Source organism: Scomber japonicus, chromosome 8, assembly GCF_027409825.1.
Source record: "Scomber japonicus isolate fScoJap1 chromosome 8, fScoJap1.pri, whole genome shotgun sequence".
Lineage (NCBI taxonomy): Eukaryota > Metazoa > Chordata > Actinopteri > Scombriformes > Scombridae > Scomber > Scomber japonicus.
In genome coordinates this window covers 21,158,108-21,300,082 of record NC_070585.1, presented here as the reverse complement: position 1 = coordinate 21,300,082, position 141,975 = coordinate 21,158,108, and the positions used below count along the sequence as shown (strand labels likewise).

At 39.0% G+C, this 141,975-nt stretch overlaps 13 protein-coding genes across 14 annotated transcripts; 7 read left to right on the top strand and 6 right to left on the bottom strand.

The window, feature by feature from the left end:
* Positions 1-3,051: 3,051 nt before the first annotated feature.
* LOC128363243 (angiogenin-like) lies at positions 3,052-4,959 on the bottom strand. The gene is made up of 3 exons (XM_053324192.1): positions 4,867-4,959; positions 4,726-4,782; positions 3,052-3,553 (listed from the first exon to the last, which is right to left on the bottom strand). The coding sequence occupies exon 3, from the start codon at positions 3,547-3,549 to the stop codon at positions 3,115-3,117; it is 435 nt and encodes a 144-aa protein (XP_053180167.1). The 5' UTR covers positions 3,550-3,553; positions 4,726-4,782; positions 4,867-4,959; the 3' UTR covers positions 3,052-3,114.
* Positions 4,960-9,116: 4,157 nt separating this feature from the next.
* On the top strand, positions 9,117-13,402 carry zbtb33 (zinc finger and BTB domain containing 33). Its single transcript, XM_053323829.1, has 2 exons — positions 9,117-9,425; positions 11,148-13,402. Exon 2 carries the CDS (start codon positions 11,150-11,152, stop codon positions 13,007-13,009), a length of 1,860 nt encoding a protein of 619 aa, XP_053179804.1. The 5' UTR covers positions 9,117-9,425; positions 11,148-11,149; the 3' UTR covers positions 13,010-13,402.
* Positions 13,403-15,861: 2,459 nt separating this feature from the next.
* tmem255a (transmembrane protein 255A) lies at positions 15,862-27,715 on the bottom strand. The gene is made up of 10 exons (XM_053323842.1): positions 27,286-27,715; positions 25,214-25,356; positions 24,598-24,660; positions 21,091-21,180; positions 19,404-19,469; positions 19,153-19,241; positions 18,909-18,980; positions 18,356-18,518; positions 18,095-18,241; positions 15,862-17,204 (listed from the first exon to the last, which is right to left on the bottom strand). The coding sequence occupies exons 1-10, from the start codon at positions 27,341-27,343 to the stop codon at positions 17,061-17,063; spliced, it is 1,035 nt and encodes a 344-aa protein (XP_053179817.1). The 5' UTR covers positions 27,344-27,715; the 3' UTR covers positions 15,862-17,060.
* Positions 27,716-31,350: 3,635 nt separating this feature from the next.
* Positions 31,351-36,810, top strand: atp1b4 (ATPase Na+/K+ transporting subunit beta 4). The gene is made up of 9 exons (XM_053323981.1): positions 31,351-31,499; positions 31,703-31,771; positions 32,413-32,629; positions 34,178-34,306; positions 34,420-34,524; positions 34,901-35,100; positions 35,444-35,500; positions 35,598-35,690; positions 35,772-36,810. Exons 2-9 carry the CDS (start codon positions 31,706-31,708, stop codon positions 35,931-35,933), a joined length of 1,029 nt encoding a protein of 342 aa, XP_053179956.1. The 5' UTR covers positions 31,351-31,499; positions 31,703-31,705; the 3' UTR covers positions 35,934-36,810.
* Positions 36,811-38,276: 1,466 nt separating this feature from the next.
* lamp2 (lysosomal-associated membrane protein 2) lies at positions 38,277-52,422 on the bottom strand. Of its 2 annotated transcripts, none has more exons than XM_053323487.1 (9): positions 52,249-52,422; positions 49,327-49,442; positions 48,416-48,629; positions 48,163-48,324; positions 47,810-48,066; positions 47,589-47,714; positions 46,013-46,067; positions 45,763-45,933; positions 38,277-41,100 (listed from the first exon to the last, which is right to left on the bottom strand). In XM_053323487.1, exons 1-9 carry the CDS (start codon positions 52,292-52,294, stop codon positions 40,958-40,960), a joined length of 1,290 nt encoding a protein of 429 aa, XP_053179462.1. In that variant the 5' UTR covers positions 52,295-52,422; the 3' UTR covers positions 38,277-40,957. The 2 variants fall into 2 exon arrangements, with proteins under 2 accessions (XP_053179462.1, XP_053179464.1); XM_053323489.1 differs by lacking the exon at positions 38,277-41,100 and adding an exon at positions 42,262-44,343 and having other exon boundaries at positions 52,249-52,421.
* Positions 52,423-52,659: 237 nt separating this feature from the next.
* Positions 52,660-65,599, bottom strand: cul4b (cullin 4B). Its single transcript, XM_053323965.1, has 20 exons — positions 64,698-65,599; positions 62,917-63,032; positions 62,679-62,782; positions 62,204-62,273; positions 60,185-60,258; positions 59,930-60,092; positions 59,618-59,707; positions 58,553-58,635; positions 58,402-58,469; positions 58,105-58,223; positions 57,789-57,981; positions 57,594-57,698; positions 57,398-57,508; positions 57,209-57,294; positions 56,106-56,213; positions 55,883-55,996; positions 55,684-55,789; positions 55,394-55,566; positions 55,156-55,308; positions 52,660-54,102 (listed from the first exon to the last, which is right to left on the bottom strand). The coding sequence occupies exons 1-20, from the start codon at positions 65,173-65,175 to the stop codon at positions 54,007-54,009; spliced, it is 2,610 nt and encodes an 869-aa protein (XP_053179940.1). The 5' UTR covers positions 65,176-65,599; the 3' UTR covers positions 52,660-54,006.
* A 3,225-nt stretch (positions 65,600-68,824) lies between these two features.
* On the top strand, positions 68,825-71,791 carry mcts1 (MCTS1 re-initiation and release factor). Its single transcript, XM_053323933.1, has 6 exons — positions 68,825-68,996; positions 70,508-70,660; positions 70,747-70,844; positions 70,926-71,059; positions 71,368-71,435; positions 71,526-71,791. The coding sequence occupies exons 1-6, from the start codon at positions 68,986-68,988 to the stop codon at positions 71,605-71,607; spliced, it is 546 nt and encodes a 181-aa protein (XP_053179908.1). The 5' UTR covers positions 68,825-68,985; the 3' UTR covers positions 71,608-71,791.
* Positions 71,792-71,818: 27 nt separating this feature from the next.
* c1galt1c1 (C1GALT1-specific chaperone 1) lies at positions 71,819-75,626 on the bottom strand. The gene is made up of 2 exons (XM_053323932.1): positions 75,490-75,626; positions 71,819-74,308 (listed from the first exon to the last, which is right to left on the bottom strand). Exon 2 carries the CDS (start codon positions 74,299-74,301, stop codon positions 73,342-73,344), a length of 960 nt encoding a protein of 319 aa, XP_053179907.1. The 5' UTR covers positions 74,302-74,308; positions 75,490-75,626; the 3' UTR covers positions 71,819-73,341.
* Positions 75,627-77,555: 1,929 nt separating this feature from the next.
* urp1 (urotensin-related peptide 1) lies at positions 77,556-79,598 on the top strand. Its single transcript, XM_053324261.1, has 5 exons — positions 77,556-77,658; positions 78,011-78,139; positions 78,247-78,287; positions 78,383-78,488; positions 79,480-79,598. The coding sequence occupies exons 1-5, from the start codon at positions 77,556-77,558 to the stop codon at positions 79,509-79,511; spliced, it is 411 nt and encodes a 136-aa protein (XP_053180236.1). The 3' UTR covers positions 79,512-79,598.
* A 306-nt stretch (positions 79,599-79,904) lies between these two features.
* Positions 79,905-84,470, bottom strand: clic2 (chloride intracellular channel 2). The gene is made up of 6 exons (XM_053323431.1): positions 84,179-84,470; positions 83,012-83,121; positions 82,305-82,430; positions 82,093-82,193; positions 81,398-81,579; positions 79,905-80,558 (listed from the first exon to the last, which is right to left on the bottom strand). Exons 1-6 carry the CDS (start codon positions 84,230-84,232, stop codon positions 80,397-80,399), a joined length of 735 nt encoding a protein of 244 aa, XP_053179406.1. The 5' UTR covers positions 84,233-84,470; the 3' UTR covers positions 79,905-80,396.
* Positions 84,471-88,038: 3,568 nt separating this feature from the next.
* On the top strand, positions 88,039-94,381 carry si:ch73-335m24.2 (protein eva-1 homolog C). The gene is made up of 7 exons (XM_053323472.1): positions 88,039-88,165; positions 89,233-89,438; positions 89,575-89,698; positions 90,944-91,096; positions 91,694-91,837; positions 91,923-91,994; positions 93,768-94,381. Exons 1-7 carry the CDS (start codon positions 88,069-88,071, stop codon positions 94,151-94,153), a joined length of 1,182 nt encoding a protein of 393 aa, XP_053179447.1. The 5' UTR covers positions 88,039-88,068; the 3' UTR covers positions 94,154-94,381.
* A 666-nt stretch (positions 94,382-95,047) lies between these two features.
* ocrl (OCRL inositol polyphosphate-5-phosphatase) lies at positions 95,048-116,992 on the top strand. Its single transcript, XM_053323470.1, has 23 exons — positions 95,048-95,486; positions 96,669-96,747; positions 100,270-100,361; positions 100,735-100,773; positions 101,195-101,308; positions 103,126-103,320; positions 103,437-103,671; positions 103,760-103,933; positions 104,031-104,132; positions 104,252-104,366; positions 104,468-104,584; positions 104,807-104,988; positions 105,349-105,460; positions 106,995-107,104; positions 107,339-107,474; positions 107,653-107,763; positions 107,887-108,052; positions 109,289-109,524; positions 112,139-112,258; positions 112,836-112,920; positions 113,531-113,658; positions 113,845-113,956; positions 114,783-116,992. The coding sequence occupies exons 1-23, from the start codon at positions 95,444-95,446 to the stop codon at positions 114,905-114,907; spliced, it is 2,928 nt and encodes a 975-aa protein (XP_053179445.1). The 5' UTR covers positions 95,048-95,443; the 3' UTR covers positions 114,908-116,992.
* A 218-nt stretch (positions 116,993-117,210) lies between these two features.
* vimr2 (vimentin-related 2) lies at positions 117,211-134,093 on the top strand. The gene is made up of 10 exons (XM_053323471.1): positions 117,211-117,351; positions 118,311-118,455; positions 119,273-119,431; positions 119,630-119,749; positions 123,181-123,276; positions 125,208-125,339; positions 126,550-126,678; positions 130,710-130,820; positions 131,000-131,124; positions 133,996-134,093. The coding sequence occupies exons 1-10, from the start codon at positions 117,248-117,250 to the stop codon at positions 134,036-134,038; spliced, it is 1,164 nt and encodes a 387-aa protein (XP_053179446.1). The 5' UTR covers positions 117,211-117,247; the 3' UTR covers positions 134,039-134,093.
* The last annotated feature ends 7,882 nt before the right edge of the window (positions 134,094-141,975 follow it).

The window sequence follows — 141,975 nt, the reverse complement described above, 5'->3', positions numbered from 1 at the left end:
CCTTGACTGAAACATAAACAATCTACAAAGTGACTAGATTACTCTAGTAATGAGGGCCACGTGTCAGAATAGAATAGAATAGAATAGAATATCCTTTATGGTCATTGTACAACAGGTGTCACAACGAGATTAGTTCGGGATCTTTTCCCGTGGTGCAATAAAAAGTCAAAATAAATATTATACATAAAAACAATAAAATACTAGCTAATTACACACACACACACACACATACACAGTCTATTGCACATGTTGCACTTCTTGCATATGTTACATGAGATGGATGTTGGATACTGTTAGGTATACAAGGTGCTGAGGTGCTGAGAGTGGGGGTGGGTGGTTAATTGTTCAAGAGCCTGATAGCCTAGGGATAAAAAGTGTTTCTGAGCCAGTTTGTGCGGCTCCTCAGGACCCTGTATCTTCTGCCAGAGGGCAGAAGTTTGAAGAGGCCTTGGCCGGGGTGAGATGGGTCAGACAGGATCTTCTTTGCCCTGTTAAGCCCCCGAGAGTCTGCAATGTCCTTCAGGGAGGGCAGGGGGCAGCCAATGATTTATTGTGCCGACTTAATGACACCCTGCAGGGCTTTTCTGTCTTTGGCTGTGCAGCCGGCATACCACACCGTGATGCAATACGCCAGCACGCTTTCAATCGTGGAGCGATAGAAGGTCTGCAGCAGCTTTGCCTCCAGGTGGCATTTTTTCAGTAGTCTTAAAAAGTGCAGTCTCTGCTGAGCCTTGCCCACAACCGCTGAAGTGTTGGTGTGCCATGTTAGGTCGTCAGCCACATGCACACCGAGAAACCTGAGTGAGGACAGTCTCCCCACACAGACACTGTCTATCTGTAGTGGGGCAGGGTCCACTCTCTTCCTCCTCCAGTCCATCACCAACTCCTTGGTTTTGCTCATGTTCAGCAAAAGGTTGTTTGTTGAACACCAGGCTACGAGCCTCTGGACCTCCTCCCTGTACGCTGTTTCATCACCATCGGAGATGAGACCCACCACTGTAATGTCGTCTGCGAACTTGACGATGATGTTTGAGTGGTGGGAGGATACACAGTGTGTATAAACCATACAGGAAGGGGCTCAGCACATAGCCCTGAGGCGATGGCATCAGCTGTTGACCTGTTTGCCTTGTAAGCAAACTGGTGCTGGTCAAAGTTCTGAGGAAGGCAAGACTTGAGGTGGTGTAGGACTAGCCTCTCGAAGCACTTCACGACCACAGAGGTCAGTGCCACCGGTCCGCAGTCATTAAAGCCACTTATTGTGTTTTTTTTGGGGACAGGAACGATGGTGGCTGCTTTCAGGCATGGTGGGATGGTGGCCAGTTTCAGGGAGGTGTTAAAGATCCTCATTAGGACCCCTGACAGCTGGTCAGCACAGGCCCTGAGTACTTTGCCCAGTACCCTGTCTGGTCCTGCCGCTTTGTGTTGTTTTATGGCCTTCAGGACCCCTCTCACCTGATGTTCCTGCAGCTCAAGCAAATGGGTACTGGAGGGATGTGAGGTTGGTGGAGCAAGGTGGGGCCTCTCTGCCTCAAAGCGGGTGAAGAAGTGGTTAAATTCTTCCACCAGCGAGACATCAGCATGTGTCACCTCCAACGAGTTGCCCTTATAGTTGGTTAGGTGCTGTAAACTCTGCCACACCTGCCCCGGGTTGTTATCAGCCAGATGGTTCTACACCTTCCTTTAACTTGCTTTAACTCCTCTCTTCAGGTTTGCTCTGGCAGTGGAGTACAAGTCTCGGTCATCAGCTTTGAAAGCAGAATCTTGGGCCGTCAGCAGTGACCGCACCTCTGCTGTCATCCAGGGTTTCTGGTTATTGAACACTCTGATCTGTTTGTCCACCGTGACATTGTCAGTGCAGGTTTTAATGTAAAACAGTACAGACTCAGTGTGTTCGTTTAGCTCCAGGTGGTCAAAGACAGTCCATTCTGTGTTGTCAAAACAGTCCTGCAGCTGGCTGAGTGCTCCCTCAGGCCAGGTTTTCACAGTTTTCATGGCTGGTTTGATTCTTCTCCTCAGGGTTTTGTAGGCTGGGACACTGAGCAGCGAGATGTGGTCTGACATGCCCAGTTGGGGGAGGGCCCCTGAGGCCCTGTTCACACGTGGTATTAACATGCTTCTTGGTTGATCTGATCACAAGTGAACAGCCACAAAAGACACATTGCATTTCACACCTGTCTCTATTCTACGTCTCGAGCTGACCACTTTGTGTCCAACCACGCCTGTGCTTCTCTCCATTTTTGTCCATCAATGTCACACTTTTACCAAAACAAGCACCACATCCTGTATTGATGACATGACATGCTTGTGAGGGACACATTAGGATGCATCAACCTTTACACTACAAAATATTTGTTGTCAAATACATCCCAGACCACCTTGGCAACTGGATAGTGTGTCTTCGTGGTCATTTACACTTGTATTTAGCTTATACTTTGTGATCAGACCCACATATATATATGTATTTATGTATATATATATATATATATATATGTATATAGATATATGTGTGTGTGTGTGTGTGTGTGTGTGTGTGTGTGTGTGTGTGTGTATTGGCTATTTAGGGGCAGTAGAAAAAGCTTGGAGCTTGGAAAAGCTAAGGATGCTGTGGGGAAGTTGTTAGGAAACAGTGGCAGCTTTACTCATCCAGCAGACACAAAGAAACATTAGCATGTATTTCTACAGTATGTGGTTTTGCTCACCTGATGAACTACAATATTCACTCAAAGGCATCAATCAAAAGCCTCCCGATAGGGGGTGTTGTGTCAACTGCCAATGACCTCATTCACACATACCTACTCATTGAATATATTGTTAATATAAAAAATATTGAGATAAGATAAGTCTCAATGCCATTTTAAGTAAACTAATTTTTGATCAACCCAAACCTTGTTCAGTTTACTTCACTTTATTTAGCAATTAACAGTAAAATATTTTTGCATCTCTGTATTATTTTCCAAAAATAAAACAATCAAGAACATTAACAAGAAAAAAAAACTGTATGACCAGTGGTACTGTTAACATTATTATTTTGACAATTACATTTACAAATGATTGCGCATGACCATAATATGTACTTTATTGAACAGGATACTGAAGCACACAGTCGCTGTTTAATTACTGGTCAAAATATACAATGTCTCTGTCAAAGTGCACCGGAAAGCCTTGTTCACATTTGATGGCAATTCTCCTGGTGAAAGACCGACCACGGTACTGGCAGCGGGGCTGTCTGGCATCCTGGTTTTTCAGTGTACAGACAACAATGTCAAAGGGTTGAAGGCTTTTAGTCATTTCACCATACGGCTCTCCTGCCTGCCCACAGATAGATCTGATTATTTTGGTGGTGGCTCGGATGAAGGTGTTGGTCTCCTTACACTCATTGCTGTTGGTCTTGCTGATTCCTCTACTTCGTATCTCCGCCTCACACCTGGTAGCACTCATCTGCCCGTTTATATGCTGATCTATAAATTTGCGGTAACGTGGAGAGACACTTGCATCCTGACAGTGCACACTGGCAAACAGCAGCAGCAAACAAGCCAGCTGGATCCTCATGACTCTGTGAAGAAAAGGCAAGGCAAGGCAGCTTTATTTATATAGCGCATTTCATACACAATGGCAACTCAATGTGCTTTACATAAAACAAATATTCAACAGTAAGAATTGGAAACAAAAAACAATTAAACCCCCCAGCCCACTGATAATAATAAAACATAAAAAGTAAAGGACAGAATTTATGGCAGCATAGGTGAGTACTGTGATGCAATTTGCAATTGTGTAAACTACTATTCAGATATATACTGATTTATCATATTTCCCATATATACAGTACTGTGCAAAAGTTTTATACGTCTTAAATGTTTATATTGCTATCCATGGTGCAGCATAATCAGGGAGACATCTGATTGGTCCCAAAGTCATTCTACAGCTTGATAATGACCCAAACCTACAGCTAGAGTCATAAAGATATATCTTCAGCAACAAGAAGAACAAGAAGTCCTGCAACGGATAGTTTGCCCCCACAGAGTCCTGATCTCAAAATCATGGTATCAGTCTGGGATTACATGAAGAGACAGAAGAACTAAATCCATATAAGAACTGTGGCAAGTTCTCCGAGATGCGGGAACCACTGACCTGCCAAGTAAAAACTGTATGCAGGTGTACTGAGGAGAACTGGTGCTGTTGTAAAGGCAACTTTACTTATTAATATTTAGGTTTCTTCAGTTTACTGAACTTTGCATGAAGGGAACTGATTAATGAACAACTATTCAAGGCATTATTTCACTTGACTTTTAGTACCTAAAACATTTGCACAGTACTGCATACATTTGACGAGGCTGGATATTGCCCATATTGTGATCGGCTTGCACATTTTTTGAAAATAAAATGATATATTTAATACATATTTCTGAATGTTGAAGCTTAATCATCATTGTCACGACCAGTGTTGATTTTCCTCTACATGTGATGAGAATTGAAAAAAGTTAAATGCCTTCTGAAAATCTACACTAACTACAAAGTTAAATATCATCTTAGGAGCTGCATAGAAAAAATATGAATACTGACAGAATATTGTATTGTATTGTATTATATTGTATTGTATGTAGTTTTTATGTGTTGCAGAACCTGAGTGAAATCCATGATGCTAAAGGCTAAAAAGCAACACAGCCATGACATAAAAGCCCACCATTACGGCTGGATAATAAAAAGAGAGAAATAATAAAAACAAACCTTTTTAAGTGCAACGTAGACTTGTTATTAATTCTTTCTTCTTCACTTTCCTTGCTGCTATAGAAAATAAATCATTCAATTAGTCAACAAGTTTGTCTTCAGCATAGCCTTTTAAATCATATGTCAAAAAAGCATATTTACCTGTATCACAAAAACTGTGACTGTGGTCTGCACTGACATTTTCTGTCATCTGTCGACTCATTTATAGAATTTGTTTTGACCTTTGAGTTATTGTCCTGCCCACGCTGTGTGGAGGGAAATTACATTGCCAGCTTGTTGAGTTGGGCAAAGGGAAAAGTGTTTTCTCAGGTTAAAATGTATCATAAGGTATTAGCAACATGTCCTCTAGACATCTGACTTTAGTCTTTAAAGTCTTTAAAACCTGCACACATGCAGCGGTATGGTTGGTCATGTCATGTCTTGACAACAACTGATTCTTGGCATTAATTGAATCTTTCTTTTCAGATCCTTTGGTCAGAGGAATGATAAATAACAAATACGTGTCTTGGAACAGTATTTTTTAAAAAACACTGTTTCTATCCTGTATCATTTTAACCTGTACAAACTAATACAATACATTTCCACCAATCAAACAATGTAACAACATGTTACAGAGCAGTTGACAACAATACATAGACAAGTGGCAGAGCATCTAACTTCTCCTTTGTGAGGTGGAGGATTAAGATGGTTCTACTTTAGTATAGAACCTCTCATGAGCATGTAGCGTCACTGCGCTGAGAAAACATATGTGTAGGCAACAAACAGCATTTGGTTTGTTTGATGGGTTTAAAGCTCTCTCTCAAAAGCATCTTTAGAGGTGACTTCATTTGTCACTGATCATAACCACTTGGCCCACAACCACAAGTTGAGAAGCTCAGTAGTTTTTCCTTTTCTGCATGTCTCACCCACAACCTGTGCAACAAGGGTCATGCCTTTACTGAATAATGAATAATAAGTATTTTGGTGTTGAGTGACTCAGAAATGGCCAGCCACAGTGCATGTGGCATCAGATTGCCAGATTGATAGGCAAACCACTATTGTGTGTCAAATAGCTATACTGAGAACTTTTTCAGAGATTTATTTTTCATAAAGCTATGAATGTTACAGACAATATTCTAATGCACAAAATAAAAGGCAATATAACTTGATTGTGAATCTATTCATGTTAGATTTGATTATATGGAGAAAACAAAATAACTGACAGCTCTTATCTGTTGTGGTTGACAAATATACATGAAATGGTTCAATGTCAAATGATTTGCCTCATCTCTTCTTATCTCTGAAAATGACAAACATCAGAAACATTGCCTCATTCATAGAGGCAAAAGATGTCGCCCCACCTCTATTTCTGAGACAAGAGTGAGATTTTTATATATATTTTTTTAAGTGTAATTGATTGAAATAAACCATTGACAAGTCTCAGTATTATTTATAAAATATCTTGTTTGGGGGGGAAAAATCCATTGTTTTAATTCTGATTGAAATGCTTCAGCAACAACACCTGCAGGGAAGGCAAAAAGGGGAGAGGGCAGTGTGTTTGAAGCAAACAAGTAGCTCCCTTCTCTTTATACATCCATGTTCGCTCCAGGTCTGAAGCCAACGCTGAAGTGCCTTAAACCTGCATTCTTTCTAGTGACCAACAGGTGGCGACTCCACTCGTTACAAAAGGAACTGATTCTATAGAAGTCTAGCATTTTTGTACTCAGTACTTATTAGACCTATACTGATTATCAACTATTATATACTATCAACTGATTGTGTTCCTTTTTCAGGAATCCCATTTCAAAGGCCAAATCCAGAAACCCTCAGACTTGAATATTTCCCCCAAATTCCACTTGGGGTTTGGAAATCTGTCTAATCAATTAACTGATAAAATAATCAATTGTTAGTTGCCGCCCCTCATTTACGGTTGATGTCAACCGATTTTTGAATCGGCAGCAGCAGATTTCTTTTTTCTCAATTTCTTTTCTTCTTTTTTTTTAAATCGGTGCTGTCTAATTGTGAATTCTTCCTCATTGGTCAGTGTGATGCTCCCTCATCCATGCAGACACAGGTTCTTGAAGGATTTGGCAAAGATCAGGGCCCAGGAGTGAGCGCGCATTGATGCCAAGAAGATGAAGATCCTGGAGAGGAGACAGAGAAGAGGAGACGAGGGAGCAGCTGAGCACAGCAGACCTGAACTATACTGACCTCACTGTTGTACCACAAAATGCTTCTGTGGCTGAATATAATGTTGAGCAGCTCTTCAGACGTGGACACACAACATAAACTCAACTGTACAGAACAAAGAAGACCTGAATATAGGTACCATGGCTTTTAAATGCTACTGGTCCTGCTCTCACCGATAGATCTATTTAATTTATCTTGACTCATCAGTTTCCAGTAAATAAGAAAGCACAGTGTGTGGTTTGTTACAGCGCTGAAAACATCTGTTTTGCAAGAAACCAAACTATTTGTCCGAAATAAATGGTGCGTGACATCAGGATGACTTGAGTGTATCTAATTAAGTATTTCTGGTCTGTTATTATACATGATTATTAATGATTAGATGATCAAAGTGCTAAATGTGAGATCAGCTCCTTTTCTTATACTAACATGTGGGTCCAGCACTGTTTATCAAAACTTAAAGGCCTATATTTGTGTTTTAGTAAATATTAAGCACACATATGCTTTTTTAACCTCCTGAGCTATAGATCATGTTACTTTTCATTTTGTGCAGTTTTAGATATTTTCATCATGTGTTTTTTCATTGGTAGAATTTCATCTGATAAACATGAAGACTGTATTGAAAACATTTGTAGGAAACAAAATAAGTTATTGACAGATATAAATGTGATTCCTGGACTTCAGCAGAGGTTCTGGTCTCCATAAAGTCCTTATGGTTACTGAACATAATGATGTTTCTGTGAAATCAGAGCCATTGATTTACAGGCTGCAGTAATACTGATCTTACAGCTCTGACAAAGATGAACTGATCAATTCTTTGGTGTTAGAATAGGAAAATATTTTCAGATCAGATTTGATGGTACAACAATTTGATGAATGAGAACCACTGTCTCTATACATCTTGTAAGGCTGTCAACTGTAATCCAGCTTTATTTCATGCAGACATGAACGCAGTCGTCTTCATATCAATTCAACACATGCTCACAACAAGTGTCCGACACTGAAACCACACAGAAAAGGAGCGAAATGTGGCTTGTTACAAAAATGTCATTTATCTGAGGAAGTCTTTTCTATTTCTGTTACTCTACTGTGCAGTATAGTATACTACCTATGCTTTGTGAACCAAAAAACATTCTTGTCAAATTGTTGACATATCTGGCTATGTTCTCTGAAGTGAGATGGGATACCAAATATCCCACTAAACTTTAGTATAAATAGTCTAGATCCATGATAGGAGATTATTTACTTTTTGAGTAATCTAGTGTCTAAGTCCCTTGCAGACAAAAAAAGAGAGAAAAAGGAGTTGTGTTGTCTAACTTTGATGTAGAATAAAAATACAATTTTGGACAGAGTAGTAATCCTAACTCTCAGACTACTTGCTCAAATACTATCAACTGCTCTTTGAGTAATCCATTGTCATAAATAACCCCTATTGTCTAACTTTGATGTGGAATATCAATATTCATGAAAAGGGTGTGTTTTGATGTCTGAACATTAACTGACTCAAAAAGTGCACAGTAAAAGCAGTTGATAGTAGTCTGAAAAGTACTAAGTCCAGCAGTAGTGTTATCAACTGCTTATGGTAGAAATTATTTTTTATCCCACATCAAATTTATACAAATAGGGTGATTGTTTATGTCTGTAAAGGGACTTTGACACTGGATTACTCAAAAAATACACAGTAAAAATAGTCAATGATATTTGTGCATGTAGTTTAAGAAGTAGGCCTACTAAGTCCACCATTGTAAATTTCATGAATTACTTACGGACAGTAAGCTGTTGATAGTATTTGTTCAAATAGTCTTACAAATAATAAAGCCAGCAGAATAATTTACAGCTGGACTTACTGAACCCTATGACTACTACTGATCACTTATATAAATAATTATTCCAAAATTATTGTTCGGAGTACTAAATTAATAATAACATTAGAGGTAAAGAACCTTACCGTAACAACACGAAAAAACGCGCATCAAAAGCTCTCTTGCCAATTGGATGGCGCCACTGGCCTAATTTATTTTCCATCCGCATTGCGCGAAGACCCGCCTCCTTATGCCTCTGATTGGCTATTAGAATACGTAGCCAATAAAGAACATCAGGACTAGCCAATCAGAGACAGAAGTGGGGCGGGTGCTCTCAGAATGCGGGTGGGGAAAAAATAACGTGTAGTAGTAGCAATTTTTGTGTTTTTTTTTTTTATTGAGGACGGCCTCTTTGAACCGGAAGTTATCCAGACGCCAAGAAGTAAACAATTTTGAACTGAAATAACATCCAGAGAATATTTTATCGCTGTATTTGGGCGAGAATACAGCCACGCTGTTACCTAGAGTAATGTCATTAGATGTAAACTCGTTGTAGTTTGACGGCTGTCATCTTTTCACACGACGGCGACTCCTTGTGGCAGCTCCGTCAATGAGGCGGGCGTCTGCTGGCAGGAGGCTGTCTGTTGTTAGCTATTGTCTGCAGCCACATACTCGCCCATAGTCGCTGGTAGCGGGTTTGCTTTGTCTTGGCAGAAAACATCAAGGTTGCAGGTAAGCAGGGTTTCATTTTACGAGCAGCTGTTTGAAGAAAGCGAGTTTGTTTTCAGTGTAGCAGCAAAGCTAAGGAGCTGCTCCACAGTAGGCCGCAGTGTCCGCCTGAGCCCGGCTTAAAGACGGAAGAAACACGGCTGAGCTGGCGGTATCTTTGTTAGCTAGCATCAGTAATAGTGATGTATTTGCAAAAGCAGCGTTAAAGCTTTGTTACTTGAAGGCATTTCTCCATTAGTGCATTGGCACGCAGGTCTAAAATGAAAGTGTGTTGCTGCAACTTTAACTTTATTTGTGTCTCTTGCAAACACTGAATTTCCACATTCATGCTCACTCTGTTCCCTTGTGTATCCAAGACATTTTAGACACCTTTTTTGCTTTTAAAGGTTCACTTCCTTATTCTGAAAATGACAATAATTGGGCATACACTCCGTTTATTATGTGCAATGAGCTCAAACTAATCACACAGTCCTGCAACTAATCCTTACCTGCATGAACGTTATCATTTTTGTGTTTTGAGTTAAAGGATACATATACAATTATTCAAGTATGTCTTATAACAACAGTCACATGATCATCTGAACACAGAAAGTGGTTTTCTTCACTGTAATCGTTTCTCCTGCTTATTATGACTGTTAAAAGATCAACTTTACATGTGCTCTCAATGTAAGACATGTGGCCTTAAGTCTAATATGTGTCCACACAGTCATTTAAAAGTGTATCTGAAGCTTATATGAGGCTTCAGCCCTCTGAGTTAGTCATATCAAGTGTATATCTGCATCAAATTCCCTCTTTGTGTTTCCCTGTTGAGCTGTGGTGGAAGTATAATAACTAAAAGAGGAACTTAAACACTAAAAAAGAATAACATTGAAAGATATCTACTTGATTTGACTGAAGCTTCAGATAAACTTGTAAATACGTGTATGCACAGGACTGTGGATTTTGGACTCCATCGCTTACATTTTAAGTGCCATATGAAGAGATCCTCTAATGCTCAGTAGGAACAGGAGGAATGATTACATTTCAATGTTTCTTTGGGCACCTGGCTGTTATTGAAAATCTGTGAACTTTTCCTTTGATCATCAATTTGGAGGCTACAGTTTATAGTGTGTTGAATTGTCCTGTGTCAGTCTGCCCCATTTTTATCAACTAGAACCGACTTAGAAACAAGAGTTAAACCAATACATTGTCCAGGCCGGTGTTAGCTTATTGCACCTGTATTGGCATCATTGTGTATTTAAGATAATTACAAATAAATTGCAGTGCAGAAATGCCAAATATATGTTTCATTAATCATGTGTTTGTTGAGCTACATTAGAAATATCTTTCAGTGTATCACAATTCAATTCAGCAGTTCCACAAACTACAATGATCATGAACTTTAACTTTACATCTGCATTACTTTTTAGCTAAATGTACATAATACACTTGAGTTATTGTAACATAATTGTTATTACAGTAATAAACCAAGTCAGAAGTGTTGGATGCTTAACTTCCTTTAACAGTTTCTTGATTGCCCACATATTTTTCCCTGCAGGGTTGTTGATGATGATTAACTGTTAAACTGGAAAAGCAGGATGTGGCCAAAAGTGAATTTGAGCCCCATCTACATCCCAACTACATGCATTGTTGAAGCAGCTATTTGTATTCTCCATTTGATTAACTGTACTTTTCTTGTGCATTCAGAAGTTTGATTATTGCTTCTTTTCTGATTTCTCTCTGCAGACATGCCAAGTCTAAAGCTGATATCTGCAACCGACACGCAATATTCAGCGACTGTGCTGAAGTCAATGAACGAGCAGCGAAATCATGGATTATTTTGTGACGTCACCATTATCATACAGGACAAGAAATTCAGAGCTCACAAAACCATCTTGTCGGCGTCAAGTACATATTTCCACCAGCTCTTCAGCGTCGCCGGACAAGTGATCGAGTTAAACTTCATCAGAGCAGAAATCTTTGAAGAGATCCTTAATTACATTTACAGCTCCAAGATCGTCCGTGTCCGATCCGACATGCTCGAGGAGCTGATAAATGCTGGACAGATACTGGGAGTGAAGTTTATTGCAAACTTGGGGTCACCGTTATCACAAGTTAAAGGTCTGCCTGGTTTGTCGAAGGAGCCAGAAAACAAAAGTGACACATCCACAGAGATGATGCCGATCATCACAGAGTCCTTTTCAATATCTGCAGAGGAATTCAATCAGACAAGCAGACCTGTAGGTAATGACGACGACTCGGACAGCGACGTTATGTTCGTCTCTCAGACAGATGTCAAATCCAGAGCAGCCAATCCGAAAGATGACTCTGTTGAGGTCATTGATTTGGAGGGCCCCGATTCAGAAAATGCAGCAGCAAAGAAAAGTGAAGAATCAAATGATACTGTATCAAAACAGAAAGTCAAAGCCCCCGCCCCTGTGAAAACAAATGTTGCAAATCCTCCGAGCATCACTTCTCTGAACACTAGTATGCCAGAGAGCAGCCCTCTGCACAGCCCAGACAGCTGCTCTAATAACTCGTCTTCCCCCGCCAGAGTTTGCTCAGGAAGTGCTCCCACAACACCAGCCAGGTCACACAGCTTCACCCTCGAACCATCGAGTGCCTCTCAGTCGTCTGAAAGCAGTGATATCATGGGAGTCCACAAAAAGCAAGTTTCTACTTCAACTCAGCAAGGAGATTTTAAAATAAGGCTGTTGGATGTATCGAACGTAGAAACTCAAACCAACGCTTCTAGAGCAAAAAAGACAGTTACGCTTAACACAGCTACAGAGATTGATTCCATTTCATCAGGTTGTAAAGTTTATGCCAATATTGGGGAAAATACTTACGACATTGTCCCAGTGAAGGAAGATCCAGGAGAGGGGGGATCTAAAGCCAATAAAGGGAAGAGATCGTTAATGGCAACACCTTTGAAACCGTTTGATAAAACACCCGTGTTACCGAAGTCCGGCCCAAACAAGAAAAAGTCCAAAACTGAGCTTGAGGATCACTATGAGCTGATCATGGATGGAAAGACTTTCTACGTGTGCATCGTCTGTAAGCGCCCCTACGTGTGTCTGACGAGTCTCCGCCGTCACTTCAACACTCACTCATGGGAAAAGAAATACCCGTGCCGCTACTGTAACAAGGTCTTTGCTCTGGCAGAATACAGAACTAAACATGAAATTCACCACACGGGCGAAAGGAGATACCAGTGCTTGATGTGCAATGAAACGTTCATGAACTATCAGTTACTGTCCACCCACTGCAAGCAAGTCCACAACCAGGATCCCAGCGGGAGGAAAGAGAAAGACGATACAGACAACAACTTATACCGCCTGCTGCCGTGTAAAACCGTGCAGATGAAGCCGTATTCATGGGCCACTGACGGGCAGGGGGTGCCTGTCATCTCTGAGGACGGCAGCGTGCACCACATAACTGCCGGCGAGGAAGTCCACTCTTCCACCCAGAGCAGGATGTTGAACTGGGACGACATCTTTGTTGAACCCGAGGCTCACATCCCATCTGAAGGCCGAGTCCAACCTGCTGCAAACACTCCGACACAGGGGGTGACAGAGTTTGACTTTGTAATACCAGAGACCTACTGAGCGACACTTGCTAATCCATTACTTGTGCCTTTTAGGTGCCCCTTCATTTTCCTCTTCAATTCCACGTCAACAATATTGTTCCTCTGTAATGCTCGATGGTGTCAACTGAAGATACAATCACATTTAGCCTCTCCGTTCACTGAAGTTTCTCTTCACTCAACTCTGGAAAAGCTTTCTGATGTGAGAATTGAATAAATATTTATAGGCTTGAGTGTTGTGAGAGCAATATGAAACAGACCAAGATTAAAGACTAAACAGTGCATCAGTGTCTCTGTTGACAGACGCAACACTGAAACAGAAAACGCATGCTTGAATTTTTTCAGCATGGATGGAGCAAATATTCAGTGTAATGTGAATGCACCTTTATCCATTTTATCCAGCTTCAACAATAGCTGATGAAATGATTTTCTGTATCATTGGGTGATGATAATGACTTTAGTAACAAACAGAAGTGGTTCACACGCAATAAAATAATATTTAAATAATTTTTAAATCATGCAAGAATTGAAAATGTCCAAAAAGAATAAAATAGAATGTTAATTAAACAGCTCCAATAAAGTGAATCATTTGTTTTAATTTCACAGACGAGGAAGCTTAATTTGCTTTAAAGCCTTAAAACATTTTCTCAGCTTAAAGATCAGAAGCACAAAACAAATGATTGAAATGAGACGTTGGAAAGTGTTTAATCATTCTCATGTCAGCAGCAACTCTTTTAATTCCAAGTATGAACAATCAGTGAACGACATGAGTTCCATTTCATACAAATGGAAATGAGGTTACCATACTCATTAGAAAGTGAACCTTATTTTTATCTTTGGTGTGGGTACAGTGAGGTTTTAGGATTTGTACAAAATACTGTATTTACACAATTAAATAAAACAAGGTCTTATAACGGCTAATGCATCAATTATAAATCTGCTTTTAAGGATCAAATGGATATTTCAGCTGGTGGACGAGTTTCTGGACTGTAATCATTCCTGCTTCCCATTTTAAACTTATTTCTCTTGTTTGTTCTAGAGAGTCACAATTATGATCTGAAATATACTTTTGCATCATGTGATTGTTAGCGGTCCCACATCAGGGTCTTGTGGCAGGGAAGATGTTCAATGTTTATTTAATATTAAGTCATTAAGTTGTCCATTAAACATGTTTTATTTTCATCCTCCTGTACATTATTTTTCTTTTGATTACCATGTTACTTCTTAAATGTTATTTCAATGCCAAAATCTGCGTGCTCTGTACCGTAGGCTAGAGATGTTGCTGACAAATACGATGATAGGATTGAATCAGTCAATACAGATAGCACTTAGAGTTGGATCATGCAGAATACTATTTTAAAATATAATTACACTTTTTTTTTTTTTTTTTTTTTTTTAATCCGGCTTCATCGTGTCAGAATGTAGAGGTCAGTACGAGTAAACAAGTAGTGCTAACATGGAAATCTGTTCCACTTCATGTCATTCAGTAACTGCAGGATTTTAAATAAACAGATTAACTTTGGTGTGTGATGTACAGAATATATTTGTGTTAAATACCTTCTTTTTTTACTTTCACATGTATATATTAGGTTAATATTGCTAGACTAAATGAAATAGTTATTAAAAATGCTTTTCTGTTGGCGGTTTACAAAATGTCCCTTTCTTGTTAATTAGAAATGAGGGTTGCTAAATAAATTATTCTTTTACTATTTTAACTACAAGTATATAAACATGTCATTCACTTTGTTGTGTTGTCTCCACGTATTTTTGCATATTCTCTTTATGCCAGCTGGTCCCAGTGTGTGAAATGTACTGTAGAGAGTGAAAGTCTCAACAAATGATTCAACCTCCTGTCTGTACACCAGAACATTATGAAGAATTCAATTGTTGAAGTCATTTTTGAAGCTAAAACATGATCTGGTTTCACTTTCTTGAATGTGAAAATTTGCTATTTTCTTTGTCTCCTGTGATAGTCATTTAAATAGGAATTTTGGACTGTTGTTTGCAGAAAACAAGGATTTATAAGATGTAGCTTTTGAAAATGATGGCAGACATTTTTCACTTTTTTTTAGACAAATTAATTGAGTTAACAAATGGCAGTTTAATTGATTGAACTGCTTGAATTTCAATAAAAAACTGGAAAAATTGGGGTGTTCTAAAACTTTTGACCGGTAGTGTATATTCAATTATGTCTGCATAATATTGAGAGAAATAGTTAAACTTTCCATTTCCCACAGTAAAAAATGAATTTCTAAAGCATATTAGTTTAAAGGACAGGTTCATAATTTTTCAAGTGTGTTGTAGAAGAGTCAGGAGCTCAAATGAATATTGATAAAAGGTTCTTGCTGTAATTGTTCCTCCTGTTTATACTGACCATTATAAGATCTCTTCATAATGTATATGACACCATATGTAGAGTTACATGTGAAGCATGAGAATGAAATAATGATGAGTTTCTATGCCTGGTGGATCTCTCTAACATTTTAGAGAGCCATTACTTTATTAATAGCATTTTAACCTAAACAAAAAAATGTGTAAAATTGTGACAAAGGTAAGGGTAGCTTTAACATAAAAACCATGACTATATATTTACTCAAAACAAGGTTTGTGGATTTCAGGGCTTAAAGTTCTCAGGTACCATGACTTATTTCAAGCATAGAGCAGTTTTAAATCCAGATACTGGTTATATTTAATTTAATACATTACACATTTATTACTGAACAGCTCTTTTTCTTTATGAACAGAAGGAATGATTACAGTGAGGAAAAACTTGTTTCAGTTTTCATTTGGGCACCTGACTGTTGTTTCAATAGTGAATACAATTTTCCTCTGAGATAGATTAGTTAAAAAAGACAGACACTTTGTCAATTACACAAAACAAATTTTAATGGCAAGACAAAAAAGGAACTGACACTGATCAGCCCCGTAGAATGTGTTTAAATTATAAAATGCAGCGATTGAAGCTCACAGGACAGTTTCATGACTACGTCTACACTCGTGCCACAGTTTCTTTTTTCTCCTCCAAGTCTCCGATTTTTTTCATGATCTCCCATCGTCAGTGAGCCCAGCCCTGACTTCACACTCTGCCTACTCTTTACAAAGAGACATATGTGATTTTATTACTAATTACAAAGAGAGACGTACAGTATATGCGCACCTGCTTTGCAGCATTTAGTGAAAATACATTAAATAAGGAGTGTAATTTTATCCTTCTTTAACAACTACTGTAGGTAGAATATTTCATTTCTTCTTGAATGCTGTTCTGCGAAGTTCACCACACACTGGCTCGAGATAGTCTAACATGAACTGAACAGCTGATAAATACCATCATCTGTTTTGAAATACCTTATGCTTAACTGTGCTAAAGGAGCATCTGTATATCATACTGCTGTACATACATTATGGGCATGTAATACCTCCATTACAGCTAACTTTGCCTTTGACAATGTACAGTGACACTAGTAACAACTGTCGGTCTTACAACTTTACAGTTTTAAATTATCTAGCTATTTGTCGACTCAGGCAAAGACACCAAAGTTTCTATCTAACTCAACATTCATCTCATAGAGGGGTCATAGCTGTGCTCATCAGCTCAGATCCTCACAAAGCAAACAGTGAGGTTGTGATCATTTGTACCATTTGATGTAGGAAGCATTTACAATGTGTACTAAAGAGAGGTGAACAAAAAGCAGCTGGAGGAGAGTTTCTGACGTTGTATAGAATAAATCCAGGTGACAGATCACTGCAGCGCTGGAAGTCCTTTTGCATTAAGGCAGATAGATGTGTAAACAGGTTGTCTCTCTCTGGATGTATGTGCACACACACACACACAGTGCAGGCAGGAGTGTGAGTGTTGCCCAAGGAGACAGATACTTGCTCCCTTTTAGTGGGGCTGAACTCAAAGTTAGCATGCTCTGTGGCCTTCCTCCTCCTCCTCCTCCTCCTCCTCCTTACCTCCGTTTTCACGACACAGTTCTGGACGATTGTGAGGAGACGTTGTGCATTCACAAGGCTCATTAAGCGTCTAACAACACCAGATACAGTTTCAGGTGTCTTCCACGCTCAAAACCTTCTTAGGGGCTGTACGGTGGGGGCTTCTCGTCAGGATGGTTGTGAGGAGGGGAGTACCGTGGAGGGACCATCGTGGGCCACAGGTGACTGGCTCCAGACTGGGAGTCGTCTGACAGGCCCGAGGAGTCGGGGAACAAAAAGGAACCCTGCTAAAGAGACAACATTTATTAAAATGACGTTTAATGGTTTTGAGTCAGAATTTACTGCTTGACTGTTGGCTCCTGGTATTAACAGTTCAAAGGCCAAATCTAGTGATATCCTAAACTTTTCCTACTGTTAAAAATTAAAAAAATAATGAATTGACTCAACTAACAGATATTGTCTGTGTGCCAAAAGTCTAATATATCTCATTCCTCTGTTGTCCAAAAACTATTAATCAGTGAGCCACCGAGTTGCACTGGCTGACAGTTTCCTTCATTATCATGAACATGGGCGCTGTAATTTAATAGTTATTAGTTTTTAGGAAAGTATGTCACCCGGCGTTTAAGATACAGACAGGCTGGAGAAGTTTTAAAATACTGAGAGACAGTCTTAGGTCTTATGGGATTTGTTGATTAAAAAAAACAAACATGACATATTGACAGCTTTCACATTTAAAGTAATTATTAGAGTTAGAAACATCCACAGGAATGCTACCCATCTGATACACGTGTATACTATGTGTATTAATAAATACCATGTTGTCCAGTTACTCACTGACAAAGTTTAAGTAGCTTTAAAAAACTAAATTAAACTCTTCATCTAAAGAACTAGAAGTCAGAAAAATGTTTTTTTTAGATGCAGAAAACTATTTTATTATTATTATACTGTAGTTAAGTGCTGGTCCTGGGGGAATGTTGGGTCTCTTTAAATTAAAAGGTACGGTTTAGACCTGCTGTATATGAAAAGCACCTTGAGATAACTTTTATTATGATTTGTCACTATAAGAATAAAATTGAACTGAAATTAATTTAAAAAAAATGAAAAATACACTCATCCAAACTCAGATCATATGCTTCTCATACAGCCCTGCAGTCTCAGTGGCTTCTTTTGGTACCTGCACGTCGTAGGCAGTGTAAGGCGGCAGGCAGGGGGCGGTGTTGTAATACGAGTTGAGGGAAGTAGTGGGTGGAGGAGGCTCTGAGGGGACTGGCGCTGTGATGGCCTCTGGTTCAGATGTGCTCTCTGAGGCTGTAGATGGTGTCTGACAAACACATGAAGAGTATTAGTGATCCTGTGAGTGCAAACACAACCACCAAAACTTAAAAAAAACACAGTTCACATGTGACGGTGACTGAGTCTCATTGGCTTGACGAACCATGTCTTTGAAGCCTCCCAGCACTGCTGCAGTGATGATACCCAGGAAAAGAGCCACAATGTTGAGGATGGTGGCAGACCATAACAGGTGGTAGAGATGCACCACATCGTCGCAGCTCTTGACTTCTGTGTATTCGTGGTAACCTCCAATCACCTCAACTCGGCTAGCCCAGTGGGCGGGACAGAGAGGAAAACAGCCTAGTCAAGCCACAACAGCATTTTTGTAGTTTTTAACGACACACTGACATTACTCATAACAGGTTCATAACATCTGTATTCAGGACACATGAAACAGGTTTTGGTTTATAGAGAAAAATGAGCATATGGCTGTAAAGGCTCAGCTGGTTTCTGTTCAAATCTGAGTGATGAAACCAGTGAGTAAAGCTGCTAAAGAGCTGAGAAACAAATGAGGACACCAAGAGGACATGCAGAGGAAATGGCATCTATAACACGTTTCTATGGTGGGTTTTATTAAAGACACTGCAGAATTAGTTAAGTCATCAAAGAGAAAAATCATTAATGGGTCAGTATGGCTCTAGAAGAAAGGGACCTACTTCCAAATCATGGATGATTTCCTAAACTTTTTCAAAACATCTTTATTCTGAAGTCCCATAAGAGGATGTTCTCTGAAACAAAGGTTGAAAGAAAAGAAACATTCTTCTTCTGCAATGCAAAGAAACGTCTCACAAAAAATGGCACAAGGGTACACATCAAAAATCCAACCAATCGAAGCAACAGTGCAAAGCAACACAGCCACAGAGTTTTTGTGTTTGCTGCTCGATCACGCAGCATACTCACTTCCCACAGTTGTACAGGTCGCAGCAGTAACACGTGTTGTTTTTCACTCGCAGGTTGCAGGATGTGCGCGACGATGACTGGCAGGATACCTGAAGTTCAAAAATGATTTTATATCCCTTCACTTGTTAACACTATTCACTTTCAATTTTTTTCATTCATGTTTTTCTACAGATGAGACTTTAAATACAGAGATCAGGTTGGATGAATTCATCACGTTTCATGTGAGAAGAGAGTGAAAGTGTGTTTCTTACATCGCTGTCAGATGCAGTCTTGCTGGAGTGATGCACACACCGTCCGGCATGCAGAGGCCTGAGGTCCTGCAGCACAAAAATGATGAAATAATGATTTTTTTTTGTATTTCACTGCACAATTCTTCATTGTTCTTCACTATACTTCAGTGTAAAATACAACAAATCAGAAGGAAAAAAAAGAGATACGAACTCAAACTTGGCTAAAATGATCATCAAACAAAACTCATTACTCAAAAATGGGTGGTAAGTTTTATGGGTTATATAATAATATATATTACTGATTTTAAATGCTTTTTTGGACAATTTTATGCTTTTAGTCAGTAGAAGAAATATTGCAGGGAATGTGGGAGACAGAGGCCCGCTGCTTGACTCAAACCAAGAACTTTTCACTTGATGGTCTGAACAGTATCTAAATATCTAGACAAGAAGATTAATGTGAAATTAGTTTGATTAATCAAACTGTCTTAACATACACAAGTTACAAAACCCCACTAATAAGGAATATCATCGCTTTATTATCATATATGTGTGTTGTGTAAGAGTATGTATTTAAGTCCAAGTTTTCAGTTCAGTCCTAGTTGGATCCTCTATCATCACATCTGTTCTCTTCAGCTCTGCATTTTGGATTGGATGTGTCAGGAATAAACTTTTTTCTGCCGCCCTGCTTTCTATTATGGTCTTTAGCATTTGGGTCCACCTGCTCCTCTTTCCACCTGCTCCTCTTTCCATGACAAATTCAATTCAAACAATTCGAAGCAGAACTCTGTAAATCACAGGGTGCTCCAAACAAAACCCCTGTGATGGTCAGACACTTAACCTCTGAACAGGGAGCACTTGATACTGATACAGGATATCAGTCTGATACCGGCTCAAACAGCTGGATCAGATATCAGTGACAATGGGCCAATCTGGTGTCGGATATCATACTGATGTGTTCATTTGTTACATTTTGTTTTACAAAGTTAGGAAAGCAACATTTACGTCAGCCTTACACATAGAAGAATGATCTCAGTCTCTTCCACACAGTGAGGCATGAAGTTTACTAATCAAACACTGCTATCAGATCAGTAATCTGTATTAGCTGATAACCAAAAATTGGTTCATCCCTCGACTTGATGCAGTCACTGCAATATTGCAAATCATAAAATTTAGTCAGTAGTATGACTCATAATTGATTCTACTATAGACTCAATAGTGAAGCTTTAAATTTGATGTATGCTCAATGTCAAGTGAACAAAACTCTGAAAATATATTTTTAGAAATTAGATTCTTAAAAATGTTCAAGAAACAAAAGCTTCACATCATCTCTGCATAATTGATTTACCTTCTGCTGTCTAATTAAGAACATGACTGTTTCAAAGGAGAATTTCCATTTTCCATTTTACTGACATCAGTGGTGAATGAAAACCCACTAATGGCACTGATCTCCCTTTTCCCCAGCCATAACTTATTTTAGCATAATTGTTTTAAGAGTGCATTATGTACTTTACGTCATGGAGAATCCTCATCTACCACAAAACAGGGTGTGGCAGTTGCTAATGCCATATGTGAGCAATACCCATGCAGGAGCACTATATGTCTAATGCAATTAGAGCTTATTAAGCTTTTAATGGTGATGGCATTGAATAATAAGTTTATTACATATCTGAACATAAGTGTTCATTTACCTAGCTGTGGTTATACTTACAATGTGCCTTGCAGCAAAAACTCCATCTACAATAGCACAGCAGAAGGCAGCGACCACTCCAAAACTGATGAAGACAATGGATGCCACTAACTGGAAAAGAAAACAGAGGAGTATCATCTTCATCAGCTCTATCACTCTGTAATAGGTGAGCAATAAAATAAGATGGAATAATAATAGCAAAGTGGATAGCACAAATAGAAAGAGCATCAATTACAGAATAAAGAACAATAAATAATGAAGTAAACAAGCAATAATAACAACTGGATATGAGTGTGTGTAGTGTGATATGGATAGTTCACAGATTTTAAAGGGGAAAATAGATTGCAAGAAATAGTATGACATGAGTTGTGCAAAGTAGTGAACATTAAAAGTGCAGTTTTTATGGAAGACTTCAAACTTAATATAACCTATTTAGTTTTTTATTGCTTCCTCTCACCACCTAAGGACATCAGCATTGCATTTACGGTTTACTTGTGCAACACTACTGTGCATCAGAATAAACATGGGCTTCTCTCTGTGTGTGAATACATCTGAATGAGAAATGGGTGGAGGCGGTTGTGCGCTGCATAGAGAGAGCTGTGGTCATCACCTCACTCCAGTGGTGTTAGTGGCTGGCACAGTGCTCAACTCTTCATAGGAACTGTAACCCTTAATGCCCCCCTTCCCCCAACTCATTCACCCTACTCTCCTCCTTTCACTCCTCAATGAAAGACAGACAGCATGTATTCAATTTCACCCCACCCCGTCTGCAGCCACCCCAGCTCACAGGAGGGAGGCAGAGCAACTGACATAACAGATTCAACAACAGTTAACGGGTGTTTAGACCCGTTACTGTATGCCAAGATTACTAAAACCAGCTCTGAATACTAAAATGTCATCCTGGAGGTTAAAACTATTGAAAATCCAGTTTGTCATGCTGAATGTTAGTTGGACTGGCCATTTTTAAACACCCGATGAAGCGTGAATGTTATTATTTTTGCAGATATTTCATAAATAAAACAAATTACTGGACAAATTGGATTTTTGGCCTGAGAGTGGGGTTACAAGAAGTCATTAATGTGACAGATTTTTATGGAAATGTATCTGATAATTGTTTCACTAAAAATCAGTCAGTCCAGGAATAAGTCATAAACGAGTAGGGTTCATCCTCTGGGAACTGCGAGTGTTTCACAGCAATACATCAAATGGTTACTGAGATCATTTAGTCTGGATCAAAGTGATGCACCGACCCACACTGACCAACACTGTGTGGCTAAAAGGTTTGTGTGGCGTTGAACTCTTTTCATTGCATAGTCTGACTTATGAAAACAGTTACTGTATCCTTGGTGCTCAATGTGGGCAGACAGATTTTTTTTGTGTTCCTGATGTTGCGGGGGATAGATTTTGTATTTCAATGCCACATATACAGCAACAAAAATTCTGGATTCTACATTTTTTCCATGATGCAACCAATATTATATTTTCATCTGTCACCCTTCCCGGTTGGTAAATCCTCATATCATTCAAACCCAATGCTCCCAGTTTGTAAATAAGGCTCTATGTTATACATTTTGAAGTCTCCAAGCCCAACCTGAAAAAACTGTTTTCACAAGCTGTACAGCAGTCACCATCACAAATAAACTGACCTTTTTGTGTAAAAATTGGTGGAGTTACCCTTTAAATTGTTTCAATGTAAAATCTTATCTCTTTTTGACTTTGTGGCTTTTGTTTCTGATTTGTTTTGCACACCTATTGATTGTTGTTGTGTCTTGTACTGTATGCCTGTATGTGCTGGACTTGATGTGATGCTGGACACTTAAATAATAAAACCAAATCAGTCAATTAATAATGAATAACATCTACACCTGCAAGTATCTGCAGTCTATCTTCCATAATGTACTCTTGATCATATTCATCATTGTTTTGAGTGCCTGATGCTCTCCTCTCAGTTCACTGTCATCGCCTTCACGGATGCACACCTATATTCTCACATTTATATCTTTATAAATATTTTTCTTTCTTTTTTCTTCTCTTTCAGCTCCTTGCTTGGACTTTATTTTTTGACTGACTCTTCCACTTCGCTCATATTTAGCTGTTCATATAACAACTACTCCAACTGCTCTCCTCTCACTCCACAGCTCACGCATCAGGTAAGACATTAAGAAAGGTTAGGATTGTTGCATGTTTAAGAGATAGGTGCGCGTGAGAGAATTCTTGTGATTTGGTGGGGAAGATGAAATATAGGATGCATTTTTTTGTTAGGGTTTAAGTGCATTAATTTCTTTCAGGACCTGGAATTTGACTGATAACCCTTCTAGTCCTTTCATTTCAACTGATTCGTCAACTTCTTTCTGTGCTTAAACATCTTTCATTTGAACTGTTCTGTCAGCTTCTTTCAGTATTTGTATTATGATTTCCACTTCAGCTACAACTGTTTCAGTATTTCAACTATTTAAAAATGCTTCTATATACATATAGAGGTCATGACCCCCTGTTGGCTGCAGTATTGGTCATAAATCTTGCCCCCAACATTTTAGAAGATGGGACATGAGCCAGATTAAATATCACATAAAATAAATTTTCCCCAAAGATGGTTTCTGTCATTTCAGGTCATTCTCCTCACACTGATATCTATCCAAGTGCTGATTTTTCTGATAAGTTGGTTCTTAATGAGTTGTTTGATGATATAAAAAGAGGGCTGTTGCATCATAATTGACAGCTGTGACAGCAGCTCTCAAACCTCAATCAGGCTGCCCGACTCTACTGTGCAGACTGACTCAAAAACAGAATGGCAGAAACAAGATATTTTGGCATCACTTTTACATAGTGTCAGGAAGCGGACACGCATCATCTATCTTTATATAGTCAGTGGTTTCAGCTACAAAATGTCTGAAAGGAGTTTGCATACTTCATTTTTCTGGTAAATCATATTTTCGAATATGGAAAATGATTCTATGGCATATAACATGTACTTACCATGTGCACTGTGACTTCTCCGAACCATAAAAAATATCAACACATCATCATGTAGTAATATTTTATGGAAATACACAAATCAGAGGCAGTGTGCTGTCAATGAACATACACACACACACACACACACACACACACACACACACACACACGCTGACTCTGCTGCGTTGAAGGAAACTGTGTCATGGGGTAAACTCATTCTTCATTTCAGCCGTGACAGACCCAGCCCAGCACCTCCCACCTGCTCCTCTCATCTGCTGTTTCCTTCCCCTCATTCCAGTATGGGACATCTGTCCTCCTCCTCTTACACCCTATTTCTATTTCTGGCTGCGTCTCCCTTGAAGCCCAGGATACTTGCTCTGATGAACCTGCTCGGGCCAAGTGAGACTCGCAGCCCGGGGTGGGGTCCGCTGGGTCTATTGTCACATTGACAACATACTCAAGCTGCAGCCTGTTGTAAGTTAATTGGGACTCATATGCAGCTTAATGATAGTTTTCTGTGACTGTAGAGACAAAGAGACACCAAACACTCTAAGATAATATAAATCCTCTTACCATCTGCCTCTTGTTGTCTATCAAATGAGAACCGATGATACCCAGGAAAGAGCCAAGACCCAGCTGAGAGGAGAGAAAATAGTTGTCATGGCTTATCTAATTGCTACTAGAAAGCTCTGATTTCATGTCATGCTCTAGGGAGGCATTTCAGCTTGTTTACAACAACAACTATTCACTATTCCAGATAAGCAAAATACATTGTGGATTTATTTACTGTCATTTAAAGATTTGTGAGATTCTCTTTTCTATTCATTCTTTGTGATTCATAAATCCTGAGAGCTCAATGATCGGTTTGGTTTGAGGGTAAAGTTGGAAAAAACACATATTCAGAGATGTAGCCGAGATACAATTGGCAGATGTAACCGAGATACAGTTGGCAGCCTTCCAGCCGGCTCTCAAGTACTGCAAAGAAAAACAAATTTATGGACCAAGATACCTCACTCAGCCTCTAATGTCAGTGATGCTGAATAATGAATGTGGGGAAAATTTGCCACTCAGAGACCTTCAGTAATTAGGCTCATCACAGTTGAGGAGTGGAAGGAGCTCACTGAAATCACCCTCTAGAGTTCACGTATTATGAAAACGGACAGTGAACAGTGTGTGAATGTGCGCTCACAATGAGTCCTGGATAATAGCCGCCCACTGTGATGTTCTGCGTCCTGGTAGTTGCTGCCAGGCCGAAGATGAGGATGAGCACAGATACAATGAGCAGCATCACTGTCACGATTATGGATTTCCTCTTCCTCCTCTTAAAGGAACCTGCGAAAAAAAACAAACACTCACTGTCAATACTGTTGGCGTGAGCAACAATGTGATATAAAATTAGAATATGCAGTTGTAGGGTTGGGCACCACTGTGATGCATACCGCAAAAACCACAGTGTCCACAGCTCAACATCAACCCCTTGGTTAGATTTTCATTCCCACATTTCCAATCTGTCTCTTCACTATGTTGATGAGGTGACTAAGAATAAGGCATCAAAAGTGTGTGCGGCTTTAGACACAACAAAAGTGCTGATCATTGTACTGTATGTGTCTCTCTGATGGGAAATATGCACAGAAAACATGTATTTGCATGTTGTGAAACTCTCAGCACAGTTACAAAGAGGCTCACTTTTTATAAGCCACACTCTGGAGAGGATGAATTATGACTTTGACTTAAAAAAAATGACAGAAATACAATCTGTAATTTATTATTTAGGATTTAGTTTATTGTTAGCAAAGTAAAGTAACCACACCAATACTGGAAGCGGTTTTGCTGGCTGTAAATCATTCCTCCTGTTCATACTGGCCATTAAAAGATTCATCCTTAATGAGCTTTCAGTTTAAGTGATGGGGTACAAAATCTATAGTCCTCATTTGGGCTAAATGTATTAAAAAAGTTCATCTGAAGCTTAAATGTCAGTTATAAATCAGTTTAGTGCAAATTTCCCTCTTTTTGTTACTATTCGTCCACTGCCACTCAATAGACGAACAGTGCAGAGAAACACAAAGAGGGAATTTTGTACTAAAAAGACTTTAACCTTTGTATATATCAACTTGATTTGACTCATTTGGAATAATGAAACCTCATATTAGCTTCAACGTCAATACATTTTTTAACAAAATAAGGCTTGTGGTTTTTGTCTCTAACCCCTTGTAATAAATTGATTGTCAATTGACAGGTGACAATTTAAAGTAAAAACCAACATGAAGTGTCTTAGTATGGCGTTTGGTCACCACATACCACCAGAACAGCTTCAGTGGCATTGAGTCTACAGTCTCTGAACTCTACTGGATGAACATCATTCTTCAAAAATATATTCCCTCATTTAGTGTTTTGATGATGGTGGTGGAGAACAAAATCTCCCATAGGTGTTCAATTAGGTTGATTTCTGGTGACTGTGAAGGCCATAGCATATATCCACATTATTTCCACACTCATCAAACCATTCCGTGTCCCCTTATGCCCTGCGGATGGGGGCATTGTCATCCCATCAGGATAGTCACAACTTTGTATTGACTTGCAGTGACTCTTCACTTTAAGGGGACAAGTGGACCCAAACCATGCCAACAAAATCCTCCCCACAGCATAACAGAGCCACCGGATCCCCTCACTGTAGGGGTCAAGCATTCAGTCTTGTAGGCTACAATTTTTCTTTAATTTGACACTACTCTGTTGCTCAATGATGCATTTTCGGTCAATGCAGTAATTGATTAAACTAATAATAGCGCCGTCACTCGCCTATAATCAATCCCTGTTCAGTGACCACTTTTTCTCCGCCTGTCAAACATTTGTGCCCTGCAAGCACACTCTGGGACTGGGAACCTCTCTCTTTCTCTCTCCAAAAGTAGCAGAAGGCAGCAACCTGAAGGGGCTGCCATGAGCCATTTTATGTATTAAATTTTCATGGTGGCAGCAGAGCATCCTGCACAAATCTGAGACAAACACCCAGGCACCTGCAGTGACGCGCTGCGGCCTGGACGAGAAATAAAAAGCTGGTCCGGTGATGCAACGAGTGTTTGTCTGTTTTTATAAGACTGGCTCAACGGTAACAGACACAAAGAGCAGCTGTGAAAAAACGACTACAATATCAACCTCACTGTGCATGAGTCTGTTTCTTTAATAAAAAAAATTAAAAATCCCCGCAGTGCATTAAAACGAGCACATACATTGATAAAAGCAGCTGTTGACCTTGCACACACCTACCAATGCTTGTTTCTGAGAGACTCAGTCCGCTGGATTGAAGGCTCTGAGCTGGAGGCATACTGCCTGGAGGATGTTTAACCGGGTCTGCAGGACGATCCTCTTGGAAATATTAAAAAAAAAAAAACAACACTAATCACGACTCACTGTTAAAGGCTTTATATCTGTGAGCCAACATGAATTATCGATGTGTTTCTTTGCTTGTAGTGTGGCTCTCTCTGACAGTCCTTTCTCTCTCCGTCCCGGCTCCGTCTGAGGCCGGCTCAGTCTCATTTACATCCCCGCGGCTGTGGATCCGTCTGTCGGTCTCTGTCCTCGCGGTGTGTCGGTGTCAGACGGTGGGTCGCTGCTGCTGGCTGTGTGTGCGCATGTCACACACACACACACACTGAGAAAACACTCCACACAGTACAGTCGTTACTTGTTACTCATATTAATGCATATAAACGCTACTTACATAACGATACACATGAGAGATATTCATTTAAAATAAAGTAGGGGATAACCGGGACGAAAAGTTTTTTCTCCAGGTCCTTAAAAGCAACACAGGGTTTTGAAGCTAATTTGATGTAGTGGCCAAACCTGTCATTACAGTGTCACGTGACGCCATTATACCCAAAAATACTTTTTCTCAGACTTGCATTGTGAAAGAGATGTCTGTAAATCAGCAGATGGTTTTTGAGCATCTCAAATCTGGACAAAATTATTCCAAAATTATTCGTTTTACTATCAGAATTTGATCCATTCAATCCGATCACATTTTTAAAGTGTAGAAGACATTGAATTGTTTTACCCCCATTCAAGTTAGCTGAGGTTAGTAGAGTTAGTGAGCATGCTCCATAGGCGCATTGGGCCTATAGAGCTTGTCCAGTAGCCTATGTTTTATGGAAGTGGCTTTTTTTGGCTTCACCTCTCAAGCCCCCAGGAAGAGTACCAGGCTTCGAAGCCAATTTGACACAACAGTCAAATTGTGTAATTACAACATCAAGTGATGCTACTGGGGCCAAAAAGACTTTTCCCCATTGACTTGAATTGTGAAAGAGATGTCTGCAAATCAGTGGATACATTTATCTGACACAACCCCCCACGAAATGACTGGTTTTACATCTCTTCTGTGACACAATTCAAATTATATGATACAACTTTGTAACAGAGTGTAAGAGAGAGTTTTAAGGAAGCAGATTTCTACACATCTAAAGAATAATTTGAGGTCCACAAAGTAATGTCTTCAAACATTTATTATTATCAGACCTGGTTCAATTATTGTCGCAGAATACAGAATATTGTATCATTAACAGGTGACGCTTCACCCCTAACATCTGGAATGGCACTTAAAATTCTTGCTACACATTAATTAGGCATTATGTCATAGACACACATGTTTCCAATAAACGTCACACAATTTCAGACATCATTGCTTTAAGTCAGCAGAAACTGAAATACAAAAGTGGTCACACAGTTTTGGGGTGTACCACAAAAGGTACTCCGAATAAACAATGACCACACATAATCATAAAATACATTAATATCACTGAGCATTAATAAATCTTCTGCCAAGTTTTTTTTTTCCAATTACCAAGCTGTTTGTTGCTCATGTTGTTAACTAATGTGGTTAACAATTTTTTTTCCTAGGATAGTAAAGTCATGATCCACCCTACTCTGTCTCTGTTTGGCTAGTACTCGTTGCCTTCTTTGATTGTATGTATGAGGAGTAAGATTGGTTAGGGTAAGAACATCGGGGGAAAAACCAAGCAGAGGGTAATTGCCATCCTGGAATGTTGCTAACTGTTAAGGGACCAGTGTGCAAGATTTAGCTGCATCTAGTGGACTAACTGATTACCCTCCCCTCTCCCCTTCCAAGTGTGCAGGAGAACCTACAGTGGCCATGAAACTCCATGGAAAAGCACCCGCTCTCTATCTGTTTTTTTCCTAGCTAATGAAACACAACAATTCTTATTTTCAGGTGGTTATACACTAATTAAAATATACTTATGAATGTTACATAAGTCAGTTCTGCCTAATGCTACCACATTCTACACTGCAACTTTAAAACAAACTCTGTGCAATGCAAATTAAAGAAAATGCATGCAGCACTTATAAACAAACAACACATTAATTAGCTAAAATGGAGTACTTGTGGCTGAGAGTAGAGAATAACCTGTTATGGATCATTAACTGGCATCCATGATGGTCTCCACCTGAGGATATATTGGTGAAAAACCAGGGGGGAAATAGTTTGGATGGCAGTCTGAATTACTTCACATGAAGTCAAATAAATCAAGTGAGTTTATTGTCTTGTTATATTTATGTGACTGTTTCTTACACAGATTTGTAGTTGCTGTGGAGCAGTAGGTCAGGTTCCTGTTCAGGCATTGAGCACCATCTCCTGTCTGAAAAACACCATTGCATTCAAGAGCTGTTGGACATTCAGTGAGCAGCACATGAATGATTGAAACTTCATGAGATTCTGCTCCAAAACAAAAAGTACAACATTATTTTTTTTTTGTTTGTAGATATTTTACTTTATATGTAAGGTGGACAGTACTTCTTCTATTTATAGCAGCAGGAGGAAGTTAGTCAGGAAACTGCAAATACACAGAAACAAAAGCAACAATCACACAAGAGTGTCTAAATATTTATTTTTACATCAATATTAGGCTCATAAGACACTGAGGTCATGTCCTTTGTGTTTAAAATACAAAAGTTGCTTTTGGGGGCCTTGAACTCATTTGCTAAAATCCTGCTTACAGCTCTGCAAGCAGGCACACAGCAACTTTTATTGGATAACTAAAACAGCAGAAGGTGGTGGTGTACATTTTGTTCCCCTCATTAATGCATGCTGTGTAGTGCACTCAGCCACTTGCTCCAAAAAATAAAGACTTTTATTTTTAGATCTAAATACTATTATTTCATGTTTCCTAAGTAACTTAGACCTGCCCCTAAAAAATGTTGCTCATCTGATTTACATTAAAAACATAATAGGGGTCTCTGATTTCGAAAAGGACAATGATGAACTCTTATCCAAGTTAAAAACCTAAATACGTAAAATTATTGAATTTAAGCGACTCTAGAGATAGGTTGTGTACAGGCAACTACACATTGCGTAATTTATGGCTTCACTGCACTGAAACTGCTCATGCCCAAATGTACATATATCTTTAGGGACCTCACACAGAATACACAGCTTTTAACGACAGGAAATACGCGGTGGAGACACTTTTAAATGACCTGCATACTAAAAATAAAAAAAGTTCTGTTGCAAAAGCAAATTGTGCGTGAAATTAATGATTTTCACACGTTGCCTTGTTCTGGCGTTTGCCTTTCCTGTTACTGACCCTTTGTGGTGAGAATCAATGGCCTTTACTGTAAAATACACACATGCACGCACGCACACGGACATGGACACATGCACGTTTTTGCCGCGCAAATCTCAAAGAACAGATTTTTTTCCATGACGCAATTTCTCTTTTCATGTAAAAGAGGAGGAAAAAAGAGGAGCCTCAGAAGTCCCCCTCTCCCACTTTTGCATGGGGTAACAGAGCGTTACGTGACCGGAGTGCAGACGGGATCAGGGATGAGGACTACTTGAACCTCACCAGAGGAGAGCTTATGGTGAGCAGTTGCTACAGGAGTCTGTGGAAGAGCCGCGCTGGACACTGGATCAGCATGCATGTGCATTAACAACACTTAAGTGACTGATATCTCATGTATGAAGCAGTTGTCTCATGTTGGACAAACACACAATTAAAAGTTGTACATTAAAAAAAATGAACTCATCATTAGCCAATAACAGTGATTTGCCGAGCGTCTTTACGCACGGACAATATGAAGCCAGCGCGCAATGATTGACATCGAGGTCTTGTGTAGGGATAGGCTATAAATATTGTATTCAGGCTTTGCTGTAGCCCAGCTTAGCAGACAATGGATGATGGTGTGCGTGTACAGAATGCAGTGCTGTGATCCAGGCGGCTGCCAAAACGTCTCTGGGACCAAAAAAAAGCACTTTGTATCCCACCCCCAGTGTTTCTCCGTGCAGCCTTCATTCACTATGATGCGCGCCTAGCTGAAGGAGGATCCCCACACTCGGTCCCCTCTGCCTGCCTAAAACTTTCTAATGAAATCCCCAAACACTTTTTGACAAACGTTATTTTTTTCCTTCAGGGGTCAAGAGGGTTTCGACATATTAATCTGCGTTTTTATTGAAAAGAGAAGTTCAGGTATGTCACATTTCTCACTATTACAACTCTATTTATTATATTAATTATTTCCAGGGTCTGCTTTTAGGTTTAATTATCCCGGCAGCCTGGTAGATTTTCTTTTTAAATATGCTGAAAATGTTGAAGTTTGAAGATGTGTCGCTCTGCTTCAATGGGGACGATAGATGTGATTGGTTTAACAAGTACCTTTTCTTTCTGTGAAGAACATGGAGCCCAGTTCCACAGAGGGAGGAGCTGAGGAGACGCTCATTAAAAATAATCCAACAAATCCAGTAAGTGCTGAAATGAAATGAAACACATATAACTTTAAGTGCATTTATCACCTCAGAAGATGTGATTAAGGTGATTAAGGCAGAAATTCTAGTATTACTTAGGTTTTTAAATCAATTAAATAACTGTTTGTTATATAATCAATGTTATTTGCATCAGACTTATCAAATCATAAAGGTCTTTTATAGCATTTCAAACTATTAACAGAAATTAGAAACTTTCAAAAAAACTCTTTGCTGACACTCACATGTGTCCTGTGGCTCCTCTGGGATATGTGTGTCCTGGCCTGGGGATGCTGAGAGTCAGTGAGTAACATCTGGCTGTCAGAGTGACCCTCTAGCTCTGCTGTCTGCAGCTGCTGCTCCAAGCAGGAGGGTCCGCTCAGAGGAGGTCAGCTCTCCCAAAGAGAGCCAGAAAGGTCACCAGCGGGTTTATAATTTGCAGAAACATGGGACAGGACCATCAGTGCGATGTCCAAGAATATGCAGTGCACTGTCCGGCAGTTGACTTATCGGTCATACTCGGATCAGAAGGCATGCCATTTTTTTACTGCAGTGATTTGAAAAGCAAATAGGCTGACTGCAGAGCTTAGCAGTTTGAGAATATGTGTGGTGAGGGCTTTTTCTCTTCTTCTTTCCACCAGCCTCACAAAGTGATACTCAAACATGGCCAAGAGTTGGAGGAAGAGCAGGAGGAATTGGCCGAGCACCAGCCTCTGGAACAGGAAGACCTGAACTTTGAGAGATGGAAGCGCAGGCCTTTACCCAAGAGGACCCTGCACCAGAAAATAGACGACTTGAAGACGTACCTGTGGAATGCAGAGACCAACGAATTCATGGGTCGCTCTGGGAAGAGCTGGAGTGAGTTGTCCAGGGCGATGGGGTTTTTGGGGTGTGGGGAAAGACGTTTGGATTCATGCAAAAATGTTTAAATTTTTACTGCACAAATTCAATAATGTACAGACAACCAAAGTTTGTTTTCTAAGGTTGAGTGATTACAGTGATTAAGAGCAGTTATGGTGTTTGAATGTCTTTAAAGGATGCACTCAGGGATAGTTGAGAGGTTTAGAAATGTCTCTACAGTCCAGTGACTCACTGTACTCACTGTGCTGCAAGTGTGTGTGTGTCCTCATGCTCAGTGTTTACATAGGTGCATGGACAATTCAGAGTGTCCCGACAAAAACAGACTGCCTGGGGACGTGTCCCCAGCGGGAGCGCACTGTTCCGGCTCTCGCATTGGCCAGAAATCACATTCCTCTTCATCTTACCATGCTCTCCACAGCCTCTTTCCCAAAGCCTTGGCGACCTCATCGTTGAACTTAATATGCTTATGGCTCCGCCTCGGTTGCAGTGAAACACGTAGAGATGCTCTTGTCTTTCTTTTTTCCATAGAGTCCACTGCCAAATTGAGCTTTTGGTGGAGGTGAACTCTTTTGGCAGCAGCACAGACTGGATGGGTTTGTTGAGTCAATGATGATGGAGCAGCTTCTTGGTATTCCAGGGTAGTTGCTATGTGACGCTGTAGAGCCCCCTCCCCTTGGTCCACTGTACACAATAGCAAACATGATCTAGCTAGAGTGTTGAGAGAATATCCAAGGAAAGTGTGTGTTACTCACACAAGTTGAAATACAGGATCCCAGGCAGGGCTAAAGAGCTCATTCTAGCCACATAACCAGTGTGTGCACACTTGTGCAGGAATGGGGCCCATGTGTCTGCTGAAGAAAGGCCCTGAGTTGAAGTCTGTGCTGTGTGTCCTGTGAGACGAGTGTGTCAGAGGGGACACAATACCAGAGTGGGGTGATTGGGGCTCCTTGGAGCTGGCCAGGCCTCTATGGCTGCAAAAGACCTTCACTACGATGGCAACCGGAGGTTCACTGTGTTCCTGAGTGAAAGGACAGCTGGGAGAATTCTCACTGAGCTTAAACAGAAAGGCCTTTGTGGCTCTGGGGACGCAAGGCTGGCTGCAGCTAGTCCCCTGTGAAATTGCCCGCACAGCAAAAGCCATTTAATTTAGAGCACGTTTAGCTTGATTAGTTGCTGTTAATTGAAAATTGCAGGACAATGCTAGTTCCCAAGGTTTCTTTGTTCCAGGGTTCACACATTAGCTCAGTACAGTGGATTTTATACCAAAAGTATTGGAGTGATTTGCAAGCGCAGACATCAGGGGAGGACAGTGCTTTTGTATGAGTAAACAAATTAGTGACCGTCCTGATCAGGGACAGTAGCTGGAGACCAGACAGACCACACAGTCTCAGAAAAACTGGAAATTCCTCATGCTTCATTACCTTTCTCCACTCTGATCAAAGACAGGGAAGGTGCACTGTGCTCTGAAAGCCACTGCTGTTCATACTGTGTCAACTGTATAATATTCACCATTATATTTTTCTTTTTTTCACTCTCTCCATTCAGGCCTCATCCTTCTCTTCTATGCTGCACTTTATACGTTTCTCGCAGCCATGTTTGGTGGCTGTATGTTTTGCCTCATGTGGTCTATTAGTCCCTACCATCCGACCTTCAATGACAGAGTGATGCCACCAGGTAAATATAACCCCAACCTCACACCACTGCATTTCTCCACCCGACTGTCCTTCTGTCTGTTGGTTCTACTTGAGTCTCAGCACAGTTGACTGTCTCTGGGTCTCCACTGGCAGGTATGACGATGGCTCCACACCTAGAGGGCCATGAGATCGCCTTCAACGCCTCTGATCGTAAATCCTGGAAGAAGTATGCAAGGTCTATGGATGAATATCTAAGACGTGAGTCAGTAGAGTCTGATGAGGTTGTTGAGTTTGTTCAAATGAAGTAGGCATGCAATGAGTTAACCTTCATCTTCACTACCTTTGTCCCATTTTTCCATTTGGTTCTTGCATGGCATGCTGGGAAGGGAAGCCTCTTTGTGGGCAGAGTGCAGCCATTCAATGTTTTTTTTTTTTTTTTTCTTCTTCACATCCCGCTTTTGTCAAGCTTCCTTAATCAGAGGCCTGAGTCTGGCAGGGCATAGCTGTTGCAGGGGTTTATTTATGCCCTCCTCTCCCTCCCTCCCTCCCCTTTCTCTCTCTCTCTCTCTCTCTCTCTCTCTCTCTCTCTCTCTCCCTCTCTCTCTATCTCTCTGTCTCTGCTCTTCATTTTCAGCATACAACGATGGCGCTCAGGACAAGAAGAACATGCGCTGCACGCAGGACAGGTACTTCATGCAGGATGATTTGGAGGAAAGTGCAGAGAGGAAGGCGTGTCAATTTAAGAGGTCCTGGTTGGGGGACTGTTCGGGTCTACAGGACCCCCACTATGGCTATTCTCAGGGAAGGCCATGTGTCCTCCTTCGGATGAACCGGGTAAGTCCACAAAAGGAACAGAACATCAAAACCTGTGAGACACTTTAAAAAGCACAACTCACAAACAGCTTTGTTTCTTCAGTTTTCTCAGTGAGTGACATCTAGTGGCCATTTTAGGGAAAGGATGAAAAGACACGGAGCCACTTCTGCACTATGTTTTGACTTGATTTACATTTTAATATGGTAACTTGCTGTGTTGTAGAGAGTTTAAACACTTATGATTTCAGAAGTAAACTTTTGCATGTGATTTTTTTTATAATTATTCAGATATAAATACATTTTCCTGCTGGCATTCAGTTTGATTACATGCAAAACTAAAACGCTTTTCTCACTATGCCTATAGATTATTGGTTACCTCCCTGGCCAAGGCAAAGCAGTAAATGTGACTTGTGGAGTTAAGGTACACCAACTTCAGCAACCTTACTTGTAATATTATCATATTTTATGTCTGAAAATGTCATACAAGTGTAAGCCAAGAAAGTTTCATTCTCTTTCAGAAAGGACCACCAGAAGCCTTGGGAGAAATCCAGTTTTTTCCTAAGAGCATTTTTGACCTGAAGTACTATCCATACTATGGCAAGCTTAGACATGTAAGTGGGAGTTTGATGCCTCAAAGTTTTCTAAGATAACTCTGATTGGGGCCTTAATCCTCTACGTCTCTTCTGTCACAGGTAAACTACTCAGCACCGGTGGTGGCCGTGCGTTTTGCAGGAGTGCAGTACGACACTCACATCCAAATACAATGCAAATTGAACGGGAAGGGTATCATTAATGATTCACCCACTGACCGCTACCTGGGCAGTGTGACCTTCACCTTGGATGTCGGAGCGTAAGGCAAAGATAACGCTGCCAGCAGGATGCTCCTGTGACAATGAGGCAGGAAAATGTACAACTATTATTTTACATGAAATATGTAATTTCCCTCTCCTCATCTTTCACTTAAATATCCACGTCTTCTGCTGAGAAACAAATTCCTCAAGAAGTAGACATTTACTCTTGTGTTTCTGTTGTATCTTTGTACCTTGAGTGCTTCTGGCACCTGCGTCCACAACAAACAGTGCTGAGCACATGAGCGAGTACATAGAGTGAGTTACAATTCAGTTCCTGATATGTTGTAATGATTAGCAAAATTAATCAAACTAAATTACACTCTGCCCAATAGTTAGTCTTTCTGGCTATGCAAATCCAATTATGACTTAAAACATTAATAGGTGATTAGAAATGTTGTTTTGTCAAGTTAGAAAAATGGTTTTCTGTGAACATTTTTGTGTGACCAAGTGTACTAATTTGTTTTGCATTATATTTTTCAAACATGTATATTTTAAGAATTCAAAGAACTATCATGCAAACACTGAAAGCAGGACTTGTACTGTACTTACACAGTAAGAAAAAGACATAATAAACAACTGCAAATACACTATTACTATATTTTTGTTGAATAGAGCAGAATTATACATTTATGATAAAGCATCACAAGCCACTTCTTGCATCCTTTTATAAAAACATTTGCTTTTGAGAATGAAATACTACACAAGACTGATCAATAAAGAGACATACTGTACTGTGAAATAGTTTGTGAAAGGTCTGTACCATTTTAAAAAAGCGTAACTATTTTGTGAGAGCATTAATCATCCTGCCTGAACTGTGCTACTAAACTTGGTATCATTTGTTGTATTTATTCCTATTATAGTTCTTATAATAAATACAATGTTCTGGTATGTACTGTAAGTTTTCTTCTGCACGGTACTCATAGTCTTAAAAATGTACCCACACACTCAAACTGTGCTATTCTCAGCTACAAAACTACAAATTATTGTTACTGTTTAAACATATTTGTGAAGGTGAAAGCATTTGAACAGCTACTATCACAAAAATGGTTTACACTGTTGCTGTTCCACTTGCAAAATTACCCTGAAGTTTCTGTTCTCCTTCTTTAAAAGCTTAGAAATAACACATTTAACAGTTTATCATATCGATACTTCAGGACATTTTCTAAACACAGATAATTTCTTATAAACATAATTTGATTTAAACACAATGTGACTTTATTAGAATAATATACTGATTAGATTGTCTGCGATTGTCTTTTTGGCTAACTAAAGTAATATACATCTGTCTTTACATGGCACATATATAGTTTAGAAAACATGAAATATGACCTTATTTGATGTAATAACAATGTTTTATGGAACTCTTTAAATGTTGTCATTTCCATGAAGTGTGCAACCTTAGTTGTGAAAAAGGGAAGCATTTCAATACCCTAACCCTAACCCTAACCCAACTTATTGAGTTTTAGGTACACAATGTTCAGTACTGTGCAAAAGTTTTATGCTCTTATGATGTTTAGATTCTTAAACATCTGTAATGCAGAACCATCAGGGAGGCAATCCCAAATGTATTCTGCAGCATGTCAACGACCCCAAATATATAACCAGAATCATAAAGAACCGTCATATCCATAAGAAGAACAAGGAGTCTTACAACAGATGGTTTGACCCCCTCAGAGCCCTGATCTTAACGTCAGTGAGTAAGTCTAGGATCAAATGAAGAGACTGAAGCAGCTGAAATTCGAAATCAATAGAACAACTTGAGTTCTCCAAGATGCTTTGGACAACCTTCCTGTCTTGAAAAACTGCAGGTGTACTGAGGAGAACTGGTGAGTGTGGTCAGATCAAATAGGGATGAAAGATAATAGATACAAAATATTCATGACAGTATTTATGACAACATCCCTTTTCTATTTTAGTGCCAAAAACCTTTGCACAGTAGTTATTATTTTTACACATAAAGCAGTGCAGCTGCAAGACCAAAACCATCGACAAAGTTAAGTAAATGACGACAAAACACCAAGTCAGTTAGTCTTTAAACATGTTGTAGTTGTAAGTTAGGCCTATGTCATCTGGTGTGACCTCAGGGTCAACTTGCATATCTGCACACATGCCAGTTATAGCTGCAGCTGAGTGTCATGCTTCTGTGTACCATTACAGGCTATAAAAAGCACAACATTGATCAAAGTCGAAACAACAGTTTGAGCAGGCACAGCAGTTCACGCGTCGGTGTGAATGATCAGTTTAAAACCGTTAACCTTTGAATTCAGTCCAGTCACAAGACTCTATGCAATGTGGCTCCACAATAAAAGCAGGACACAAACTGTCGATAAAAAAGCTGCACAGTGATACAAAACAAGAACGAACTTTATTTAATTTGTTCCCCACTTGTGTTAAACAAGCTCATCACATCACATTCTTCATCAGATGGAGACAAGCTTCAAGCAAGCAACTCAAGAGGTGCACAACAGAAAGGCACAAACTGTCAGAAGGGAGTGAGCAAACGTAAAGAACTGAGAATGATGCCTATAAGAAGGTGTGAAATAAGACCAGCAAGGGGAAATACTATTCATGGCTTTCATACTGTCATGCTGTTGATATTTCAGTACTATCACATCGTGGGGAGTGTGTTACTCTTACTCTAACCAGTTGTCAGATTTATGTACATTCAACCAAATTTAATCCTGGAGACAAACGTGGTGTTTACTTAAATCAGGCTTGAGACTCCCAAATGCCAAAATATGCATCCGTCACAGTTTTGAAATAACAGAGAATTACAAGGTGACAACAATATAATAAACTCAACGAAATAATCATGTTAATCTTTTTTTTAAAATAAATGTACAATTAAAGAAAAAAATCTTCTATCCTCCTAACATGAACGACAGAAATATAAATGTCTAACATTACACATTTCCAGAAAAAAAAAACTGGTCCCAGTGCTGGTAAAGTGTCTTCATAAGTTAGTGTCCCTTTCATCAAACTACAATTAAGTGACTAAATGTGCAGCAGATGTAATTTAGCTGTTAATTTCTATGGTAATTAAGGGTTAAAGAAACATGTGCAATTAGCATAAACTCAACAAAACAATGGTTTCTGGGGGTATGAATGACAACAGTGGATCTATTAGCTTGCTCGTACATTCAAGTCATCAAAAAATCAGCGTCATTCATTCTATACAAGAGATTAATTTACACATATACTATTGTACAGCACAGAAACTGAGAGGAAAAAGCCTCTTGCGGTAGGAGAGGAGGTGGAAGAGGAGGAGGAGGGGGCTCTCTGGGAAGGATGTGGACGGCTACTCACAGCCATAAATTTGATTTTTAAAACATGCAATCTATAATCAAACGGTGCAATATCGATCATAAATGTTTTGGTACTTGATTCAGTCATTGGCATTGAAGCAAAACAAAGAAAACCATTCAGGGGAGGGGGTAGGAGGTGTGGGTGGTTGGGGTCGCCGGGATCAATTTGAAACTGTACGAGAAATAAGCTATAAAGGTTATTTTTCAGGGTGACGCTGCCTCACAGGAAACAGAAGGAGAGGGGGGTTACAGGAGGAGAGTGTGGTGTTTTTTTTTAAACAGCTGAGAGGGTTGGAAAAGTGAGAGGCAGAAGCAGCCAGGGTTGGATTATACAGACTGGTAGCCGGTGCGACTCTTCCTCCGGCCAATCAGGTAAGAGATAAGCACAAGGATGATTAGGAAGCTGAGCGCCACGCCCACTGCAATGGGCACCAAAAAGCTCAAATCAGAGTCCAGGAAGCATTCCTCAGCTGACAGACAGGAAGACAGACAGACAGACAGACAGACAGAGAGACAGCAGGTTAGTGGTTTAGACGGTGGAAAACACCATGACGAGAAGGATTGAGACTTTAAAGGGTTAGAGATGAAGCAGAAATAGCAAGAAAATAGATCAGAACCTAGAAAACGACCACATTTCCACAAAGAGAATCAAAATCATGTCGAAGAAAGAGACGTCAAATATATCAAAAGCACAAGAAGGAAATCACCCATGTGGAGATTTATCATTATTCTATATGAACATTAATTTTAGGCAGAATGATCAGAATAATTTTACCTTTTGGGAAATACTGTATATTTACTTCTCAGTAAGATGACAGGATGGCCGCACGTTAAAGATGCAGTTAGCTTAACTTAGCCTAAAGACTGGACACACAGGCAAACAGGTGGCCTGAATCTTTCCAAAGGTAATAAAATCTATCTAGAAAGCATTTTAAGGCTCACCAATGAGGCAGTTATATCACATTTATGTAAAAAACAGTTGGTTATACACCTAACTATTTCTTTCTGGGCTGTGTCGAAAAATCACTCCCTTTTTGCTAAATAGTGCACAATATTTACCCTTTAACAATTTATGTAGTGTATGAAATGAGTGTGCAAATGTATGCTGTAAGTGACACCCTCAAAAATTACTAATATGGGATGAAAGAAGTTGTCCACAGCATGCACACTTTTCTAACAATCCCCAAAAGCAAGAAGTCGCATTTTCTAGCTATTAAAAATTACGACGATGCCACCCTAAACCTGTCAGTGATGTTACAAAGATGTGTCTGAAATGTCAGTTCACATTATTATTTAAATACTATTATATAGACACTATTTAATAGGAAGAAATTAATGACACATAGCCCCCTGTAAACTCATGACATGTCAGTTTTACATTTTGTTTTAGTGCAGATTTAACACGTTTAAACATGTTAGAGAGCTTTTTTATTTAACCCTTCAAACTGAGCGAGGCTAACTCTTTCCATCTGTTTCCAGTCTTTGTGCTAAGCTACACTAACTGTGTGCTGGCCATAGATTCAAACATTTAGAGTGGTATCAATATTCTAATTTGGCAAGAAAGTGAATAACTATTTCCCAAAATCTTTGTCAGGCAGTCAACAGCACTGAACACTACAAAGAAACATTAATGCAACACCACACTGGTAATTTTTCACAAACAGGCAGAAAGCCAAACAGGCAGCGATTCACTGACTAACATCTAAATGAAGCAGGTTTAAACTAGAAGGACTCATAGCCGCTGGCCATGTTTCTCTTTCTTCCGATGAAATAGGCCAGCAGAACGATAAGAATGAGAACAAGCAGGGCCACTCCAACAGCTATGGGAACAAGGAAGCTCTCCGCATCACCCTGGCATTCCTCAGCTAGACGAGAGTGAAGAGAGCAGAGAGGTGAATGTCTTATAGGCTGAACAGGAGAATTAAAAAAGTTAAAAGAAAAAAAAAAAAAGTTAATGCATGGAGAGCAGGAAAAGAGAAGTAGCCCACCAACCAAGTATTTTTTTTTTTTTAACAAATGAATAAACATTTACTCAAACGTCCAGGACAACAACGCATTTTTTATTTTTATGAACGTCAAAAATGTTAAAAAGCTCCACGTCAGTCTGACACACAATATCTGAAATCCAAATTTATAATAACTAACAGCAAATGACAATGTAGATGAAATCAGCAGTCATTTGTATCCACATTAACACACATGAACTGATGTGGATGAAGATGGTCTTGCAGCACAAATTTCCCTTTGCTGAACATGTGCAATGTTCTCCACACCTAAAGGGGCATTAAATAATGATCCAAAGCTTATCAAGTTACCCAATAATTATAGATCAGCAGTATTAATGAGTTATTGAATATACAAAACGGATTGTTCTTTAACTAAAGGCACAATTGTCATGGTGATAAATCTACTGGATGATTTATTGAGGAGAATTTTTATACTAGTGCTGCAAAACCATCTTTATAATTAAGGCAACTTAAATTTTTACAAAGCTGAAATGAACAAGACAGCAACGATCACAAGCCTGCATTTGATTTAAAAGCCATTATTCATACATGTGTACAATGTCCTGGGGAAGCAAGATTTTCTGAGCAATTTATCGATGCAAATAATTAAGAGTGATTTTCATGTAACTGCTTGCATTGCTCCGGTTGGAACGAGGCAAACAGTACACGGCACTCTAGACGTATGCAATACCACAAAGCAACCAACGTGTCACATTTGTCTACTATCATTACAAAAATACACATTCTTGGGCTTGCCTCCATCCCGGATAACTGCTTCACTGCAACCCTGAACCAGCTCCCTGACTTTAATGATTTTAAGGTGCTTTCACATCAGTGGTTTGGTTTATTTGGATCAAATCGGGGAGGGACAATGAAAAACCCACTGCCTTTTAGCTCTGGTCAGGTTCATGTTCTCACTGTTGTAATTCAAACAAATGGAGAGCTGTAACCATGAAACAGTCAAGAGAAACAGGGCCCAAAAAAAGTTATTTTGTCCTTTAATATTATGGGAAGTCATTTATCAGGGAAAATCTCCATACTCATGTGCTGTGGTTCCTATGTGTTACCATGGTTACCACACTGAATAAATGCAAGTTATATAACCTACAGATTGTTTTATCAGCAGATGGACTTAATAGTAACTTCTGATTTTATGCTTAAAATCAAATATCATGAAATTATGTCAGTCTGGTTGGAGCTTGATTAACAGGTTTCAACACCAGTTCAAAATGAACCGAACCAAAAGGGCACCAGAGTTCATTTAAACTGAACCAAACAGATGTGAAAGCCCCTTCAGTATAGAACGCTCTCCTACATTAAAAAAAACTAACAAACTTGGAGCATTTTTTGTCTATTTAATATCTAACCTGGCAGATTTTAATGTGTCTGTCCTCTTCTCACAGGTTTGGTGTACATCTGTGCACGAGTGAGGATTTATTAATACCTGAATCATAATCTGATGGTAGCTGTGGGGTTGTTTGCCGATCATTACACCAGCACCCACACAGTCCTGATGAAGTCGGTTAACTCATCTTAAATTTCAGTTGTTCAATAATGAAGAAAAATACATAAAGTGGTCTGATTTTAAAGGAGCTTTAACAGCCTCTGATCAAGCTGCATCTTTCAGAGCTCACGCCAAGCCCAGGCCTACACACAGGTGAAATCATGTGACACAGTTTCAACACAAATAAGCAAAAATGTAAAGAGCGCCTTAGTGCATTTACATGTAAATATCCATCATTTTGGATTAATCTGCGCTGAAAGTGAATATCTACACAAAAGTACTGTCCCTTTTCTAAACCTAATGCCAAAATCTTTTCTGTTGGATCTTTTCTTTATTTAGATTTATTCTCTGACTTGAACTTGTGCAAATGTAAGAGACCTTTTTAAAAACGGCCAACATTGACACGCAGGAGAAGCACAGGTGTAATTAATAACACTAATGAGAGCAGCATCGTTGGTGTTTTACTCCCACCTGGACTTTTACTGCTTGACATTATCAAAATGTCTTCTTTGAAAAACAAAAAAAGAGGCCCATCAACGTTCAAACAACACACATTTTGATTTCACATTCTTATCATGATTGGATGATTGGAGCCACATAATCAGGACAAATGTTTCTCCTGCTCTACAGGGGCAAACATGGGCTGAAGCACATTTCCTTTAATAACTTTCCAAATGGAGAAGACCTTCATCCTTGTTAATGATGAGCAAAGAAAGAAAGCTGCTCGACTATCTTCCTTTAGTTTCTAAAAGGATTTTCAGCTGGAATTCTGAGGAAATTTTTTAAGTGTTGACAATAAAAATAATTTCAGGGGATGAAAAGCCAAACCATAAAGGAAGTAAAAACTAAAATGTGCACAGAGATTAAATAATGACAAAAGCAAACAAAAAAGGAATGTCTGCAGAGCAAATGCAAGATCCTGAAATGATAACATATCCAGTGTTAAAAGATATGCAGAATTAAAAGAACTGTAAGTAGTGCATACTGAACATACTGAGAGAGTATTTAGTCTCATTTTACATTGTGATTTCTTACAGTTAAAAAGGGTTTGCGAGGATCTTGCACTTGCTCCATTAACAAAAACAACGAAAAAGGAAAGACAAGACATCCAGAAAACAACAGAAACAAACACAAACATGGGGCATGCACAAGTTTGGTCCTTGAGAACACCAAGCCTCAGATCTCTACACTGACTTTTAGACGGATCTCTTTTATCATTAAAGATCCGTCAGACGGCTGCTATTCAAAACTGCTTGATGTGCATATCATGTCTCAAGGCGACCAAAAAGCTTCAATACAAACAGATAATACAATTATGTTTTGTTTATGAAACTACTCTTCTCAAGTTTTAGATTTAAGTTCTTGAATTGTTATTTGCCAATGAATTTGATTGCACATGAACCCCAAGGACCAGGCTTGGGAACCCCGTGATATTTCCTGATTGATTGCAGAATGGATTTAAAGGGTCTGATATCCAACATAAGTCTTTCTTCGACCAATCACGTAAGCGATCACTACAATGAGAATCAAGCCAGCCAACGCAGCGCCAACAATGATTGGGATTAAGATGCTGGTGTCATCCAATGAACATTCATGGGCTGCAGATAAAAAGAGAGTCAGTCAACAGGTGGATTAACAAACACATCCTGAAAGACAAAAGAGTGAAGCAGCAGGACGGAAGAGTCGAGCTACACAACTGTGTCAACATACAACATGTGATGTCTCCACTTTCAACCTGTCACATGACACCTTTCTCATATGAATGAACACCTTCGATAGGACAGATGACAACAGATTAACTTTATATAAATGAGTTTCTGCATGAGGTATTTAAAGTGATGAGGAAGATGGACTTTAGCTCGGGATGAGCGTGGTTAGAAATAATAATGTCTTTTTTGAGGATTTGATGGTTGAGCAAAATATGACACCAAATTGTGTTTTTCTCTAATTTTTGTTTTTTCTCCCCTTGCAAAATACTGGATACTTTCATCTCTTCAAGCATATTTTAAATTCCTAAAATTACATGTTATGAGTGGATATTGCTTAGATTTAAGGGTTCACAAGCCAGAAAAGTAGAGAATCAATCATTTATATATATATAACTACTTCTCTTGGTTGATAGTTGATATGAAATAAAAATGATCACCGGTCATGACTTCGGCTGGAAATCAGCTGTCTGAAATCTATTTTTAGCTCCAGACAAAGTATGTCAGTATATGATATGTCATTATACTGAGCAGTGCCAAATTAATTATCAAATGGTGAATTGCATGTCATCTTGATCATTTCATTTAATCAGATAAAAACTGGTATTTTACTGTAAGTGCAAACCAGGTGTGTTTGTGTTTTTACATCTGGTTTACATGAAGGGAGTACACAATGTTTCACAAAACTCTTACTTAATAAACACAATGCTGTATTAATGCTGTCCTGAGGCAGGATAGCTTACACTGTGTTGATTTGTATTCTATGTCAATATAAATTTACTTGAAAACACATACTTACCACAAAACATACACAATAGTTAAATTAAGGCTTTGATTAAGTATTAATACTTATTATTTTCTGCAGTACATGAGGTCCTGAATGGAACATCTTTCATTAAACCAACAAATTAATATTTATCAAACTATGTTTGTTTATACTGTTAAAAAGGAAATTTGAAATGCTATCTTGAATGTTTTGTTATTTCAAATCAATTTGTTCAACTGACATCCTGCTCTTGTATTGGTAAAATTATGACCATGTGTGTTCAGGGCACAAAAATAGCACCAGACAACAGACAAATGCTGTTAAAATATTCAAGTGTCTGGTAGATTTGCTTCACTCATCAGCTAAAAACCCCCAATTGTAATCTATTGAGTAGCTGGGGAAATTTAAACATCCAAAGTTAATTTTGCACCCTGCTTGTGTTCCTCATTTCAACCTTTAGAACACATTTTTAAAACTCTGAATATGAGACAGTTTGTTGGGGACTCAGGCAGCAGTGTAGGCAGACACATGAAGGAATAACCTACCTGTACTGAAAACGCCCTTCTTCACTCCAAAGGGCTGAACTTGCAGGTTGTAGGTGTAGATGCTGAGCAGGTTGGTGATGGTGTAGTTCTGCTCTTTATTGCACATGTAGGAGCTGCCGACGGCGGCCTCCCACAGACTCAGGTTGCTGTTCGCCTCAGAAAACACAACACCTGGAAAGAAACACACAGATGTTTAGACATCTGGGTGTGGTGTGTGGTGTATGTGGGTAGGTGTGATACTTATACTTACCAGAGCTCGTTTTTCCAGTGATGTTCAGAGCATGAAGGCGGAATTTCTTTGTGTCCTGTCAGAAGAAAAATACAAGTTCAGATATAAAAGAATGTGCTTCAAAGTCATTTATTGTGAATATATGACATCCCCACCAGCCTTTATAAACTACCAAAGGCATCCAGGATAAAAACATTACCCTTCTCAAATCTAAGAGATGAGTGATAGTCAGTGTACATTTCACATTTCATTGCATCCTGTGAACTTATATAATGTCAGACAAGTTTCAGCCTGTTTGTTATCCATCTAATTCAGTGATTACCAACCTGAGATACGAAAGGATAACAAAGATGGTATTTGTAGCATTTGTATTTCAGACAAAAACAAACACATAAATAGGATTAAAAATTAGTTTAAAGATGTATTGGTGTATATTTTGTCATAATAACCAATAACCTTCCAGCAGTTTCAAAACAACCTGTAAACTTCAGTTAATTTAAAGTGCTCATCACCTCTTAACAAGTTACATTAAGTAAAACATAGAAATACTGCTTTTGCTACCTCCACCAATTATTCAAGTTGCAGTTTACATTCATTTCTGTCCAGGCACGTAAAATATTTTTTGTGAAGACTTTAAAATGCATCATAATTATATCCTATCAAACATTTGTGCTTAACTTAATTAGCATATCAAGACTTGCATTATGGCCCATAACATGTTTTATAAGTTTGCAGTGACCTTGAACTTCGACCACTAAAATCTAATCAGATCAGCTTTGAGTTCAAGTGGGTGGGATGGACGGACAACCCAAACACACAACTTCACATGTAAAAGTACACACACACACAAACAAAGGTAATAATGTTAACATAACAACTGGACTGAGGTTAGATATTTAAAAATAGAGATCATAACACCAGAACAGAACTGAGGTAACTATTCATCAAACAGGAAAACAGCTGGTGATTTGATTTCCCTTCTGGATAAATTAGGAGAGGCCACAGTACACAGAGAAAAGATGTGTTCTCAGCCTGAATCTGAAAATCTCAACGAAACCTGCCTCCTGAATATTGATTCCAAAGAAGGGGAGTTTTTATGTCTACCAGGATCAAGAGAAATAAAAGGATGTAATTATATGGAGTAATAAGACAGAGATATGGAGATATACGAAGGAGCCACCAATCCATTTAAAGCCTTTTGAGTAAGTTGAAGGACTTTCAGATCTTGCTTGACTTGGTAGCCAATACAAAGACATCACTACTATGATCCAACTTCTTAGATCTTGAAGAGTTTGGCAGCTGGACCAAACTGAGACCTTTTGTTGCGGTCATATTGTGAAGGACAGAATAAAGTGCCTTACAGTAGTTGATTCTGAATGTTACATATGCATATACAAGGACTTCAATGTGTGAGTTGGATAAAATGTGGCATATTTTGGCTACGTTACGATAGTGAAACAAGGCAGCTCTTTTTCTCTGGCTCTCTGAGAAATGGTGCAGCCATAAAGATTAAAAAAAGGAAAACAATTCAAATGAAATCTTAAATATAACCAGGCCAGTGTATCAAAACAACATATCCAACATGTTGAGGACTTACATTGGCGAAGGTTAACATGACGGTCATTGTGTTAGACGTCAGCAACAGCTCACTGCTGTTGACTCCGCATGATCCAGAGACCCCGGTCACATTAGGATTAGGATCCAAGTTCATCTCCTGATATTTCTAAAGCAGATGGAAATGAAGGGAACCAAATAAGAAACAGCCACAAAGATCACCTGTGTATAAAACAAAAGGATTAATTGTGTTTCTGAACATACGTCTCCCTGCTTGAAACCAATCCGCAGGCCAAAGCTGGCCAACAGACAGGCTGTGCTGTTCTCATCTGACTTGATGCTGTACTTCCCGGTCACGGGTGGGGGCAGGGTAGGGGTTGGGGTGGTGGTTGGGATGGTGGTTGGGGGGGTGGTGGTATTATGAGGGGCAATGGTAGTCGAGTTTGGAGCTGCTGTGGTAGTGGTGGTGGGAGTGGTTGGGACAACAGTGGTAACAGGCAAATCAGCGGAGCAAGTGGTGACTGTGCAGAGAGAAAAACAAAGAGAGGAGGTCGTCAATAGAGACAGGAGATAGTTATTAGAGCCAGGATGAGACGTGAAGTTTCATCTACACTCACCGTTTTCACTCTTGCTGCCGTTACTGACAAAAGCCTGTATGAGCACGTTCCACAGTGTCTGATTGACCGAGTCAGACTGGATCATGTCTTTACTCTTGCAAGAGTAGCAGGTGTCCATGCCAACGTTTGCAATGTGAGGCTTCATGGTCACGTTCATGGTTCCTAAAAAGCAAAACAGAAACACATCAGCATCAGTACAACATCTTTTGTCCATGTGTATATTCTTGCTTGTATTGTGAAGTGTAGAAGTCACCATTTGACAAAGAATTGGGGAAGTAGGTCGAGTCGCTGAGATTGTAGGAAAACGTGATGGAGTCCACCTGGTATGTTGTTTTCTCATTTACTGTGAATTTCATACTCCAGGAGTGACCTTCTCCAAAACTGAGCATCAGCTCTGAGCTTGCGATATCACATGTACTTCCATCACTTTTGACTCCACTGGGAAGTTCAATCTCAGCTGTTTCATTCTGAAATGAGAGCAGAGTGTAACCTTATCTGACAGGAGTATATACCATAGATTTTGTGAGACATGTATAAAGAAAAAATGTTGCTAAGCAAAGTTTTAGTTAGTGCGAACACAATAAAGATTTACTGAGTACAATTTGAATGTACACAAACATGTCTCCCAAAGTAAAGCTAAGAGGCAATGGGGAAAAAGCTTATTTGTTTATCTGATGTGCATGACACAAATATTAAGTCCAATAAATGTTTAACTATTAAAACAAGATGACAAGATGATATTGACCTAAATATGTTAAACAGCTGATATGATAAATTCATTCTAGTAGAAAAGAACAATTACGAAACATGAAAGTATGTTACAATTACATTAATTTCTGTGACCGTCTCTCTGTAGACCAACAACTCACTCGTCAAAGGACAGGACAAAACAAGTGCAGGATATGCACCAGGACAACTCACACACTGAAATGCTGAATAGCAAGAATATATGTTTGCTTTGTAGTGACTGCCCCTATTCCTTTTCCACCATTTCCTTTTCATGGTGACATTTTCTTCCCACTAGAGCTGTCTGATTATCACACCACTGAGGTGGTCTGGAAACTGCAGCACTGCTGTGTCGCATTAGCAAATCAGCATAGCATATATACCAAACACAAACACAGGTCAAAGTAGAAGAGTGTGTGACTTAGAGTAGACACCCACCGTATTGCCAGTGACTTCATATGAGACTGAGAAGTTGACCATTAGATTTGCATACAGGCATAACTTGCCATCTTTGCCAGTGACCGACACCTCAGTACCATGTGACAGATGGAGTTCTGAAAAGAAAAGAAAAGAAATTACTGAATTTATTCTGAATTATTATCAAGTTCCAGTTAGTCTCTTTTCACTAAACATATAGATGCAACATGTGGAATAAACACAGACACTTTATGTGAAGTTTATTTGTTCCAATACAACACATTTTGAAGCAAATACAAACTCATTTCTACGTAGTGGAAATCAAGAAAACACTATTATTACTAACATTTTTAAAAGATAGTGTACTCCATACTTGAAGTACTTGAAACAGAGCACCTTTCCACTAGTGCTAGGAATCTGTATACAATTTAACAAAAGATAGGCCAAGGTCCACTTGGATTAACTATGATTTAGATATTATGCTTTGTCATCAACTCAACAGCTGACTGCTACAATCCGCAGGTAACGCAAGCTTATAAATCATCCAACATGATTCACATAGATGACCTAGGCTATAAAAATAATTTCTTTTTATAGGAGTGCCAGGTTTAGAGTCACAACCTGTACCTGAACCAGTGTTTGGTCTCGGTAAGTCTCTGTAAACTAAAATCAAAATGTGTGACTCAATACAATAGGGGCATTATTTTTGGTGCGACCAAAATGTAAACACAGTATGAGATAAAGTATGGTAAGAACATTTGCAGCAGTAAAATATTTGAAATTCCTAATCAGGTCACAAGAACATTATGGGTCACATGCCTTAACGCTGAATCAGTCAGCAGTGGAAACTAACTTAAAGGATGGGTATGCAATTTTTCAAGTGTGTCTTAAAACAAGGTCAGGTGTCCATGAACAGTGGAGCAAGTTTTCCAAGTAATAGGGGCCAAAATCTACAGTGGGTTCACACTTTTCTATTGGCAAAAATATTATATAAAGTTTATATGGAGCTTCAGCAGTGTGAGCTAGTCATGTCAAGTAGATATCCACCATATTTACAGTCAGATAAAAAGCCTCAGATAAACTTTAAAACGGTGGGGGGAGAAGTATTCAGATCCTTTACTTAGGTAAAAGCACCACTACAGCAATGTCAAAATACAACTTTATATAGTATATAAACTATGGCCTAACTGGATATAAAATATAATTTAGTCTACAGGTTCCCAGCCTAGGGGTCAGACCTCCTCCAAAGGGTCATGAGATAAATCAGAGGGGTCATGAGATGATTAATGGGAGAGGAAAGAAGAAACAACAAAGTTCTGATACACATCTGTTTTCACTTTTTGGACTTTTTTCTAATCTTTCATTTTTGGTGAAATATTATCATTATCATTTGAACATTTATTAAAATGAAACCAAGTATCAGTATTTGGTCGAGCTGTTAATAACTCAGACATCTGAAATGTGAGTGGACGACATACTGCTTTCTGTATATCAAACGCTGACAAGGCTGAAATCACTGGTTCCATCTTTGACAATGTGTTGTATTTTAAAAGCTTGTTATATTATCCATTGTGTCAAATCGTCATCTGCAAGTAACTAAAGCTGTCAAATAAATGCAGTTGCTAGGTCATGAATTTTACTTAACTACAGCACTTAAGTAAATGTCCTTAGTTACTGCATTTTGGCACAAAAACAGGCTTGTGGATTTCATCAGCTACATTGACAGTACATTAATGAATGAATCTTCTGATGGTCAGTATTAACCGGAGGAATGATAAAAGCAAGAAAAGCTATTTTCAGTGTTTATTTGGGCGCCTAACTGTTGTTTTAGACACGAAACACTGTGAGCCTGTCATTTAAACGTACTATCAGCAGTTCAAGTACACCATCAACACAAGAGATTACAGCGGATTTCTCATTTGAAACGTTTATTTTAAATGAAGGTGATCTTATTTTAACGTGATTGCTCTCCGTTAGTTTCATAGATGGGTCACAATGGTCACAATCTGACAGTTAGATTTACCAACGCTGACTAATCACATAACGCTACAGTACATCAAGTAACGTTAATTTAATGGTAAAATCACATAACGTTGGAGTACATTAAGTAACGTTAATTTAACGGTACATCGCATGACAACGGTAGCTGAACGGTAACTCGCTGTTGCCGTTCGGTCACGTGCTAACTTACTGTAAACCTCCAAAAGTTGCTAACTATATTAGCCCGCTAACACAACGTTGACTCATCTTACGTTGTACCTACAAGGCTGTAAGCGCCCTTATATGTTGAAAGCATTGCTGTTTGAGTGTCTTTATGCGCAGACATCACTCATGCAAGCTTCGATTTAATTATTAAATCAAACTTTAGCTTTCAAATGATCCCAACAGTAAGCTAACGCGAAGTTAGCTACCGTTGTCAACACATTATAACATATACGCCTTATGTTATATATGATATCAGTATACGTCCCAACGTTTGGCTAGTTTAAGTTATTTTCTGTATATAGTCTAGATGCTGAGCTTTGGCATAAAAATTAAAACAGCATGTATGTGAACGAATGCAGTGTTTTATGACTGACTCGGCGGTTTAGCTGCTTCTCAGCGGCGTTGTTGACGTAGGTAACAATTAGCAAGCAAGCTAGCCACATTAGCAAAACATCACGACTCCTCCAAGTGAACAGCTGATGGTGGTTTCGGTTCTTCAAGGCCTCTACAGTTAATTCACCCCACAAAAATGGCACATGTATGTCTTTGTAGTTAAAGAAGACTGACAATCAAGCTACAAGCACCAAATATATTTAAATATCTTCAAACAGCAGCATAAAGGCTGAGCTCAGCAGAACCAGGCCCCAGAAGTTTAATCACGTCACTTGGCATAATAGAGATTTTATCCGGTCTTCTTTTTTTGCAGATTTAAATATTATTCAATGTGGTTATACGTACCAATTCCCAGTGCGAGGAATAATACAAATGCAGCATATCGGGACATGATCGCCTGATAGTTTTAGAGTGCCAGACACCGGAGAGAAGAGGAGAAAGCCGGACAGAGACGCTCACTCAGCGGCGTTTAAGATGAAGCTGAGCCGCTGTACCAGGAAATGGAAGTCATATGACAGAGACCAATGTGTCAGAACAGAGGAGGTGTGGACTGTAATCTATCTTTAGGCCCCCCCTCCTTTTAACAGAGTTAATTATTGTCCTTTATGGTACATTGTAAACGCTAACCAGAATGTAAATGTTTGCAAAAAATCTTAACATTGGTTTGCTATTAAAAAATAAACAAAATAAAAAAGACCCACTAAGACACCAGGAAAAAATGTTGAGAAACCAGTGATCAAAGAAAGAAAACCCCCCGATTGAAACAGTTATTTTAATCTGAAGCAATAAACCTAACAGACTCATACAAACAAGGGCTTGTCTAATCAATCATGTTTTTTTTCCTCAGTTATCACTCAAAAGTTGATGCAATCCACTCAATTCTCCTCACTTTCAGCAAAGTCTACAAGCCCCACAGGGACATTTACAAAAAAAACAAGACTAGGTCAAAGCCTAGTATATGGCTGGACTGTGTATGAAACACTTGAGGGCTTTTAATTGACGGATACAGGAAGTGAATGGGTTAAGTAACTGGCTGACTGAGTCATTAAGTTGCACCATTGTGTAACCTCATAAGTCAGTCAGGGATAGACATTTGTGTTTATAGGGCTGTCCCACAGCGGTCCAGCCACAAATATAGTGTGTATGTTGCATGACACAGAGGGAAGGTGAGGAAAAGGACTCTGCTGCCATTGTGCTTTTAGTATACTTTCTAAGGGTTAACAAAAACCTAAAAAGCTGTCAGATGGGGTTGTTTAAAATGTCACTTTTGTTAGGTATGTACTGTACAAAGAAACAAAAAAACAAAAAAGGAGAAACTAGATACATGTACAACTGTTTTAGCAGCTTGAATACACCCTATAATAAAAGAAGTGCTCCTGTTTTTGGCACATACTGTTTTGTACTTTTGTGTGTTCATGATCACAGCTTTGACAGGTGGCGACGTGGCCTTAAGGTTGTAAAACTCTGCTGCAGGATCACACATTTGACACCAATATCACACAGCTTTCAAATTTCTGCAATGAATGTTAGTTAGTTCAATAGTCTCACATTTGACACTGACTGAAGAAACAAACATCATTTAATTTTTTTTTTTTTTTTTTTTGATCCTCTTTCTCTCCAACTTGTGGTACATTTAAGCATTGTTAGGTGTGTCAGCATTTGTTTGGGGTACTGAGTGAACAAAATGGGAAAAAGTGACTTGATAACAAAGAGCATATTGATTCAAACTATGGACAAAGAAGAATCTAAGTTTGAAAATAAATATTTTCCCTCTCCATTAAAAAAAAAAAAAAAAAAAAAAAAAAGAGCAAACGGAACAACATCTGTGTCTTCTTTGTCTGTCCAAGGTCACCCAATTCTCTCAGAGACACTGAGAAATATGGACAATAATCTTTTTTCAATGGGCATGCAGTCCACAGGATCACAAGACCCCTGACAAAAATCCTGTGGAGCAGTATCCATTCACTTGTCGGTCGCTGGGTTGAAGATGATAATGGTAAACATCCACTGGAGCAAAAGATTTACGAGACCGATCACTCAGATCAGCTTTCAGCCTGACTCGACCGTCTGCATCTCTTTTTTTCTCTGTCACTTTTTCTTTCTTTAAGCCACATAGTTGTACTGGTTGGGGTTCTCCTTGTCACGCTCCATATAGTCCCTGTCAATAAGAGACTCTATCCTCTTCTTCAAGTCAGCAGGCTGAAAGGGAGAAGAACAGAGAGGTGAAGTTACCAGATGAGGCACATGCTAACACTTCTGATTATTTTTACCCTGAAGTGTGAAGTGAGCACACTGAAAAGCTGATTCATGGTAGCCATCCCACTTCCACCAGGCAACGTACTATACAAAAGCCCTGCTTGGAAAAACAGTTTACATATTATTATTGTAAATGGTCTTGAATCAACACCACTTTAACTATTAATCAGTATTATTAGCTAATGGGAGCAGCAGCTCACTAACAGAGTGTGTTGCTATGAAACTGTGCACAGAAAGGCTGTATGTTTATAGATGGAGAAGTACTAATGGTTTTACAATATGAACACCCTCAAAGAGGTACTTTAAATACAAATGGTAATTTAAAGTAGAACTGCAATAAAGATTATTTGCATTAACAATTAATCTGTTGATTATTTTGTTGATTCATTGATTTCTGACATTTTACAGACAAAATGATTAAATAGTGATTATGGCCGTTCCAATACCTCAGAGCCAAATGTTTTCAAAATGTCTTTTTTTTTTGTCCAACAAACACTCCAAAAAGATATTCAGTTTACTGCCATGAATGACTAAGCATTAAATCATTGCATTTGAGAAGCTGGAACCAACAAATTTAACATATTTGCTTTAAAAATAACAAAGACAATTATTTGATTATCATCGTTTGACTTATCAATTAATCGACAAATTGTTGCAGCGCTAATTTAGAGTACAACTGCAAAATAAAGCGATAGAGACTGCCACTTCATTATGAAAGATATCCTCATTAGAGCTGGACCGATAAATCTGATGTTAATTTGTTGCAGATATTTGTGAGGAAATATACTTCATGCTGCTAAGTAATAAGAAACTTAAGTATAAAAAAAAAAAAAATACAAGAATATGTTTAAGCACATTTACAGTGTCTCCACTTCTTAGTTTGTCCACCAGAGAGCAGTAAAAGTTATTTTCAACTCTAAAATGTCCCAGAAAGAACATATTTTGATTTAAAAAAAAAAATAAATAAAAAAAAAGGATAACAACTGTACTAATCACCTTGACAGGGAACTTGAGCTGGTTGTACACCTCGGACATCAAAAGATTATGGCTCAGAGTCTTCCTCATCTTCATGATCCGCACTATCGCAGCATCAATCTGATACTGCCGATCCTGAAAGACCCTTTCTGTGGTGCTGGCTTGTTCTTCCACCTGTGGGAAAAACAATACATTAAAACATAACTGCCAAATCTCATGACCCTGAAGCAGGGAGATGAGTATAAGAACACAGTTATACCGTTTCTTTCATCTGGATCTGGTTGATTTTGATCCTGAAGAGCTTGTGTTTGAAGTCATCGTTGCAAGAAAACTTGTCCCCGTCCTCCACGTCTTTGCTTTTGGGGATTTTGGTGAGAACACGTGCTTTTCCACAGGCGAGGGACTGCAGAGTCCGACGCAGTTCACTATCCTCTGTAAACCCACAGGCACACAAATAGTGTTTTAGATCAGCTGGGCTAAGTCAAGAACATTCGACAAACCCATTTCTTCATCATTAAATCTAAGTGATGCTGATGTGATCATGCAAACCTATTCCTGTTGCCAGTTTGATCTCCTCCAGAGTGAACTCCTCTCCTTCATTAAACATCAGTAGCACAAGTGTTTGGAAAAGTGACACCTGCAGCTCCTTCTTGCCCTGGTGTGAGAAAAATCAAAGAGAGCAATTAGCATTTAGCTTTTGCTTCTAAGGAAAAACAAGCCAGATTATTCCTGGAAATCATTCCTCCACCTCTTTAAATTCTGCTTTTAAGACACAATGTCCTAGTGTTGATTGCCACTGGAGTTTCCTGCCACTGTGTTTGCCCAGGTAGAAGGTCTTGAAGATCTCCTGCAGTCGCACCATCTGGACAAAGATAACAGATGTGTTACAAAGCAACACTCAGTATATTTATTGCACAGCAGGTTATAAAAACAGCATGATATGAAAATTTAAATATTTGTTCAGCTCTAACCTCAGGGGGCAGGTGCACTTCCATCGGGACATAAGTTGGCCAGTAACCCATAGTGAGGATGTTCACCGTCAGCTCAATGTTGCCGGGAATATTTTGGCACTGCATATACTAAAGAAACACAAATGAGACACACGTGATATCCACCTGTCACCTCACAGACAAATCCAACTTTTTTTCCCCATTACAAGAAACCTGATCTGTTGACGGATGTTCAGACTGAAAACAGCAGTGTTAAAAAAGGGGCTGCGTTTGTGAAGGCGTGTTGTTTCAGGAACAGACAAGGTGATGACACAGGATCCAGGAGACGTGGTTTGAGTAATAGATATATGAAATTTAAAGACTTGTCAGATGGCAAAATAGTGCATAGTGGTCAAACAGTATGGAGGAAGGATTTTACAACTCTGTAAAATTACTGATGCGTCATTTTATCCTCAATCACAATAAAAAAAATGTTTTAAAAATCTTCCAGCAATGTGTGCTTGCATGTATTTGACTGGCCAGCACAGTCAGTTGTGACAAAAGTCAGCGAGAGACAGTCAGTGTTCAACTACAATGATAAAGATGGTATGTTTAAGTCTGTGTATTTTATGTTTCATTTGGCTACAGAACAAATTTCCCAAGGGACAATAAAGTTAAGTTGAAAGTCAGCATTTTCCTTGGCTGACCCTGCATTTTTTCCCCCTGGAGGCCTCTGCATCTGCACCCTTGCTGTACAAATACATTCACTTCACTGAAATGAATGAATGGGCTGCATTTTTCGACACACTGCTGATTGATGGATGGATGGATGGATGGATGGATGGATGGATGGATGGATATCATGGCAACCTTGTCCTTCAGGATCATCCTAAAGATTCAAATGAGAGGCCCCATCTTCTATCTGCTGACTTTACACCAACAGCATCTAGACTCTTTTGTTCGGTCTGTTGGCCTTGTTGTCTTTTGTTGGCTTAATGAAGATCTATCACGTTAATGTGAACTAATCACCAGAGTCTAACCTAAATTAATGTTATTACACACTTCCAATTGATCTCTCCTGTTAAAACAATCAATCATATGTTTCAGGTACACACATTACATGTACACACCAATGTTGTTCTTACCTGTTTGAACTGCACCATGATGTCTTTTGAAAGCTCCATATCTTTGAACATTCCCTCCAGTTTGCTGGTGAACGCCGCTCCGCATTCTGACAAAATACCACAAAGAAGTGATCAAGTCAAGATCCCGTTTGTGTCATTTATTCCAAACTCAGTGTGTTATATAGAGACATGCTGATCAATTCAACATACCATGTTTCAGTTTTGACAGCATCGATTTTTCAGCATCCACAGAGGCGCTTTTTCCAACTAGTAACCTCTTGGCCAGATCTTTCTTGTAGAAGGCCTCAAAAACATCTTTACCTAAAATGAAAATATACAAATACATTAAGGAACAACCACAGAGGCAAAAATCCTAAAAAGAAAGCAAATGTGATATTATTATTACCATAGATGAATCTAAAGATAATCATGATTTTATCCAGCATCTTTTCCAGCTCTTCATCCGTTGCCTCTTTGTTTCCTGCTCTCAGTTTTGAATCCACATGTTTTGCTGTGAAAAGAAATATTTTAATAAACAAGAGTACAATTGTTTGTTTGGAATGTATACTCATTGACTGAGTGCATTGAGTCTAAAACCAACCTATGAGCTCTGCAGGTTTATTTGGCCGTTTGTTGATGAATGTTTCGAAAGCCTCCTTCATGGCGTTGACAAACTTCTCGTTCTTCATGAAGCACACGTCGATGATGTGATCCACCTTGTCTTTGAAGTCCAGCAGCTCTTGCACCATAGTTTTGTCTTTTTCTGGATTGATTACAATTGTGCTTCCAAAAGCCTAGACATTGAGTTCAAAGATATTATAGAACATGTTGTACATCAAAGACAAAATTTGTGAAAATCTCCAAATGTCTTCAAACAAAACCTATGAAAGAGCTTCAGAGAGCTCCTGCAGACCTACCTTTATGTACTCTATCCAGTGCTGCAGGAGGACCTGTACACCGCCTCGCACTCGACTGAAGAGTTGATAGAGAAGAGAGAGATCCTGAATTCTGTTTTCATCCAGCAGGTGAGTCAGCCCTAGAAATGTCCGACAAAAGCAGTCAGAAATGTGTGAGTACATATAAACTCTGACAAACTGCAGCTGCTACTGCAAGCGTTCAAATGTCCAGCATGTATTCAGACAGACAGAAAAGCTAAAAGTCTCAATACATGGTAGACATTTACTTCACGTTTAATATAAATTACTGTGGTTCACCTTTTTGCAGAGTAGCAGTGAGATGTTCACCCAGCAGCTGCTTCTCCACAGTAGCTATGAGTGGTTTTCTGAGAGAGGGGGGGGAAAAAAAAGGTCTGGTTACAAACAGATCTCCATCAGAGTTAACCGAGTACTGCAGTCCAACACTCACTGTGTGCTCTGGTCTAGATATGTGATGACTCTGTCTGCCTCCTCCTCCAAGCGTTTGTTGACGTGATGGAGATATTCTGGTACCTACGAAAGGAGGAAAAAAACAGATATTATTATTATTATTATTATTATTGTTATACATTTACATCACACAACAAGCAATAGTTTATAATATAAATAAATAATAGTTTAGTTTCTTACATGCTAAAAGACATTTTACATGTGCCTTGAATGACTGAATTAATTTCCATTCCATCTAAATGTATCTAATAATTCAGGCAACATGACAATATCCTTTATTTATATAAAACCAACAGAAATAACATAGATTTTAAAATCCAGTAATGTAAACACAGAGCTAAAGAGACAATTCATGTATAAAACATGAGTAAAATCTGGATAAACTCAGAAAACAGTTTGTTTAAAGAAGAGATCTGAAAGATAACACTGACTCAGCCAGCCATACTTCCTGCGCTAAGCTAACTTGAGTTTGTGTGTTTAACTTTTTAATGTTAGCATACAAACATCTGATTGTTATTATAGTGCAGTAAATTCATCTTAAGTTAGCTATGTAAGAGTTAAATGTGTGTATGTACAGTTAGCTTTTGAACTCATTTTATATTAACATATTTATATACCAACAAATGTTTTTACAGCCTCTGGAAAAACATCAAAAGCTGAGCTGTCAAACCCTGATGCAACACAGACAAGATAAAGATAAAAGTGAAAATGTGTCTCAATGCAATGCATCAGCAAGTGAAAAGGCTGACAAAAGGCTGTGTTTTGAACCGCTGAAGGTGTATATGAGGCTTCCTTTGTTATGGATTTATGAGTGCAGTCGTGGTTGAATATGTGTGATAGGTCCTTGTGTAGTGTTTGAACATCAGCATAAAATGGTGAAACTTTTCTATTTCATTCTAACCCTGATGTTATAATTCATGTTTAAGATGCATTAAAATGTCGCTTCCCTGCACAATGGCTGTCCAGTTATACATCAGGATTTAATAAATAAAATACACAACAAAACAACAAAAAATGGACAGAGCACGAGGGTCATATAAATCACCTCTCTCTCCTGCATCAGCCTCTGTCCCTCTGCAGCGTACAGGCGATTAGTTTCCTCCAAAAAGCGTTGTTCAAAAGAGTCTTGATAAATCTGTCAGGGATGGAGAGAACACTTGTTTCATTAAAGCCGTTTGTCAACAGGAAGTAGCTCGTCACACTCCTGAGAAGGTGATAATCACAAACAAACAGCTGCCAAACCACATTTCATGTCATACAGGAAAAGAAAAAAACTCAGGTGCAATCCTGACTTTCAAATACAGATTTACAGTCGAGACTTGTGTGTGAATCAACAAAAAGGTGAACATAGGGTTACCTGCAGGTCAGAGAGCATGCTCAGCAGGCTCCTCAGCAGACTGCGGTCTATCGCCTCTCCGTTTCGCTCCCTCTCAATGAGCAGCAGAATCCCATCAATGGTTTTACTCTGGACCTTCAGGTCACTGATTATGTAGAACCTGAACAGCTCCAGACCCATGTCCCTGCAGACCAGAGCACCTTGTTTTTAAAACCAATTTAAAGAACAATACTGGCCAATGTTATTGTAGAGCAGCTAACATCAACGATCACTCACCAGATTGATGGCAGCATTGAATTTTGTAAAACATAGGTGCGGTCCAAAAACAAAAATATACTCCTAATCATGATCTGTGAAACAATGACAAACATTCAAAATGAGTGAAAAACACTGACGTCATTCTTTTTTTAATTAGAGACATCCCACAAACATAAGAAGGTCAGTTAACACGTCACTAGGAGAACTACTCAGGCTGTAAAAATGGTTAGCGTAGTAAAATAAAACATTTTGTGTGGTGCTGATGAACCTTTTCGTAAGTATGAGAAAATAACCCTTATCTTAATTTATCTCAAATTGGGCTTGAAAGAAAGTCTTCATTACAAACTGGGGGTACAGAGTTTAAAAGAAGTGGGACTTTACCAGACTAGTTAAGTCTAATGACTGTAGAGCTTATTTTCATGATTGATTGATCTGCTGGGTATTTTCTCAATTAATCTATTTATTAATCACTTGTTAAAAACAATTGAAAAAAAGAGCTCACAGTGAGTTTTTCAATTTGCTTGTTTTGTCTGTTTCAACCTTCAAAAACCTTCAGATTCAATTAACTGTCATATATGACAAAGAAAAACAAGAAAGTGTTGTATTTTAGAAGCCAGAACCAAAATATGTTTGACGTTCTTGATTGAAAAAATACTGACAATGATTAGTTCATTATCAAAATAGTTGCATATTTATTTTCTGTCACCGAACTAATTGATTAATTGTTGTGGCTCTAAATGACCCTTTGGAGTGCAGACTAGCATTTTTGGAGCTTAAATCACACTAGGGACTGAAAGTCAGCATATCTGCCATGTTGATATTGACAAACTTTTTTAAAATCAATCTCTCATTAGTCTCAGCTATATGAAGGAGCAATATAAAACACAGTGGAATACCGTCTTTACAAATCTATCTTAAAACAGCACGTATAATATGCACATACTTTATGTACATCTAAAGCATTATTGATCACTGTAACTGTTCTTCCTGTCAATACTGGCAGCAATGAAAAAAGTGATTTCAATGTGATGATACACTGTTCTTTCTATGTAAAACACTTTCTGAAGTTCAGCTGAAGCTGTTATGAAGCCTCAACAGTGTGTTGGACAAATCAAGTAAAAATCAAGTTGTAATGTTTTAACTATGAAGTTCCCTCTCTATGCTTTCACAGACAGAGTTTCCTTGTTGAGCAGCAGCAGAAGAATAGAAACAAAAACATATAATCACCTCAATTGTCTAAAGGCGCCTTTACACTGTGCAAGAAACATGGAAACATCTTTGGCTGTCAATTCAAAACAGTGAGACTCGATTTGGAGCTTTGTTAACCAAAGACTGTGTCAGAAATGTAAGACCAAATTCTCACAGTGCAACTGTCGTTACGACCACATCACAAACAAACCAATCAGAATACTACATGAAATGACGGAAAACACCGACCAGTGGGACATTTCCTAAATGTAGGTTTTAAAATTAAGTTTAGGGAAAACTGACACACTTGTGTTCCTTAATGCATCAGTGACACATGAAAACCAGAAACCATAGGAGGTAAAGTTTGTGTGACTTTGCCACATTTTTAAAACATCGTGCCGCAGATGATTAACAGCTGATGATGTTTCTCTGCTTTCGTACACTTTCTCGTGTTCACATCGTAGAACTACGATTCACCCCTCACAATCTGACACTGTACGGTCTGACAAAGACTGGTACCAAGATTTAACCCAAGGCATCTCGCACAATGTGACACGCAATAAACTTACACGATTGTTGCTGCACAGTCCAAAGGTGCCTTAAAATGATGCAGCTTCCTCTTATCTTCAGCTAAACTTAAGAATTGATTTTTGCCTGAAACAAGGACTGATTTTCTGCCCCCTTGAAAGTGCCTTAAAAAAATCTCTTTGCAGTATATATGGACAATTACAGCGACAATAAAAACATGGAAATTAAATGACACACAAATGTTATGGGAGGTGTTGTTATGATAACATTTAGATTTTAGGGGGTTATGACAACTTCCACTTGAATCGTTGAGGTACATACCATTTGTCTGCAGTGATCCTGCCAGCACTTGTCAATTTTCTTCAGGAAAAGCACACTGTCCAGGGCATCCGTGAGGACAACGTTAAGGCGAATGACGATTGAATTCATGACTCTTACTGTAATTTGATTATGCCCTAAACTACACTTAAAGCAATGGTTCGGTGTCATTTGGACCTAGTGTCATATGCACTATTACGTCTATCTAAACACCGCCTCAGCCCTTTTTTTTCATTTGGTCACAAATTAGTGGAGTTAGAGCACTGTGGGGTAATATACGAGATACACTGTTGGTCGGGTGATAGCTCTAACTCCACTAATTTGCGACCAAATGAAAAAAAGGGCAGAGGCAGTGTTTAGATAGACGTAATGGTGCATATGACGCTAGGTCAAAATTACGCCGAACCATCGCTTTAATAAATGGTCAGACTTAGAGACTAAAATTGGGAATAAACTATCAAAACAATGTAAAGGATATTCTCTGAATTGATCAATCTGTGCCTTGATGTGGTCTTCACACACAGCCCTCAGCTGCTTGTAAAGCTTGGCAGATATCTTATGGGAGCACAGGTTCTCAACAGCCTGAGGGGACAAAAGAAAAGATTGTTTTTATGGGAACCTGGTTTCAGTTAAGGGCATGAACATGGTAACACAGGAGCAGCTCTCTACAGACCACACAGTGAGCTTCTGAGAGGTCAACAGGCCTGCTGTGATACCTGGTAGAGCTCCTCTAGATTGTACTTGATTGAAGTGCTGTTCTGTATGGCCTCTACTGCCTCCTTCAGCTTCTGCCAGGTCTCCTGTGTGTAGTTCTCTGGCAATTTGGGTTTTTCTGTGTGAGAGGCAAAACACAAAATGCAGTGACAACACTGTCAACTTCAGCAGGACCCCCACAGTGGACCTCAGTGGACTTTTATGCTGTGTCACCAGTCCCAGTGACAGTGGTGCTATTTTAAAACAACTGAGGTCTATTTAAAGATTTGGATACATAACATTTGAAGTTGTTTAATAGACTTATTACCAAATTACAATAATGATTTTAGAGGATAGTTGACTGCTTTTAGCTGACTTAAATGACCTATGACAGTAGAGCTGCAACAATTAATCAATTACTAGACCATCAGAAAATTAATCTCAACTATATTGATAATAAAATATTAATAAAGCTTTTTTTTAAAAATTGGTTTTAGCCTCTCAAATGGGAAGATCTGATACTTTTCATTGTCCTTCACGATAATAAACTACCTTTAAGTTTTAGACTGCTGGTTTGACACACACCCCCAAAAAGGACATTTGAAGACATCAGCTCAGAAACATTGTAAGAGTCATCACTACTTTCTGACATTTTATAGATAAAATGATTAATCAATAATGAAAATAATAATTGGTTGCAACTCTAAACAGTCACCACCACAAAAATAATATTAGTCAAAACTAATCTAAACTCTGGTCCGGTCAAATTAAATACAAATGTGACTGTACCCAAAATATACATCACTTTGTCAAATTTGGATACGATTTTTTTTTGGGCCCATCTATTAGTTCTTATTTGTAACAGTGAAGAATTAATGGCAATCTTAATACACAATTTTAAAACATATGGAGTGTCCCAGGCTTTCTCAGCACTGTTGGTTGGACAAAAAAAGACATTAGAAGATGTGAGCTTTTACTCAGACTGAGATATGGGATGTTTTGTTTATTCTTGTCTTTGTCTGTATTTTTATACTTATGCACCTTCAGTTGTGGCACTCCCAATTTCATTGTATAGGTGACTGTACAATGACAATAAAGGCTGTCTTATCTTATCTTATAAATGGTCATTATCACTATTTTAGAGACAAAATAATTCATTAATATTTAAATTCATCTATGCAAGTCTCCACCTAAATTCTTGGTTATGATTGATCATTTCTAAGAAAAAGACTCTTGTCAAAATATCTTGTGTCAATCAAGTTATTGTGACACTTACGCTAATGTGACTGGACCAAAATACACATAATTTTGCCAAATTTTTCCAAAATATGTAATGTTTTTGAATGTATTAGGTCTTATTTATAACTGACGGTATTGTATTGATAACCAAGCATTAATCAGCTAAATTGATCACTTTTGTACTGTGATGAAGCTTTTTGGGGGCCCAGAAGACTATATGCAAGTCCAGACCTTTAGAGGGGCTCAGCTCCTAATGAGAATTTGACATACAATGCCCTGCAAGTGTTCAAGCCCCTCTGCTAAACTACTCATTTCACTGAATAATGTAAATTACAACAAGAAATATTCATACATAGTAGAGTTGTCTACTGTAGTGTATAATAATAATAATGGTTCAGAATAAACAATCACAGATTTCTACAGAGAGGACCATAAGACTCTGAGTATATATTAATGACAGAACTATCCAAAGTACATTAAACCTGTTCAAATAAAACCATATGAACCTGTAGCATAAGTACTTGAATTAAGTTTTTTTCGGAGGACGAATCTCATCCAGTAGTACCTTTGAAGTTTTTGATGACTAGTTTCTTGGCAGCACCGGGTTTACTGTTGGAGAAGGTGGCGGAGCCTGCGGTTTTCGTCAGTCCGTTTGCATGGTGCCCCACGCCGCCGCCGCCGGCCAGGAACACGGCTTTGCTTTTGTTATTGGAGCACGAAGCGGCGGCGGCAGCAGCCTCCTCAGCCATTTTCACATCCAGTCCAATGAAATCCACTGAATCCTCAAACCTCAACTTCTTCTGAATGTGCAGCGGAGTGGGAGAGCAGGAGGAAGAAGAGGAGGAGGAAGAGGAGGAATTCAGGGTCTTGGGAGGCGAAGAGGAGATGGTGTCGGTGGTGTCTTCCCTCTCGGAGCCGTTTATTTTCCTCTTCTTCGGAGATGTGATGTTACCGCTGTCGTGTTTGACATCAGTAGCCGCTGGTCTAGCCTCCTGGGTTGGCGGTGGTGGGGGATTAGGGGAAGATAAACCTGTTGGAAACATGAAAAAACGGGGGATACCAATTCTTAACAGCCAGTCTTGTGATAACTTCCAGGGTTAGCCGGGGAGGATGAGGATGAGTCCGAGAGCTGCTGTCTCTGTTAACACGGGCAGGCTTTAGGCTACTTCTTTATCCACTATAAAACAATTAACTGAAAACTACACAGCTCCACTTAAACCTAGCCTTGTCTCTTTCTTGTTATTGCTGGCAGAAGAAGAAAGATGGTTGGCTATTGCTTCCTCTTTTCTTTTTCACCGCCTCGGCGCGTGGAGTCAGCTCAGGCAGGGCGGTTGAAGAAACGCGGCCGTTAAAGAAAGACCGTTATTTACCGGAGAAGTGAAGCTAAAGCACAAACACGCTCGCATGATAGGAAAACGGTACGTCGGTAAACACGGGGAAGATTCACGGCAAAAGCTAGTCGGTGACCCCACCGGAAGTACTTTGTACAAAAGTAGTTTTTGCACAAGCGTGTTTTTTTTTTTTATACCGACTGAGTTGCAGTAACCTCTCCCGACACAAGATGGCGCCATGGCAACAGCAGACTTCCTGTGTGCTTTGAAATAAGCGTTCTGGTTTAAAGATGCCCTCCAGTTTTAATGATAATAATAATAATACATTTTATTTTGAAGGCGCCTCTTTTGGGCACTCGAGGACACCGTACAATTAATAAACAAAACAGTAAATAATAAACAGACCAATAACTACCAAAACAGATAAAATATAGTGTAGAACCATAGTGTAGAACAGACAAAACAGAGTAAGGTGAGGTGGTGCAGTTCAGGTTAAGTGGGGTATGCAAGTCTGAAGGTGAGTTTTTAGCCTTGATTTGAGGAGAGGGAGAGAGTTAGGCCTATATGATTTAAATACAAAATAAATATAGCTATAATCCGTTACAGTTGCTGAGAAAAAAAGTGTATTAAATTACAGTTTCTTATGAAATTGTTGATGATTACAAAGGGGGTTACATTTGAAGTCAGACCTTTAAGACTGACTAGGAGGGTTATTTCCTCATTTTTTAAATACATAGTTGTATTGCCATTTTTCATTATTTGAAAAAAATATGTTTTATATTTTTAAATAAATCATAACGTGGCCTTAAAAAGTGTCACAGTGCCAATCAAGCCCATGCCAGACTTTTGACTTTTTTCATAAAATATCCTAACCCTAACCCTATATTTTATATTCCCAAATCTATATTAACTAATTAATACATTTTCAAATGAGAGATAAATCTTACTTTATAAGAAATGTTAAAATCCTTAAAATTACCATATAACCTTATACTAAAGTATACATATTTATTTAGTTTAAAATACAAAATGTGCAATACATTTCACTCATTAGTGTACATGTGAACAGGCTGTACTGTACAGAACCATGTACTGTATGTTTCAGAGTTGGACCGATATAGGTAGTTATGATGGCAGTATTTTATATATGTATGTATGTGATCCCTTTTCGTAATTCAAGTTTAAAATACATTCATATGTTTTTTATGTCATGTGTTGTTTGTAGTTATTTACAATGATTAAATTATCATTGAACTTTACTATTTCAGTGCACTGCTGTCATTTTATACAATAATGTTTATTGAACTTTAAAATATCATGCCTTTGTCACAACTGTTTATTAACCTAAAAGAATGTTAATTTGTGCGAGCAAAAATGTGTGTTTATGTGTATTTTCTATACTGTATAAGACAATCGGATAATATATTAAAAAATGTTTACTCCTAATTTCAATATTGACATCGGCCACAAAGATCCAGTATCAATTGAGCACTAACATGTAAAAAGTAACGTGCCATTTTTACCATGTAATATTTATTGCAGCACTGCATGCATGTGTCACTTCTTTGCATTATTTGTATCCCGGTACAGTTTCACATGTATACAGTCATTCCTTGTGTATATTTTTGAAAATTGTTGATTGTTGTTTTGAACTTGCATTAACAATATATTAATAGATCCAGCTATTTAACTACTAATATTTGAACTCTGTTTTCAGCTTCTATTTAATTTTAGGAATGCACATCTAAATCTAAAATTAAAGTAGTACTAAAGTACTTTATTTCCTCAATACATCTCAATATAATATTATGATGATGATGTTGATGATGATGATTTTCTTGACTACATTTTTGTAGTTGGATATACAGCTAAAATACTTTTGATTATTATATATTTTGGTCTATTTTTACAATGAAAAATATACTTTCCACTTCATCGCTTTTTTTTTTTTACAATCTTTACAGTGTCCATATTCTCATTTGTTCCACATTTCATATCCCATATTCAAATTCCACTTTCAATTAATGGCCAACTTCACCTGCCTTTCTTGATTTTACTCTTTGATGTTCTCATAAGATATGGTGGAAATGTGATTTGTGATAAGCATTGTGCAACAAAAAGATCAAAAGTGTCATATTAGATGCCTAATAAAATATATCTAAAAGTACCTGAAAGTAAATTTTGAAACTGGGAACTACCATTACTAGGCTACTACTACTACTACTATTCATAATAATACTAATACTAATACTACTACTACTACTAATAATAATAATGATAATGATGATAGGGCTGTGTATCATCTAAACAATTATCATACCAGTCCAATCAAAGTATCCTTAAAGTGATACCAATACCTATCATGTTAATAGAAACATTAAATTGCATAAATGCTACCACTCCTCCACATCTATGTGATTTGATTTTTACACAAATTAATTTTGAAAGTCTTCAAATTATTAATATTTATGAAACACAGTGGGCCAATCACATCACATTAAATCGAAGAACGCTTGCGTTGATTGGCTGTGAGCAATTCCATACAAATAGTCATTTTTTCTAGTTGTTCAAAAAAGATTGATTGCAGGTATCGTTTGACGGGAGATGTGGTATTGATTTATTTTGGTCGATACCTAAAAGGTACTTAAAAGTACCGGTAACTAGCCCTAAATAATAATAATGGTGATAATAATAATAGTAACAATCATAATAATAATTATAATAGTAGTAGTAGTAGTAGCCTACATGTCATTTGTAACACTTTTCATTCATAGTGAAGTATTAACTACAATATTAATAACATAGAACACACATCGTAAAGAAAATATAACAATAAAAATAATAATAATTATGAGTTAGGATGAAAAACATATTTGTTGTTGTTTTATTTTATGCATTATTTTTTATCAATTATTTTTAATGTGTTTTAGTTATTATTATTATTATTATTATTATTATTATTATTATTATTATTATTATTATCATTATTATTATTATAAACATTATTATTATCAGTAGTAGGCTAGTATTAGTAGTAGTAGGCTAGTAGTTGTGGTAGTAGTCATATACATGTCCTATGGTAGTAGTAGTATCATTCTGTGTATTACCTCATGTTCAATCATACTTTTTGAAGAAAAGTACATCGTCACTATGGACTATTGGTGCATTAATATTATCTACTGGACACCTTTGAATAACTCATAATTTATTTAACTTTCTGTGAAAGATACACAGCGGACATGGTCAAATTTGTAATGATATAAGCTTTAATATAAAGTAACGAGGCGACAGGAGAGAAAAGAAAGGAAGAAGAAGAAAATTGCCTGCCCTGCCGTGTGACGTACAGAGCTGTCGTAAAGCTTCTGGCCCTCCGCTGCTACACAGACGTGAGGTTAGCTAGAGCATCGCTGGATAGATGAACTTGTATTTCTTGTTTACTTGTGTTTACCATTCATATCTGTTGCAGTAAGACGGACAAGATTTGAGACAACTGAGGAAGGCGATAACGAGTGACCAACGAGGATGTTTAAAAAGTACGTTGTTGTTTTCCATGTTAACGTTATCAGGAGCTAGCAGGCTAACGCTAACTGTGGCTCATGTTCACAGTTCCTGAATTATTACATCAGATCAGAGTTTTTTAATGCTCTGAATTGGGTCAGATCCACAGGGCTATTATCTATCATTCACGTTTCTGTACAAAACAATAAAGTCAGTAATATTTAAAAAAAAATGGGGCGTTCAGGTGTCATGTTTGGCATTAGTAAGGAGTATTTCTACTTTTAACATTAGACTTGTTCATTTGAATTTACAGTAACTACTGAAAGGTGGCCTTTTTCCCACCAACTAGTCAAAATTATCTCCTCTTCCTTGAGCACAGCTGACTGAGATATTTTTATTCTAAATCCGTTTAATAATGGTACGTGGATGCAGAGCTGCAACGATTAGTCATTTGATTCATTAGTCCAGCGACAGAAAAATATTTGGCAACTATCTATAATAACTACTATACTATAATCAATGAATCACTGTGATTCATTTTATGTCAAAATACTAAAATTCCCTGGTTCCTTCTAAAAGAATGTTAATATTTTCTGGTTCCTTTTGTCCTCTATGATAGTAAACTGAATATTTTTGGATTTCATCTAAAGCTCTGTGAAATAATGATTGTCTTTTCTTTCTTTTTTTTTTTTACCAAACTAAACCCATAGGGCTGGGTGTCGTTTAAGAAATTACAACACCAGTACCAATCCAAGTATGCTTAAAGTGATACCAATTAAGTACTTAATTCGATACTCTTCATGTGAATAGAAACATTAAATGACATAAAATACCACCACTGATGGGTTGTAGCTGCTGTGGTAGTGGGTCAATCACAAGTCGCATTAAATCAAAGAACGCTTGTGCTGATTGGCTGTGAGCAAGTCCACATAGATATTTGTATTTTATTACTCTGGGTGCAAACAGTATTGATTGCAGGTATTGTTTGACAGACGACACTTCGATACTATTTGGTACCGATTTATTTTGGTCGATACCTTTAAAGGTATTGAGTACCAATACCCATCCCTACAAACTACTAATCGACTAATAAAGAAAATAATGGTCTGATTGATCAATAATAAAAGTTATCATTTAATTGCAGCCCTACATGGATGCATAATTTTTTTAAGGTTGTATGTACTGATGTGTCCATCTTGATGGAAAGAAATACAGGTATTCTGTTGCTTCTCCATGACAGTAATTGGCAGTAATTGGATTGTCTTGATATTGGCTTTAAAATGCAGTATTGAAATTAATGCTATACTGCTTACAGCCAATATTTTCCACAATAAGGAGTCAGTGTACTCCATTGTTAAAGAAGTATGATTGGGATATAAATGTGTATGTTGGCCTGAAGCTTTTAAATTAGTATATATGGCACATTAAAATGACAAAGATGAAATGAGAAAAGATTCTTATTGTATAATGCCACAAACGAGCATTTGTGTACCTTTTCGTATTTGTAACCACGTATAAATTAAACTTTTCTGCTTTCTCTCTTCAGATTTGATGAGAAGGAGAATGTGTCGAACTGTATCCAGCTGAAAACGTCAGTGATCAAAGGCATAAAAAATCAGCTGTTGGATCAATTCCCTGAAATTGAGTCATGGCTCAATCACATAATGCCAAAAAAGGACCCTGTCAAAATCGTGAGATGGTAAGATTGATCATTTCACTTTTCTCATCAGTCAAGTGTCTTTTCCCTTACAGTTATTCTTATATCATTTATCATTGTTCTTCCAGCCATGAACACATCGAAATCTTGACAGTAAACGGAGAGCTGCTGTTTTTCAGACAGAGAGAAGGACCATTTTATCCAACCCTCAGACTGTTGCATAAATGTAAGATTTCCTCATGTTGATTGGTGGATGGTTGTATTAAAGTGTGATCCCACTGACGAGAAATACATTTCTTCCTCATAGATCCGTTCATTCTTCCACATCAGCAAGTAGACAAAGGGGCCATTAAATTTGTCTTAAGTGGAGCCAACATCATGTGTCCCGGGCTGACGTCACCAGGCGCTAAACTCTACCCGGCTGAAGGCGACACAGTAGTTGTATCCTTTTTCACTCTTGAAGCTGTTTGAATTGATTTTTTAACTATGTAGACCAATGATTTCTAAACTGTTCTACAAAGGGTCATGTGACTACAGGCTTTCATTCCAACCAAGCAGGAGCACACCAGGCTCGACTCATTTAATCAACTGATCTCAGTTTTCAGACAGTTGAATCGTGTACTCTTGACTGGTTTGAACAAAAACCTGCAGGCATGTGACCCTTTATGCAATACTTTGGACATGCCTGCTGTAGACTGTTTGTAGAATTGTCCTGTACCTGTGAGTTTATCCTTAACAAGAGAATGCAGGCCATAATGGCAGAGGGCAAACAACATGCACTTTGTGTTGGCGTCATGAAGATGTCTGCAGAAAGCATGTAAGATTTACTCACATTTTACACAGAAGCAAGATTCTGTTGCTGCTTTAATGATGTCTGACTTTTCTTTGGTCTGTGTTGTGCAAACAGAGAAAAAGTCAACAAGGGAATTGGCATCGAGAACGTTCACTATCTGAATGATGGATTGTGGCACATGAAGACGTATAAATGATGACATCAGCACCTGCAACGCCCCGCCCCCTGACCACTCCGGGAGAGTGTGGAGCTCTTGACAGCGAGGCATGAACTGCCAGTCAACTGTTTACACCTACGGACTTAGCTGTGTAACCTGCTGGAGGCTTTGAATCAATCGCCATTATGCACAAATAAAAGGAAGATCTTGCTTTAAACCTCAACTGGTTTGTGTGTGTGGATCTGGTTAAGACATGTTTATTGAGCAATACAGGCTGTCAGCAAATTTACATAATTACAGGATTGTCAGGGTAGCTCAGGTATTCAATTGTCAGAACCAGTTATTCTGATCTTCCCTTAAGTGAGGTTAAAAATGGCAGTGAGTCTGCAGCCAGATAAAAATCAGAACATTTTTGGTGTTCTCAAATTTACACTCTGCTGCGAGTTTGACACATAGTCAAAACCCTACATTCATGAAGGTTATAATGCTATGAAACTGTTGCAGGGAAATGTTTATTCAACTTCATGGTCATTTTAAAGGCTGAACTTTGTACATTGCAACATTTGCTCTTAAAATGCTCACGTCATGTTTTATAATCGTACTAAAAGGCATTGATGAGAATTACAAAGAAATAATTTATTTTCTTACCTGAAAGCAGCAATACATTAGTATACATTGTGTTAATATAGATACAGCAATCAGGAAGAATGTAAAATGTTGACAGTACCAGTTTTTCTGGAATAGAAAATACAAAATAGTCTCTACATTGTAAAAATATCTCTTCAACAAAAATCATTGACAGCATGCTCAGGAATGAATCCACTACAACACGAGAGAAACTACAGCACTTGTTCTCAGCTTTTAACAGTTATTAATGACAAATACAACATACAGTGTACGTTTCTCAGAGTGGATCATTCAACACCACAAAATCACATTAACTTAAATCAATTGGTTTTATTGTATGTATTTTTATTATCCAAAATTACTTTGTTCAAAGAAGTCATCTGCTTAGTGTGACACCCACATGTTAAAACAAGTTCAGTGAGTTTCAGTGATTCTGAAACACCCAGAGGAAGAAACACAAATCTTTCACTGAAAACTTTTTTGGTGCATGACAAGAAATATACTTTACCCTTTTAGTTGACATTAAGGTTTATTGTCTTCCACATAGCTGAGAAGGCAAATCCTTCATCTGTGGAGATAACCAAACATCATGTGGCAAGAAATGCACTTAAGTAAAGCTGGACTGAGCTGTGACATGTTTAACTGAATATATCATGCTTTCATACAATCATTAAGTCAGATTGGTGATGTGTTATTGGAGAAAAAGAAGTCACTCATAATTTTAAGAACGCCAAGCACTTTGCATTGTAAAATAAAGACACTAAGTGTCATTTTCAGAAAATAGCATCACTTATTTCTCTAATGCAGCTTTAGGACCACAAAAGACAACAATTAAGATATATATATTAATACAATAACCAAACCTTCCGTACAATCCAGCCCCATGTCACATCATTTATATATTTCCCCAGGTATATCTTCATTCAAAGGACGGCACACCCATTGACACCGTTAACCTGCACCACAAAGGAATGAGGGGTGCTGACTGTGCCAAGTGCAAAAAGTACAAAATATATAATAGTGATATTCCCGCTCAGGATCCAGTTTTACAAACAGCATACAGAAAAAAACCTCTCCCCAAAGTTAGGTTTGCCATCACAGAAGCAAAAAGTTTAAAATGTCCATTCCAGTCGAAGGAGAGGGTCTCTAGTCATTGTCTGAGCCTTCAGGGGGGTAAAATACTAATGAGTCATGAAAATCGTGCCCATAAGGACGAAGTCTGTAAACTCCAAACATCATCACCTGCATCTGATTTGGTGATAACCCGTTGAACGTGACAGCCATATCGGAACAGCATCCCTCCACCACATTGTTGGGGTTTTCTTTCATGCTGTCCGTTATCAGGCTGTCGACACTCTTGCTGTTGAACAGGCCCTTGCCATGTGAATCTTCTCCATTCTCCGCGAACACGCCTGTATACTTGAGACACACGGCCAGCTGCTTGTCCTCACTCAGCTTCCACAGGGCACGTCCTCTCTCTGGACATTTGTCCTCATCATTGAGCACGTTCACTAGCCTTTTCAGAGCTTCGTAGCTTAAGACAATGCCACTATCATATGACACATACTCAAGCTCCCCTGACTTCATTGCATTGCCAAGGTAGAAAGGCTCAGTGGGATCCTTAGTGAGTACCAGGTGCTTGAGGTTCTCGATTATGGCAAATGTGGTGGCTTGCGCAATGAAGAACCAGCGCAGGTCCCCAGCATTCTCATAAGCGTGCTTCAGAGCTTTACGTAACCTTGCCCAGTCATCATCTTCATTCAGATCTACAGCCTCAAGGGCCTTAGACGACTCTGAAGTGTAAAACGTGGCCTTGTCACAGTGTTTGCTCCATGTGTCCACCGCAGTAGCCCAGTAAACCAGGATCTTGGGCTGGACCATGATGACGCAATACACACGCACTTGATTAGTCAATTCCTGCACCTGAGGGTCAGAGAGGCGGTTCAGTTCGTCTTTGCTCGGGGCCTTGACATGATGATGATGGTGTTGGTCCTCTGTCCCTGACTCTGCGCTGGGGCTGAAACTACCCAGAAGCGATAGCACCAAGCAGAAGAGGCCTCCCATCACCATCCCCTTCATGAAAGAGCCTCCTTCAGACAACATCATGGCAGCACTGGACAGAAGAAAAGGCATTCATGTAGCTGTTAATAGTGTTTTTTCAACAGAAAATCCAACTACTTTTGAACATCTATTCATTAATTTTTAGATACCTTGTCCCTGCTGCTCAATTATGAGGCTTTGCTCCTTTCTCATCTTTATCTTTGGATTTCAGTCTATGGTTTGTGTACAAAACCCAAATATACTCTAATCACAATGAGCTACAACTAAAAAATAAATAAACAAATAAATCAGCAAATCATCACAAGAGATAAACTAAAAGCAGAGAAAGCTTGGTAATTTATCAATTAATCATTCAATTATCAAAATAGCTGCAGATTTATTGATCTTATTGTTACAACTCAAGTGTACACATTGCTTTTAATTTTCAGTCAGATTGTATTTTAAACTTGGGAAAAGTTCCTAAAGAGGTTGACACAAATCAACACAAACATAACAATGAAACAATAAACTGGATGAAGATACTCTCACCAAACATAACATGAGTATGCAATGAAGTAAATGACTGCTACAAATGACTCCTGTGAGGACAATACTTGTCGGTCACACTTGTCAACTCTGCTCAATGTTACAAATTGTTTCCTGAAAATAAATCAGCCAGATTACTGAATAACTTTATGTATTTTATTACTGTACAGATTGTAATGCCCTGAGGGTAAATTTCTAGTCTGTGATACCAATAAATCCCTTGCTTGACTTCAGCATGTTTGCAAATCATTTAAGCACCACGTTCATCTTCTGTGTAAACATTAAACACACATTTCAGCAGGGTTGCTTTTATGGCTTATATCCTGACAAACTTCTCAGCTGTAGATATCCTACAGTAGCTTTTCGTTATTATGTTTATCTTAGACAATTTAACAAATAAAATGCCACTTAGCAGTATCGTCTCTGTAGAGAAATACTACGTGTTAAAGCTCAAACTGTGACTTATACCAGCAGACATTTAACAATAAGTTTCGATATAACATATAATATATAACATACGGTCTTTTGGAGTTGTTTACTTGTTCTAAACTCGACATTTAAACGAGGTACTCTAGTATTGACCGTATATGAGTTAATTAAGGGGTTTTAGCTGTAGGCGGCTAACAGTTAGCTTCATATCTCCGCTCACACACGGCTAATGTCTGGTTAGCAGCATAAACCCAACAAATAAAAAAGGATTTACTGTACCTAACAAGGTTGCTACTGCCGTGCCACTTGGTGCTCCTGCTGTCGTTTGTCTTTCAGCTCCCACTATTCCGGTTTGGTGAGACGACCAACCTCAGTCAGGAGGACTGGTAGTAAGATAGTCAGCAGTCCGGTTGGTGCAGCTCAGGTTTAAAGACTACACCGACTTCCGCTTTCTGGCCGCTTTTCTTCTTCTTCTTCTCCTTTTCCTGCTTCTCTCTCCTCTTCTTCTTCTTCTTCTTCCTTGATTTTTAGAGGCCGTTTGCATCCAAAGTGTTGCCAAGAGACAGAAAAAAAGTGTGTGTGTGTGTGTGTGTGTGTGTGTGTGTGTGTGTGTGTGTGTGTGTGTGTGTGAGAGAGTGAGTGTGTGTGTGTGTGCGCGCGCGCGTGCGTGCGTGTATTTATACTCAATAGCCTCTTCATTAGGTACAGCTGTGCGATCTAATGCAATCCAATACAACAGTATTGCTGCTATGATTTCAATATTTATGAAGTTTATACATTTTCAGTTTTTGTTGACATTGTCAGGAAGGTGATAATTTTCCCGTATGTTTATTATTGAGGTCATAGTGGGTGATGGTGGTTTACTAGGGTGCATTATATTGAATGGTGTCCTTAATAGTTCCAAATCATTAACATACATGACAGGAGCAAAATATTAGCAACACCAGTCAATGTAATGCACGTCTGTACACCTCCACCACTTAGTATGACCTCAGTAATAAATATTAAGTAAAATTATCACCTTTCTGACAATGTTAACAAAAACTAAAAATGTATCAACTTAAAAAAAGTAGAATTTATGGCAGAATAGATAGATAGATAGATAGATAGATAGATAGATAGATAGATAGATAGACAGATAGACAGATAGATAGAGCTGCAATCTCTTTTTTCCAGATGAGTAATTTGTGTATGTGGCTGATGTATCTAAGCCTTTCAGCAGCCAGATGTATCAAATCTTGTTGTTTTCGACAACAATAGCAGAGACGTGGAGACAACCTTATAAATCACCCGATACCAGGTACATACACTCGTCTGAGGAACATTAGTGACCTTTCAGTTTGATAAAAAGCCCTGTGGCCAGAAGCCTCCTCACACCGCCAATCACTCTCAACTTGTTTTGTTCTATATTTTTGGAAACAACTTCTCCTGACTTTTCTCTTACATTTTACACTTTAAACAAGTAATAATGTAATGCTTTTAAAATCTTACATTGTCGTTTCCTTCTCCCAAAGGACTCAAAACACACACAACTTTGCTCCCCTTACAATTTACTCTTAATTACATTAGAAAAGTATATTTTTTATATATTTTATATTTTTTAAGTTTAAATTTGTCAGATGCAGATTAATTTTGGACTCAGCACATGGACAAGAGAGATCTGTTCATTTTTTTTCACAGCAATGGTTTCAATTTTACACTTTGTCACTTTAGCTGGGCCTATGTGCAAATAACAGTTCATATATTGAAGCAGTGTACAATAAAAACCTACAGAGAATATAGGCATCTATACTTAATCAATATAAAATGCAGGAGAAATTAAATATTATAGCAGCTCGTCCATTATAGAAACAAAAAAGCAGAGCACAAGAATAAAGCATGGCTGTTTGAACCTATTACTTAAGATTTGTGATGTATTATCACAATGTGACCTATTTGCCCAATTAGACAATCATAATTAATTGCCTGTGTTGTTAGCCATTTGACTGAAAATGACGTAGAAACCTGCAATGACATACTTCCACGAGCTCTGTCATGAGCAATGATACTTCTGAACGTGGTGTCAGACATAAAGCATCTCTGGACAGCCGCTGATTACAGTTGGAGAGCAAACATTTGTTAGGCCTCTCTGTACAAGCAGAGATAGGCTCCAGCTGAATTGACAGGGTCCCCTAAATTGTGTCTATGACGCCTGATCCATCGCGTCAAAACCATTAAGCAGGAGACTGGGTGTGATGATAATGTATTGATCAGGTTGTGATGGATGACCTCTGAGGATATATAAGTGAAGTTCTCAGCCAAGCCGAGGTATAGTTCAGATCTGACCTTCTCAAGTTAAAGTCACCATGCTTTCTGTAGCTCTGTTTTACCTCGTAGCTGCGATTTGTTCAGCAAGATGGACACATGCTTTACCTCTGTACCCTGAATCCAACCTGGAACCACAGGCAGGTAAGACCCCAAAATCTCCTCTGTTTTTTGATCACATTGCTTCAATTTTAGTTTGCTTGATTTCTTTAGTCATGCTTTACCTTTTAAAATTGAGCACTGATTGAACACTGAGATATTTAGTCTGCATTTCTGTTTTGCTGCAATCTTCTTCATCTTGTTTATAAATGTACCCCGAGATATAATGAAATTCTACCTTATCATTACTAAAATATGTGAATATCCTTTCACTCTTAACTCCCTTTTTGCCCTTTAAGACGTGCCTTCAATTCCTAGATGATAATTTACGGTATTCTGCTGGGATGTTAATGTAATGATGTCAGGATGATGAAAGGCAGCTGTTTTGTCTCAACAGAGTTCATTCAGAAACTAGTTTCAGAGGTTGAAGATGGACCAAACGCTGCTGAGGGGGGGCAGAGGGAGGTGAATAATCTGTATCCTCTACTGATGCAGCACAATGCAGGGAGAGACTCCTGGAATAAAGGTAAAAGAAGCGACAGAAATCAGCACCCAGAAATTTGCAGTAGACAGACAAATGGGTCACATGTGATGGTTAATATAAAACATTCTTCACCTTCCTTTTTTTTTTAGGGGCTAAAGATTCAACACAACAGGACCAGTATGCAAACATGGTGAGGCTGAACACAGCATCTCAAGAATGTTCACCACAGATGAAACAGATTAATGTACAATGTGATCATCTGCATCATGTTTTCCTTGTTTTCAGGTTGACGACCTAAAAGCAGCAGTTCTGAAGCTGGCAGCAGCCGACAAGCTTCGCTCTCAGGGTTTTCTCAGATCAGACCAGAACTTGCCAAAAACTAACAAGAGAGGTGAGAGACCATTGTTCTCTATCAAGCACATGCCGCACCTGTTCTACGACGTGCGCGTTAGCTTTAGTCCAGGTGACATCATATAACAATACCTCACATGATATCTGAGCGGCGTTTATTGTGTTACGATACAATGAAATCATCAAGGATGTTTAACTAAGGCTCGGGACAGGTTGTTCACGCCTTGGCAGGCAGCGATAGACTAAGTTGTAGTAGTTTCTTCTCAAAATGAAGGTGATGTTTTAAAGCAAGAAGGAGTAAAAGTACTGGAAAATCAATTATTGAAGATTATTGAAGTAAACAGTAAGTGCAGAGTAAAAGAACCGGATTACTCCTCCTCTAATAATTTGATTATATTTGAAGAGTATAGACTGATTTGGGTTCATCAGAATAGTCTTGTATCCCTCATTGGCTCCAGAATTCCCCATGCTCATAGAAACGAGATGCATAGATGTGATTTCATATCTAGGAAAGTTCACTTCTTTAGTGAAAGAAATACTTACAACAAAATATAGCGCAATAAAATGCTACTTATTGATCATTAACAGGAGTTCAACTTTTGTAAATGTGGCACAACATCATACGGCTTTCAATACATATTTTGTGGCCCAAATCCACAAATGACAATGCGCAGTAGAAGGCTTTACAACAATATATACATCATGATTGAATGACTGATTAACTTTATTAACACCCTCTGTCTTTAAATCCACAATTTGGGGAAAAAGGAAAACCTTCACACATTGTAATTGGGAAATAAAGGGGTAAGTGTAACAGAGAAGGATTATTTTTCAAGAACGGACAGACATGCAATAGACTTAAGTAAAGTATTATATATGTACAGAAGTATAGTATTACACAAACTGTGTTAAATATATGACACTAAGTAAGTGCGTAGGGTTTCAGGCAGTGTAAAGGCTGTTTGAAGTGAAGAACAGGTCTGCAGTTGTCTTCAGTTATGTTCCTAATTTCGTTCTCTGTTCACTGACAGCGTGTTTCTGGAAATACTGTGTGACCAACTAGAGACCAGCGACAGAGGAACTCATTCGCATCATTTGGCCTGGTTGGAAACACCTTCATCCATCGACATCGTCATTTTGTTCCCCACCAAACAGCATTTTCATCATCTGCACCAGATCAACAGAAAATATATTTTTGAAGTTGTAAAATGGTTGTTTTTCGTGGCTGAAAATAAACTTGAATATCAGGAATGTCATTTATGTGACCTGCTCTTGGCTGCGATATGTCAAAAGTAAAGATGTATATAAATGTCTATTGACCTAAAGAAATATGATGGATGATTTTTTTTCACACCAGAGAGGTTTATAGTACTAGTCAGCACTCACAAATACACAAAAATCAAGATCATGACAAATTAATTTGATATGTTTTATTAGTGTGACAGTGAGACAATCTTATATCAAACTGTATTTGTACAGAGTGAGATACAGAAGTGTATTTCCATATTTTGCATAAAAATGAACAGTTTGTGAAGGTTTCTTCAGCTGTTATGCTCACACTAACACAATCATGCTATATTCAATAAGGGTGTTTTGATCATAAAAAGCATTAAAAATATATATATTTACACTATAAACAAAAAAGATGATGTGCTAAATTATATCAACAGTTAATTGCACGTTTGGTCTCTTCAGTGTGGCATGAATATATAATTTTTTTCATGAGGGACTTTGGAAAAACAGTCAAATCATACAACCAATAAAACATTTTGCTTTAGCATGACCCAAAGTCCTGCTGCAACAACAGATCAGGTATTTTTAATTTGTAATAGTGATTGATTTTTTCTACAGAGTTCTTGCCACAGTTTATTTTTGTAGGTTGCAGTGCCCTCTACAGATCGGGACAAGAATGGATATGATAGGACATGAAAAACAGATGATAAAAGGTTTATTTTCCTTTGCTGGCCACAGTAAAGTAGGCCTTCTCAATTTCAATGTCGGCCGGACATGTCTGTTTGAACTCCTCTCTCTCGTAGGCGTTTTGAAGGTACCGCCACACGCCTGTGAATTGGGCTGGGATGTCGAAGTCACAGTACTTCTTGGCAGCAATCTGAAATAAATGGAAATAAAATAAATTGAGAAATAGAGTGGGCTACGCAAGATCAGAAATTGAAGAAGTGTTCAGATTCATTATGAAAGTAAAACTACAAATGAATCCTGTTTTCAAGATCCTACATGAGTAGAGAAGTATTATCAGAAAAACATCCTTGAAACAGAAAAAAGAAAAGTACACATTCTGCAGAAAAATTCCCCCTGTGACGCATAATAAATTACATAATTAGGCTGTTTGTGCAGAATGTGAAAGTAACATTTTTTTGTAATAGTTGGTGGAGGTGGAGCAGGTTTTAAGTACTAGGAGTTTATATACAGACAGCTGTTAGTCCAATTTCCCAACTTAGGGGTCAAGTTCACTCCAAAGGGCCAGATGGTTTATGTTAGAGGGAAATAAACAAAAATACATTTCTGCTTCACAAATTTGTGTTTATCTTTGCATTTATCCCTGTATTGTGAAATATTGAAGAGTTTATTCAGAATTTGAGCCTCAAACAGTTGATTATCTGAGATGTTTAAAGGGAAAATGTCTCTTTGGAGGAATTCCTAACAACTCGTAGACATCTGAAACATGAAAATTAGTCCTGTGGTGCTTTTTATAAGGGTTCAGAAGCTTAAAAGGGAAATATTCTTTTACAAAGAATTGTATTTCTGAGCTATATTATATGAAATCTTAATGTAAAAGTAACTTGTAACTATAGCTGTAATACACATAAAGTATACCTGAATATATTCAAGTAAAATGAGTATTAACCACCCCAAAATTGTATGAATTATTGTAGACTACTATACCAGAGATGACCCAAAAACACTAAAACAACCAGTACACTGTCTCACCCGAATAACATGCAGTTTGGGCAGCAGGTTGCAGTCGGCTAAAGTGAGGCGGTCACCGTCCAGAAACCTCCTCTTGGAGATGCCAATGGCTTCTCTGGAGTTGTGGTCGATCTCCTCAGGGAGGGGAGAGTTCAGGTAGTCATCCAGACGCTTGAACTCCCGCAGAAGGTTTTTCTCATGAACTGGAGGATTAAAAGTATAATTTACTAAAGAGTAAGTAAAAATAAGTAAAGAAGCACCGCAGACAAGATAAGTACTTAAATGGTTGAACAAATCATAGTTATTTGGGACCACCAGGCTGCTGAAAATGTCTCTAAATGAGGCAAATATTTGATTTGTGATATTGGTTTATATCTAATTTAAAATGGTCTTAATTGTAGGTTTTAGTTTGACATAAAAATAGGAAAATTGACCAGAAATCAGGAAAATATGTTATTGTTGTAGGATGGCACTGGCTGTTTGGATTAAATGTACATGTGCAGTATTTCTACAACAGTATCCTACCTATCCTGTTTATCTCTTTTCTCTTTTTCTACTTTTTAATTTGTTTTCTGCTTTGCTCTGATTGTTTATGTGCATTTAAATCCCACAATGAGTGTCGTTTTGAACATTTTAATTTTTTTTAAAAGTTACAAAAACAATAAGTAAAACATTATGAGCTTTAATTTGTTTAATGAATAAGAAGAAAGACTTACAGGCATTGTTTGGACTGTTCTTGATGAAAGCAGAGAACTTTGCAAAAATGTCAGCACCCACGTCAAAGGACTCTTTGTTTAGTGGGCTGAGGTGAGGATACCTGTGGAGAGAAGGCAGGAGAACGTTGGGAAACACTTTCTATTTAATGAGAATAAGCCATCTTCAAATTCATGCTTGATTAATATTTGTATAATGATTAAGCACAAAGTACCTGGGAGGGGCTATTGTTTGTTCAAGAAACTCCTCGATTTTGATGAAGTCTGTTTTGAGGGTGCCGTTGTAAAGGAGGAAAGGAGGATTAGTTCCTGGGGCCAGGTCCTTGAGCTCTGCTGGCTTCCTGAGAGAGAGAGAGAACAGATGGAGGAGGAAAGTTTACAAGGATGTGATTATTCATGTTATCATTAATTCAGTCTGTTATCAAACATGTCAAAACTGAGCTTTGACATCAGAGGCCGCGCTGGTTATCGAGGCTGTCTCAATCAAATGTGGAATTATGGATTAATGATTTCAACACTGCTTGTTGGTTCAGTTGCAAAAACACACAGTGCTGGGAGTGGTCAGCTATTTAAGAGGCCTGTTTTGTGTATGTGTCTGTGTGTGTTCTGAATCATTCAATTATCAGCATCCTTTCAACATTTCCTGATCTTATTTGCTTACCGGTTATGACCCTGAGAAATTCACACAATAAAGACTCAATTAAAGAAGGTGTTTGTGTGAAAGCGACACAGAGCTCTTTGTACACTTTTGGGTTTACGGGCTCCTCCCTTAAACTCTGAGCAACACACCTTTTCACTGCGAGGAAAAAAACATCTCAATTTCTCTGTTGATATTTCTTTAACAGAAAACTGTGTGAAAGTCCCTCGCACCAGATGCTCAGGAAGTGTTTTTTGCCAGAGGAGGAGAGGGGGGGGTACTTACTTCCTCATATCGACAGTGGTCACTGTAAACTTGACTCCTTTCAGCCACAACACCATGAAGAGCCTCTGGCAGAACGGGCAGTTCCCCACATTCTCGCCATCATGACCAGCCTGGAAAAACAGTGAGATATAAGAGAATTTGACTTTATGATCATATGAGAAACCCACAAAATTCAACATGTCCAGTTTTAGTATACAATCACAATATCTCTCCTCTTCTCTGAAAGGTTGGATTTTGGAAGTGAGTGGGGATATTTCCTCCACAGAGGGGAAAAGAAGGCATTGTGTTGCAGAGGAAGACAGCAGACAAAAATTGGCTCTCCTCTTTCAGCCTGCTCATGCCTGTTTAAAGCCCCACGTCAGGTTTTCTGAGCACTGGCTTTGAGCCAATGTGTCAACGTATTGTTGTTAAAGAATACGTTTGGAAAATGAGAAGGAGAAGTGATATCAATCTTCTCAAACTATTTCTACAAGTGATTCGATTTTGGATTCGATTTTTAAATTTTCCATCTGCAAATATGGGCTGTCTGGTGCTGTTTTTGAGCTTCACATGAACTTCCTCTACGTATCAGAAGACACTGTGTCTCTGCACTGATAAAAAACAACTGAAACACATCTGACAGCAAGATGTATTTTACAGTTTGGATATTGAGAAATGAGCTATGTGTTTATGTAATGTCTTGATATAGAAAACTGTATCTACATGTATGCGTAACTAAGTGGGTGTGCCAGGTTCATGCTTGGGGCCAGACACCCTGTATGCTCCCCCGCTACTCTCTGGGTGTGCAAAGATAAGATGGACTGTCTGTGGCCAGAGTTCACTGATAAAAAAAAAAAAGTTCTGTGACACTCAGCAGGGACACAAACACTTCAACATCTGCAGCACATGGGTATCTGAGTCCTGATTGATGCTCATACAGCAATGTATTAAGAGCTCTACGCTTTTTTACACATCTGATAAAAAACCAGCAAATCCTTGTGTGACGCCTACAACTTTTTCTCAGGAGAAGAGAATATAAAAACAGGAAAATCAGGTGATAAATTAAAGTAGAATCAAATTATACTGAGCGTATGTGTTTGACAGTGAATTCAAGTGTAGTTTTTGCTTCATATATGGATATTTTTTGCTACAAGCTATTAATGAAATTGAAAAAAAGGCAAGACTTACCTTAATGAACAACTCAATGCTCGGCTCCTTGTCTGAGTTCTGCCGTAGTGCCATGTCGTCCCCAAAAAACTGCTTTATTCACTTTTTCTTAAAAAAATTTCCCAGTAGTTGCTCCAGTCAAAGCCTCTCCTTGATTAAACTCAGGGTTTTTTTTTGTTCAACCTCCCCAAAAATATCCACGGAGCTGGAGGGAAAGCTGATAACAGTGTCCTTGAACAAGCTGCTCTGGTTTTAAGTGTCCTGTGGTCGTAGACGTCAGGAGAAAGTGTGACACCTCAGGGCTGGTTGTGTTTTGTCTCCTTGGAGGCTATCGCTCTGAACATACTTCACAAGTCAGTAGGGAGAAGAGGGAGGGATCCAGAGAATGGGCGGGGTACACACATACACACACACGCTTATATACCCCAAGCCAAAATCTATGAGGAGAGCTTTAAATAGGTATATTGTACAAAATACAGGAACTGGTAAAGATGTATGACTCAACACACGCAAATTCATACAACTCATTTTAGCCACTTACATTCCAACACTGTTAAACAAGGAGGGAATAATAGACCTGGAAGGCTTTCAATACAAAGCACCTTCTGTGTATTTAGTGACACTTTGGAAAAAAGTAAAGACTCCTAATCTAATTTTCTGGCAGAAAAGGAGCCTTCTGTCCCCCATCTGTTTGTCTGAATATGAACAGTGTGACAGGAATGTATCTGAACACATGCTTTAAAAGTCTGTACTGTACTGTACTGATTTGTCTCAGTGTGTTTGTATATATTTGATAATGAATAACATTTGTTTTTAGATGATGAAGACAAAATGTGAAGTTTTTTCTTGTTTTAGTGCTTTTCAATAAGAAAAAAATCAAATTACATCAAATTAAAAACATCCTTTTACCTATTTGTTCTTAACTTATAGGTGATTTATAGAGTAGTATAGTCTTTGGTGAAAAGTATAACTAAGAACTAAAATGTTAAAGTCATATATTTAGTACATTTTTGAGTACTATACTGGAATATGGCAATGTTATACTACTTACTATCTATCTCTACAATAGATGTCAGAGGGAAATAGTGTGTTTTGTACTATACAACATTTATGTGACAACTGTAATAAGTACTTATTTTGCATATGCAGTAAGAATAAAAAAAACAATAACTTGCATAATTATAAAATATAATATGATACTAAACAGTATGAAAAATGTCTTGTTCTAATGACATAGGTTTTCTTTTTAAAGCAGCAATTTAGTCTTTTGTGCCTGTTTTTAGTTGTTTTTTTAATTTGTTGGGGTCTTTACATTGTCAAACACTTGTGTCCTGTATATGAGTGTTATATGCAGACTAATGCACCATTAACTGAATATAAAGTTCATAATCATGTAACAGTGAGTGGCTTGCATAATGAATATTTACCCTTGATACTACATCTTGGTAATATTACTATTAGTCAAATTTCAAATACAGAACTTTCACTGCAGTATTTTATGGTTTTTAAGGATCACCATGATTTAATATAGATCATCTTCTTAGAAATCTACATTTGTTTTTCTATTTTTAAGCCCACAGAAACGGTCCCATTATAGTTTGTAACCATTCTTTGAAACAGTAATGGGAAATTTTGGGGGTATTTTGAATAACTGACTGGCAGAGGGAATCCCCTCTGTGTTTAGGGCATAGAAAGTGCAGGGAGGTGGAGGTTAGCTTTCATTACTTTCATTGCTGACTTGCTTTGCATGTGATAGTAAAGGAGTGAAGAAAACAAAGTAATAAAAAACACTTTTCCACAATGAAATATTTTTTCAAAGGAAACCAATATTTTCTGGAAGTATTAATGATTAGTAAATCTTTCCTGATAAATGAATGAGAATGAATGAATGATAATTTACTTTCATTTCAAGGCCATGTGTCTTTAGGGAGTTTGGTGTAGGGGGCTCAGTTCATGATGTGTTTCTTGTAATATGGTATCATTAACTGTAAACAGGGGAAGCGAGATTTCATCAAAAAAATCCCCAAATTGTGGTTAAGACTTCCCTAAAATAATAACGACAATAACACATGCCAGATTATGCAATGCTTTACAAGGAATTTAGAAATAAGATGATAAACTTGTAAGGCTCTGTGCCATGGACTTGTCTCATTTATCTAGCAGAGAGGATTTGGGGAATTTTCAACAGTCAGGGGGAGGATAAAAAACAAATGCATCCCACTAAAATTCCTAAGAAATTCAGGAAAGTTGATGAATAATGTTTAATCATTGCAGGAAATGTAACAGCAGCAGATAAGGTGGTAGAAAACAAAAGTGGGAGAAAGTCCTGAACGATTCCAGCAATCTCAAACCTAATCTCTCTTTCCACACAGTGGTATGACCCCTCCTCAAAGACAGTCAGACTAGTTTTAAGGAACACTTAGTCACTTTATTAATACTTCCTATGGGAGGTGTATGGAATTTTACAGGAGAGTAAAGTGGGAGTGTCACGCTTACTGACACATGATTAAAACGGTCTCTCCCTTCAGATTAACAGCCTCCATTATTTCGTCCACTCTGCTGCAGTGGAGGGAGTGTTTATTGGAGCTCGTGTGATAAATGACTCTTGTGCCATTGAGAAATGAATTTTGATTCACCTTCACAACTGTACGCAATTGCTGATAACGTACTGGGCTCATCACTGGCAATGACTTTACAAGTACAGTATTATGCGTCAGTGTTTGGCTGCTATGGCAACAGTCACCACATGGGGTTGAAACAGAGAGGATGTGTGGGTTCAAATCACAGCTTTTGTATTAAATTGATCACAGGCAATTGTGGTTGCGAGGAACTTCAACAGGAAAGATTTCCTGAGTATTCCTGGAAAAAACTGGCAGCAGTGGAAACACACCAATGACCTTCTACTTCCCCAAAAACAGACAATAATATGGGAAAAAGCACTGTCTCATGGAGAAAGACACACATACACACACACACATATCTCTGCTGGACATACACAGCAGCTGGAAGTGCCCTCTTGGAAAAAATGGCCTTATCTCAATAAACAGGACACTCAGTGTTGACTTCTGGGTCCATGATAATGAGCCTTCATTATGACATTTTACACACACACACACACACACACACACACACACACACACACACACACACACACACACACACACACACCTCTAACAGCTCTGTGTGATTTAATGTGACAAGCTTTTGATATTTCTTTGACCATTTCAAATAAAAATGTAATTCCTGCTATGTATTAGCACTAATTTAATTAAAAATCAATGTTTCAGTCATATGTCTTTCATGGGCATTGAATAAATACATTCACTGAGAACTTTATAAGAAACACCTGTGCAACCTGATGCAATACATCATAACAACTCTGCCATAAATTCTACTTTTAGGGAGCTTCCACATTTTCAATTTTTGTTGCAGTCAAACTGCAACAATCTCTGTACTTAATGCACAGACATGAGAATGATAAGAATGAGCTTAAAATGAACTATTTCCTTAAACTCACAGTATAAAACAATATAATCTTTATACTGGAGGCTGTAACAACCAATCAAATGAGTCAAATCACTGGTTTGTGCAGGAAGTGTCTCTAGATAAAAGTATTGATGTTGTGAGATTACTGCACGGCATGTCTATGACTGAAATGTTGTTTTTGTGCATTGTGTAAAAATAGAAATAAATTAATCTGTTTCCATCTGCACACATAGACAGAGGATCAACCCTGCAGCAACAAGCTCTCAGCTCTGTTTAAAATGATCGACAGGGGCTGACAGGGGGTGGCTGCTTCTTGTGAACACAATGGCATCATTGACCTACTGACCGTTCTGTCCCATGCAGAAAGTCATTGCAACACAAGACATTACAACAAACCCCAGGGTCGGTCATGCTGGATATGCACAATGACAGTACCACAGAGTTTCTGCCGGTCTCTCTGTGTTCTGCCTCTCATTTTGGCTCTGAAGATACACACTGCACATTCGGCGCCTGACTTTTCTCGTAAGTGCTTTGTTTTTCTAAATCAGTAATTGTTTCAGTAGAAGAAACTCAAAATGCTGACAAAAGCTCCTGAAAGGCATCCAACATTTAGTAATTTATCTCCACATCCTGCTTTTCCAAACAGCTGGCGCAGCTCATACTAAGAATCAAGGTCCTGAACTTAGAACTTCACAGAACAGGACAAGATACTCCCAAAACAATAAATAAATTGTACTTGATTTATTTGTTACCATGTTGAGAAGTTTTGTTGTTTGGGCTGTATGACCTTATAATCACAATGATAAGTTCATACATAGCAGGAGGTCACCTGTGTCTCAAGAGACCTCTATTGTGAGCATTGCAGTGTATCTCTCTATCTCCATTTTTTGGTGTGGTTACAGGTTCTGAGGGGCCTAATAATAGCTCATTGTAAGTGAGTGCCTGGTACTGCCTCCTTCACTCCCTAATCCCTAACGCACACACACACACACACACACACACACACACACACAAGACACAGGGGGGGGCGCGTACGGGAAGCACACATGGGAGGGGAAAGTTCACTTTAGTGTCTATTTTCCATTGTCGTGCATGTTTGTATGTGTGTGGTCATACTCCAAATATTGTTTTGAGGAGCTACACCCAGAGACTGAGACACCACCCAGGCGACAACCAGGACTGAGCTGCTAGGAGTGGAAAATAGCACCCATAGAGCCAAATTCAGAAAATGTAGGATTTTGTATCATTTAGAGTTAGTAACTGAGTCAGACAGTCAGTTCCTACTTTGTCAATAAGACAAAACAATTGCCTTATTTGTAATAATCCAGTTAATGCTTATTAATATATCTAAATTAGGCAAAAATTAGGCATTAAACTTCTGTACTTGATATTTGATATCAGCTCTTGTTTTTTAATTTGCATCACTCTGTTGAATGATCACTGTGTTTACATGCCTGCTGACTTGCTGTGACATCATTGCACCTGAACAATGTGCTACTCATGAGTACACCCTGACGTACTTCAAGAGGATCTTGCACATTCAGCAGATACACAAAATTAAATTAGCTTTACCTTGTGTCCTCTTTTAGAGTACCTTCACACCATCCTGAAGAATCACACAGCTCATGCTTGTGAAGGAGACACTCTCACCATCGAGTGTCCCTCCAGGACATCTGTAGCTGTCCTGTCAGCCTTCTATGGACGACGTGTCCCTAATCAGCATTTATGCCCCTCTGAGAAAACAAACACAACTGTGGAGGAGGACACAGAATGCACTTCTCCCGTTGCTATAGAGGTATGTAAGGCTGTGCTGAATATTTCAACATGGTTTGTTTTAGAAAAATAAAAAATTCTTTAAATGCTTCAAGTTCTTTAATTAATGACTCGCAGCAGATGACAGTCATCAAATGCATGTTTTCATACTCTTGCAGAAAGTGCTGTCGGAGTGTCAGGATCAACGGTCCTGTCACATCTCTGTCCTCAGTCCAGTTTTTGGGCAGGACCCCTGTCCTCTCACCAGCAAGTACCTTCTAGTCTCCTACAAATGCCAGCCAGGTAGGCTGCTATGATCCTGTATTCAGTATGTGAAAACCAAATTTTAATTTAATTTCAGTTATTATTTTACTATTTTTGCAAAGTTCATACTATAAAGGAACTAAACTGTATTTTGCCTGTTTAAGCCAATTTCTACAAATTATGCATACTTTATATTAGCGACTTTCAAAAGAATTCGACAGGTTTTTAAAAATGCATATTTATCAATTTAACTAAACAATCTCAACTCAAGGTACGTACTGAGCTTTTGACTGTATCATACTGTCCTCATCATCACATAGTTTCATAATAATAAGCACCTCCAGGACTTTTTATCAATGTTGACCTAAAAGTTGAACTTTACAGTTCAGTCAAAAAGTCAACTCAAAGTCCACTTACTCATTTGTTCTGGAGCTTTTGACCATACAAGGCATTTTTTTCTACCTTTCAGGCAGCCACTAGCTTCTGTTCAGTTCAGTCATGTAAAAAAATCAACTCTATTTGAACTTGTTTGAGGTAGGCCATTGATCACAGTGAACAACATACTTATTTTTATTTCTCGTGATATAGTTATGCAATTGAACACGAGGACTGATTTGGAAAGTATGCATACAAGAAGTACACGTGATTTACCACTCATGTATTGTGTAATGTATGTAATGTGTCAAAACTGAATTCAAGTTTTGACATTTGATTTACATAAAGTGTTTGGCTGGAGGGTAGATTAGCAGTACTAATGAGCTAAAATGTGCAAACACACAAGCATGTTCTTGAAGTTGCTTTGCTACATGCTCATCATATTATTCTACTACAATTAAAACGAAAACGAAAACTAAATAAAAACTACAATGAACAATGTGAAACTAACTAAAACTAAACTGAATTGCAGATAAATTCAGCTTCGTTTTCGTTGTTGTTTCGTTTTCTCCCTTGATTACTTCCTGTCCTGCAGCAGCCGTGGTTAAAGAATGAAATTAAAAAGGACTTGATAAACCATATTTGGTGTCACTCATTCTTTCATCCTTTTCAGCTTCTACAAGTCAAGGCTTTCTCTTAATACCTGAAAAACTAAAACTAAATAAAAACTAAACTGAAACTAGTCAATTCCTCAAAATAAAAACTAAACTAAAACTACTAAATCACTTGTTGAACTAACTAAAACTAAACTGAAATAAAAATCAAACTGAAAAACTAAATAAAAATAAAAACTAAAGAAAATTTCAAAACTATAATAACCTTGGTGTGAACATGTCATCTGTTTCTTAGAGCACCACCGCACAAGACTGGTGTGTGAAAATGAGCGTTTGAGGCTGATGTGTAAGAATGAGACTGTCCTTGCCATCTACTCAGCCACGTTTGGACACCTACTGCATGGAAGTCCCCACTGTCCTCAGGAATCTGGATCACAGACTGATATGGGTGTGAAACAGGGCACAGTGCCATCTAGTGGCAAAAGAGTGGAACAGAATCACTTGTTCAGATATGGTGGAGAATAATTATTCTGCTCTATTTTTCTATTAGTACACATGAATTCAAACAATAGATTATAATATAAACAGTAATAATCATAGTAATGATAAACTTTATATATATGTACCTTTCATACAAAATGCAGCTCAAGGGGTTTCACATTAAAGAGATAAATATTGTTGCATATGCTATTATTGTTATTTTGTACTGTCCAAATATTTGGACAAATTCTATTTTAATACTTTGGCAACATTGTTCTCAGAATTAAAATGCCTTAAAATTGAATACACTGTCTTACAGATGGTGGGATACAGTGCACAAGACATGGTGTGAAATGGTGTTATAGAGAGGCTATGTTCCAAAAGATGTGCTTTTAAGTGCCTTTTTAAGGAAAGTGTTGTTTAAAAGTCTTTACATAAGGTGTTACCTAATTTGGGAGAATAACTGAAGAATTGTGCTTAACAGTTATTTAGTTACAATTTGACATTTATTTCTCATAATAATTGCATCATATTTATTAATCAGGTTGATCTTTATTTATTCCAGAGTGTTTGTCACCTTCAGCTCTGAGGAAGGTCTCACGCAGGTGTCACACCAGGCCAAACTGTTCAGTACTGGCTGATACTGTGACTTTTGGGGACCCCTGCTTCCCTGGGACCAGGAAACACCTGCGGGTGTCCTTCACATGTGGTGAGAGACAAACCGGATGTTACAGCTCATTACTGTGGTGATAGGGTTTGCTGTGTTATGTAAAAATCTCTCATTTCCTCTTTAGTGCCCCGATATCTTCTGGAAGATGTGGGTCGAGGAACAACAGATCCTTTCATGATCTCTGACTACACACATGGTGAGAGTTGAACTGAATATTCGGTGGTTTTATAGCATGCAGAGTTTGACTGGTGTCTGAGCTCAGACCCCTCTCACCTGCAGGTGGATGGTACACTGGCCCCACCTTCAGGCCTCAAAACGTGCTCTTAACCAACTCTCTGGAGATCATTGAAAAAATGTTGGGTATGTGCACTGATGCCTGTAGACCTCAGTTATGTAAAATTCGTATTATTAGACCATAAATATGGGCCTACAGGTGTTTTGGCATGCTTCAGTACAACAGAAATGTTAACAGTGGAGTAGCAGCCTCCTAAACATGTTTATAGTAGCACATTAAAAACTGAGGGGAGGCTTTCAATGCTTAGAAATTATTGTTTTGTCTCTCAGTTTCTCTGTTTTCTGTTTAGTAACACTGAATCTGCATAAATACTTAACATTACTGTGGACCATTTTTTAAAAAGCATATCATAGATTGTTTATGGTTTTTAACTTTCTTTCAGGCAACTTGTGGTTCCTTTTTTTAGTTTATTACAGTACTGCACTAAGTTTCACATCATGAATTGCTCAAGATACATTAGTAAACAATCAACTTTTGAACTTTTAATTGACTCTTTTTTTTTCAACGTTACATTATAATCGATTGTAATTCAGTTGAAAGCTTAGATTGTTCTGAAAATTCCTCACGGTCCCCTCTAGATTTCAAACTTGACTTTGGAACAGCCAGAAGGGCCCCACCTGAGGATTTAAGGCTGCGGGCCGGCTAATATGGAGTCAACATATCTGATATGTAGCATATGTATGTAAATGTTAAGGATTGCCTTTTCTATAATATGTTGATGATGAAATACAGACAGTACAGCCATTGAACAAACACCTGTCAGTCTCTAGATAGAAACATAGGCTAAATGCCCTGAATGTTAACAGAGAGGACATGTCGAATGAACTGCCTGATGCATAAATTGTTGCATCTTTGACGTCTAACTAAATGTGTTAAACTCCTCAGTCACCTCTCACAACTAGTGTGAAAGCAAACATTCAAGGGCCTGAACACACTCAGTTCACTTACAAACAGGGAAAAAGTCTGAGGGCATCTGGTGGACTGGTGGAAAATGGCAACCAAGGAACACGAAGCTGTGAACCTTAACATTAAATTAACTTAAGAAAAAGGTGTACAATGAGAGCGAACACGACGATATGCAGCAGTAAGTCTTTTAGGTTCCTGTGCCCCGGAACCTATTATCTCATAATCGATTGATGTATAGTCACATGAATGAATGTAAGCATAATAGATGTTTGCATTAAAATTGTATTTAAAAAACAACTCTGTAGTTTCAGATACTCATGTTCCCACCAGCAGTTGAACAGCCTGACTTTAAAGACTTACTTAACCCTAACTGCTTGACCACGCTATAATAATGTAGGTTTGACAGATAAATACATTTTTAAAATCCTCAATGTTTACTGTGTCCGATCGCCTATCTTGAGTTTGAATCTTTTGCATGTTGATTTGTCATGCTGTAATGACAACTGAAATAGGAGGTTGTTTGAAAAGGAGGGAAAAAGCTGATTTTTGAGTCTAAAAATGTATAACTTTGGAAAAATGGTCTGCAGTAATGCAAAGTTTGTAAGCTTTGTATAATGGCAAACACAGGCAAAAGTACCAGTGTCATCTTTCAGAGAAATTTGGTGCAGAGTGCCAGGATAACTAGTTTTTGGCAGATAATTGTGAATTTTCTGTGTTATGCCAGCAGATATTGAGGCTGGTTTGATCATAATTTGCCTCTTTTTCTAGGTCTGCCAGAGCGAGTGGCTCTGTACTTTGTCTCTGGGATCTGTGCTGGTCTGGTTTTCCTGCTCTGCCTGTTTGGCCTACGCTCCACAATAGTGAAGGATGTGAAGGATCTGGTTTCTGAGCTGAAAGAGGAGCTGAAAGCATCTCACAAACAGCGCAGGGAACTCATGGAGGACCTCTACGATGACGACATCTCAGACACGTCATCTTTCCGTCGCCTCACGCAGTCCTACAGAGCAGCAGACATCTTCAGCCCGTCCACTCTGACAGTTGAGATGGTTGACCGTCAGCTGGAGCAGACAAGGGATCATCCCAATGGAGACATCTGGCCACAGCAGGACTCCAGCCCCTATGCCATTCACAAGATTAAAACTTACAACCACTAACAGACATCACATGTATTAATAAAACTACTCAGAGCAACTTTCACTTTAAGTTGCAGACTAAAATTAGATAATTGTTTTCCTTTTAAAATAATTTAACTGTGCTGCCTTCTTTGTGTATTTTCACTCAAGTGACTGTGAGAGATTAGGAGTGAAATATATAATATAATGTAATAACATATCATTATTAAGATTGTTTCTTTAATTTAGTTCAACACAAGACAAATTAACAGTAAGGCCAACGATTCAGACTCAGTTCATTTTTCTTTTGTTTTTCTTTTTTTGTATGATATTGTGTAAATATGTAGAGACCAGTATTTACTAGATATTGCAATGTACTGTAAGTCATTCTAAGTAATAAAGATTGTGTTGGGGAGAGACTTCTGCTCTATTTAAAGGTTTTTCTGTTTAATGTTTTACAAATAGTAGGAGTACACACACATACACACACACACACACACACACACACACACACACACACACACACCTACATATACATACACATATATACACACATATATACACATATATTGCACAGTTGAACTGAAGTACAGTAGTATATCTAATATACTTATATTGTCATATAAATGTCATATGTCATACATATTGTATCTTATTTCCCTCTGAAATGTAGTGACGTGTAAGTATTAAGTTAAATGGGAATACTCATACCTCAGAAGTGTACTTTACTACAGTAGTTGAGTAAATGTACTTAGTTATTTATTTAAATATTGTAAATAATGGTGAATGTACCACATGTTGCAGTCTTTTCTTTGAGGGTTATGGGGCTGCAGTTACACCCTCCGGACCGGCAGGTGGAGCTGCGCAACATCATGAAACCGAATCAACGAACAAGCAGCCGGGGAGAGGCTCTTACAGAGACCAGAGAGGGAGTCCAGCAAACTCTCTCCAGCACAGGCTGATGAGTTAAATCTACCACAAACTGTCAGATATGTAGTCCGACCAGCTGACACCGAGCGGGACTCAACACAAGCCGGATTCCTCACCTGTTTTCGTCGCGTAATGACACAAATTAGCCGGGATACTTCGACAAGTCGGCTCTGTTGAATATCTGTGAGCCCGCATCCAGCAGCGACAACAGCTGGCTAACAAGCTAACAAGCGACTAGCAGTAGCGACCCAGCGGTCGGACTGGACAGCTGTCAGCCCGGAAGGCCGAGCCGAGCCGAGCCGGGCCGGGCCGAGGTTTAACTTTCTCCGTCCGGACGGAGCCAGCACTAGAAAGTCTCCTCCTTCACCTCCTTTTCCCCTCTCCTGTTGTCGATCGGTAAGAATGGATTCATCTTTGGGGATAGGCGGCGAGGAGTGCTTGGCAATATCCTTTAAAAAAACAACAAAAAAAAGAAGGAAAAGAAAAAAGTGTTTTTGTGTGTGTTGCTAATGTTAGCTTGTTAGTGATCCTCAATGATTTCTCAGGTAACGTCAGTAATTTAGCTAACATAAAAAACATTATATGATAAGTGTTTTAGTAGATGTTACTTTCTACTCATGTGAGATTATTAACCTGCTTCTTTTTTTGCAGCTACAAAAAAACAGTCTTATCTCATTAAAGCCTCTTGTTATTGATTTGAATATAATCAGGCATGATATAGCAGAAAAAACAGGACCTGTTTGACAATTATTCAAGTCTGCCCTAAATAATATTCAGGTGCCCAAATTAATATTGAAACAGGTTTTTCTTGCTGTAATCATTCTTCCTGTTCATATTGACTATTAGAAGATCCCTTCATAATGAATTTACGATGAAAGTGATGGGGGACAAAAGCCACAGTCCTCCTCCGTCAGTCTGTGCAAAAATGTGTTAAAAGTTAATCTTAAGCTAATATGAAGCTTTAGCCATCCAAATATGTCAAATCAAGTAGATATATTTAAATGTTACAGTCTTTTTAGGGCTTAACTCCCTTACATTGCGGCTCAGCAGGGAAACAAAAATGGGAATCATTTACTCAAACACCTTAAATGTGGGGGATATCTACTTGATATGACTAACTCAGACAGTGGAAGCCTCATATATACTTCAGATAAACTTATAAATGTATTTTTGCACAAAATAACTCTGGATTTCGACCGCCATCTCTTCCATTGAAAGCACATTTGAAGAGGATCTTTTAATAGCCAGCATTGAGAGGATGAATGATTACTGCGAAGAAAACCTCTCTCAGTGTTCATGTGTTCACCTGTTGTTTTAGGACACACTTTAAAAATGATGTTGAACCCTTCCTTAAACCTACGATGTCTTTCACAAGCTAACCAACTTATCCACCAATCTGCTTGCTTTCTTCTGTCACTGCTACATGGCCTGTCGTTTGCCTCCTAATTTTTAATGAGCATGGCTTCTTCTAACAGTTCTCCTCACACTAACCACACTAATACTACTGCAAGCCTTGACGTAAATGACCGTGAAGCCGCGGTTCATTGAAATAACAACTCAGTGCTTGTGTTGTCCAAGCACCTTTCTCATCCCTAGTCACAATAATTCCTTGATTGTGCTGCTCACACTGTGAAAGGTCAGGAGCTGAGGTCTGGCCAGAAGGAGCCCAGACTACTGTCACTAATTGAGCGCAGTGGAGAGTTTATGTAAGTATCAGCGAACATGATGACTGATATTTCATCATCTTCTTTTGTTAGGCTTTAAGTAGACGTAGTGTGGAAGGAACAGGTTATTCTTGTGTGTGTTAAAGCAGCCGTGCACACTGCGAGATGTTAGATGATCATCTGCAGCATCGTCTTCACTTGGCTTCTGCTTTATTTGGAAGAACTTAAAGTAGTTGACTCCCGTTCCTGTATTTGAAGGTAGATACTTGCTGAGGTGATGGGCCTACTCTTCTGTTCAGGTCGCCTTATTTGGGAGCTGTTTTATGTTTGCTGCTGTCCTTTAGTGACATGCACTGAATAGCTGCGAAGGTGCTTTTGAGGCCAGATGGATATTTGGCTTTAACATGCAAATGATCTTATATCAAGGTGGTACATAAAACAGTCCTTTCTGTAATGTTGTACAACGATAGGTCCACACTGTGTAATACAATGTATTATTTAGGATGTAGAGTTGGGTTTCTTGTCCTATTTGATTATAGGGATAGCTCGACTTTTTTGAATTAGGGTTATATGACATACCTATCAATAGTTGGTGTATTGCCTACAGTAGATGGGGGTCAGCATGTCCCCAGTGTGGAGAAGCAGGCAGGAGTACCAACATGGAAGCAAAGCAATACTGTGGGTGGGGCTGGCAGTGAAATGTATTTCAGCCACCTAAAAACAAAAAGGGCCCATGTAAAAAATCAATATCAGTTCGAGTGTATGCTATACTTAGAAAATTATCTCTTTGCTTTAACTTCCCCTCATTTTATGGTGAATAACATCAGATAAGCAGTATATTGTTGGCAGGAAGTTGTGCAACTGAATCAAACTATCAGAAGGTCAGAAGCCAGAACTGGACTTTAGCTTTTTTCAGCGAAATTACATTATTGTTTCTTTGTCTTTCATACTGAATACCAGGCTGAATACACATATAGTTTTATAATATAGTGTGCTAGCATCAATGAAAGAAAAAAATAATTAGTTTTGAGAAGTTTTATAAAAGCAATCCCTCATTACATGTTATGAGTACAGAAATCAGCAAATAAAACTGATGTCATATGGCCCAATTAAAATAACTGGGCCTCTGCAGATATCAGCGACTGTTGGACTCGCTCCCCAGAGGCCTGAAGGTCAGCTGCAGATGTGTGAAGCTGTAGTGATTCAGTTTGGTGTTACGTCAGCAGGACTGACTCCACCATTCATGGAGAATTTAACTCTGTCCACCAGCTGATGGGATAGGTTCCCTAAACACTACATGGCCCTGCTGTCCAATCAGATTTACTCTTGGTTGAGATTCATCTGAGAGTCACATGTGCCAAACCTGATGTCGTCTTGGCAGCTCCAGTGTGTGATCAGCGAAAGGGCATGTTGTGGGTGTGTTTAAACCATGCATGTTGTTGGTGTTTGTAGAAGGTTGTGCCAGTAGTGTGAGGGAGAAAGCAATTAGTCCGACCAGCAGTCAGCTCACTGCCCATTATCCTGAATTCCTCCACTTAGTCCTGGACTGTAATGAGATTCACATGGGAACACAAGCTCCATGCTCAGCTAACTGTGTTAAAACCACAGACACTAACCTCAGGGGACGTTCTAACAGGGGAAAATGGTGAAACTGTTATGAAAGCCAGGTGCTGTCAGGATTTGAAGTCAAGCTCAGACTACAGGAGTTTTTGAGCCTATTTATCCCTGAGTCACCCTCTCTGACAATCACAGGAGAAGGTTTGGGACCCTGTCAGCGTCGCTGTAATTTCTAAATGTTTTATATTTAGGATTTTAAAATGTGGATGATTATGTCACTACTTTCTGAGCTGGACCACAGTAGCCAATGAGAGAGATTTGACGGTGTTGCCAGGCAATGGTAAGGAGCTAACATTATCTAACCGTTGACAGCTAAGATTTCACCTCCGACATCCCGTGTTTACTGCGTCTCTTTAATCATTATTACATCCAGACGCATTTAGTGTTCTGCTTTTGTGTTTTTTTTTCTCACTGCAAAGCATTTTGTTTACATCTGCTTCCCCACCACATCACGTGAGTTGGCGCATTTCTCCCTCTGGCACAATAATCTTAATATCCTGTTAGTGTGTGATGCACCATTGTTTTTAAATCTCAGTGTGTGCATGTTTCAGATTAGAGAGAAGTTTCTGTGAAGTTTCTCTTTATGTGCGTGACGTAACCAGATTTCAAAATCGGTTAAGCGTTTTTAACACCTACAGTCTGAGTCTGGCATTAGTTTTTGATGTACAGATACTGCAGCATACACCTGCGCTGCTGTGAGTGTTTGGCGCTGGTCTTGATTGAGTTGTACAACATCTCTGCAGTAGATACCCAAGGGAGCCTGACTGTGTTTGGTTTTTGTTGAGTTGTTGAGCAAAGATCCTGTAAATTATCTCTCATGTGTGTCAGTGTTTCTACACAGTACACTCTTCTGACCGCCCGCTGTCTCTGCCAGTGCGGTTGCATGTAGTGTTGTGTGTTGTGGTTCTGAGACTTTTCCTCTTGTCTTTGACATACTTTTGCAATTTTTGTAGTTGATGCACCAACAATTGATGCAGTGTCTCTTTGTAAATAACAGTTTTAAAGGCAGCATGTAGAGGGTGTTCCTGTAAGTTGAATAACAATTAGCAGCTATAGCAGAAGTGTCAAAATGACTACTCCTTAGTTATTTTTGAAGGCAACATGAGGCAACTTGCAGACGTCGAGAGGTGACATGAGAAACCAGAAAGCTTTAAAAATAAATAAAAAAATTCAAACCACGCCCTGACAGTCTCAACTAAAACCACACATTGTGAGGTTCACCATTCCGATATTTAATTTAAGGCTGTTACATTGTGATGTGTTGCTATTATTTGGTCCACCGGTTCTCCGTGGTCGATTGTCATGTTGCTTACAACATCAGAGGGGTCCTTTTCTGATTCTGGGAAACTGTGAGTCTCTGACACATTTCGTCCAGCAGCACTGAATCATTTTCCTCTCGTCAACAGTAATCAGACTTATTGTGAAGTGGAAAGGAAACGTGGGCAGTGTCCAGCGTGCTGCACTGACCCTTGCTGTTACTCAGCCTTTGTTAGAAAGTGCACTACGACCCCACCTTCACAAACCCACATCAGACTTGAAACTGCTTATATTGACTGTTTAATGACCCGAAGCTTAGCTCCTTTGTTTTTGCACAAGATTGTTACAGTGAACTACACTGAAGCTTTTATTCAGAATTTTGTGAAATAGTTTGCTTGAACTAAAGCAGCAGATTAGTGCATGTGCATGTACATTTGAGATTTTTAAGTTCACAATTTAATCACCAAATAAATGTAATCCTAATAGCATGTTTACCCACACTGCATCTCAATGTTCAGTTATTCTCATCATTTCAAGATGAATGCTGTTCATGAAACACTGTTTGAAATGAAGAATGACTGTTATGAGTAAGAGAAGTGGCTGAAGCTTTTGTGTCATAGATAATTGTTTGATCATATTAAAGCGTCACAGAGCTGATGTTAAGTGGGAGTCTGTGTTGTTCTCATTCAGATTGGGCGTCTTGGCGACTCCTGATGCTGTTGTGTCTCGTCCAGTGGCTCAGCTGTCCATACCCATCAATGGTAAATTTGAGCTTGTAAGAGGTATGTGACCTTTTTTTAGTCCTCAATGTGAATGTTGTTGTGGTTTCTGGTATGCTAGGCTAATACTGTAGTAAATGAGTTATGTTTGTGATTCTTCAGGTTAGTTTTTTGTGAAGTTGAGACACCACCACAGCTTCTCAATGTGAGCCCTCACATTCTTTAACCTTCAGGAAAAGTAGTCTCAGTAATAGTTAATGTTTACTCAGGGGTGCCGTGGGAGACCAGGGCGTGTTTTCTTTGAACTTTGAAGACAAAAATTTAAAAATCAACATACGGCCATTGCTGCCTGTTGAAACAGCACTGGTTTACTCCCCCAGCAGACCTTTGAACTGCACCGGCTCCAATGAAGCGCTCTTTTTCTCTTTCATTGCAGAGGCTGAAGAAGCTTTGCTCATTGACTTCGCTGCTCATAGTAAGCTGTTTTTCTTTTACCTCTTTGAATGAATTCATCTTTCAGTTTTGTTTTCAGATGCCGCTGATACAGGAAAAACTCTTTTTAAAGCAAGCCTGACCTATACTGTGGGAACTAAAGCAAGATGAACCAAGGCATTTACTGCAGCACGCCCCTATCCAAGCAAACTACATTTTTAGAGCATGCCTTCGGCCAAGCATTTACGTCTTTATTTAGTAGCAGACACTGGTCATGAGTTGCCAGGGCTCTCTGAAAGAATGCTGAATTGGTTCACAGTTAAATCACTATGCTTTGTTTCCTAGACAGTCTGCATTTCTGATGTGCTTGCAAAGTATAAATGTGTCCAACGTTTCTGCATGTGTCTTTGTGTCTTTGTGTGTGTGTGTGTGTGTGTGTGTGTGTGTGTGTGTGTCCGCTGTAGCCGGTGTCAGGATACGAATCAAAGGAGAAAAAACTCCAGACCTGCTGTTAGAACTCCAGGACGATGAACGGACTCAGACTTTCTTTGTCCAGGTGAAGAGCGCTCAGGAGCAAGGTAAGACTCTACTGTCTGTCAGCAGTCTAGAGCTGCTGGTTCATAAATTATTTAATCACTCATCTAACATTTATTTAGCAAGGGTGGATTACACCGCTCGCTGGTTTCCTGTGTGTTGTGGCCTCCCACACACTTGTGGAAGGATTCATTTAGCTGCCATGTTTTAAAATCAGATCCACCTTTTTGTGTCATGCCCACCAGTGTGAATGCAACCAGTGTCATTAAACTTTCACTTTCAAATTTTAGGCATGTAACTGACACTATTTCACTGATTAACTCGCAATGACAGCAAAGTTTCAAAGTCATTAGAGGAAAACAGATTGTAAATACGTTGGGTAAGAGTTATAAATATATTTATTTCTTTGTGAATGATCTACCATCTCCTTTGTTGAGCATGTTTTATCTATTTCTGTATCCAAAGCAGTTTTAAAGCAGCACTGTTGAAAGCAGTAGCATAGGAAAATGTTCTGTTGAAGCAGGCTGGAATATATGATGAGTCATTTGCATTTAAAACTACCCATATAGCTGATATATTGTATACCGGAAGAGAGTAGTGTGACTGGTTTTCATTTTGTTTGGTCTTTATCTCGCTGTGTTCAGACTTGAAATCAGAATCTATATATATTCATACCTGTGTACAACCATCTGGTTCCTTCCAACTGTAGGCATTTGTGAACTTATGTTTTGGCTGAGAACAGTGGGCAGATTGTGTTAAAAGGCAACCCCGAGGAACTTGAGTGACCTAATCCAAACACATGACTTTACAATGGAGCTGTGCTGCAGCCAGCATGTCTTTATCTGTGCTTCTTTTCCTTTTGTATACTTTAGCTGCACACACTTGTTGCAGCCAAACTGTTAGATAATCACAAAGCCAACCGTTTTGCATTTGATGTAACACAGGGTTGGATAATTTAGTACTGCTTTAAAATAAGAACCACCTCAAATTAAAGGCAGGTGTTGAAATGGTTATGCTGTAGCTGTGTTGATAGGTAATGAGTATTTCAGCAACTAAAAGTGAAGGTGCTTATGCAGTTATGAATGACAGATATCATCAAGAGTCATCAAGGTCCACAAAACAGAATGAGAAATATGTCAAATATATGAAGCCAGAGCTCAGGTGGACACATGTGGCGGGTATTATACTGTGGTATGCTACAAAGGTTGCTGTGATTATTATTATATTTATATAGTAAATGGATAAAGAATACAGATTGTGATTTGGCCCAGTTAGGTATTTGAAGTCTGTGTAAACTGTGGTATTAAATCCATTCTTGGGTTATCACCTCACTGACAGCTTGGAGGAATATCTTAAAAAACGTTTTTGAATGTGGAGCGGCAAGTTATTATTTCTATAAAAGAACATGATCATCCAGTTTCACTTTGCTGCTATCACTTTCTTTCAATTTTTATTTGATGACTAACATCTTAGTAGAAGTAGTAGTAGAAATGTTTCCTCTTCAGTAGTTGCCAACACACCGTCTGGCGGCTGGTATTACGTGATCTACTACTTCCTGTGATGACATCACTGCTTGTCTGGGTGTTGGCTCATTTGTTTGTTTTCATATTTACATTGATAAATGTTGGTTAAAGCAGGAAGAAAATTTACTGAATTAAAGGTTTCATAATTTATTAGTGTTGATGGATTTATTTGTTTTTCATGAGCAAGACGTTTCACTTCTGTGAGAGGTTTTGTTTCTTCTCAAAGCTCAAGATAATTCCCAGAGAGATGTTCCTATTGCATGTGTAAAATGTCACGCATGTTGAGTAAGATTGATTGTTGTGTAAGTCTTCATGTTAGTTCTGTTTCACTTCCTCAGTTCAATCAAAACTCACGACACCCAAAGCGATGGAGCCCCTAGCACCAATAGCACAGAGGGGTCCAGTCCCCATCCCGCCTCAAAGAGGAAACAAGACTGCTAACTCTATGGGCTCTGGAGTCAACCCACCCAAATCTACCAGTGCACTGCCTACCAACCTCAACAACAGCACTCCAACAAATCGCACTAATACAGGTAATGTATACGCACATGCATATATGATATTTAGTTTGAAAACAAAGCTCTAAACTTGCCTAAACCTGAAGTTCTGTTTCTGAAATGGTCTGTTTTTAAACTGACTTTTCCTGAAGATCCGGCTCAGTCACTTGCCTCAGACTTTGGCTTTGAGGACAACTTCAATCATGCTCTGAAAGTGGAGGAAAAGAAGAACCACCAGAACCGGATCGTTGCCTCCAGGGAACCTCCTCCTGTTCCTCCTCTACCTCCTCGCAAAGCCTCCTACACACCAACCAACCCTCTGCCTCCTCCACCAGTCCCTAAAGACAGAGCTGTCTCCTTACAGGCCAAAGACAACTCCAAACCAGAGTAAGTTAACCTGTCATCACAGTGTGTCACTTTTACTGGAAACGTGAGGGATGCATACTGAACTGGATCGACGCTTTCTGTATTCCAGTAGTTTCAGATCAGGTTTTGATCGTGTGGACAGGCCACCATCTTGGTGCGAGAGTCCCACCACAAACACCATGAGGCAGGCCATGTTCTCCAGCCAGGCGGGTCAAAGAGAATACCTCATCAAACACCGCCTGGGTAAGAAGGAGAACGAGTATGTGGACCTCCAGAACTTCAGGTGAGAGGAGCTTTACTCAAAAATGTAGATTGTGGCTCCAGCCACCACTGACCTTACCCTGTTTGTTTTGAACATGTTTGTTTGTTTGCTTGCTCAGGTTTTTCACCGGCACGTGGAACGTGAACGGCCAGTCTCCAGACAGCTCGCTTGAGTCGTGGCTCTGCTGTGACCCAGAACCTCCTGATCTTTACGCTTTGGGGTCAGTGTCAATTGTTCATACAGTACTTACAATACAGTACTGAAAACCTTTGACTTGTATTTGTTTTCTGCTCTTTCCTAGAAAAAAACTAAATTATTAAACCTTGTTTATTTCTCCAGCTTTCAAGAATTGGACTTGAGCACTGAGGCTTTCTTCTACATGGACTCGTCCAAGGAGCAGCTTTGGGTAGAAGCTACGGAGAGGAGCTTACACACTAAAGCCAAGTACAAGAGAGTGAGTAGGAGAGAGACCCTCCTAATGATGACTCAATAAATATATTCTATTCTAGACACCTGTCTGCTGGAACAGGTACTAACTTCCTTTTACGTTTACAGGTTCGGACCATACGGCTGGTTGGGATGATGCTGGTGGTCTTTGTCAAAAAGACACACAAGAATCATATAAAAGAAGTGGCTGCAGAGCACGTGGGGACTGGAATCATGGGAAAAATGGTTAGTTCACAGTAAACTCAGACTGTTAAAAATGTGAATTCAAGTTAGAAAATTGTGAAAAATGTCTGCATCTGCAACTGGATGCACACCAAAAAACAACATTGCATCTCTCTCAGTCTTTTTTAATGTAATATATCCTTCTGAAGTATTAAATGCATCATCTACAGTTTACATCAACATTATTCCTGCATGAAAAAAAGGCCCTGTTTAATTTTTTTCCAGGGGAACAAAGGAGGTGTTGCAGTGAGGTTTGTTTTCCACAACACTAGCTTCTGCATCGTCAACTCACATCTAGCGGCACACGTGGAGGACTTTGAGCGCCGTAACCAGGACTATAAAGACATCTGTGCTCGCATGACCTTCCACTTACTGGAACACCCCCCCCTCAGCATCGTCAAGCATGAGTGAGTTCGACATTCAGAGTGAGAATATGACTCTGTATTCACGTGCAAGTTGTTTGTACCAACTGAATCATTTTCAATATTTTTTGTGATTGATTAGGTTTTCTTATTTTTAAATTTGTAGAATTCAGCAATAATAATTAATTAATTCTACAGGAAATATATGTCATATAAAAAGCTAAAATATGTAAACTTTGCTTTAAGTCAGTGTTTTTTTACTAAATTGTTTTAAGCAATCGAAGACTTTATTTTTTGCTTTGCTAACAAAGATTCTCATGATCTCTATTATCATATTCACCACAACACTATAGTTCTAATTCTGTTACTTGAAGCTATCTCTGTTTCCCTTTTTTTGCGTTTCAGTGTGGTAATCTGGCTTGGAGATTTAAACTATCGTCTGTTCTTGTACGATGCTGCTGAGGTCAAACAGCTCATTACTCAGAATGAGCTGAGGAAGCTTCAGGAGGTTGATCAGGTGAGAGACTCAGGGCCCCATCTTGCGGTCGGCGCACAGCGGATGGCGCATGTGTCTTTGTTAGTTAGTTAGTGGTCAGGCGCATTGGTGGCGCGTTGCTATTTTGAGGCATAGGAAAATGATTGTGCTACTGACCAAAAAAAGAAACAGGTCTAAAGTCACTGGCGCATATTTCACTGTTTATTTAAGGGGCGCATCATCAAGAGTCCAATATGCTTCTAGATAAGTGGGTGCACTGTGCACAGACAATGTGCTTGTTACGCACATGGATGCGCAGCAGCACACAAACATGCAAAACATTACAAATAAAAGGACCATAATGTGAATTTGTATTATGATGTACATCAACATATTAAAAATACATGTCATATTAGTTAGTCATAATATTTATCAGATTTAATTCATTGTAAAAAAAATGGAGAGCGGACAGTCCTAACAACCTATGAAAGTCTGTAGCCTCTGAGATGCTGCACAGAGCGCAGTGCCATTACACACAGCCACTCACTGTTTATTAAATCAGCTGATGACACCAGGCTGCTGCACACCTCTACACTCATCAGGCTGGTTGGTTATATGTCCATATTCTTCCTTTATATGAATTAAATGTGAGGTTAGCAGCTCATCAGCCAACTTTCCTTTCAGCAAAAGTAACATGTGATATTATTGAAACGCATTGCTGGGTAAATGCACTGTTATAATAGCAATCCGCCAAAGTGACAGCGATCCTGGATATTAAAGGGAATGGGAGATGACACTCTGATTGGTTTACCGTGTGTTACGCCCAAAACACGCCTATGATTAATGAGGGGAGTTAAGTCCAACCCTTTTAGACCATGTGCCTGGCGCAGTGACCATTTTTCACCCATTAAAATAGCAAAAGTGGATTTGGACACGCCCCAAAGGAACTTGCGGCAGGCGCTTCACGCCATGCGCTATAGATCGTTAAAATGGGGCCCTCAGTGTTTACTCTTTTGGCTGTGTGCTAATAGCCAGCAGCTGAAAAAGACATTTAAATAAACAAACAAAACAAAACCCTCTATCGTACCATGTATTACTATAATTAGCTTTCCTTTTGATCCTGAAGCAGTTTAAAAATCCTGCTTGTATAAATGTCCATGTATGGAGCCATTTCAGATAACATTTAGCCCTTTAATAATGCCGTTAAGATCTAACTCGAGGCCCTCGTTGCTGATCAGTAGCTTTTCGTGAAATGTACGTGTTTGTATGCGTAAGTTGTGGTTGTGTTACACAAGTTCTCATGGGAGAGTTGCATAACTGTGACAGTTAAGCAAAGCGCCGCTGAATGAGAATGTATTTCTTTTTTTAAAAAGTATGTAGTAAGTAAAAAAGTATGGTAATATAAGGGAAGTTGTTTTGCAAATACGACTATTACACAGATTGTAAGGATTGCTACATTTAAGCTGTGGTGTGTCTGTTGTCTGTTATAATTTTCTCTTTAAGTCTGTTTGTTGTCACAATAATAATAAATCCCATCTGAGGATTTAAATACGTATTTCCACTTGTTTTTGTGCAGCTGAACATTCAGAGGCAGACCAAAAGAGCCTTCACTGACTTCATGGAGGGAGAGATTAACTTCATTCCTACGTACAAGTATGACCCCAAAACAGATCGATGGGACTCAAGGTAGGAACACATCCCTGTTTTGTGTTACATTGAACTGGAATTCACAGATTTTCTCCTGGATTCATAAAGCCGTTACTAACTTGACCACAGCTTCAGCCTTCCTGATTAAATTTTGCTAGTAAGGCTTTCATTTCCGGTCTTATCGTTAGACTAACACTGCGTCAGCAGTCCTGTGCGTTTCTTTGTTTCTGTGACCTCTGACTTTACCACTGAAACCGTGTCTGTTTCCTTTAGTGGGAAGTGCCGTGTCCCGGCTTGGTGTGACAGAATCCTGTGGAGGGGAAACAATGTTAAGCAGCTCAAATACCGAAGTCACATGGAGATGCAAACCAGTGACCACAAACCTGTCAGCTCCCTCTTCAATATAGGGGTAAGAAGCAGATAAATACCTCCCACTGACCTGCAAGCTTCTGCAATATATTTAATGTATTTGAGACAATATGATAGTTTTAAATAGTAATTAAAAAGGTCACTGATAATAATAAAATACAGTACATCCACATGTGTATGAAGTGTATGAGGTTTGGGATTTATCGTTTGTGTAACAGGTGAAGGTCGTGAATGAGCAACGCCACAAAAAAGTGTTTGAAGAGATCGTTCGGGCGATGGACAGAATGGAGAACGATTTCCTTCCCTCTGTAACCCTGAGCAGGAGAGAGGTGAGAATTAAGTCCTCACACACACATATGCTCATTAAACGCAGTGTTTCATCCATTTATTTTCAGGATCAAGTTATGTGGATTCTGTGATAAATGTTACCTCTTTTTTTCTCCGTCCTGCAGTTTGCATTTGAGAATGTGAAATTCCGGCAGCTTCACAGGGAGCGCTTCCTAATAACGAACGATGGGCAGGTCCCGTGTCACTTTGCCTTCATCCCCAAACTCAACGACTCGCAGTATTGTAAGCCTTGGCTGCGTGCCGAGCCAAGCGATGGATTCTTAGAGCCCAGTAAGTCCTTTTTATCCCTATAATTCCTCTTGCTTCTTTGATTGTCCTTTGGCTCGTTTCCTCGGGTTTTTTTACCTGTAGTTATGTAGTACTGTAAACACTACTGTCAAAGCAAAGATTACAGGTTTTGTTGCATTTCTTCAGGACAACATTGTATTGCTACAGATCCCAGGTTCACTACAGTAATAATTTAATATTCACAGCATTCACCTTTGTTTAACTGCTGCATGTTAAACAGCAAAATAAGCAAAGTGGCTCACACATCAAATGAGGAGTTTTTTATTTAACAAAAATCATATAAAATATATTTTATTTCATTGGAGAACAGTAACAAGCATGTGAACCTTCATGCTTCCAACCTTTTATACCTCATTTGTACAACATGGCACTTGTTGCTCCAAACAACAGATAACTGATAACAGAACATTTGAATGTTTCCTCACAAGATAAACTCTCCTCTAAGAGGTCAACTGTTAACATTGGATGTGATCTAATACATTCTGGTGTTTACATGTGCCCACACTTAATCAGACCGCTGTGTGACATGCACAAAAGTGATGAATACATCAGGACGATATGTCAAAAATGTCCTACTGGCCAACAATTGGGGAGGGGCTGAGCAAAACTGGGGAGAGACCTCAGAAGCCAGGCATTTCTACACTCTCTGTGTAGGAGAGGCTCAGATTGTCACTACAATGAGAATAGCTAATCCACCTTAAATCAATCCACCTTAAGTGAACTGGTCGGGTGGGGCTAACCCGTTGTGGCTAACCCCCTTCACTTTAATCATCAGGTGGGAAGGAGGACATGAGAACTTGATTTGGGTCTTGAGGAGTATGCATTCACTGACAAATATCCTAAACTTTACACACACTGCGCTGCTGTGTTCACATCCACTAACTTCATCCTCACACACAAACTCACTCTCCACCATCACGTCACCTAATGAGACAAACGTGCACAAAAAGAATATATTTACGTCAACCAGAGAGACACGATTGGATTAAGTATTTACATGGTAATTACTAATATTTTCTTATTGAACAAATGATCACAGATTTACACCACCCCTCTAAACCTGATTGAAAAGTCCTTCTGATCGGTGCTGTCTCTTCTGATTTGAGGTGGTTACATGAGGCGTTTTTATTCTGATTATCAGTAGAATATCAGGTTCCATGTAAATGCAGCTAATGTTCTCATCAGAAGAGTGAACCTCTGCTTTATCTCCTTGAACAGATGAGACGCTGGAGATCTATCTGGAGGTGTACGTCAGTAAAGACTCTGTCACGCTGCTGAACTCCGGAGAGGACTCCATAGAGGACATTCTGGTGCTCCATCTGGACCGTGGCAAAGACTACTTCATTACCATCTCTGGCAACTACATGCCCAGCTGCTTTGGCACCTCGCTGGAGACTCTGTGCCGCATGAAGAAGCCCATCAGAGAGATCCCCATCACCAAACTCATCGACCTGGTAAGGGCAGAGCTTTTCCTTTTTTCCGTGGCATGCAAGCGAAATCCCATCAGGCTAGTTGAAAACGATAGGATTAGTGAACAAAGAACAAAGTGAACAAATTTTCCTCAAACCTTCCTCTACATGGACCAGTCTTGCTCAGATTGTAATCCAATAACCAGTCCTCTCTCTGTAGCTCTTCACCTGAAGTGGGGACACGTGAGGGCTTGTTCACCCCCTCTGGGTAAAGTTGGTCAGAGAGAGAGAGAGAGAGAGAGAGAGAGACTATTTTTGGAGAGCATAAGAATGTCTCAACATGTGTATTTCTGGCTTGAGAGAGAGGCCAAGGGAACGAGAAAGAGGCAAAAATATAGGAAGGGAGCTCCTTAAGAAGAGGGAGAACTGACTCAAGTTAACTCACTTTAGTCTGTTGTATATAAATAATCTTAATGTTTACACCTCTGTCTGTTTCCATATTGCTGAAGTATTGTCACTATCAGTCAGTACTCCCTTTATTTCTACTGTTCTACTTTTCCTGCTGGCTTTATGTATGTGGATGAAATGATTTAAGACCACTTAATAATCAATCTTTTCTGTTTCTGTGATTATGCATAGTACTATCTTCTTCTTTTCTTTCCTTTCTTTCTCTTCATTGCCTCTCCTTGCCTTGATCATTCGTTTCCAACTCTTCACTGTGGTTGTGGGCTGACTTCTTGCTCAGGGAGAGGACACCTACATGGAAAAGGTAAAATATTAACACTGATGATAAACGGCTATCAGGCAAAAACAACGTCTGTACTGCTGTAGTTACGAGCCGTGTGTCATTATCTCTCTCATAAAATTTTATTGACCTTCCTCAATTGTTCATGTCTGAAACTGGGCCGAGTATTATTAGTAACAGTCGTATCAACCAAAGCTCTGACCTAGACTGTTAATGTGTAACTTTTTTATGTGTAAAAAAGGTCAGACCGCTAACTTTCAAATAGAGCTGATATGAGCATCAGTCCAGTCAAATGAATCAGCATTTTGATAATCAAGCAGTACAGCACATAAATTACATTTTAAGGGGTTTCTGCTTTTTTCTTTTTTATGTGGATATAAACTTTATAGACATAATGCTGTAAACTTTATAGTTGAACCAAATAGTCAATGAATTGAATATGGGCTTTTTCAAACTAACAGCATTTTCCACTAAACAGTTAATTGATCAATTGAAAAAAGAATCCTGAAATTAATTGATCATGAAAATTCACTTGCAGCTGTACTTCTAAGAAACATTTTTAAATTGAATTGAATCAATTTTGTTGTTTGACACAAAAGTAATTGGCAACTCTTTTGATAATCAATTAATTGTTTAATTATTTAGTCATTTTTAAGGCACAAATGCCAAACATTCCCTAGTTTTAGCTCAAGAGATCTCCATCATTTCTTTGTCACATGTGATTGTAAACATCACTTTAGCTTTTATGATGCTCATTTTTGTAGGTATTCTGTCATTTTGTCAACCAAACAGGAATGTAAGGAGCAGTAGAACTAATAATGAAAATAATCGTTAGTTGGAGCCTTAATTCACTTGTTCAACCAACACTTCACTGCTGCTTACACTGTCATTTGCTAAAACACCACCAGCTAATCTAAAAAGTGAATCAGAACACAGCCGCTCCACATTTTAGAAAGCTGACAAGGGCAGTGATCAGTAAGCCCAGCCCACGGGCAATCACAGACCAGACCATGCCAGCTTTGTTATAATCTGTGTGCATGAATCAGTCACCCATTAAATCTCCCACGGCCCATTGAGAGCAGGGTACAAGCAGTCCAGTGAAATGTAGCAACACACACACGCATTAAATCTCATTTCACAGCAGGTCACCCTCACTGCTCTGTTCCTTCATACACATGATTAAAGCTAATGAGAAGAAGTATTAGGGTCTGTTTAGCTGAGCTCAAACACTCATATTAAGCCTAATGACAAGCTCTTTCTTCCATTTCATAGCCTGTTACTGATCAGTGAATCAGAGAAGTTGCATCAGTAAACGTAGAGCCACTTAGAATATAAATTAGACTTTTTTGCACTTTAGCAATTCAGTACATATTATGTTAGAGGCTTTCTTGGTCTTGAATCCCCAATGGAAGATAAAAAAAACACTGTAAATATCCTTCTGGATCACATCAGACGCTTTGGGTGTCCGTTAAAACATTTTACACAATATCACATTAACTCTGCATGTTGGCCCCCCATTAAAAGGCCCGCTCCAGTTTCCCCTGCTTCTATGTGCAGCCCCGCAGCTGCAGTTATTTTCGGACGTCTCTTGTGAGTCTCGGGGATCCATTTGCAGATACAAAAAGAATGTGATATCCTGCTCTTAGTAAAATGGCTCTCCTTCATGTCTCCAGACCCCAGAGATAATCTGGACCTCACTGCTGCCCCCACTCCATCACTAATTGATCAGATGTGTCATGTGCAGTCATTCTAGTTGTCTCTGTTATACTTTGACACAGCAGTATGAATAATATAGGAATAATGTCATCATTTCAGATAATTTTTACCTCCCATTTTCATAGAATTTTCATGAATAACTGGGGAGTTATCTTTGTTATACCAGGAAATTATCTAACATGGCTTATTTCCCATTAGGAAAAGTCCAAGGTGAACTTTCTGTTGGTGGATGGTGCAAGTACCGAGGACAAACCTCTAAAGATCCCCAAGGAGGTCTGGGTTCTGGTCAACCACCTCTTCACCAAGTCCTGTGATCAGGTGAGAAGGGTGCAAATGAAAAGATGTTAATCATAAAAGTGATTAGACAAAAGTGAGGGATGTTTTTTCACAAGCAGGTTTTTCTTCTAAGGAGTAATACATACAAAGTATAATTACATAGAGCAGAATGATACTAACATAACTAAGTATTTAAATATTTTTCAAACAAGTACCTCCATATGTGTAATATGTTAAAGATTCAAAAATGGCGCTCAGTATATTCAAAGGCTGTTTCTGCACAAGAAAGGTTTGGTCGTCATATTAACATTTATTCTTTGAGCATAGTATTTATTCTTCTTTTCACAAAGTAACAATTTTCCAGTATCTGGGTTCAGTGTAATGCACCTTTTTAAGATCAAGACAAAACACCAGATTTATGTCCAGATAGACTAATAAACCTCATATTTTAAATAGAGTAAGTGATTAATTGATTAATTGCATAAATCATGTTGAGAATAATTGATAATGAAATAAAATAATCATTAGTTGCAGCTCTAACCTATTTTTATAACACAACATCCATCTTTTTATGTCGTCCAGTTTTAATCTTCCATATTTGTCTCTGCGTGTCTCTTAGGAGGATTTGTTTCAAACACCGGGCTTACAAGAGGAGCTGCAGAGCATCATCGACTGTCTGGACACGAGCATCCCAGAATCCATCCGTATCCTTAAAGTCTATGTAAAGTAAGAATAAATATGTGTTCTGAGTTTGACATACCACAGAAAAAAAATGAACACAGAAGTCTTTAAACAGTTTGTGAAACCTAGCTCCACAATTGAAATCTAAATGGTTGTAATGCTTTGTACACCTTTTTTAGAAATACATTTATGACCTATTTAATGGGTTTAGAAGAAAATGTCTGAATCCACTTTACACAGTCTTTAAAGACATCGCCAGTTTCACAGCTCAGAGGTCACAAATGCCTGCAGTCGTGTCTTATCTGCCTCCAAACAGCATAAAATATAAGACATACATGAGCAGCATTAAGACGCACATCTACTTATATACTTACCGAGTTAATACATGGATTCTCGTATGAGCTTGTGGTGTTAAGAGGTCAGTAAGAAGGGTTCAGTGATTAAAGCTAAGAGTTTCGTAGCTAGAGATGACATGTTGTCAGATAATAAGAAGACATGCAGGCAGAGACAAGGTCACTAGATATGCAGAAAATTCATTCATTCCATCACAATCAAATTTAAATGCTGAGCAGAATAGATCCAGGCACACATTGCACCGTATATGTTCTCGTTGTTCCCTGACTGTTCCTGTAGCTGGTTGCAACCACTCGGTTGCAGAGGCCCTGCTGATCTTCTTGGAGGCCTTGCCGGAGCCAGTCGTGTGTTATGAACTCTACCAACGGTGCCTGGACTGTGCTCACGACAGCCGTCTCTGCAAACAGGTGGAGTGATCACACGCTTGATGTATTGTTTAGTTCTCTCTCTGTTTACACTGCAGTAAAGGGTGTGTTGCAAGTAATGCAGTTTTCAGTTTTTCTGAGAAGCATTTTTGAGTGTTTTTTTTTTTCTTTGTAATATAAACACTGATGCATATTACTGATCTTTGTCTCCATCTTGACCATCAACAGTTGATCTCACAGCTGCCCCGGGCTCACCGCAATGTGTTCCGTTACCTAATGGCCTTCCTGAAAGAACTGCTCAAACACTCCCACAACAACAACCTAACAGCCACTCTCTTAGGTAAGCTTTACATACAGTGCTGCTGTCTGATGATCACTATACTTCATACTTTACATAACAGTTTGCCGTCTACATATGAACTGTGTTAAAGGCCTTATGAACAGAATATTTACCTCCATATATCACTCTTATTTAGTTCTGACAGCAGAGCTTTATGCATCCCAAACAATAAGACTATTGTAGTGTGAACTGATTGACTGTACAGTATCTGTTTGGTGTCAGTTCTTTCTGGTGGATAAACTACACAACAGTGACACTGTTTCTAAATGATCTCAAATATATATTTTTTCATTTCTGTACTAATTAGCTCCCCTAAACTGATATTGATATCTGCAAGAAGATAAACTAGCAGTGACAACATCAGTCTTCTGTGTACTATCAGGAGTAATCCTTAATTCTACTGATATTATACTCACACATTGTTATCTGGTGAATTCAAGGCTCAAGTATCAAAAATTCCTACATTGTATTCAGCCCTGATTGTTGTCTTCACACGCCCATAATCACAGGAAATAAGATGATGCTCTGTCATAAATACAGCATCTTTACTGCTGAGCTCTGAGCAGTTTGGTGTATTTTGCTCAGACACGGTGGATGTTGCAGCAGTAGTTCAGGAGGGGCAGATTGTTCTGATCTGATGCAGTAACCCTTATGGAGGTTTTTCTGTTAAATCCTCACAGACTGGCAGGATTTGTGTTAATGTTTTTTTGACACCCCTGATCATAGAAAACATGTATTATACATGATTAAAAATTAAGTTAGTCTTCTTTATATATTGGATGTCAGCTTTTATTCATCGTTTCTTTACCCTGTTGTTGTTTTCTAGCAACCCTCTTTGCCAGCCTCCTTATCCGACCGCCTCCCAACCTGGTGGCTAGGCAGACGTCACACGAAAGGCAGAAAGCAATCGACTTTGTTCTGGGTTTCCTCATGGCAGGAGATGAGGAGTAACGCAGGAGACCAGAGTGTCCCCTCTTTGCAAAGGAAGTGGACCCGTTGAACACTGTGTAACATGATTCACTTGGTATTTTGTCATCTATTGGAGACCAGTGCACCCTTTCTTTCATCAACTCTCATGTTCGACATCCACAAGACCCTTTTTTTTTTTTTTTTTTTTTTGGCTTCCATTTGAACTTCAATGATTACACCAAGTGTCAGAGCTTAAGTTTTGTTCATAGTACGACCGCTCGCTGGATTTGAAAGCACTAGGAGGAGGTTTGAACTGATGAGTATGCACCTCTGCTGAACCTGTAGGACCTCCAGACTACAGTCGTCCTCATCCTCAGCTGACCCTTCTTACTGTAGGCGCTCTTGCCAAAATAGTAGTGAGTGCTATGAACGTGAAAACACTATGTATGCATAGATGCTAAGAGAGAGACTCGGTTACACTAAAGAAAATGAACAGTGAGACGCAGACTGAATGCTAGCATATCTGTCAAAGCATTAGATAGTTTAAAATGGGATAATTATGAAAATACTAAGAATGTTTAAGCTTAAAATAAATCGTGACAATCGTTCATTTTGCAGCATTTTAGCTGAGGGGGCAATATTAAGATATCTGCTAGAGTTATTCATTAGCATTTCCATTGTGTTTTAACTGTTATTTATATATATTTGTTTCCTGTTCAACATACTTTGCACCACCCAAACCGATTTTCTCTACTGTGGTTTATTTTCAAGCTCCGCCTCGTTTAAAAAGAAATGTCCCATCGGAAAAATCTCATCATATATTTAGTTTTGTTTGTTTAATCATCCTGTTATAGAAAAAGAAACACTTTGTCGTCTGTTTGTGGTGTCTTTTTGTCTAACCATGAGCCTTACATCCAGTTATGCCAGTTCCTCTTAAGTTACAAAACAAGTCTGTTAACTTCCTGATGGACCGGAATAGAGCGAAGAGTTAAAGCTTGTGTGGTTCTCGATGTCTTAAATGGTGTAAATAGTGGTCGTTTTCCCTGTTTGACTTTCATGGGTATTTGACTGTCAGTATATGGTGGTGCAAATATGTGATGGTGTCTACACTTTGTCATGTTTGTCATGAAGGTGGAACTATTACTATCTGTATTTGTTTACATGTCTCTCTTCTCTCACTTCTGCCACATTTTAAGGCTTTACAGTTCTTGCTGCCAAGGCTCCAAAATTGTTTCTCAAACTAACTCTAGACTCTTTGTTTGACGTGATACAGCATTTTCTGTTCAGCAAGATTTTAATGGCTCGTTACTCTGCAGGACGTAGCCTGTCTCTGTGCACTTTTCTCATTTGTGCCACAGAGGAAACATTTTTGTGTTGGCACTGTTGCAACACGTCATGGGTATTTGAAATAAGGAACTCCCATGCTGTGTATAATGAAGAGTATTTCCTCTTACCAGTTGTATCCAGAGACAGCCTCCTCCTAGCTTTCCATAACAAAAATATTTGCAGCATTTATGATACTAATTTCCATTGTTCAGTATCTCTTAGAAATGTAGCAAAGCCAGAAAAGCCCTGAGAGGTTTTCATCTCTGACGCTGCAGGAACTCAAAAGATTTTTATCTGAGACGATGTGAGCTCATGATGTAATATGACACTGCTGACAATCATGGCACTTAAAGGATAAACCTGTAGGGCTCGACTTGCTCTATTCTTGTGTAGTTTCTTCTGCCTTATTGCCATTTAGTAAATAGATGCTTCTGTTGGCCTTCATCAAGCCAAGCTTTACTAAAACGTGGCTCAGGCCTGAAGGAAAAGTGTACGTTGATCTTGATTTGGGAGATTTTACAATTTATTTATTGACATAAACAACTAAACGTCAAACCAATCAGTATAATCAGTATCTTGTTCGTTGCCACTGAATCAACTGTATTTGTGTGGATTTTTTGTGCTTCCCGTCTTCAGTTTTGTCACTCTGTTCATAAATTTAAGGTACGTTTTTAAAAGGTATACAAGGAAACACTTGCACCTGTTTTCAACTTTTCTGATTTCTTTTCTTCTTTTTTTTTTGGTACTTTTAATTTATTTAACAGAAATAAAATGTATAAAGTTGTTTCGTGTTCTAATTCAACATCGTCTCTTGAAATATTCTGTGTGGAAATCCTGTTGTTAGATTTTTAAAAAGGATTTTGAGGCTCACTCTTCAGTTCCATGTGAAATCTTTGCTGGCTGATGATCACGCTATAGTTAGTCTCCTCAGCGGCCGATGAGAGATCTTTCACCACAGTGCTACATTCTCATGGACTGGAGATATAAAACATCCTCCTCAGACCTGCTGCCACTGTTTGCCTGTTGTGTTGTAGCTAAACATCCAAAGCCGCGGCCATGCTCAGAGTGTCTTCTTACCGCAAGCTGTTTGAGGAGGGGAGCTGGAGTCCAAATGGAAGCTCCAGTATGCAGTGTGCAGGCCAGTACCGGGCCTCCGTCAGGTCAGTGTTGGCAAGTCTGGACTTATCGGGCTTTAAAATATGAAGATGTTAGACACAGGTTTGAGTGTTGTGCTATGATTAAATATGTCATGTCAATGTTTTTAACGAATGCAAAATTTGGGTGTTACATGGTTGTTTGGGTTTATTGTGTTTGTAGTTCAGGCTTTTCATTCCTGAATTATGACCTTTTTAAAAAAAATATAGGAGTACAATTGATCATACCAGTTAATTTAACAATAGTTACATCGGAGAGTGATAGAATAAAAAATAAAAGATTAATTTTAGTGAGACTTCTTTATACAAACAAAGAGAAGTTAAGTTTAAAAGACTCATAACATTCAGTTTCAACTACTTAAAAGGTGGAGTTGAATGAGGAGATGTAACTTGATGGGTGTGAAATTTCCCTAATAAAATAAATAGGTCTTTCCTGAATTATGACCTTATGAAAACTTTACATTGAATATAAGCCATATAAGCCAATATTTCCTCCCCCTTCAATGATAATCAAGTGTTATTTTGTACAATATATGATCCAGAACAGATGAGTTTCTTGTTCAGTATTGAAAGTGTTTTGTGAAATTTGTGAACATCAAAAAAAAAAAGTCTTAAAATCTACATGTTAGATGTATCATATTTTCAGATATCCTCCTCTAATTTTGTTTGTAATGATGTTGAAGATGAAGGTGACAAATTCCTTCTGTGTTCATGGAAAAAACATGACATCATCCTGGTCAACAACATTCATCCTCTGTGACTGGATGAGCAGAAATGCCTTGAAACATTTAAAGAATTCCTGATGCTTCAGCTGAAATGTTTTGATTGTAGTTCATTTATTCACTGTAGTCACTTTGTTATTGTGTACTTGGTGAAAAAAATCATTAACTATCCTTGAAGGAGGGTCAGCTAGTCTCCAGGATCCTCCAAAGCATCTCCTGCAGTACTCTGTGTCCTTCTCACAGGGGTGCGGCTGCTGACGACTGTGACTGTGACAAGTTGGACTTCGTAGCTGCCAGGGCGCTGAGCAAGGAGGGTCTGGACCAGTTTGTCAAAGATCGCACCATCATTGCTGCTCTCAACGACCGACTGGTCAGGCTGATTAAACTGGTGAGAACTTTACTGTGACCAGGGGTGAATTTAGTGATTTGGGAACCACAGTCAAACTCCATCTTGCTTTATTTTCAGCCTTTCTCTAACTGGGAATGTTGGTATTGACAGTGTCAGAAAAAGTACTCTGCAGTTTTTCCTGAAGTATCACAATTCACTGTTAATGTTAAAAACATTAATACCACACTATTAAAGTCCTGCATTCAAATCTTTACTTAAAATGAAGACTGAAAGAGATGAATTATCAGGGTCTGTGTATAAAATATAATTAATTTGCAGTAGTTCACCTTGTATAATTAATAAATGTTATTATCCTAGGATGTGTAATACTATTTTCAATATGATAGTTTAGTGTATAACAACACATTACATTTTAATTGTTATATTTTGGGAGTAAAATCAAAATTTGCAGGATAACATCTAACTGTCATGTAAATGTAGTGCAAAGTTTTACTCTGAACTAGAAGTATACAAGGAGTAGTACACGCATGCATATTTTGCTATTAGGTGCTATGGGGGCTTTTTGTTATTATTAAGTTATTTTGGGGTATAATTAGTTAGAATAGTAACATGATTAAATTGTTTTCATATTTAAACATCATAATATATCTATGGTCTTTTAGTTTGGGGCCCCAGACATTTTCCTACCTTGCCTAATGGGGAAAATCTGTGACTGCTCCCCATGGCACATGAGCACTTTACTTTCCCTCCACTGTGTCTCGCCTTTCTTCTAGGTAGACATTGTGAATGTCTTTTTATAAACAGCATGAACTTGTTCTGATTTTCTCTATCTTGTAACTGTCTCTGTGTCCTTTAGGCTCATTGTTTCGAGGAGGAGAATGAGTCTCTTGAGTGTCAGATTGAGGAGCTGGAGGACAAGCTGAGTGATCGACAAGCCTCCTCCACCCTCACCACCACTGTGGCTGTACCGGACTTCAGCCTGGACGCAGTGGTGGACAGACTGCGTGTGGAGAGGGTAAGATACTGCTGGGTGTGTCCGCTGCATATTTCTCTAAATTAGTTTTCTCATACGACACCTCACATGAATCCACATGCACAACCTATGCAGACATTTCACATCCCATCAGTTATACTTGAGTTTTTACAGTGACAGGCAGGTGTGATGTGTGACCTTGTCAAGATACATCACTGTCATGTCTGCGTCTCCCTGCAGGATGAGATTCTGTGTGACACAGAAGAGCTGCAGAGAGAGCTGCAGCATCTGAAGCAGGAGTATGAGAAAGTTGCTCAGCAAAAGATCTTCCTCCAGCAGGAACGCCAAGATGTCACAGAGGTAATGATTAACCTAATAGCATGTTTTAAGACTAGTGAGGGAAAGCACCAGACTACAAGGGGTCAAGAAAGTGACACAAACCCCACAAAACCAAACATTTTTAGTGTAAGGGCTCATCTGCTGCTTTTTTATTGATATTTATAGACCTGTTCAAATGTGCAATGATGTGTTTCAATTAGATTGATTAACTACAGCACTGGACTGTACATACCTGAAATATCCAGTGCTATATGAGAGTTAAAGCCTGTGCTCAGTAAAGCAGTGAAAACTCAAGGTCGATCAACTGGTAGTCTGACCTGTATATCCAATGAGGCAAGACTTAAAAAACACACCACGTATGACTTATAATAATTCATTTCTATTGCACCTTTCAAAGTCAGAGTTATAAGGTCTTCGAAGCAAACAAAGAATACAAACAACATTTTGACATTTACAAGGAAAGACTTGATGGCTTATTGTAAAGTTGAATAATGTCAGTAGGAGAGCTGCTGGATACAAACATCAATTCAACTCCTCTAAATTATATCTGTAGTTTGCAATATGTCAAGCAGCTACAGGTCTTCCTCAAACAAATCTTCAACAATCTTCATCAGACTTTCCCGAGGAAGATCTGTGGTAAAAATAAAAAATATAATGAAAGGGAGTTTTAGTTGACTGCGTATTGAATCCATTGTTGTATTGCAGGCAACACAATGAATATGATTTCAGCTGTGATAAATCGTAGAAGGTCATTAACAATTAAGACTTCTTTCAAACACCTCATAGACTGTAAATTATGAATGAAGGTTATGAGCAGAAATGCTGCGATTGGCTGTAGATGATGTAAATGTGTGTTTATTGTTGTTGTGAAGTGACCTTGGGTTTCGTGAAAGGCGCTATACAAAATAAAGTTATTATTATTATTATTATTATTATTATTATTATTATTATTATCATTATTATTAGATGTTGGTTGAGGCATAAAATTAATGTTCAAGTACAGAATAAGCCTTGATATGGTTACATTTAGTTTTAAAGTTGAAGATGGGTAAGTGTAAGTTAAAAACAGAGCTGGTTAATAATATTAAAAACCTTTATGAGAAGTGTGTGATAATGCACCTTCAGCACTAGGTGTCAGTGTTGTCAAGCGTCTCTCCGCCTGCTGATGAGTCAAATGAAACTCTGCACAGCTGCTCCTCTGTTGGTTGTTGATCAGCAGCAGTCACACAGTAACCTGAGCCACCAACTTCTCCGTTCCCTCGTCCCTCCCACACATGCCTGAGCCCATCTCTTCCCAGCCGGGCCAGATGCGATGAGGGGAGGGAGGGAGGGGTCGGGTGGGGGGGCATTTTAATTTCTCCCATACAGATGTAATGCAAGCTGTAATATGGTGCTGTAATGCTCCTGCTGGCTCTGAGCTCTCTGGTTGTGAATTGGAAGCAGCTGCAGAGTGACAGGACTTGGTGGGAAATCGGCAGGGAGGTAGAGGAAGAGCAGAGATGCGGAGGAGAGGAGCGAATACTACACAGCTCAGCCCACAACGACTGTAGCTGCAGTTCTCTCAACATAATGGTAGACTGACGGTGATGAAACCAGACATGTTTGGCTTGTTTTGAAGTAAACGACTGGCTGTTGTTGACTCTTTCCTGCCAATTCGACTTCATTTTCATGGCCTCTGTGGTCTTGTTGGATAATCTTAGTGATTTTTACAAGGTTGATATTTTTAAACTCAGTCATGTCTTACATGTTGAACAAATGAATTGAGTTTTAAACAATATTCAGTTTTTAAATTCACCCTCTTTGATATGTTAGAGGCAATCAGGAGCGGTCTAGATTGGGTTGTCTATTAATTAATTCATTTTAATTTAACCTTTACTTAACCTCTAAGTCTCTAGAGATACATTATCTCTTTTTACAAGAGAGACCTGTGCAGTATGTGTTGCAAAGTTACATAAAAACACACTAATTTACAACACTCACATCCAACACAACAGATCAAGAACTAAAGAAATATGAAAACTTGATGATTTAAAACACTTACGTTCAGTTACATGTGATGCTTGAATGTCTGATCTGAAGGCAGCGTTTCCAAATGAAGTTTGTCTTCGTCCAAGCGTTTTATCAGAGCAGACTCCAGGGATACTGAAGATTATCCATCTAGATGATCTGGTCTGATAGCATTGCATGGTTTCTGGTTTGGTCCTCAGATCTTCTCAGTGTCCTTGACCATGGCACTTAACACCAGGTTTCTGCCATCGCTGTGTGTGTGTTTAAATGGATGAATGACAGGAGAATTGTGAATTATAAAGTGTTTTGCAAAGGTACAAAAGCACCTTGTAGTCCATTCACCAGAACTGAATTACACTTTTAAGGAAATTTAAAGCTGCATCAATCAATATATTTATTTATTATTAAAACTGGGTAACATGACTCATGGGTAATGTAAAAGGCGCCGCTTATCGTAACAAACCCGCAGAGAATTATCACCCGATTCTGCAGAGGCCCTCATGCTCAATGGAGCATTTTAGTGCCTTTCAGCTCATTGTTTTGGTTTTATGACCTGGAACTTTATGGCTTTGGTTCACTCTCACAGCTTCATTTCAGTAAAAAAAAGCTCAAAACAGCTGTATGCTACCTGTGTAGCACCAAATGGTAAACAGACAAAGTTAGCAACTAGCTGGTGGAGAATTTAGGAGCTAAAGACTGAGATATTTCCTTCAGGAGTTGATAGAGACCAAAGTTGAGTCAAATGGTAAGTAAATACTGACTCCAAATGAACACTAATATTGATCTGTATCTCCCGAATGCTAAAAGTAGCCAACCATAACTTTATACTGTTATGATGTCAGTGTTGTGTTTCAAGCTTGTTCTGCTGCCCCCAAGTGGCCAAAAAAAATCAATGAATATTGCTTTAAAATTGCACAGAATGTGATTTGCAACATGATAATCTCCAGCTGCTGCTTGAAATTTTTGCTCTACTGCTGTCCATCAAGGACCCTGCCGTCCTCCCAGCGAGGCTCCACAATTTCACCACCCAGCCCTCTCTGCATGTTTAATTGCATCCGACACCAATTAATCCAGTTCTTTAAAAAGAGTAGCTGAGCTGCGAGCCCCTGCTGGCGAATGGATTGGTGGACAGGGCTTTTGTGTCTAGTTAGGCTCCTTCTCATCTTCCTCCTCCTCCTCCCCCTTCCTCTGCATTGCAGTGTCTACTTGCTGTTCAGTGAAACAGGGTGGATGTGTTGGTGCTGATGGTCCTTTTAATGGGTGTTCAGGGTGGAAAGGAGTACTTTTTGTACTTTAATTCAACCTGTGGTGTAATTTACTTCCCAAACTGCACCGTATCGCATAGATCGGGTGCTGAGTGTTCCTATCTGACACCTCCACAAATTGACTTGAACTTCTTTACTTTTCAGTTTCTGTGTAACTTGATTCTCTCCTCCACTGTGCAGGAAGTGGACACTGTGACAGCAAAGTGTTTGGCGCTGAGGGAGCAAGCGGCTATCTACGAGGAGCAGCTGGCCAACATGGAGGCCCAGCACAAGACGGTGAGAGAGAGAGAGAGAGAGAAGATATATAGCTGCAGTGTGATGAAACTTGGAGGTTTACAGCCATAAAAAGACACAAAATGTAGCGCTTAGGTCAGACAGGAGTGTTGGAGAAATGCCCAGACGTGTGGTGACAAACACAGCTGTGATGACCCCAGTCACCTTGGTGAGGACTTGGAGCCAAAAACAGCCATGTGAACAGGAGATGTAGTGATATGAGGCGATTACAACACATTACAACATTTGTAATCTAGTGAGGCTGATGAAGAGGAGTCCTGAGTGAATTGTGTTGCATATCAAAATTCGCCCAATTCAGTCCTTATCCCGGACTCTTAAACATGTTTGCAACACACATCATTACCTATAGTGTATTCACGCACACACCCTGCTCACTTCACCTTCTATAATATTCTCCGCCTCGCCAGGAGATGACAGACGCACCACAGTATCAGATCTAGAGGCTGTAGGCAGAGAGAGAGAGAGAGGCAGCTGAAGCAGGAGCAACTCCATCACACTGTGTTTTTCTCTGCAAAGCCAGGCCGCCCGGCGTTTAACACACTCCCTCTGGGACACGCTCGATAACTCACAGTCCGGGAAATGCGGCTGAATACCAAATGAAAACAGAAGTTCCCTTTGTTTTATTAACTGTTGTTATTATCAGCACTTCCAGATACCCCACATTCCCTTGACAAATCGGCAGCCATGTCGTTATTCAGGTAGAGGGAAAAAAGGGAGAAAAATGTACGACTGCCACTGCAGCTCTGTAACAGTTCATTTACCTTTGGGGTTTTTTTGTGTTTTTTTTTTCTAAAGGAGAGACATATTGCAAGCTGAAAACATGTACATCTTGAAGTCTTTGATATGTCTTTTAATGCATGTTCTAGCAACCTACATTAGCTAGTACATTTATTCAAACACTGTACTAGAATATTACTTTATACTTTGATTATACCAGTAGTAGCTACACGTAGTAGTTACTACACAACTTAAAGCAAAAGTTTGACATCATGGAAAATATGCTTATTGACTTTCTGGCGGAGAGTTAAATGAGAAGATTGATACCACTCTCTGGCCAGCAGCTAGTTACGTTAGCTGAGCTGAGCATGAACACTAGAAGCAGGGGGAAACAGCTAGCCTAAATCTCTCCAAACATAACAAAATCAATATACCCGCACCTGCAAAGCTCACTAATTAACACATTATATCTTGCTTTTTTAATTCATGCATTAATGAAAGTGTAAAATATACTATTTGACTTTTTATGGTGGCTTATGTGCCAGACTGTGTCTCGGTTCTGAGCAGTTGCCAGGCAATCAATGGAGACTCAGGAAGTTATTGGTCTCAGCCAAGACAATGTCTGGCACCTAATGTACCGTAAAATAAAGAATTGTTGGTTTTAACTAATGAGCGAATTAAAAAAGAAATTACGATTTTAAAATAGGGTCAAGCTAGTTGTTTCCACCTGTGTCCAGTATTTGTGCTAAGCTAAGCTAACCATCTGCTGACTGTAGCATCTTAATGAACAGATGTGAAAGCAGTATCATCGATTTTTCCAACTCAACTCATTTAACTCAGTTCTCAGCTAACCAAAAAGCCAATAAGCATATTTCCCAAAATGTCAAAGTATTCCTCTCAAGATTTTCTTAGATTTCGATTGACAGAAAACTAATCGCCAATTGTTTTAATAATCAATTAATTGTGTTGATTCATTTGTTATGAAAAAATGTCAAAATTCTCTGATTCCAGTTTTTAAGTGCATTTTAATAACATACTTTAATATGTTATATCATTTATAAAATAGTAAGTAACAGTTTCAGTGCTTATACTTGTACCACAGTATTTTTACAGTGTGGTATTGCTACTTTTACTCATGTAAAGTATCTAAATACTCCACTGTGTATTTGTACTGTATGTGTGGCATGCATGAACAGGCAGTGGAGGATCTGCTGGACCCAGCTGAAGAGACTACAGGAGCGGTGGCGACTCTTAAATTTGGCAGCCCTGACATCACTGCAGCCTTGGATGTAAAAGAGTACTACTGCCAGCTGGCTGAGAGCCTGCAGGTACGACACAGTGTAGCATGAAAACACATAAACATGTCATGCAGTTGGAGCCTCGTCATGCCAAATGCTTTACAGTAGCAGGATTGTGTACATTTTTGGAATCACAATCCTATTTCTGGCTTTAAGCTACACACACTCACATGAATGGATTCAGACTAGCCTCATGCACACAATCCAGAAACCAGCTGCCAACTTCATCCTCCTACTGACCACTTGACCCCTCCTATTTTCATCACATCGCCCTTCCTCTTCCTCTGAAACTGCCCGGTCAGGTCCAGATGTAAATCTCAACTTTCACAAATCACACAACGATACTCCCTCTTGTTTTCTTTCCCTCTTAACACAACACCAGGGAAGAACTTGAGAATCGGAGGGGCAGTTTTGTACCCGAACAGAATGCCTTTGTCTACCTGTGTGTGTGTGTGTGTGTGTGTGTGTGTGTGTGTGTGTGTGTGTGTGTGTGTGTGTGTGTGTGTGTGTGTGATGTGTGATGTGTGATGTGTGTGTGTGTGTGTGTGTAAAGGGGCTGCATTGGGGTCAGACTATAGCTCCAGTGGGTTTGACCTCCTCTGGGGCGAGGATGTCTGCCCAGTTCAGAGGTCAGGGCTGTAATCAGACTGCTGGCCGCCTTCCCAGGCTCCTCAGCTGCACTGGAGTGGACGGTGGTGTGTGTGTATCTCTCTCTTATTTAGAGGCTAGGCTGAAGCCTTTCCTCCGTATTTATGTATTTGTATTATACATTTGTCTGTCTAGATGCGTAGGTGTGTCTGTTGGAGCCAGCCACTCGTTTCCCCCGATCGCTGTCTATTCTCCCTCCCGTCTCTTCCCTCGCCAGCTGGACACAGTTCTGTCTGTGCCTGGCCTCGATTACGAGACGCAATTGTCTCGATGCTGAAATGATTGCTATTGGGTTTGAACAGTAATGGTGATTGCTGGCTGACTCCCACACACCTGTGCACCCTCATTTCTGCTGCATTTGTTCCATCTAATCAGGAATGTGGTGTATACAAGGAGAGGTTTACCCATCAGAGCTGAGAGAGACTCTGATTGCTCTTTGCTCCTCTGTCAAAGTGCACTTAACTGCCCAAAAGAGAGCACTATCCTGCATGGTCTTGTGCATATGTAGTCCAGCTGAGATTTAAATGTTTTTTGTTTGTTTTTTCATTATTCCTGCAGACTTGCCCTGATTACTCTTCTTCTGTCTTTGTAGTTTGAGCGAGGTGTATCCTCCTCTGCTGATGTTCCCAGTGGTGATGGAGAAGTGGGAGTTGGAGGAGCTGCGGGGTCAACAGTCAAAGACTTGACAAAGACAGAGGACATCAATGAATTGAAGATGCTGGTTAGTGGACTTTGTTCCTATCTGTTTTTAAAGGGTCAGTCCACCCAAATTACAAAAAAACAACAGAAAACACTTTTTGAATGCATGAAAATTGAACTAAATTCATTTTGTGGTGCTCACAGCATAGAAAAAATGGTTTGGTCAATTATCCATTATATCAGACATTTTTTTCTGTTGAATTTTTAAATAGTTAAGTTAGGTTAGGTAATAGACAAGTTTTCATTGCTGTTAGCACCATGTTCACCTGCATTGAATTTGTGAATCTCATAAACTGGCTGCAAACTTCTCCCTACAAATAAGACCAAAATTATCTGTACGGCTAAATACAAACCAAAACAATGTGACTTTGTTTTTCAAACTTATCTGAACTGAACCTTTAAAACTCATGTCTTTGCATAATTAACAAGACGAGTTAGACTTTTTGGGCTCACACTGATGAGAAGATCAATTCCATTTCCTACTTCCATGTCTATATGCTGCATATGAAGCCAGCAGCCACCTAGCTTAGGTTAGCATGAAGACAGAAAGCAGATGGAAATAGTTAGTCTGGATCTGAAGTTTAAAAAATCCACCTACCAGCATCAAGACCTCTAAAGCTCACTAATTAACACATTATATCCTGTTTGGTGGATCCATCCAATAAACAAAAATTACATTTAATTGCTCATTATGGGGAATTTTGTTTACTTCAAAGCCAGGCTAGCTGTTTCCCTCTGCCTCCAGTTTTTATACTAAGCTACATTAAAGCTACCCTTACCTTTGTTACATTTTTACACATTTTTTGTTTAGGTTAAAATGCTATTAATAAGGTAATGGCACTCTAAAATGTTAGAGAGATCCATCAGGCACAGAAACAAAACATTATTCCATTCTCATAATATTCTGAGAAAACGCTGACCAATCATATCATTCAGTCCGAATGATATGATTGGCCGAGCGACCTGCCTGTTTTCCCCTTCCGCATTATATAATTGCGTGCGCACCCCCACCCGGAAGAGAGTCTGTTGTGGATCCACGGATTTATAATACATCCATGATCCACGGAGATAGTTGTAAACAGACAGTAGCAACTGACAATGACCGACAAAAGTGGGCCACGGCTTCCACCTCCAGGCGCTCCCACGGGGAAAAACAAAACTATATCAGAAAACTATTGTAGTGGGCGTTTGTGGAGGGGAAGGGGAAGGGTGTGCGGGGGTGGGACATAGGAGGGAGGAGGGGTTGTTGCTGTTCAAGTTTTTTCAAAGTGCTGTGTGAAATGCAAGAAAGGTAGGAGTCGCTTTAAAACTAAATATGAAGCTGGAGCCAGCAGGCAGTTAGCTTAGCTTAGCATAAAATGTTGTTGTCAAGCAACCCACAATTAATCAGCCTGTACATTTTTTTGGACGGATCAACCAAACAACATCAAATGTGTTGTAATTACTGAGTTTTAGAGATTCTGGTAGGCAGAATTTGTTTTCTATGAGCCAGTTGTTATTAATTTTCTTTAACTCCGCACAAAGCAAAAAAGTGTATTTCATAAAAAGTTGCACGATTCCTTTAAAACCTTTAGTCACAATCAACTGATTCAGAGCTTCCCGTAATAAAATTTCCCACCACTTTACTTACAAAGAAAAGAGGAGTCTCACAACCCACAACTGACTCTGTGTCGCCCATCAGCCCCTAAATCAAACTTAATAGTGAAAATGAATTGTTTCCCACAGCAGGCGAAGGGAGTGGAGAGGGTTTGAGTGACAGCGGAGCAACAGTGTGGGGGATCCTGCTGACCGGAGTGTTTACTCTGTGGACACTTTCAGCAGGAGATGTGAAAGGCCTCGGCTTCAGCTCAGACAGGATTTATTACTCTCCGTGTCCACAGTTATTAAGCAGTCTTTCAGAGCGGTTGCAGCATCATAGAAATCTTAAAACTTCACACACACAATGACTGGATACTTCCTCTTTAAATAAAAGAAAGGGAATACAACTGCTATTTTTGATCCATAGAGCAGAAAATGCCAGTAAAGTGTGCAGACAGAAAAACAACAGAAAATTGTGACTCCAGTAAAATCAAATTGTGACTCCAGGAAACAGTAAGTTTACATCCATGTCTTGTCCATTAGTGGTCAAACCACAGCTGAGCCTTTACCACATCTGTAACAAACATGGCAGTTTGGTTCTCATTACTGTGGTTGTATCGGTACCTCCAGCTCTTTAAATAAACAGCGAACCTCTGTAACCACACAGCAGAATTCTCCCAATATCGCCTACTTTTCTCTAACATGCAGCAAGCACACAAGCTCTGCTCAGTCCAGCCTGACGGATGGACAGCACGGCCTGATCTGCTCTGTTTCCTCTCTTGCATGTGATGGATGCCTCGGGTCTGGTTTCTCACTGAGACACAACATGGCCAAACAAACAGATTGCAGTGAAATCAGGCCTGACGCAGAAATGTATATAATAGAGCAGGCACTGATGGAGTTGTACGCACTTGCACATACGCCGCCACCCAGACTTCTATAATCATGCCAGGGAGAATGGAGGAGTATGTGAGTAAATGACTCGACCAGGTTGTGAGTAGTAACTAGGTCTTCCTCCACTCATATGATCTCACTGAAAGACGAGCACGACCGCCTGGATCCCCCATCTGGCTGTGACAGCTAATTGTTGAACTTGTGTGATTGCTGTAATTACTCACGGCAGGACAACGCACCTCAGACACGAGGGGAGGGATGCTCCTGTGTTAGTTTGTGATAGAAGTAAAGTAACCTGTATTAATCTGTGTTGGTCGGATTGACTGGAAAACTCCAATTTATTTATATAGTCCAGAATCACAAATTTGCCTCATGGGGCCTTAAAATCTGTATAAATACAACCCCCTTATCCTAAAACCGTAAAAAACTTTTTTGTGCTCAAAGATAATCTCTTAGGAGTTCATCTAAAAATTACAATAAGAACAATGGATCAAATTACTTAAATGTGAAAGGAGCAGTGGTAGAATTTAATTAAGTATATTTATTCAAGCCCTCTACTCAAGGACAAATTTCACTTTTTTCATTTTATACAACATTACACTTCTAGTCCATGGTATTTTAGAGGGAAATATTGTCACCTCCATTTTAATATATAGTTGCTTTAAAAGAAAATTCAACTACTAAAAAATTAAGCTTTTACAAAAAATGTCTGGTCAGCTCATGAAATATAATGTGTATATGTAATATATAATACTCTACTTAAGTAACATTTTCAGTGTAGGACTAACCCTGGACTAAAATGCTTTTCTTACAGTGTGTTATTGCTACATAACGTAAGGATCTGAAGTATTCCACACTGGATAAAAGTATCTCCTACTGACAAATTAACAGAGAATTAGCACCCAACTGTGCTGTCTCCAGCTCTTCAGACCTTGTAGCCTCTTTTAGTTCATTGTTTTGGTTTTGCAGCTGCAAAGTCTGTTCACGTCATCCCTGTTTCCAGCTGCAGCAAGCAGCTGTTTCTAGCAAAAAAAGGTCTGATAAACCCACTGTTTGCAAGTGTTCAGCACCAGACGACAACAGACAAAGTTAGCAGTTAGCAGAAATTCAAACATCTCTAATGTCTAAAACCCCTATATTTATCGAAGGAGTTCGTGGAGGAGAACAAAACAAAGCTAAAAGAAAAGTACATTTTGGACATACATACTTCAGATGACCAGAAACAGGACTCAAATGAATGTTAATGTTGCTCCATGTAACACTCCAGGTAAAACTTTTGCTGAATCAGCTTGTACGCCAGATGATGTTTTCAGCTTGTGTTGTAAGTCGTCTGGCCCTTAGTGAACCCCAGATTAAAGAAACTTTAATGAGGCTATTCTTAAACTAAGAAGATTCAGGTTCAAGCTGTGTTGACAATCATCTCCTCAACTGAAGTGCTCTTGAGCAAGACCCTGAATTCCTGCCAACTCTGGGCAGCTGAAAATGACCATGAAGAGAATGCCATTATTATTACCAACATGAATAAAGAGATTTGTGTTCTGAATGAAAACCTATTTCTGTGTGCTGTCTGTGTTTCTGCAGATTTCAGAGCTACAAAAGGAGCTTTCAGAGCTTGAAAAATGCAACGAGGAGTTGGAGGACGAGGTTGAGATGAAGAAGGCCGCCTACATGGAGGAGATTGCTGACTTGGAGGTATGAATGTGGACTGATTATTGCAATCACGGTCAGTAACGGACCAGTGGTTTGGACCAATTCTGTCATTTCATCTCAACCTCAAATCACCCCCTCCCCATGCTTTATACATACATATATATATATGTGTGTGTGTGTGTGTGTGTGTGTGTGTGTGTGTGTGTGTGTGTATTATTCAGTGTACTATAGAAGAAATGAGGCTCCAGGAGGCTGACTTCGAAGCGCAGATGAGAGAGCAGTGTGAAGAGTACAAGGAGCTGCTCAGTGAGAAGATGGCCAGAGAGATAGAGATCACTGCCTACAGGTCAGTCAGCCGGGGTAGTAAATGATGGGACATGGTCTGGGCTTCTCAGATCAATATCACAAAGGTAACCAGGTAGGCTTTCAAGTAACTTTGGCTGATTCAGTGATCCTGTGGACAATTGATACATGCAAGTACATCTTAATAAAACTCCTAACATTAAAGGCACACTATGTAGGATTTGGTGCTTATAAACACAACTTTCAAAGTTGTTTTAGTGTCAGAAGATTATTTTAAAGGAACTCCTCAATATGCTATAGCAGACCATAATATGTCAGTGCAAAAACATTTGTATGAAAAGCTGCCTTAAATACACAACACTTACTGGTGTCCTCCATACCTTCATAACTCAAATGTATTTCCATGTCGGTACAACTGCAGGTTGTTATTCTTAAACGAGACTCTTAAAATTTAACATATATATTTAACACCTAATGACATGTACAGCACAGTGTAATTTTAACAGAGAAGATCAAAAATCTTTGTGACAGCAAAAGGTGACTTCACTGATTAGTTTGTCCTCTCTTGTTAAATGTGTTAATGTCATGAAGTCATCTCTACTGTAGTTTCTGATTAGAATTCAAACCTGCAGACACCATAACATAAATTGTAGATTCCCATCTCGGCTGCAGGGGGTTCAAAATGAAGACAGGCGTTCCCTATGGTGCTCAATAAAGTGCCACACATAATATAAACCTGTCATAGAGAATTATAATGATCATGGGATGATTTCATTCGATTTAAATTAACTTGATGCTCTGTTTGCTTTTGACATTCTTTACTTATGAGCGAATCTTGAAGCAAACGTCTGGTGATGTGTAGATGACGTGTCCATTGTCTGCATGAGCATCGCCGTGAATAACACAAGTAGAATTTCTGTAAGATCCGGTGTGTGAGTCCAATATTGTCTCATATTGTCACCTGGACATCCGCTGCGTCCATAACAAGATATTTCTGCAAACAAAAGGCTGACATCATGGGACAACTGGGGTCACGATGCACTTTCCTGTATGCGACCTTGAAGACGTTTCATGCCATTCCCTCCTTCCATTGAGGTTGTTTAACCATCTGCCATCCTGGTATGTGGAGTGACGTACTTCAGCCATCTCAGCGCGCTGCCATGGACTTCCTCCTGCAGCCCCTGAATCGCCCATCCGACTGCATATGACCCCCAGGGGGCCCTGCTTCAGGCCTGAGCTCAGACCCTCACAGTGCCTCATTAGAATGGGGAAAGAGGACCGCACACTGTCAGAGCTGTGTGCTGGGCCTCTGCCAGCTCTTTTCCACGCCAGCCTGTTAATGTCAGCGCTCCCCCTCCACACACACACCTCACCCCTTACACACATTTCCAGATTCGCCACAGTTTTAATACCCTCTCGTTACCCAACAGACTGTCCCAAAGACATTTAAGGCGCAGGAAAGACACACAGTCAATGCCAACTTTTTTTTTTTCTCCCTTTCTTTATTTACTGGATGTTTTGTCATCCGTGATTAAAACCATGAATAAGAAATGAAAATGGTGGTTGTTTATGCTCTCTGCCGTGGCAAACTGTCAGCACAACAGACCCTAATGACCCCAGGCTGCCATTACTGAGTGCCTTATCGCCTGTGAAAGCATCTCAGAGCAGTTTGGGAAGATGCTCACTGCTTTTGCTCACTGCTAATGTGAACCATATTACACTGCAATTCATTCTGCTGTTCATTGTGGTCTGCACAAACTGCTACATGACGCAGCAACCAGTAGCTCAGCTGAAGATAAGATCCGTTTTTGCTAAGTGTATGCTTAGTAGTGAATGACTACAGGTCTTATTTTTAATCTGCTATAATAAATGTTTGGGTTTTGGTTTTGGCTTTGGTTCCAATGTTATGATGCAGCAGGCCAACTGCACCAAACAGCAGAGCTAATAACTAGCTGTTAAACACAGTGGAGCGATATTTCACTCAGGAGTTGATAAAGACTAGACCAGAGCATAAAAGAGAGTATATATAGGACTTCATTAATCAGAAAACTGTATCTGCTGGGGATGCAATCAGTGACTACTGTAATGGCTGACTTACTAACAAGTCAGCCATATAACAAGTCGGCCATTGTTGCAGATTCAAAATATTCATATTAACTGCAATTGTAAATATACCAAGAATATTCAGAAAAGCACAAATGATGAAATCAGATGTCTGATTTTATGATCATGTATGACCAAACAATCTCATTGCCAAGTCAATTTAGCAGCTGCTCTGAAGCTTTCGATCATATCACATGGTCTTCATCAGATGTAGTTTGCTATTTGTAATGGAAATGTTCTGCAGATGTTAAGATTTTACAGGGGTGAGGGGGTTTCTAAACCCTTCTGTGACTTCTCATACATGTTGGCTTAAAAGTGGAGGTTCTGAGTTCATTCTTGACTTTGGAAACAGCATTTGATAAACCAATCATCAAGACTTATGATTAAAAGCTCACGAGGAGCCACTAAATTGACTAGAACTAGTTAATTAATTGTAATTTTTCAAACAAATTGTCAAATATTCCTGATTTCTAGACTCTAGTTTTCTTTGTCTTATGTGATAAATCATTGGGTTTTTGAGCGTTGGTTGGACAATAAAAACATTTAGACATTAACTTCCGCTTATTTTTATGATATATTATAGACCAAACAATCTGCAGATGAATAATACATGCAAACATAACACAGACAGCAGTCGCTAGTTGAATAATAAGGGAATTGTGTAATTTTGTGTTTTCAAACTCAAAAATAACCATTGAACCTCAATAAATTGCAACATCTTGTCTATTTAGTAGACCTGTGATTAGTTGTTTTGTGTGTGTTTCTCCTTACTTACCTACTTTTTGTGTTTTTGTATATTTCTCTTGTTCAGGAGTCTGGTGGAGGGAGAGGAGGAGAGGCTTTGCAACCTGTGACTTGAGGCCGGCGAGTCAGACAGGCTTGATGCTCCCCCACACGTGGATCAGAAAAACATGAAAACCAGACACAAATCAGCACTAGAATGAAGCTTAAGGTACCAATGCAGCAATTTGAGCAGATGTAAACTTATCATGACAGATTAATGCCAACTGGAGACCTAAGCTGGGCCACTGATAACAGGTCTCTGGCAGATGACCCCGAGTCTACAAGAAAGATGAAGCTGTCTGAGACTGGTGGGAGGATGGGGACTGTGCGATGAGTGTGTATCCATTCAGAGTCTGGCAGAGATATTTCCTTAAGTGGGTTTTATCTATACCAGCTCGCTGATATCATTCAGAAATGTTTTGCCACTTTTCTGCTGAACAAGCATCACACAAAAATCACACAAACTGTACGGCTCCGTGGGGTCATTCCCTCCCTGATACACTTCGTCCCTCACTCAAACACGGACTGATTACCAGCTCTTAACCTTTACCCTCTCTGCTGTTAACAAACGTATTGACAGCCCTCCCTTTAGTAACCAAAAGCATCTCACCTTTCCTTTGCTATTACAGTCATGCCTTCATGTTGGTTTTACATATAACTGACGCTCAAGTGCACCGTGCCCAGTGTTTGGTTTGCAAATGGCTCATGAAGTTGTTTTTCTGTGGCTCTTACAAAACGTGCACCTGGATCTTTCTCGAAAGAAAGACCTCTATGATTAATTATTTCTTCTTTGAAAAGCAATGTCCCAATTTTATGTCATTTCAGGAAAATTTTGTAATACATTCCTTTGTAATCTTTTCCTTACTTTCTACACAACTTTAAAACCGTCAGTGATAAATCATTTTTGCTTCCTGCTTCTGCACAAACATCAGGATGTGCTTCACGTTTAAATTAAATAAAACTAGTTGCTTGAGAGATCGTTTCTGACAGTTTGATTTCTTTTGTGAGAATCTGTGTTTCATGAGAAGTGCTTGTGGATCCTCCAGCTTAAGACTTTCCCGGCACAAAACTATGCAAAGAGCACAGTGATTTATGTTCAGTGATCCCTCTTTCATTCATCTTCATGCTTAACATGAGTTTTGAACATTCCCAGCTATTAATGATCTCAAAGGCTTGTTAGCTCTGCCATAAAGATGAAAAATGCTGCTAATAACAAATCGGATAAGATTAGCCACAGTCAGTGAACTGGTGATGAAGAGTTAGCCTCTGTAATAATTAAGTTCAATGTCTGGAGGAGGGGGCTGGGGCCGGGTAGCCACTGTGACTTGTTTAATTGTCCCGACATGAAACATGGCTGGACCCCAGAGGAAGCCGCTGTGTCTGTTTTCTCAGGACCGAAGTTCTCAATCAAGACCTCGGGGAAGAGCTCAAAGATGTGGTTTCCCTCGGTGCTTCATTCTGTATCTCTTAAATAAAGAAAGCCTACAAACCAACCAATGCTTCTGATCTTGCGGGAATAAATTGTCTTTGCCTTATGGTAAATATGAAAATATCTAAGAAAAATAAGAATAGGAGTAATTTTCCTGCCATGAAATTTGTGTTTGAATAGCAAAATTGAGATTAATCCTCTGAACTTTTAAGCAACAAAGGTCAACACCTTTGCAATTTTCTCGCAAAGAGGAACAACCAGTCCTAGTGACCAAACCATTCAATATCCATGAGTTGGCAGCCATGCTAGTGGCGCTGTGGGTACAGCAGTGCTTTAAGTTAAATGTTAATGTCAGCAATAGTAGGAAAGATAATGACCAATTAGGGGTGTCAATAAATCCCAAAGAAGAACAAAATATGATCAACAGCAAGGACAGACGCTTCATTAAAGCATTTCATTCTCAATATGCAGAATAAATAGAAAACGGCATGAATATACAAGAAGAGCCTCACAAAATACAAAGCAGTGAATTAATTAACTGTAAACCACACAATATCTATAGAACATTAATCTTAATAATGACAATACTGTATATAAGTATGGGTTCATATGTAATCCAATGAATATCCAAAAGTACAATACAAGAAAAGAAGAAATGTGACAAAGCAAACCACAAGACTTCTAGAAAACATTAACTAACATGTTTTAAACACAGAGCTCATCATTATCACCTATCAATGACTAACTTATGATGAATAGAGAAAAACAATAAACAACAAACCATTTGAGAAGGTGTTGAGATTAAGATGTGCTCCTATGAAGATGTGTGGATTTAGAGAGTCCGTATTTCCAGATTTTTTTTATAACACAATTAAGCATTCCAAAGACCTTTCGATATTTTGTGAGCGTGGTGACCTTTGGACTCCCCTGTACTCCTTTGCCCCTTTCACAATTCCTTGACAACTGAGAAAAATGTGCATTAACCCCTCAAAGCTGGCTGGTGACTTTGAGTGGCCTGGGGCAGGGCTGTGACACCTCAGATCCTTGAAGCCGGACAAATCTGATTTGAAGGCAGAGACTTTCAAAGCTGAGTCAGTGGTCAGTGAAGCGCCCTGGTCTTTTCATCCCCTGTGCCTTGATGGTTTCTGTGAGATGAGACAGCCTGACAAAGACCAACAAATAAAAGAAGTCACTGCTGGGGGAGTTTACTCCCTTTGGGTAATGCTCGGTGTGAGATTGACCATTTCAACATGATGGTTGGCTTGTGCTGAAGGAAACCATTTCAAACAACATATGTTGTGGACATAACATCCCATTAACTTCACATGGAGAAGGAATGTCTTTACATTAAGAGTGGCAGGCCAGGCCTATAAATAATGACATCCAAGCTTGTCGTATCAGTCCACATATCTCCAATCACCAGCAGAGGAATCTGATTAAGGCTTGAGGTAATGGTAACCAAGGTCAGCTTGTATGACTCAGCTCAGCTGTCACCTATACATAGGTATCACCAAAATAGTCTTATCCCTTCAGGTTCACCCAGACAAATAAACACTGTCTTCAGTGAAGACAAAAGTAATGTTTTAAAGTCTCTTCATGGCAGTTTGGACGTAACGAGCCAAGCTGGTGTTTAGAAAGCAAATAAATAAGAGAGGACGGGGGTTGAATCAAGGAAGAAAATAAGAACAGTAAAAATATACAAAGGAGAAAGAGCTATTGAGAAAGTATTTCCTTAACAAGAGGGGAACAAATAATAAATTATGGGGCCCCTCTCCCTTGAGGCAGGACTGGCACGCCTGAGGGTAGCAGGAAGTGGGCATCCCTCTCTTTTTAAAAAGGTCGTGGACAGGCTCCCACTGTGGGAGCGTCACACAACACAGGACCAGGAGTCCTGAGAGAAAAACTCCTTAAAGGATTGTTTACATACGTACCCAAACAACTACACACTGAGTTTATACAGCATGATATGCTATATGCAGATGGTGGTAGTGTGACTGTATAAACCCCAGGTCCCCCATCATGTCATCGCTGTAGTTTTTGCCCTCCTCATATCTGCAGTCCCATTTGGCCTGTATAACTGAGAGACTGCTGACAGCTGTGACCTCACTTTTACCCCATGCTCCCCTCATGTCTGTCCCAAAGCAGGTGGCAAACACCACCAACACGAGACTCCTCATATCTTTGATCTGCCATTTAGAGTTTGTGAATTTTTTAATATTTCTTGGCAAACACTTCACTTGTCTTGTGATCAGTAGATAAAGCAAAGCAGTTTTTTTTAAAGTCTCTGTTGATTTCCCCAAACTCCACACAGTGGGTTAGTCACAGCCAAAGTTGATAAAAGATTCCCTTTTGTCCCCAAGTGTTCAATTATTCAACTTCACAGGGCATGCTGGATGGAAGAGGATAAAAGTCTGGGCTACAGGGAACATGAGAAAACAACAAGGATTTGTATTCTGCTGCAGTGGCTTTCAAACCCATTAAAGGATGTTAGCATCTTTTTAAGCATAGTGACTTTATTGTCAGCTTAGGGTTTACACGGATCCAACCATTTGCTGTATTGGATTCTTGGCAGATGGCCTGCATGGATCTTGGCCACCCTTGAAGTTAGTTCTCATGTTAAGCTTCACCTCATCAGTAAATGGTCTGCTCCAACTTATATGTCTATAAGTGGGAGCACACCATTTACTGGTCTGTCCCCATGTATCTTATACTGTGGTTATAATGGTTTCTTATTTGTAACAAAAAAACAAGTCATACTTGATAGCTGCTGTGAGAGGTCCTCCCATCTATAACACTTTAAAGTGATTATTTTTCTAGAATTTCTATGATGATAGATGGCATACACATTGAATGCAAATAAGAGATTAGATTATATTGTATATGATGATGTATGAAACACTACAAGAGATTTAAGAACACCCGACATCATAAATACATATGCAGGCTAACAGTTAGAGTATGAAAATGGAAGTTATTTATTGTTTACAAAAACTGCATTCACTCGCAGTTTGAAACCTGTAAACACAATATTGACCTTGTGGCTGTGGTAAACACATTTCAGCCACCTATTTGAGACTAGAGACTAGAAAACATGCAAGTCACAACCAAAATAATGAGCTGAAAGATGCTGAAAAGTTCCACACAGATGAGAGGAACTGCAGAGTCCAATGATAATTATCTGTGGATTATAATAATTAATGACATTTTTAACATTATACATAGTCATCTGACTGATTCTGTATATAAAAATATTGATTAGTGCAGCTTTTGCATGTGAAATTTCAGTTTTTAAAAGCATTTATTCCTTTTAACATCATTTGACTTATTTGAGCCTACAACCCATTCTTCTTCCTGTGCTTCTTGGAGCCATAGCGCCAGTAATCCAAACCATCATAATTTGTGCCAGGAGTACGAAATCACATGTGTCACAGTTTATGTCGGCAGTCATAGCCTGGAGCAACGGCTGGTTTAGTATTTGGAACAAACTACGAAATCATTTTCTTTGCGCACCAGTCATTCATCTTTTCCCAGACACCCAGACATCTTAGGCCTGCTTCATCTCAAAATGACATGACCGGCAGGTAAGCAACATTTTCCATTCGTGAATCACATGTAGGTTTTTAAAATTATATTATAACATACATTAAAATGTAATCTGCTTGTAAATTGACATGATTTCCACATCTTGAATTGAGATCTGTGCCTTATTTGAGAAAAGCCTTCCAGTGTCATGTAAAGGACAACAACATATGGACCAAATTAAGATTAGGTTGTGGTGTTAAGTAGGTTATCCTCCAGTTTAATCATGGAATTCTCCACTTCGTTATTTATAATTGGTGCTGGGGAAATTCAATTACTCTACATGGACTCAACCCTTGTTGCACTACAACCCGAAGTAGACTCTTTGTTCAGTTTGTCTCCTGAAACCTTTCATAAGTGACCATTAAATGGATGGTTGGGTGTTCAGCCACCGGTGAGTCTCAGTAGAGCTACTACAAGGCTATATTGCCCTTGTGCCATTTTACCTTAGATGCTCACCAGAGGTCCTGTCAGCCTTGCAATGTTTTACAGCTCAGTTTGCAGACAAAACACTTCACAACCAAATCCCCTCAACAACATCTGCTGCCAATTTAGTGGAGGCATTCCTGCAGTCTGTGCTGTTTAATATTCACAGGGGTTAGGATCTGCCGGGACAGGGCTGGATGAGGACGGTGGGGAGGGGTACCCGACTTCTACAATCCCTTGGTCCAACGTCCAGACACGGTGAAAAATGAGGGGTTAACAAAGAGTGAGCTGGAGCAGGGGTGGGTTAACTGGGCTAATTTGCAGGGATAATAATGGTGTTCACACAAGGCCTTTGGGGAGCAGCAGTGTGGAACACAGACCTGACGGTGCAACCACACAGGAAGTTTACAACATGGCCCGGCAAATCAAACTGTATTTAATCATCAAACAAGCAGTGAGGAGCTGGCAGCAAAGACCAGAGCCAGCAGCCATCCTGAAGATGAAGACAAATGTTTGGAGAAGGGGCCAAACAGAACGAGAGATCTGCACCCCAAAGATTTCAGAGCGTTGAAACCCCTGATTTTATTGGCCAATTCTAAGCACAGAAAGTCAAAGGTGCATATTTTCTTTTAATGTTTCAAACAGCCTCCAGCATCATATTAACGTTATATAGTAGGTGTTATGTTTTAATTGTTTTCATATGAGTTTTCAAAAACATATTGTTGAACCATGAAATGAACAATAAACTTGGATGCTTTGCAACCTTTATAGGAAATTACTAGTGAATGGTAAAGTTTTTTAAAAAGCCTGTAATTAGCGGAAATCAAAGCATCCTGCATACATAACTGCACATATGTGCCGCCTGACTGAGTGAAGAGGGAATAATAACCCAGTTAATTGATAATTAGACCCATGGCCTCCTTAAATATGGCCACACAATGTCCTTGTGAATTTTTATGGATATATCCCAGGCATTTCTAACTTTAGACACAAAAGAAATTCAAACCAGTTCTCTTTTCAGTCCAAGTTTATCTGTTTATTATTTCTATGAGAAAATGTTTTTTATAGTATATATTAAGTTTGTCTAACCCCTTAGGAAATACAATACCATACAGAAGAGGAAATACTTAAACATAGGTAATAATAGAAACCAAACAGACTTAAGTTTGACAGTATTTGTTTCAGCTGGATGTCGTTCTCATTTGTGGGAATATTTATCTTTCATCACGTACACATCAATAACCTCATTATTTTGGGGTGAAAAGGCAATTTATGTAAAAATAAATTTTGTCTATATTTTACAGTACGTGTCGTCATTCCCAAATGTGCGCACCCACCCTGTTGAGAGGATGGTATTTCAGAAGTTGACACAACCAGGGCTGTCTAATGACTATTCCGAAAGGGTGATGTGGATCGTGCGACACCTCTGCTGCTCCCGCACTAAAGGACACCTCTTGCCATGGCAACCGCATAAACATCTGCCTCTCCATTCAAGGAAGGGTCTTCAGAGAATATACAAGGCTGCAATTTATTATATATAAGAGACCCAGCTTGTGTGTATGTCCATGTTACTGCTTGGTGGACTGGGAGAGCCACATGTTCTGAGAGCATTAAATCCCATATTTATACAGAGTGCAGTATTTCCTGTGCAATGTGTGATGAGGACATGTGGGAAATCTGATGGCAGGAGGTAGAAACTGCACATAGTGTAATGTGTGGTTGTGGGAATAGTTAAATATGCATGCTCACTTTCTTGCCCAGAGTGAGATGAGAAGATTGATAACCCTCTGCCTTAAGCAGCCAGTTAGCTTAGCTTAGCACAAAGTAAATGGTTACCTGGCAACTGCTTCTGGCTAACAAACAGTCTCATAAAATAGCATTATACATTTTTATACTTATACTTACTAACATACAAAATAAACATTATCAACAAACAAGATGAAGCATTATTTAGTAAAGTGTTGTATTTTTTGGTTTGTGTTGTGTTTATGGCTGGTACATGTTTTTGAACAAGGCTAGCTGTTTCCCTTTAATTCCAGTCTTTATGCTAAGCTAAGATGACTGGCTGCTGGCTGTAGCTTCATAGCCATGAAAGTGATTGTAAATTGTATTAAGTGGTTTTATTAAAAGAAAACCTGACTCTTAAGACTTGTAGGCCGTTGTCATCAACTATATAAGAGTTATATAAAAACACTCTTTGTGTCTTAATTCTTAATAAAAACTTAGAAACTAGAATTAGAACTTTAAAAAATCCTTTCAATCGTAAGTCACCGCTTTTGTTTACGTCACAATGCAGTCTGGGTTTTGATATCAAATAGCTGCAACAGTCTTTGGCTCCAGTCTGCTTACACTAAAGCAAGATAGAAATGTCTTCTGTTCAGCCTTTTCAATTTGAACCTCAGCGCAATGTTAGCGAGGAGGACAACACAGAAGACTTTACTGCAATTTTAAATCAAAATAAACATGATTGAAGATGAGAGTGTCTGTGCAGCTGGAGAGCTATCAACAGGACACCATCTAGTGTCTCCTGTCTTTGACATCACTTAGAGCACAATTCACTCACTATCCAAGGGC

Excerpts from the sequence above, each read along its gene's own strand:
- LOC128363243 (XM_053324192.1), bottom strand. The coding sequence starts at position 3,549 with ATGAGGATCCAGCTGGCTTGTTTGCTGCTGCTGTTTGCCAGTGTGCAC.
- zbtb33 (XM_053323829.1), top strand. The coding sequence starts at position 11,150 with ATGCCAAGTCTAAAGCTGATATCTGCAACCGACACGCAATATTCAGCG.
- tmem255a (XM_053323842.1), bottom strand. The coding sequence starts at position 27,343 with ATGCCTCCAGCTCAGAGCCTTCAATCCAGCGGACTGAGTCTCTCAGAA. Across the intron at positions 18,981-19,152 it reads GACCTGTACAACTGTGGGAA|AGAACATCCTCTTATGGGAC; the intron begins GTGAGTATGCTG and ends CCTTTGTTTCAG. Across the intron at positions 18,519-18,908 it reads AAATCATCCATGATTTGGAA|CCGAGTTGAGGTGATTGGAG; the intron begins GTAGGTCCCTTT and ends CCACTGGGCTAG.
- atp1b4 (XM_053323981.1), top strand. The coding sequence starts at position 31,706 with ATGGAGCCCAGTTCCACAGAGGGAGGAGCTGAGGAGACGCTCATTAAA. Across the intron at positions 35,501-35,597 it reads ATGTGACTTGTGGAGTTAAG|AAAGGACCACCAGAAGCCTT; the intron begins GTACACCAACTT and ends ATTCTCTTTCAG. Across the intron at positions 35,691-35,771 it reads ACTATGGCAAGCTTAGACAT|GTAAACTACTCAGCACCGGT; the intron begins GTAAGTGGGAGT and ends CTTCTGTCACAG.
- lamp2 (XM_053323487.1), bottom strand. The coding sequence starts at position 52,294 with ATGTCCCGATATGCTGCATTTGTATTATTCCTCGCACTGGGAATTG. Across the intron at positions 47,715-47,809 it reads TTGGTTTCAAGCAGGGAGAC|AAATATCAGGAGATGAACTT; the intron begins GTATGTTCAGAA and ends CATCTGCTTTAG. Across the intron at positions 46,068-47,588 it reads TCATGTTAACCTTCGCCAAT|GACACAAAGAAATTCCGCCT; the intron begins GTAAGTCCTCAA and ends TTCTTCTGACAG.
- cul4b (XM_053323965.1), bottom strand. The coding sequence starts at position 65,175 with ATGTTTCCAACAGGTTTATCTTCCCCTAATCCCCCACCACCGCCAACC. Across the intron at positions 57,509-57,593 it reads TATCTTTAGATTCATCTATG|GTAAAGATGTTTTTGAGGCC; the intron begins GTAATAATAATA and ends TTTTCATTTTAG. Across the intron at positions 55,309-55,393 it reads AGATCCAGATGAAAGAAACG|GTGGAAGAACAAGCCAGCAC; the intron begins GTATAACTGTGT and ends TTTTTCCCACAG.
- mcts1 (XM_053323933.1), top strand. Across the intron at positions 70,661-70,746 it reads CCTGTCAAAATCGTGAGATG|CCATGAACACATCGAAATCT; the intron begins GTAAGATTGATC and ends TTGTTCTTCCAG. Across the intron at positions 71,436-71,525 it reads AAGATGTCTGCAGAAAGCAT|AGAAAAAGTCAACAAGGGAA; the intron begins GTAAGATTTACT and ends TTGTGCAAACAG.
- c1galt1c1 (XM_053323932.1), bottom strand. The coding sequence starts at position 74,301 with ATGATGTTGTCTGAAGGAGGCTCTTTCATGAAGGGGATGGTGATGGGA.
- urp1 (XM_053324261.1), top strand. The coding sequence starts at position 77,556 with ATGCTTTCTGTAGCTCTGTTTTACCTCGTAGCTGCGATTTGTTCAGCA. Across the intron at positions 78,140-78,246 it reads GAGAGACTCCTGGAATAAAG|GGGCTAAAGATTCAACACAA; the intron begins GTAAAAGAAGCG and ends TTTTTTTTTTAG. Across the intron at positions 78,489-79,479 it reads GCCAAAAACTAACAAGAGAG|CGTGTTTCTGGAAATACTGT; the intron begins GTGAGAGACCAT and ends GTTCACTGACAG.
- clic2 (XM_053323431.1), bottom strand. The coding sequence starts at position 84,232 with ATGGCACTACGGCAGAACTCAGACAAGGAGCCGAGCATTGAGTTGTTC. Across the intron at positions 83,122-84,178 it reads GCATTGAGTTGTTCATTAAG|GCTGGTCATGATGGCGAGAA; the intron begins GTAAGTCTTGCC and ends CTGTTTTTCCAG. Across the intron at positions 81,580-82,092 it reads GAACAGTCCAAACAATGCCT|TTCATGAGAAAAACCTTCTG; the intron begins GTAAGTCTTTCT and ends TTAATCCTCCAG.
- si:ch73-335m24.2 (XM_053323472.1), top strand. The coding sequence starts at position 88,069 with ATGACAGTACCACAGAGTTTCTGCCGGTCTCTCTGTGTTCTGCCTCTC. Across the intron at positions 89,699-90,943 it reads CTCCTACAAATGCCAGCCAG|AGCACCACCGCACAAGACTG; the intron begins GTAGGCTGCTAT and ends TCTGTTTCTTAG. Across the intron at positions 91,097-91,693 it reads TGGATCACAGACTGATATGG|AGTGTTTGTCACCTTCAGCT; the intron begins GTGTGAAACAGG and ends TATTTATTCCAG.
- ocrl (XM_053323470.1), top strand. The coding sequence starts at position 95,444 with ATGGATTCATCTTTGGGGATAGGCGGCGAGGAGTGCTTGGCAA. Across the intron at positions 100,362-100,734 it reads TAAATTTGAGCTTGTAAGAG|AGGCTGAAGAAGCTTTGCTC; the intron begins GTATGTGACCTT and ends CTTTCATTGCAG. Across the intron at positions 112,259-112,835 it reads TCACCAAGTCCTGTGATCAG|GAGGATTTGTTTCAAACACC; the intron begins GTGAGAAGGGTG and ends CGTGTCTCTTAG.
- vimr2 (XM_053323471.1), top strand. The coding sequence starts at position 117,248 with ATGCTCAGAGTGTCTTCTTACCGCAAGCTGTTTGAGGAGGGGAGCTGG. Across the intron at positions 117,352-118,310 it reads CAGTACCGGGCCTCCGTCAG|GGGTGCGGCTGCTGACGACT; the intron begins GTCAGTGTTGGC and ends TCCTTCTCACAG. Across the intron at positions 126,679-130,709 it reads TCAATGAATTGAAGATGCTG|ATTTCAGAGCTACAAAAGGA; the intron begins GTTAGTGGACTT and ends GTGTTTCTGCAG.